The sequence below is a fragment of the Sinohyriopsis cumingii genome, unplaced genomic scaffold (genome assembly GCF_028554795.1).
Source record: "Sinohyriopsis cumingii isolate HCF-2022 unplaced genomic scaffold, ASM2855479v2 utg000160l, whole genome shotgun sequence".
Classification (NCBI taxonomy): domain Eukaryota; kingdom Metazoa; phylum Mollusca; class Bivalvia; order Unionida; family Unionidae; genus Sinohyriopsis; species Sinohyriopsis cumingii.
In genome coordinates this window covers 2,570,172-2,714,350 of record NW_028315873.1, presented here as the reverse complement: position 1 = coordinate 2,714,350, position 144,179 = coordinate 2,570,172, and the positions used below count along the sequence as shown (strand labels likewise).

At 35.8% G+C, this 144,179-nt stretch overlaps 4 protein-coding genes across 6 annotated transcripts; 3 read left to right on the top strand and 1 right to left on the bottom strand.

Moving 5' to 3' along the window:
- The first annotated feature begins 435 nt into the window (after positions 1-435).
- Positions 436-3,114, top strand: LOC149774639 (uncharacterized). The gene has a single exon (XM_089944899.1). The coding sequence runs from the start codon at positions 465-467 to the stop codon at positions 2,499-2,501; it is 2,037 nt and encodes a 678-aa protein (XP_089801025.1). The 5' UTR covers positions 436-464; the 3' UTR covers positions 2,502-3,114.
- Positions 3,115-46,709: 43,595 nt separating this feature from the next.
- Positions 46,710-97,980, top strand: LOC149774637 (uncharacterized). Its single transcript, XM_089944962.1, has 3 exons — positions 46,710-49,076; positions 92,105-92,120; positions 93,023-97,980. Exons 1-3 carry the CDS (start codon positions 47,068-47,070, stop codon positions 95,075-95,077), a joined length of 4,080 nt encoding a protein of 1,359 aa, XP_089801088.1. The 5' UTR covers positions 46,710-47,067; the 3' UTR covers positions 95,078-97,980.
- Positions 60,275-62,030, top strand: LOC149774638 (uncharacterized). Its single transcript, XM_089944863.1, has one exon. The coding sequence runs from the start codon at positions 60,833-60,835 to the stop codon at positions 61,877-61,879; it is 1,047 nt and encodes a 348-aa protein (XP_089800989.1). The 5' UTR covers positions 60,275-60,832; the 3' UTR covers positions 61,880-62,030.
- A 314-nt stretch (positions 97,981-98,294) lies between the features above and the next one.
- Positions 98,295-130,574, bottom strand: LOC149774636 (uncharacterized). 3 transcript variants are annotated; one of them, XM_089944862.1, is made up of 6 exons: positions 130,443-130,574; positions 125,861-126,019; positions 116,704-117,459; positions 110,123-110,208; positions 103,137-103,641; positions 98,295-100,940 (listed from the first exon to the last, which is right to left on the bottom strand). In XM_089944862.1, exons 2-6 carry the CDS (start codon positions 125,928-125,930, stop codon positions 100,936-100,938), a joined length of 1,422 nt encoding a protein of 473 aa, XP_089800988.1. In that variant the 5' UTR covers positions 125,931-126,019; positions 130,443-130,574; the 3' UTR covers positions 98,295-100,935. The 3 variants fall into 3 exon arrangements, with proteins under 3 accessions (XP_089800988.1, XP_089800986.1, XP_089800987.1); XM_089944860.1 differs by having other exon boundaries at positions 98,295-100,935; XM_089944861.1 differs by lacking the exon at positions 130,443-130,574 and adding an exon at positions 128,745-128,863 and having other exon boundaries at positions 98,295-100,935.
- Positions 130,575-144,179: the final 13,605 nt, after the last annotated feature.

Genomic DNA, 144,179 nt, shown 5'->3' with positions numbered 1-144,179 from the left:
CACATAAACCACATATAAGGCTGGTCATTAATAATTATGAATGATAAATGCAATAGTTTCTTTCGTTTAACAGTGTAATGACCCTTAAAAACAACATTTATATACATTAGACATGCCATTATTTTTGGATAGAAGTATATTGTACATGACATTAAAAGAAGAGCGTCATCGTTTTAAGGTAATGGGAATGGAAAGTCACCACATATTACTAAGAAACAAATAAGATCGTGTGGTAATCATTGTCTATATAGATCTGTAGGTAAATAGCTATGTAATAATAGTATGCAATTATATTGAAAGGAATGAATATTTACGGATTGGGTATCAATACCTGTATCTAGGTGAATATCTCTGAATGAGCTATTTATATCGTGCATGACGTCAGGTCGACTGGGTAATTATCTGAAAGGAAGGCATGCATGCTTACGTGGAAGAAGTTTCAGTAGCGACTAAATTGTTAGAAAATGGCGACTGTTTCACCAATGGAGGGACGGCTACCTCAAGCGTTACAGTGTCCCATCTGCCTAGAGACGCTTAGAAAACCAAAGGTTTTGCCATGCGGACATACGTATTGTGCTTTGTGCCTTCAGTCACATATTGACAGTACGGTGATCAACAGGGGGACTTCACAGACATGCTTTCCTTGCCCGGTATGTAGGGTAGATACAACATTACATGATACCACGATAAGCGTCGAACAGTGGACGGAATCATTCCCGGTCAACAGCATTGTATCTTCTGTGTTAGATGTAGCAGGGAAAATGCATGGCGACAAATTATGTGGCATATGTCAAAAATGGAATATTCAAACTGCTGCGGTATCATTTTGTAAATATTGTATAAGGTTCATGTGCAAAATATGCAGAGAACACCACAATGAGACCCATTCACAAATTCGTCACGATGTTATCGATTTAAACTCTGAAAATACATCATGTATTCCGATTCCCAACTTATCAATCATAGAAATATGTCCCAGGCATCACAAGAAAAGCATCGAATTCTTATGTAGGGATCACAGTTCACCATGCTGTAGTACATGTGGATTTCTTGACCATCGGAAATGCGAAAGAGTCATCACAATTGAGGACATGTTTAAAACTTTTGATATGAGAACAAAATCAAAAGATTTGGAAGCGAACCTACGTAACATTGGAACTCACATGAAGCAAATGACAAGCAAGGTAATGGAAATTGCTAATACCATTATAGCTGACAAATCCGCCATTTTACAGCAAATACGGAATCTGAAATCTGAGCTAAATGCACAGATACAAAAACTTGAGGACGATTTAATTGCCTCTCTTGAAAGAAATCATAAATCTGAAGACTTGAATCTGCAAAATCAAGAGGCCAGGTGTTATAGTTTAATTGCTGCGATTGAGAATGACTTGACCCAATATGACCTTGTGATGACCCACGGGACAGAGGCCCAGAAGGTCATTATGCTCCACAACATGGAGAAGAATCAAAACAGGTATTTAAAGGTCATGTCGGAGTACAAGGAAGATATTAGGGATATCAGAATTGGATTAGATGTTAATACAAGGGTAAAATACTTGATAAAAGAGTTAAATGGATTCAGATTAATAAACGTCACTCGAACTAAACACGATTTTCCTTCGTGTCTTATGGTAACGCCCTCGCAAAAAAATGTGGATTTCGTAAGTAGATCTACTGGAACCCTTTTAAAAGACAGAAAAGCTGTGAAGGTATCTGAGTTCAATGTGAAAGTACGGGAAGATACGTATTCATGTAATATAACTGATATCCTAATACTGCCAGGTGCTAAGCATATCATCGTAGATTATGTCAATTCCAAAATCAAAGTGTATGGAGAAAATTATCAGTTGCAAGAGAGTTTGAAACTCCAGGGAAATCCTTGGAATGGTTGTATCCTTCCTGACAACAACCTCGCCGTGACTTTACCTCTTCATAAGACCATTCTTGTCATTGGCATGGATGACAAGATGCATAATGTCAGAGAGATCAAAACAAGGATCCAGTGTTGGGGTATAGTTGTGCTGAAGGACCAGTTGGTGATCACCACATATGCTGATGAACATAGTGTCCTGATACTGGACATGGCTGGAACGGAGGTCAGAACTGTCCGACCGGACAATTATCAAACTGAGAAACTGTTAAATCCACTGTACGTCAAAACAAACAAAAATGAAACAATAATATATATATCATATGGTCCTGGTAGCAAAATGGTTGCCTACAACACGTCTTGGCACATTTTGTTTACCTACACGGATCAGGACATGACATATCCAAACGGCATTGATACTGACAGGGAGGGGAACATTTACCTGTGTGGTTACAATTCGGGCAATATCCAGCAGATATCAGCGGACGGCAAGCTCATCAAGACACTGATTACAAAGAAGGAAGATAAAATAATTCCAAAAACACTTGGATTCTACAAAGACATGGACAGATACATTATATTATATCTGAATAGTGACATTGTTGAAGTATATGATATGTGTGACTAAAATATTACTCGTTAAAAGAAACACAAAAGCTACTAACAAATTGTATTGTGTATATGAAGCGCATGGTTACTTTTGGTAGATTATACATTGGTAAATCCTGTGTACGTGAAGACCATGTGGTGTATTACAGATTGTACTCTGGTATAGCTCTAGTATATGATGGTGTATAAATATAAATTTAGATAAAAGTCTTATTGCTCTACTTATAAAACAGCCAGTCCATTATTTGAAATGCTTGGTGAACTACTTAGTACAATGTCAGAAAGTTGTTTGTTTTACCAATTGTCATTAAAATACGAGGGAAAACATATGCTATACTTTCATTTTATACAGGAGGGAAACTATATGCTATACTTTCTTTTGATACAAGAGGGAAATTATACGCTATATATTCATTGCATTCAAGATGGAAATTATTTGCTATATTTTCATTTTATACAAGAGGGAAATTATTTGCTATATTTTCATTTTATCCAAGAGGGAAATTATTTGCTATACTTTCATTTGATACAAGAGGGAAATTATTTGCTATACTTTCATTGTATTCAAGATGGAAATTATTTGCTATACTTTCATTTTATCAAAGAGTGAAATTATATTGTATACTTCCATTCTTACTTAGTTCTCATATAACTTAATGTTTTACTCAGTGGTAGAAGCTATGACAGTTGATGTACATGTAGTTTGCCCAGACAATCCTGGTAGCTGGAGATAGCGATAAAAGACCCAAGTGTTTCTTTTTTTGTGAGTATGGGCCGAAACACCAAAACGTACACGTGCAGGATCTGGATATTGAACCTGAAATTGTACATATGCTTGGTCAGCTATTCTACATGTTGTTTGTCTTAAGAAATGTTATGCATGCATGTATGGATGGATGGATGGATGGATGGATGGATATATGTATATATGTATGTATGAGTGAGACTGTATGTGTGTGTGCCGATCTTGCTATGTGTAGAGTTTAATCGCATACTGGCTCAGTCCTCGCTAAATAGTGCCCTCTAAATTCGGGCATCCGTAAAATTGCAAGCATACATACATACATACATACATACATACATACATATGTTGTGAAAAACATTACAGACATATTAACTTAGATACCAACGTTACCTATCTACCCACGAAGTCTTCTTCTTACTTACCTTGATGTGTCTTTCCTTGTTGTCGTAGATAATTTCTGTCTGAGTACATAACAGAAAATAGCGGCGATATTTTCCATGGTGTTCCTAACCTGCCAGGCCCGAACTTGAAGTCTTGCCTTTTGATTCAATGCGATCGATTTTAAAAATCGATAGATCGCGTAATTAATACAGACCACGGCAGATAGTTTCAATAGTTTAAGGAGAAGGGAAGTAACTGATATGCACTGTCAGAAAGAAGAGAATGAAAAATAGTTGAAATTCATAATAATTGACTTTTTGAATAACTCGTAAATCAATGTGGCCGTAAAACCAAACCACATTACAAAAAAATGGGTATCTTGAATATTAAATATTAAGCTTGTGATGTTTCCTGGTGGTCCTGGAGTACACTGGACAACAAATTTTTACAAAAGTCATGTTACTGAAATAAAATTAGTCAATTCTTATCAATTTTTATGTGCTGAACACGAATATGACAGTCAAATTGCAAAATTGGCTCTAGTTTTTTTGTAATCTGCAAGAAATTAATGTTTACATAACGAAATGCATTCCAATAGTAAAAGGTCAACTGTAATAGCCTACCTATAAAAAATCAAGTCATTGACTACATCTTAGATTTCTTCGCCTGTCTCTTGTACAGCTGTTCGGGAGCATCTCTGAGGAGTGTCCAGCAGTAGTCAGCCAGCATTGTAGTGGACCATTTTCCCTGGTATCTTTGTTCCATTGTTGCGATATCTTGATGAAAACGTTCGCCGTGTTCATCACTAACAATACCACAGTTGCTAGGAAAGAAATCCAAATGGGAATGAAGGAAGTGAATCTTTAGAGACATATTGCAGCCAAGTTTCTTATACTTCATCAACATGTCTTCTACTAGTTCCTTATAGTTTTCTGCCCTAACATTTCCGAGGAAGTTTGTAGAAACTAGGCGAAAAGCATTCCATGCTTGTTTCGCGTCACCTTCCAGCAAGTTGTTGAACCGGTCATCTTTGAAAAGCTCTCGAATCTGAGGACCCACAAAAACTCCCTCTTTAATCTTTGCTTCGCTGAGTCGAGGGAATTTTTCATGCAGGTATCGGAATGCTGGCAAAGTCCGGTCAATGGCTTTCACGAAGTTCTTCATCAAACCTAGTTTGATGTGAAGGGGTGGTAGCAAGATTTTCTGAGCCTCAACCAGAGCTGGGTGTTGGATATTCTTCTCTCCAATGGCTACATTCTGCATGTGAGTCCATTCCTTCCTCATGTAGTGCATTTCCCTTGCTCGGCTATCCCACTCGCATAAGAAACACATGTATTTTGTATATCCTTGCTGCAGTCCCATTAAAAGGGCAACTACCTTCAAATCACCACAGAGGTGCCAGCTGTACTTGTTATACTCAATGGAATTCAGTAGCTGCCTTACGTTATCGTATGTCTCTTTCATGTGGACAGCATACGCTACTGGAATAGATGGAAGAATGTTTCCATTGTGCAAAAGCACAGCCTTGAGACTCAGTTTCGAAGAGTCCACAAATAGTCTCCATTCTTGTGGGTCATGAGTGATTTTTAAAGCATTCATGAGGCCCTCAATATCGGAACAGAATATCAGATTACTTTCCTTTCTGAAGAAAGGCTCCAATTGCTGGTGGCGCTTTCGATATGCAGTAATTGTGACATCTTCTTCTAGAAGATTCCATTGTTGGAGTCTTGATCCTAGCAATTCTGCCTTGTTCTTTGATAAGTCCAAATCACGAATCAGGTCATTTAGTTCTTCCTGTGTTATTCTGTGTGGGGTTGATGATGCACCACAGTGAAAATCTGGATCACTGCATGCTGATGGACCAGGAGAAGAACAGGTCGACTCACCTTTGTCTTCGTCAGATGAATCAAGAGAATATTCTGCTGGAGGTTCTGGAATAGGAAGTCCCTCACCATGTGGAACTGGTCTCAATGCAGACGGAATGTTTGGGTAGACTATTCTTGACTTCTTTCGCTTCGTTATTCCACCGGAAAGAGGAGGAACCAAGCAGAAGTAACAGTCATTTAGGTGGTTGCTTGGCTCTCTCCACACCATTGGGACTGCAAACGGCATTGATGACCTTTTGCAATTCAACCACTGTGAAAGCTGTGTTGTACATGTAGCACAGCATATTTGCGGAGCCCAAGGCTTGTCTTGGTCACCAACCTTGCATCCGAAGTAAAGATGATATGCCTTCTTCACTTGAGAATTGATACTTTTCTTCTGGTTGGCAAATGTCACTTCCCCACAAATATAGCAAAAATTGTCCGCGGTATTAACACACTTTCGAGGCATTACTGTTCTTTATTGTACGTAAATGGATAAAATAATAAGTTTTATGTAACAGTAGCTTGAACTGTCTCGCACAACGTCTAAAATATTTTAAATGCTGAACCTATCTGATTGGGCTTTATATAGTACACTGCTTACGTCAGCTTCAGCAGCCGCCTGGCATTAGTATAATAGGCCTACACATGTATAGTACACTGCTGACGTCAACTTACTTCAGCAGCCGCATGGCATTAGTATTGCATTGCATCAGAAAATGATGCAATCAACTGTGGATGATGTGAGCATGATGGTATTATGCAATGTTACATCATTATTCCGGATGTTGCTGCAGTCCTACTGGAGAAATTTACACAGTGAAACATAGAAAATGAGGTATATGAATATCTTCAAAACGAGAGCCAATACAAATTTTTCACGGTTATATTCGTGTTCGGCACACCAAAATACTACAGATTAGGGCCTTTTCAAGTCAGTAATGATTTCACTGTTGACCAGTGGTATTACCAAGTCGTCAAAACTTAAACCTTTAACAATCCGTTTTGCATTCAATAGTAAAAGAGATACAAATTATATACAATAATACTAGAATTTGTGGCACAAAAGTTCCGACAACAAAGTCGTAATTTATTGTCCAGCCATTCTTAAAAGATAAGCCAGCTTTATTATTATTATTATTATTATTATTATTATTGTTGTTGTTGGTGTTGTTGTTGTTTTTGTTGTTGTTGTTGTTACTACTACTACTACTACAATTACTACTACTACTGCTACTACTACTACTACTACTACTAAAAGCTGCAGTAGTAGGTGTATACGAATTACAGTTATGGTTGTCTATAGGCAAGTACTAAATATTTAGGGGGAGGGGCTTTATGAGAAAACTGGAGGCAGATAACTGTGTATACATACACGTTTATGGTGACTGTGTAGTGGTACTGTAATTATATAAATGTATTGATTATACATACTAATTTCTACAACAAATGAAATCATTTTTTATATAATAATTTAGCATTCAAACAATCTAATTTAGCATTTAAATAATCTAAACATCATATTAATTAGAGAAACTCAAGTAGTGGATAAAACGATTTTCTGATGGCAGTGCTAAAAATAAGGTTAATTTCTCGGTGTAGAAAGGTCACAAATACTATACTTTTTATATAATGGAAATTGCTTAAATGGATTACGTAGACATCATCATTTCTATCCTTCATCCCATACACACTTATCATTTCTTTATTAAAATAATCTGGTTCCTTGGACTTTACTGAAGAGATCAATAGTGACCGAGTGGTCTAAGACGCTGGCTTAAATTTACAGATCACTGACATATCAGCTATATCCGCGTAAGTTCGAGTCTCGGACTCTGTCACTATGGGAACCAGAAAAAGATTGTCAGTAGCTTCCCTTGCGTTGGTGGTTCTTTCCGGGGTATTCCCTGATTCTTCCTCCACTAAATATACTGACCACAATATTTTGGATATCATGAGCTGGACGATGCCTTTAAACCAGTAACAGCAATTATGTTTATTGCCAATGCTATGTTATGTCTGTGGATACAATGAATATATCTAAATACATTCACTAAAGAAATAATTAAACATTTGTATTAATAAATGAAAAATATTCCTGATGAAATCACGATTCTGAAGTACACGATCAAACTAGATTCTAACAATCATATACAAATACACATACTTGCATTTCTATCGGAGTTAAGATTAACTAAATGCAATTGTGTATTGAAGGCGTGAATGAACTCTTCACATCCCTTCCACAGATTTCCCAGTATTTGTCTCTTGTAGGGTGTGGAGATTGGGTGAGAGAGGAGCGAGAGAGATGAAAGCAGAGAGTATTTAGATGAAATTGTGTACTATGTTGAGTATGATTTAGAAAATGGGGATTATTAATATTTTTCTCGTTATTTTCTTACTTCGCTAATGATTAATCAATGTCAATTCATCCTAATTAGGGAGTATAGAAGCGATAGCCTCCCTTTTGAAACAATGTTTATGTACGTATTTTAACGTGTCATGTGCGTATCACAATTTGATATACCGACAAATCTCTATAAATTCAAAACCATGTTATTTTAACACACACACACACACACACACACACACACACACACACACACACACATATATATAAGAGAACTCTAGCTTTATAATTATTTGAACAAATTTGTCTGCAGGTAAGAATAGACTTTGGCTGAATCACTCTATGGATAAACTCTCCACATGTAAGAATAGACTTTGGCTGAATCACTCTATGGATAAACTCTCCACATGTAAGAATAGACTTTGGCTGAATCACTCTATGGATAAACTCTCCACATGTAAGAATAGACTTTGGCTGAATCACTCTATGGATAAACTCTCCACATGTAATAATAAAACTAGAGCTATATCAGTTGACTAAATTACTGAAATTGCACGTAACTATACATCTAAATTTAAATAAAGCACAATGTCTAAATGTAAGTGCAACTGAATAGATTAATATTAACAATTTCACCAAAATAAGAATATTTTGCACAAAGTATGATGAAATCTAAGAAATAATTGTTTCCTTTTTTAACCTAAATATTTTGCAAAAGATTTACAAGCAATGGTGATAAATCTTGATCTTAAAAGAAAAGACCTGCATTTCTTTCAAAATTCCTTTTAAAAAGATATTTAATTATTATTATTATTATCATTATTATTATTATTATTATTATTATTATTATTATTATCGTAATTAATTGATTTTCAAATACTTTTTTTCCCTTATCTACAGGCTTCTGTCCGAGTCAAATGTCAATATGTATGAATATCGGATGAAATATTGCTGAAAATAATGTGATATTGTTTTTATAGAGATAAAAATATTCTTGGCATACAAAACTATTCGATTCTATTTACTGAACAAGCCTCTCTAATTGTGTTGATAATGACATCTAATGCTGAAATGAAATGTGAACAGTATTGCAAATGTGATGCTCTTTAGCGTTTATAATTATTGTTTTCATTCAGAATATTGAAAATTGGCTTAATAATGTACACAAAAGAAATATTGCAAAGTTTATGTGGAATTTGGAGTGCTATAAGCCGAGTAAGCCTGCAACTAAAGATAATGAAAGGAATTTCACGAAATTGATTATCTGATTCATGAAAGAAGTAACACATCAATGGGTTACAGACGGACTACTGATAACCACGAAAAACAGTAAATTGTATACAATAAAGGGAAGTAAACCTTGCAAGAAAATAACAGTACTGACACAGTTATTTCCCTTTTAATGCCAGTTTGTATTATTTTGCTACCATTTTAATGACAAAATTTCCACAATACTCATTTAGATAATATTTTAACGACCAACCTTTAACAAGGCATTTTCCAGATTGACCCCCACCCACCCACCCACACACCTGTGCACCATAAACCATTTAAAACGGGAGTTAAGATTATGTTGATATAGCGCTATTAATATTATGTTCGTCTACAACTGGTTGTTCTTACATCATGGCCGAATTTGTACATCTCAGAGGGATTTTGAGCTATGTAATTGAAACTTCACTGGAAAGAAAACGGATTTTGACCTAGCCTGGAAAATATAAGGTTTATTATCAATGGGTTTTAGGACAGATACACGATACCAACAGCCAGAATTTGTTTAAACATTTTGCAAGAAAGATTACAGATAAATCAAAGAAATGGAATAGAGATGTGTCTGATAAATACTGAAGCCCTTGTATAAATCATGGAAGGTATATCTGTTATATACATTTATATTTCGTTATTATCATTTTGTTAGATACAAAATAAGGAAAATGCTATTAGCAACAACAAGATTTAAATGACACCATACGATGTATGCATTTATTTATATAGTGCATGTTAAAAAAGAAAAGGAATGTAAGAAAACAAAAAAAGAAAACAGCATTTAGCTTGATCATATATAAATATAATGTGAGATACTATTTTATTAATCCAACATGGATTACGATTTTATGAGATGGAGTTAGTGTTTTTAACCATGCATCCAAGATCAGAATTTCGAGCACCCTCGTCATTTCAACATTCCTGTATCACGTGAGATAACGACCCTGTCAGACGACCTGAAGGAAATAACACATGCCTTAGAGATGAAATGTTATCGTAGGATCCTGATATTTTCATACTTAGACCACGTCTCCAATGAGGAGATGTGCATTAGAATCCACTGTACAATTGTACCATATGAAGATCTGCTCAACACTGTAAGAAACACAAACTAAGATGGTATGGTCACGACTCACAACCATCTACAATTCAAAGACAGTCGTAGAGGGTCCAGAACGAACAGGAAAGCGGAAGGTATCATCAAATAGTGGACAGTGATGGACATAAAAAATTCCTAAGAGCATTGGAGAACAGAGCGAAATAGAGACAAATTGTGTCAAGGTCATCAGTGGTGCCCCTAAGACCAGCCAGGTTACGGGAAAAATGAAAATATGTGGTTCTGACTATCATGGAAAGTTAAATGGAGCAATCACACCCAGAAACAAATTTTAAATCCAATTGCTGTGCAGAAATGAAGACAGGTGGATTTGACAATCAGCAACAATACCGCTACTAAGTAATGAACTTGAATGCTGAGTGCCATTATAATGACTCCCAGCGAAAACTGCGTCAAAACCAACTTGCATATCAAGTTTAATTCAAACGCAGATATATTGTCATCGAGAAAATTTCTGCGGATAAGAATGTAGGATAGACAGACTGAAGGAAGGATGAAGAAGAGGAGAAGCAGTTGGATGGAATGACAAAATAACTTAAAGACTGGTAAACCCAAGGTATTATCCCCACTTTATATGAGAAATTGAGATAGTATGTGCATAGGAAAATTATCTTTTGATTAGATGAACAAAATATTGAAAATAAGTCATTTGCATACAGCATTTAGCATTTCATACTAAAGAGTGTGTCATTTTCCGATTTATACTAAATGGTCATCTACACAAATGGCCTCTTGCAACAATTTCAAGTTTTTACATTATACGTACTTATAAATTACAATTATAACATTTGCAATATAGTACATATATACACACAGCAGACAATTATATTTTTTAAATAACGGATTTGAAAATGCTTCATTTCAAGCATGTTCTGAATCACTTCACAAACCTTTTAGAAATGCTGACTTCATATCAATACATCTGATTGCCAGCTCCAGTGTCCTAAATGCAGTCTACTCAGCTTGCTTTTCTCTCAATTTTCACGATCCTCAGGCATTAATTGAGCATTCCTTTTTGATGTTTTACACGTATTTTCACGACTCGGGATACAGGGTCTCCTATTTCAACACCAAGAATAACATATATTGTCTTACTCTTATTTTGATTTGATTAAGATGTCTGTCTCTTCAGGCTGCTTGTCTATAATTTACTGTTGGAGCCAAGACACTCTAAGAAGATCATTAATATATGAAACTGAATTGATAAACAGATAAAAAGATTCCCTACACATTACAAATTATGCTATACACTCTTTTACTATTTTGCCAGTTTTTCATTGATTTCCGGTACAAGGCTGGCTATAAACCAGTGATTTATTCGCTGTGCTATTATCTGCTGTACAGTAAAAGCATTATATCAACAGGTTTGTGACACCTTTAAAAATTGTTCCACAGAAGTTTCCATCTGTATAGATGTTAGAATAATTTATAAACGTCCATGTCAGGGTCACGCACGAATTCAATTTATGTGCATGAGTAATTTATAAATACCTATGTGATGATTGAATCGTATCAGAATTATGCAGTATTTAAATGTACATGTACGAGTAATTTATCAATGCCTTATTAAGAATTGATTTGTATATGGATCGTGGATTGTATGAAATAATATGCTGCCATGACTGCTTCGCCTTGGATTTCATGATTTTTCATAAGTTAATAATGTCTTACTTGTAAATATTTACATCACAGGTTTATCGTTAGACATAATATATATTAATATTAAAATGTTAGTTATTATATCAGTTGAACAGTGAATACAAATATTAACTGTAATAACTTGAACTGCATCTTCCAGGTCTCTGAAGGTGGCTGTGTCCACAGTTAACTGCTTCCATTCCGCCAAGATCATAAGTACTGTAGTGGCTTGATCTGGAGTGTGATCCTGTACTTCCTGAATACTAGACTCTGAGATGTCTATCTATAAACTGAGATGTTGGAACTCTTTGTAATTTTCATGGTAGTCTGCTCTTAAATAAAAGGCAGGAAAATTAATGATAACTATGATAGCCTATTAGCAAAACATGTAAAACATATTTTGCGCAAAACGTTCAATCTATCTGTAATGACACCCATATTGGATATTGGATTATCACCATTTTTATTTGAAACAATGAAATATTACACAAATCTTTTGGTGAACACTTCTATGATGATATAGCCATATATAAAGGAAGGGTAGACATATCTATATTGGTAATAATAATGTAACAGTACTAATGATGGTCAGATCATAATGTAACAGTACTAATGATGGTCAGATCAGTAACCTTTTGATGTAAGACCATATAGATTCCGTCAGAAGTCTTCTGGCGCAGCATGACTTTTTTATGATAAACGTAGTAATAGCACAATGCTGTCTTTCATGATATCATATTGTAGACAATATTTCCATTTAGAACCTCTTGGACATTATAGGAAGCCTTTTGGTGAAAATGCCCTGACAATATGACCATCCATCTAGGAGGTAAAGCGATAATGTAATTTTCAAAATGGCTGTGGATACCATACCGGATGAGTGATTAGTACAATTGTGATACAATGCCAACTACACTTCATGGGAAGTCTCCGGAAGTAAATCCCATATCGATATTATTTTCCATTCAAGAGGAATTGACTGCAGTTCTAAAAATAGCTTGCATGGTGGCTTTATTTGACGTCATATCAACGTGCATGCTGACGGTATTTGACGTCATATCAGCTTGCATGATAATAATTCTTATTCTGAAACCAAAATATAAATAACAGCAGCCAGCAAGAAATAGAAATGTAGATCTTCAAGATGGCCATTATGGCAACCATATTGAAATTCAGATCTTCACTATTGGAATTCAGATCTTCACTATTGGAATTCAGATCTTCAGTATTGGAATTCAAATCTTCATTATTGGAATTCAGATCTACAGTATTGGAATTTGGAATTGAAATCTTCACTATTAGAATTCAAATCTTAACTACTGGAATTCAGATCTTCAGTATTGGAATTCAAATCGTCACTATTGGAATTCAGACCTTCAGTATTGGAATTCAAATCGTCACTATTGGAATTCAAATCTTCACTATTGGAATTCAAATCTTCACTACTGGAATTCAGACATTCAGTATTGGAATTCAGATCTTCACTATTGGAATTCAAATCTTCACTATTGGAATTCAGATCTTCACTATTTTAGTTTATAACAAATAAAATATGATAATAATTATTTCAGTGGATATGGCATATTCATTCTGAAGAAATAGTGATATCACGATTTTCAGGTTGTCAGCAATACTAGATGTCTTATGGGCATAGTTTGTATTTCGGATCAACTAGACATTATACGTTATGTACAAAAATCCATGCCGATATGTCTGTCCTTCTAGACGAGCCGCATGAGTAAAATTTTCGAGTTCAGTAGACCATAGGATTTAGGACCAACTACAAAGTACAAAAGGTCAGTATTACTTGCTGTTCTGTAGGAATGATATTCATATTTTCAATAAAGCTGTAGGGATGGCCATTTTTAAACACCATTATCACTTAGGACCAACAACACCTTATACAAGGACAATAGTGAAAACCCCATTCTGACAAACCATCCAATATGAAGGAGTAATCATGTAGCAACCATATGGAATATAAAGTCAGCGTCATGTTCATCAAAATAAATCTTCTGGTGTAAATTCCATGTCACTAGGACTTTCCCTTCAGTAGGAGTAGTGATAATACAATTTCCAAAATGACCGGTCTTAGGCTTCATTCTGCATCCTGTATTATCTCTTCATTATTTATTGGCGTTATGTTGGGAAGTTGTACATTTTAAAGAGTTTTTCTTTAGCATAGCAAATATGTAATAACCAGCTATATTCATTTTCGTCAAAGTAATTAAAAACAAAATTCACAATTAGCATGCATTCGAATGGGGAGAAATTTAGTTTGTTCATTGTGCTACTTCTACTACTTTGACTGGGCAACTAAGTAAAACAGCAAGGAATATGCAAGCTGGAAAAGCCATAATTGGCATTTATTATTGTTATGTTTGTTTACATTGTTTGTTAGTTATTATATTTGTTGTTATGTTTCATTACATGCTATTGTAATGTATTATAGTATGTTGGACTTGACATTGACCAAAACTGAATTAATTTCTGTTTGACTTGAATTGACTTTCTTATTTTATTTCTGTGTAAACAAATAATACATACATAAATTATTCTCTATGTGTTTGGGATTAAAATCAGTATTACAACTAATAGAGGTAAACATGTTTATTATTTACAAGGTTAGGCAATGCTAGTTTTTAAGAAAATGCTAATTGTGAAATGAGGTCACGTAGAAAACTATATAATCTTGTAAATGAAATGATGTTTTCAGTTGTGCTTTAAGACCTAACACTTTGAAATTGTATTATATGCTGTGTCCAGTATTTCATTTTTAGCTGGAAACTTTTATTTCTTCAAAATATTGAATCGAAATTATTATTTTCTCTGGAAATACAAAAGTGCTCTGATAAAGATTTTGAATAGAGACATTCACTAGAATTTATATAGAATTCAAACCTGGATTAATATTACTGCGATTAAACAAAAGACTATTGAAATTTCAACACTATAAGCTACCACATACATATAGCCGCCTTCAGATGTTTGTTTGCTTCTGGACTTCTACTGAATTTTATTCAGGACTTATTATTACTAGGACTTGTGTCTGCAATTCTTGGTTCATTTTGGGATATGCAATACCGTAACTTCCTTTGTTCTCATTTTCACTTTGTATTCTAGGGAAATCGTATTTGTTCGGTTGGTTGGTTTAAATCGAATTGGGAATGTAATGTTAAAGCTGATATTTAGCGGTCAGACTATGATGAAGACGTTCTTCAGGTCATCTGCGGACACGTACTGTCGTCACACTTGGTCCTTGGATTCTCCGTGGTCTATTAAGTATGTGACTCTGTAGGTGCTGTCACGGCGTTGTAGCTGATGCCGTCCTGCTCCACCAGCAAATAATGATTTTCGTCCATGTCCACGAGAATCAGTGCTACCCTCTAAATAGATCAATCTAACGGAAGAGATAGATATAGCATATTTGCTTCTACTGTTTGGAGTGTTTCTGATATACCTATACGTGATTATTATGTTAAACAAAACCTTAAAATTCCTTAATAATGAGTTGTATAAAATCGTATTTGTTAAGATGATTACTAAATGTCTGAGTACACAATCACTTTCAACATCTGCATAAAAATATAAATGTGTAATAAATGTACTTTAGGTGTAGAGTCCTGCCAAAGACTATCAAATTTTAAGTATAAAATATGCTTGTTTTAAAGTTATAAACTATTGTTAATTAGAACCACTGAATCAGCTATCTGATCTCTACTATGGTCTACATTTTCAACATCTAACGTTACTGCTAAGTACTGTAATTGTTTATGTTGTATAGGCCACAGCGAGACTCAGTTCCGCATGAGTGTTCTTTAATGCTGAATTTTCTTTGGACTACATAATAATGTAAAAGATTAAAAAAATTGGAAAGAATTAATTCACAATAGTTTCCCTAAAACACCGTCCTCCTACCGATAATAAGATTTTTCCACATACATTGGCCCTACACTACCTATCTCCAACCGCTAATGGGATTCCTTCACATGATTTATCCCTACACCACCCTTTTCTTACCTACCGCCAATAGGATTTATTCGCATCATCATAATCCTATTATTACTATTGCTACAGGGGCACCGAGTGGCCGAGTGGTGTAAAGTGCTCTCCGTTACGGATAACTGCCATTTCACCTCTGTCAGCGTGGTTTTGAGTCTAGGTTTTGGCCAATGTGGGTATGTGAGAAAGCTTGCCAGTAGCTTCTCGAAGGTCGGTGATTCTTTCCGGGGATTTCCCAGATTTTTCCTCCAACATCAATACTGTTCGCCATGTATAGTCTATCGTGTGCTGAAAAATGGCGTCAAACATTACAACACCAACAACCACAGCTACAATCATTGGTAATGATAGGTATGTTACTACCACAGATAATAAATAATGAGACATAAAGGATTATCATTGCTACTACTAATATGGCATATATTAAGCGGGCTTCAACTATAGGAACTATTACTTTGTAAAGCTACACCATGTTTCTTGTACTACTACTGTATGTGCTACTGCTACTTTTAATACTACAGTACTACTACTCATATTTCCGTACTATCAACGCGACTACAATTCCTACCATTTAATTGATTGTGCTATTAATGCAATGGTGCTACTCGTTTTACTACTTACACTCATTTCCTTTATTACTTGATTATTTCTGTTTTAATATTAACACAAGGAAAAGGCTGAGAATCACGATATGTACGTGTATAAATCAAGTAAACCAAGTACGTGTATAAATCAAGTAAACCAAGTACGTGTATAAATCAAGTAAATCATGTGGGTGTATAAATCAAGTAAACCAAGTACGTGCATAAATCAGGTAAATCAAGTACGTGTATAAATTAAGTAAACCAAGTACATATATAAATCAAGACACGCATACAAAGGAATACACATTTTTAAAAAACAAATTGGTGAAATTTTGTGTGGCTTTCCGTCTTTCGTGTTACTCAATGGAGAATGGTTCACATCATTCAGTAGCCGGTGCAGACTGTTCCTTATGGAGAGGGCAATATGTCGTACTAAGTATATCTCAATAAATTGAATAACGGCCATAGTTTAAAGGGCATTAAACACAAATTTTACAACCACGATTTTACATTCTATGTGTCAAGCGCTGATCACTCTAATCTCTGCGGTGTTATCTCTTGATAAAGTCTTAATTTGGACTCGTAGGCCAATTTTCTCTAGTTTGAAAATTATGCCAACCAGGTTTGTTGACTCGGTGTGTTTTTAGAAGAGACATTCGCTCCATTGTCTTGATAAAACAACATAGCTGAATTTTAGCGGCATTTATAGCTAGTAACATAGTATACTAAGTATCTCCATATTATGTATTTGTTTTATTGATTGCATGATGTAAGGGTCATTGTAAACAACATATAAAATAGCAACGTTTAGTTCACGTCGATAGATTATACTTTAAGGTAATACTCATTTGTATGCAAGTTGTTTATTGGATCTCAGTTAAGGACAATAGTTTTTCCCTTCTCTACCTATATTGTATCATCTTGTTTAATAACATTTAAGAAAAGACGCGACCTTGTTTATAACTAGGATGTTATAAAAATGATTGTTTGAACCACATCCCAGTCATCCTATTGTGGTATATAATTTTACATAAGGTTGGTTTTAGCAAAATTATTTATTCCTATCTTTAAGTTGTGTTCTGATTTAATTTGAGATGAATCTGTAACTTAAATTTTTCATTGCAGTGCAAGATTTCGTTAACTTTTAGATAAAATCACACTTTTAAAATTATTGTGCAATTATTGAAAAACCTTCTGAATTATATAATTGTGATACATCAATACTGTTGTCACATCAGTTCATCTTAGACTTTGGCACATTCAGTAGTAGAATTCATTCAGAAGGCGCAATACGTTTGTACTTGTGATAGAAAGTTCAGGATTATTTGGGATTTAACTCATTATAATGTTTATTAAACTTTTTCTCTTTGCGATGTAGGGAAGTACATTATTTATTCAGTTTTGCTGTACCCGTTAGTCCCACGTTTTCTGTTACTTAATTTGAGACCATATAATCATGACAATAGTTTTATATAATACCAACCAGCATGAAAAGCCGCCGTTAATTGTGTAAAGGTGCAAATAATAGGCAATATATTTTCAGTTTTAAATCTATATCTTCGAAACCTTTAAAAGTCAATATAATATTGAAAATCATAAGACGATGATTACTTTGTAAATGATCCGAATGATAAAAGTTACTTATACTCTCAGTATGAAATGCAAGGAAATACAACAATGTAGTGAGCTAGCATTTTGCAGGTAGATAATGCCAAGAGGTTTCAATTCCTGTTAAGAACACCTCGAGAATATTTTAACTTTTTAGTGGCATGTATTACAGAATAATTGCTTGGAGCCGTAACAAGGTACATTTCAATAAATCTGTTAGTATGGAGACTGTACATAATATTTTTTATTATAAATATTATTTTTACTACAGACAATCCTCTGATTTATTATGAAGATGAGGCATTACTTTAGACTCCAATAACATTTCAGACAATGTAACTTGCCATCACATGTTAATATTGTGACGGTTTGTGGTGGGACAGATGGGAGAGATCCTCCCCTCTTTAAACTATTTGGTTATCGTTATAAAGGAGATGACAGACTATAAAATTAAAGGACGAAACAACAGAGAACTGAGCAGAGATATAGAATAGAACAACACAAGTTCATACGTACAGTGCAAAGTTATAATTTAACCGATTACATTAAAGAAAATTGCATGTGAATGAGTATGTTCCTCCCAGAGAGATAATTACACAACTGTGCGTAATTCATTTCGCTACTGATATAACACATTTCACCTCATGATCGAGTGAATGATCTAACTCGGACTGTCAACGCAACATCTTCACTGTCTTTTCTAGATCACTGCTAGTGATTGGTCAACGTATCTTATTTTTTTTTCTCTGCCTTTGTCTCTCTCTTTCAGTCTCTCTTCGTCGGGTCATCATTTCTTAGTTCGTACAGCGATGTCTTACCCATTCTGCAGGCAGCTGTTGAATTCTTCTACCTTATGTCACCCGCACTTTTTTTTAATCCAACCTAAGCAGATAACAGGATTTTCATTTTTCTAGTATAAACAAATATTCCCACTCCTTTCTGCTAGATATCATCTCTCTGAATCCAACAGAACTAGCAATAATTGTTCGTATTTAATACACAATCAAGCTATTATCATAAAGCGTTGTCCTATTAGCGGCTAGCGAATTTCTAACTGAGGAGCACGATATAATTAGCCATCTATGATTCCTGCGACCAAATATTTACCTGCTGACCTTTATCTCGACATACTATATTAATGCTACATCATCCAGAATCCACAACCTATTTGCGCGAATTAGCGAACCTCACGCCCTGCCAAAACTACGTTTCTTTTCTTATTAGCGATATTTTGACATACATGTCCAGACATAAGAAATCAATCCTACACATAAATGATACAAGCAATTAAAGACAGATAATTTACCTCGGAATAAATACATGTGGAAACTGGATACCATGAAAATACCTTTTTAGTTCATTCAGTTCAGCATCGCGAATGACTTCCGAGACGTTTCCAAAGTGAATGTCACGTAACCATATCATAATGTATAAACAATTACCGAATTCGTTACGCGCATAAATAATTTCAACACTATTTGCATCAAATATTGAGATTGACACGACTAGTATGATGTCAAATAGAAAAGAATGACATGTGTACATGTAATCTACCGTATTGCCCCAAGAGTTACGGACGCGTTAAGTTGTCATGCAGTAAAAAGCAGTTGCGGGAGCTGTCGCATGACACAGGTAAACAGACATTGTTTACTTATTATACAAATTGGCAATTCAATCTGATCGATTGTTACATTTTCCAAAACTATTGGTGTTTAAAGTTACAAGAGTCTGTCGATTTTTGAACACAATACAACAATTTGTGACAATAGGAACTAACCATTTTTATCCCATGTTGTATCAACTAATACGATTCTATGGTATTAAAATAAGTAATATAAAAGAGTGAGAAGAACCAAGCTTTGTGAAATTCGACAAATATTTATTTCTTTGACTGCATATTGAAAATTTAAAACAAAACGTACGGTATTGCGAATTAAATCCTAAATAATCATAACATTACAGACACAAGTCCTAATAATTCAACTTCTTCATAAACTTGAGAGGAAATCTAAATAAAATCCAAAAACTGAAGTGTTGAAGTGTCTGTGATGAGCTTTATCGTGGTTGGTAGCTCGTACGGTTTTGATGTCCCAACAATCGATTGTTGAAATAAGGACATTGTTGAAATTGCTATACGGTATAACGGTACCAATTGCGCAAGTCCAGGTGGGCGGCGCTTAAGGTGTATGGAACATTGTATTCAGAATTAAAGAACAACACTAGCTGTGATTGGTGCATTATGTAAGAGTTGTACTTTCTGTTTGGCTTAAAAAAATGTTGAGCCTCTTGGCAACATGTGAATTTGTGTTAATTTCTATCTAGATCATATTTTGTATTTTTTATGATTTTTTTAAAATATGGTACACATGGCTGAAAATGTGCTTGTTGTGACTAGATAACTCTTACCCCTGTCTAGTTCCAGTAGAGTTATCTCTCTTAAATGCAATGGAGTACCTGGTTATGTCATTGTCAAATTGACAATCTAGCATTGTTCTATATGACAGTGTGTGACATGCATGCCCAAGTAGGACAGAAAGTATATTTATTTCACAAAACATTAGCATTGAGGTATATGGAAAAACAATTGGTACCGTGATACCTAAAGGAAAGAATAGCCTCACAGTGTATCCATAGAAACGCATACATGTGGGCGGCATTTATGAACTATACTAGTTTGATGTAGGAAAACAAATGTGTACTGAACAGTTTTGGCCAAATATTGAAAGTTCTTTAAGAATAAAATGTATGAAATCTTCAGAAAATAGCACAAGTTGGCTTTGGATGGGGACTTTTGATAACTATAGCTATGATAGATATAGGCTTGTGTTACCTGATGCCTTTATGTATGTGCTGTTACCTCCTAGATTGGAATGCATGCAACAAAATAAGTTATGTAAACATAATATAATTGATTTTGGCCAAATATTGGCTATTTTACCTGCAAAAGATGAAAAATCATGTGTACAAAAACAGCTATCTTGTTCTTGTAAGGCATGCCATAAACCAGGATAGAGAACACTCTAAGTACACTTGTAGGTAGATCACTTGTACCATGTGGGATGTTCTGGCATGAGTAATTTTTAGGTAATTTATTAAGGATATGGTATTTCTTCCCACTTTGATTTGAATTGTCCTGCTCTAATTGTCCTTTTTTTTTTACACTTTCCTGCTTTGAAATTGTTCATGTAGTTAGTTCAGTTCTCTTGCATTCCCTTTTGTTGAAGTAGCAGTGAATACCAACAAACAAGAACAGTTTCCTTAAGTCAGCATTTGCCATTGGCACTTGTATAAGCCCAATTATAATCTACTATTGACTTTCAATTAATCCTATTTCTTTGTGTCAAGCTGCTCTTGTGGAATTTCCATGTTTGGTCCAACATTACAGAATGATAACCATTTTAGTCACACAGTGCGTATTCATTCCATTCAAATCCACACTGTTCTTGAAACTTTGCATCTCATCACAAGAATCCAAATTGGCATAAGATGATATCTGCATGGTTATGGAAGGCTGCACTCTACATGCTGGCATTGTAGAAAATATGAACTATGTGATATGAAAGAGCTGCGTCATCTTAGAAATTAAAATTACATGACTCTTGAGGTCTCCACTAAATATAGGAGTCTAAATGTTGGGTTCTCACTTTATCAGTAATGTGTTTTGAGATAATTTAATTGCAATGAAGTTAATACAGGTTGTTGATGAACTCATCTATATTACATGGATACTGTATTAGAGGTTACCACACCTTATGTATATCATTCAGTTATCTCCCTTACACCAGTCATAACATTTTAAGGAAATAAAATCTCACATTTTCAGTAACTGGTTATGAAAATAAAGAGAAGATTTGTGAAGTATTATATTAGCCCTCTATCTTGATGCAAATGTAAGTAGAAGCAATTTAATAATTTCTCACAGTAAAGTTTACAAGTTTGAAAACTGATAAGGTATCTTCTGTTTGGATCTGAGATAAGTTTCTCTCTATCTTATGCCAATTATTATTAAATTCTTATGTAGAAGAAATATACTTTATATGTATCTATATTATCTAAATTATTCACCCTTTCATATTAGATGGAAATGAACACAACTTCACTTGAAATTTGGGTACCTGTAAGGGATGTTATAGCACAGTTGCCATTGGGCTGTCCTTGGACCTGTTGGGCCCTGACCCATATATTTGTCCAAGGTAAGGTCATCAAACTTTCACTTCTCATTTTCAGCATTGCTGATTTTGCCTCCTTTAATTCCTTTATCATAAGCTACCTCTCCCTTTTAGATAAACACTTTCCTCCTGTTTTTAACTCCATTTGATGTGCTATACTTAGTGTTTATATTTGGCATTTGTCTGTATTTTATTCCCCTAAGTTCACCCCCCAATCCAACATAACCACTTAGAGGCTGTGATTTACTATATTTGGTGACTGATTGGCTTATTGAAACAATTTTGTTCACATTACAAAGGAGGAAAGCTTACTATTTGTGTTACAAAGAGGATGGGTAGGTGGACCTTTGTGTCAGGACTGGTGGTTAGTGACCTCTTGTATCTGCAGATAGTGTAAAGTGGTCAAAGCTTATACTTTATAATAAGATTCGGTCATGTCCACCTGTCTCTGATGTTAAGTTCTGCACCTACCAAACAAATATAAATTCCTTTCTTTTAGGTGAATTGTACATTTTGAAGTAGGACAGGTACATACTATTTGGTACATTGACCTTTGACCTAGTTATTACGTAATATGACATAATGTGATTTATCCCATATCACCTATGTGAAGTTCAATAAGTGCTGATAGGAATAAGATACAAGTCATAGTTCAAAGAATTCATTTTATTTCAAAAGATGATTTTGATGGTGAAGCAAAAGTATGAAAACAATAGTTCAAACAGCTCAATGACATTTCTATACACATTCATATAAGACATAGGTTAGTACCTCATCAAATTGTTTTTCACAAGTGAGACTAAGTATATTTGTTACTTATACAGTCCCGAACTATTTCACAGATTATTGGAAAAATTAAGGTTTGCTATAGGTATAACGGTACCAGTTGCGCAAGTCCAGGTGGGCGGCGCTTAAGGTGTATGGAACATTGTATTCAGAATTAAAGAACAACACTAGCTGTGATTGGTGCATTATGTAAGAGTTGTACTTTCTGTTTGGCTTAAAAAAATGTTGAGCCTCTTGGCAACATGTGAATTTGTGTTAATTTCTATCTAGATCATATTTTGTATTTTTTACGATTTTTTAAAATATGGTACACATGGCTGAAAATGTGCTTGTTGTGACTAGATAACTCTTACCCCTGTCTAGTTCCAGTAGAGTTATCTCTCTTAAATGCAATGGAGTACCTGGTTATGTCATTGTCAAATTGACAATCTAGCATTGTTCTATATGACAGTGTGTGACATGCATGCCCAAGTAGGACAGAAAGTATATTTATTTCACAAAACATTAGCATTGAGGTATATGGAAAAACAATTGGTACCGTGATACCATACATCTCGCCAAATGGCTCTGTCCGAGAATATTATCTGGCAATGAGCACTCTGTATTCCGGAGGAAAATCACATGAATTTAAATTTTTGTAGAAATAAAGAAATTAATCCCTGCCAAAAATGCAACAAAAAACAATAATACGCACTCATTCTGCTAGATCTTAAAGCATGGGCCCCGAGTGGCCGAGCTGTCTAAAGCACTCACCGTGCTGGATAACTGCCATCCCAAATCTGTCTGCGTGGGTTCGAGTCCAAGGTTTGGCTACCGTTGTTACGTGGGAAAGCCTGTTATTAGCTTCTCGTGGGACGGTGGTTCTTCCCTGGGTTTTCCAGTGTTCTTCCTGCACCAGTTATACTGGCCGGCATGTATAGCCTATCTTGTGCTGAAAAATGGCGTTAAACCCTATAACAACAACAACTAGATCTTAAAGCAAAAAATCAATAATATTTCTAGTAACGAGCTAACATTATCTTCCACCTGTCCGCAGGGCGCAATTAACATTTTCTATATAAAACATTACCTAATGGAAAATAACCTTTGCGAAAGTTCATAATATCTACAAGAAAAATCTTAGTTATAATTAGAAATATATTACTAAACTTAGAATACAGAACCTTGACAACTCCAGGTACGCTAGGCAATTTGTAGTTGAGTTTCCAGACTCAGATGAACATGGTTACTTCTATTAATAATGATTGAAAGCTTAAGCGCATGCACGGAGAAAATATGTTAGCTATGTTTTACTCACTAATTTCGGGTCAAGTCAAACTGATCTTTACTTTGGACAAGGTTAAGTCCTGCATACAACGTTAATTAACAAAAGCATTAAACAAACAAAAAATCTAACAAAGAAATCAAATTAAATATGCACATCACAACACGAAGTTACATAACATATTTAACCTTATCAGCACCAAAAGTGTACAAATGAGATAGGGCTATTTTATGTTTTCACAACGTTTTGTCCCGTTTTATTGTCCCTCTACTACGTGTATGCAAATTAAGAAATGCACTGCAGTTCCTCAGCATTTCTTCTGCTAACGTTTATTTACACACACACACACACACACACACACACACACACACACACACACACACATGCATCCGAAAAGATAGCTTTTTTATGCGTAAAGTCAAAGCCAAAATACATTTAAGAAATTTTAATTTATTTGATCTTTCTTCAAGTTTTAACACCATTAAGGTTTAAAATGAATGGGCCTGCACTGTCCGCTACTTCTATGGAGTAAATTTTGTTTCTTCAAATGTAATATAAAGTATAATTTGTGTCTGCCTCATCTTTAGTACAACGCTACTTCTTAACTTGGCATAACGTACCTGGATCTAGTTGGGAATGCACATCTTCGACTAACGATGAATTAAATCCGCAATTAGCTTTTGGATGCAGGTGCATGAACAAATTATATGGAACTCTGTTTTGGACAAAATATGTATATGTTATAATGTTATTTCATCGTTCCAACAGCCATAGAAAAGATATGATACTTGTTACAGTATGTACTCTTAAGGAATAGTGTGTGCCCATCTGATCATTGAATCGCAGTTTTTGTCTGTCATTGAATGAATCATTCAATGTCTCTCTTTCTCAGTAGTAATACAGCTAAGGTGACACGTACTATGTTATTTAACACCTCATTTTGTAGGGTTTTAAGAAGTTCAAAGGCGTTATCATGCTGTGGAAAATAATGACTGGTAATTATTTCCTCACCAAGTTGTAAAGCTTCGACCACACAAAATTGTTATAATAGCGTTGCCAAGACGATATCGGTAACATTATACATTCTGCACATTATAACGTAGGTTTAGACCTGTTTAGTTATGATCAAATACACCTTCGTTCTGGAAACCAACACTACATGCACGTAAATGATTACAAGTGGGTCCTGAATGTGCAGTAATTATCTCTCAAGTGATATAGTGTATTTCGATTCTCCGCTGCAAGATTTATAGATGTTGATCTGTCAAATTACTTTGTAGCATAACACATGTCAACCTGAGCTAGATACAGATACGTCAGACTAAGAGCCATTATAATGTTAAAAAATAAACCTAATTAAATGTGGTTCAATTATTCTGTTAAGATGTAGACTACAGCGAAGCCAAGCAGGTTAGTCCTTCTGACTTGTTAACACGGAACTTGATAATACATTGAAAACGACACAATCACATGGCTAAAATCATCATTATCGAAATGTAGCAGGCTAAGAGAGGGTTGGAAGCAAAGAAGATCCTGAGCATTAAACTATTGTAACAAAATACCACACAACTGAACTACAGTATATTAATCAATCTCTTATTTATTATTCAGATAAATATCATTAATTACGATTTATACTTTTTCCAAACGTAGCAGCTTGACAGTCGCAAGTAAAAGTACAAACCATTTAATTCATTTCAATTCTATATACGAAACTAAATTACATTTGAATCATTATAACGTGTACTATTTTCCCTTCTAGTTGAAAAGATAAATATGTGGGATGTTAGATGTTCCACTAAATAAAACTTTTGGAGATCGTTTAGTTCTATAGACTAATAACTGAAGCGTTAGACTGTTCTACTAAATAAAGTTTACGAAGATACTGGAGATACAATTTATAGCATTATAACTTATTCTGACGCATTGTATTCAAAGTTAAATATATAATCGGCATCTAATGTAAAACCACTGTTTCTTTTTCTTCTTGTCTTTCTTTGCGAGGACAGTTATAAGAGTACAAACGATTTGCAGTGGGCAAAGATATCATTGTTTAATTTACAAGAAAGGAAAACTTTTTAAATCGATAAATAGGTGCTTTCAGCAAACCCGCTATGAAACTAGAGAGGGATATATAAATTTTGGCAAAGAAAGACAGAATAATTTACAAGCTTCAGCCCAGTTTGAATTGTTCAAATGCTTAGGGTTTGTCAATCGGAATATACTCGTACCTTTTTGATCAAATCGAGACATAAACATCATCGACATGCGTCAATCAGAAGGTATCTTTATCAACTCTCACTCTTAACTCTCGTAACTCTCACTACCACGGGCCGCTCAGTTGGCCTAGTGGTTAGAGCGTCCGCGTCGGATGCATAAGATCGTGGGTTCATCCCCCAAGTGAGTCATAACAAAACCTTACAAAAACAGAACTAACAATTGCCTCGCTTGACGCTCAGCATTAATAGGCTCGTGTTAGGATTGGTCGGCCTGGTGTCAGGATAATGTGACTGGGTGGAACATCATGCAACATGTCTGCGGCATGAGGCCCCTGTGCTAGACATCACTATAAAACTGTCACGCTGCATACATCGTAGCGATATGACTGAAAAAGTGTTAAACTACGTTAACAATCCAAATCACACACACACTCACTACCACAAATTTGTCTCGCATGACCTGATTGGCTGCTATAAATTAGATGACTGGGATTTTCAAAAGTCACCAAAATGTAAACGTGTATCGGTGTTATTCAGATCTCAATGTGTCACGGTGGAGATCTGATCATAATTTGACTTAACGTTGGTACAAAGTCAATTATCGGAACCTATCGAGGGAGACAGATTTCATCCTAATAATTAGAATTTTCCAATAAAAAATTTAGATGAAAAACAACAAGCGTAGATTCAAATAATTTTCTTCGGAGACTTTTCCCGTGTCAAGCCGAGCAACGGGCTTGCCAAAACAGTTAGCAATATATATACCCTGTCAATCCTAATATAGCTCTTAGTGGTCTGTTGTACCGCGTGTCTAAGTTGGTCAGCTTTGGAACTCTCTGGGGTTAACGTGTCTTCATTAAGGGTGCGGCCCTGGTATGTTAGTTTCTTAAAGCCTATATGACCCACTTAGATGGCGGCAAGTCCCGTCTGTCTACGTTGCTCTAAGACTTTTCTCAGCTAAATTATATGTTCGTAAAAAGTATCTGTCACAAATAGTAAGTCTTACATGAAGTTCAAAACTCCAGTCCCCCATAACGGTTCGATTAATGTTCTCATCTGTCGAGTGAAGACACGTGGCCCAATTCAGACCCCAGAGGGCATGACTATCCTTTGGTCTTTCCCATCTGGAGCTGCGAAGTCAAGTCTTTTTCTGCCTTCAATGCGGACTGGAATTTGCCAATACCCAATTGACATATCTTTTTTCGAAATATATTTCGCTTTGTTCACTCTGGCAAATATGGACTCAGGATACGGTAACATTTCATCCTGAAATTAATTTATCTTGTGTAATTTCCTGCAATCGACACAAAATCAGTGAATACCCTCGCTTTTCAGTAAACAAACAACAGAGGCGCTATATACCGACGCAGCTGGTTCTACGATTAGCAAGTCAATCATAGGATGGATGCCATTACGGACATTGTTTAGTCTTGCGTGCGGTAGTTGTTATAGTTTTAATTTCATGTGCTTTTCGCCTTCTTGGCTCAAAATGAACTCTTTCAAAACCGTCATGCCACTTATTTCTCTCAAGACGCTTGAGTAATCTCAGAGTAATAACTAATCGTTCTTATTATGCTCTGACCTTAACGTCCCGTCAAGAACAACGTCAGCGTAGGTGTCCTTCCCAGTCAACAAGCAAATAGGAAGTAGTTCATTCACAATTGTATCAACCACAAATTCTGTGGGGGTCTCTCTTTCATGATAACGTTTCAGGTGATTTAAGTGGTTCAGTTTCTTTGTCTCCTACCCAGATACAATACTTATGTCCACCCTTTTTATCCGTTACAGTGAGCAGTACCCGTCAAGAGAATTATCATTTGTTGTACTCTAACGGCAACAACAGCAACACCTTGTCACCCATCTTGAGCGGTCGTTCTTTCGTCTTTCTATCGTAATACTTAGCTTGACGTACCAGTGCGTCTTGGAGATTCTTCTGAGCAAATGTTGCAAACTTAGCCTTGTACCGGAGATCAACAGCATGCTGGCATGTTGTTCACACTTCTTCGGATGCCTGTTTACTCGTCTATAATTGTTTTCATTACAGCCATTAGTCCCCTTTTTGTCCTCCTGTAGACTAAATTCAAAGGTTAAAAACCTTAATTAACCTGAGTTATTTGCTGCAAGTGAAAACGTTTCGCGTGCATATATATATATATATATATATATATATATATATATATATATATATATATATATATATATATATATATATATACCAATCCTTTGGTTGACCTTTGAAAAGCATCCACAAAGCCCATTTAAAGGTCTCATTAAATCCTTCTATGAGACATTGCACTGCGGGTGATACTCAGTGGTTATAAGGTTGCTAATGGACAGTAATCCATTTACTTCATCCACCACCGGTCTCAATAAATTCATTCCCTGGTTAGTTTGTACTTTCCGAGAAACATTAACTCTTAACCAAAGTCTGAACAAGGCATCAGCAACCGTAACTACCGTAAATGAGTCAATGTCCTTTAAAGCAACGGCATCTGGTAATCAACTATCAATAATATATAACGATTATCATTCTCTTGCCGGATTCATCACATATGCTATTTCCATCGCCAACCTAAAGAATGGCCCATCAATCAGTGACGTAGTTCCTCCTGCCATTTTGAGATGGGAGGTCATATGTGCCACCCACAGACGAATAAAACATGCGAACGTCTCCATTTATAACAGGTCAATACAACTCCCTAACTGGCTTATATATGGCATTTGCCATGCCCATGCGGCGCCCAAGTAGGCCATCATATGCCAGCCTAAGCATTTCTTCTCGCTTCTCAATGAGCAGAATAAATTGTTTAAACGAATCGATCCCTTGCCTGGCGTATTGGTGCTAATTAAATCGCCGTCTGGAATTTCCGTACGGACTCATCCTTTGCATACCGGTGTACTTTGTTCAGAGTCAATTCTTCGTCTGTAATCTTCCCCCACTCGCCAGGTAACAAACTATCCACATAGTCAAGTCGTGGGTCTATGCGGTTTGGGCCCTGACTTTCGTTTCATGGCCCTTGTGTCAGCGGACCCTACATACACTGGTGAACAAGTCATAGGGCTAGACTGTGACAACACATACCATCACCTTAATATTAGACCGTGAGATAGTCCCGAAGAACACCTCTTTGAATTCACCTTTTCAGATACGGTTCTTCCAATATAATTTAGTTAAATTATGATGAAAGTTCCACCCTGGCTTGTTAGGTTAGAAAGTTAAATTAGTGATGATGTAGATTTACAGCTCTGAGCCCCCAGTCAGCAATGCCGACGGTTAAATTATAGAGAACACGAAGATGAAATTCAATCAATAACAATTTAATAAATTTGATAATTTAAAACGATAACTTCCAATCACTCGTCTTTCCCTCGACCAAGTGACAGCCTAATTCATCCCGTGATTTACAGTGTGAGTTCGATTTTCCCCCGTCCTTGCATGTACTCATCTATTTCTTCCCGCTGATTCTTCCTTCTTTCCGCTCCTCTAACTCCTCCTTTGTCTCCGTTTCCCTCTCTACTATCTCCTCCTCCAATTTCGCTCCCAGACTTCAACTTCTCCTTTCTTCTCCTTTCCCTCTCTATTATCTCCTCCTCCAATTTCGCTCCCAGACTTCAACTTCACCTTCTTCTCCTTTCTTCTCCTTTCCTTCGTCTCTCTATCGGAGACCCCTAGACCAAACTGTAACTGGTCTGTCCCTCAAAGCTTCCTGTGAAAAACCACAAGGCGTTAACATATGTTTTATCGAATCTCACCTCACACTATATCGACAAATAATCATCAGATAGCTGTCACTGTTTCGGTCACGCATGCATACACATCGAAATTCCCACACACTTCTTGCAGGGTAAACAATGGCGTAATAACACGGTATCAGCGAATTGTTATACAGACATCAATACATTGCGTCACGTCAGTATACACACATATATTTAATCTCATCGTACTACAATCTGACAACAATCAGACGCATGTCTGTACATTACGAATATTCAACAATGGCAAAATCTATAATCTTATGAACATATGTGTTAGTCTCCTATAAAATACCCACATAGCAAAGTACAATATTAACTCTTACGACGGCTAGCAAGCTATATAATTCTTTACAAATCTCAACTCATTTCTTCAAAATATGCAAACATATTAACAAAACAAAGTAATTCTTCGTAGTACGATTCTAGTAATAATAAAGTATACATACGACCTACAATTAAAATGCAGTCGCATTCCACAAAGACCGAACAAATATCTACTGACCTTATTTGAAGCTTTCTGTACTTAGAATTTCCCGCTCTAAGATTTTCCCGCCAATAACGACTGGCTATTCGGAGTTACGCTAACCTCTTCTCTGGGTAATTTCTCTCAGCGAACTAACTTTTTCCGGAAAACGCGGGGATATTATTCTACCCAAATCAAGGTCTCCCCCCCCAATCTCGATTCTGATTGGGTGGCGCTGTGCCCCTGTCCAGTCGTCTTAGCGGCCAGTTCAACCTGTCTGTCTGTTTGCAGGGGAAAGAAGTTAGGACACTCCTACTTCTTCAGGCACTTTCTTTTGATCTTGGAAACATTTCGACACCTAGGTGATAATTGGCTGTCTGTGACTTCGCAACTCCGATGTCCGGTCCTTCGATTCTAGCCACAACAATCTTACGTAACTGATTAGTGCTAGCCTTCGGCAGTGTTTGACATCAAACAATGGCCTGTCAGAATTATCTTGGTTATACATGTTTCAACTGGGCTACTCTGGGTCGGGGTAAACATGACAGTCCAGTTCAGTTAGCAAACTGAATGTCAATCTTTTCGTCTGTATAATCTCCAAGTTTGACATATTTGCAGTCTACCAAAGCCGGTTGTATTCAGCCGGTACAATAGATACGATTGTGATATCGCCGTTAGCCGTACCTACCGCAGTTTTAGTCAACTCTACTATATTCCGTTTCCGAACATTGTTTGGAGTCACCGTGTTAATCATAATCCGTCGCTCTCTCGCTTTCTCTCTCTACATGACATAGAAATAAAACAGAAAAACGGTTATGTTTATAAAACTTTACATGGTTTTTGTTTTCTGCAGGAATTCAACCTTTTAACCTTATTATGCGTCAACTAGTTTTTTTCAGTTTGTTGCAGATGCTGGTAAATATTTGAATTGACCTAGAAGCTAACGCCAATCACTAAGCAAGATTTTACTAGTCAGTATGGCCACTGCGGCGATAAAAGGTGCAAAACCTGTCAAGATTTTATACCATCTGAATCATTGATCGTTTTATTCTGTAAAGAACTATTCATAACTTAATGTGTTGATCATTGCGATTATTATCTTTGCCTGAGTCAAGTAAATTGTGTTAACTATGTTCAGTATTATAATTTTAGTAATAAACTTTCTTACTATAACTAAGAGTTTATCTTGCAAAAAACTGAGACTCTTCTTGAATTAAATTTTCCATTACGTAATAGCTTTTTTCATTATATAGACATATTAATTATGAACTGATGTGACGTAGAAGACTATATAATCTTGGTTTTCTAGAAATGATTAATTTGTGCTTTTAAATCTGAGCAGAATCAGTCGTAGAATAGTTGTGTCCATTATTTCATTTGGGATAGAATTTATCTATTTAAATTCAAGTGATTCGTCTATGGAAATGCAAGGTGCTCAACAATAACATTCTTGAAATAGACTTTGATTCACAGAGTGAAATTCAAAGAAGGGTATATTCTTGAATTGTATTGCTGTGGTTCAACAATATAACATTGACACATGAACACGACACAGGCCATCGCAGGCACATTCACACCTCCAGCTTTGGATTTTTTTAAAAAGTATTATTAAGACTAAAATTTATTTAAAACATTAAATATTGGGACTTGCATTAGCATTTCTAGAATTATTTGGGATTTAGTTTGCAATGCCGTAAGTTCATTTGTTTTGCATTTAAGCTTTGTATTCTAAGGAAATAAATCGTTGAATTGCATCAAGTTTGCTGCATATCACTCTTTTCTATTACTTAGTTTGAGACAACAAAGTCGTAAATAATTTCAGGAAAGTTCGATTTCAAATTTAAATTCACCTTGTCTTGAAATTTTCTGTCCCAGATATTATTTCACATTTTATAATTTGTTTGAATGGAAACTAACATGCTTTTACAATACCATATAAAGTGAAAAACCGATTTTAAATCATGCCCAGGAAAAATGTATTTTAAATCATGCCAAGGAAAGGTTAGACTCCTTGAATAAAGATAGATTACTGCAGCTGCGAGGAAATTGGATTCTTCTGTGGCAAATACTTCATTAACAAAGTTGTAATTTAAATTATTTGGGTCGAGCATTTAGTAGGAAACAATATTTTGGATCAAATTGCTTCGAGTTTGATTAGTAAATCTCTATATCTCGCTGAAATGAAAGCAACATAATTCATTTTAAAATACAAGATGAAAATAAAATGAAGAAGGCTTCGATATCTGAGGGTAAATCAAATACAGGTGCAGAGAGAAAGACGAAAACATAATACTGAAAGAGAAATAAAAATGGAGAAAGGATGGAAATTTAGCTCATCTTTATTGAAAACTGTAATCATTGCATGCATATTGACGTGAAGATTTGCCTTGATGATTACCATGTCAAAACGTTAGAATAGGCTGCTCATACAAATCACGAGTAATCCTAATCTAGTGTAATAATCCTAATCTAGTGTAATAATCCTAATCTAGTGTTGTCCGTTAGTATTCGTCCCAGCAGTCTTCTAGTTAAAAACGCAAAAATAAAACAACTGTTTCAGCCTAATACGAGCACATCCAAGTCTGTCTGGTAGATTTTTTAGAAAGTCTGATTAAATGTATCAGAAAACCTTATCATTTCCTACGTGCACCTATTGCAAGACGAAATGACACACAATGTATGATTGCTACTCATTACAAAATAATCAGCAAAAACAAGACAGACTTATTCCAATTTCTATTATTTCTAAGATATCAAGGTTACGTTCATGTATTGAAAGCGAAACATTTGTTGAGAGAAACAAACGTCATTCTGGTTTTGTCATGTAGAATGATGAACTATTCATGTCGACCGGGTTCTATAACATTCAGAGGTGATTCTGCCAATTATATCTATATTAATATTTTAAGGGACATAAAAGCTTCTCAGGGTCTTTTTTCATCAGGTACTTTGCATTGTTCTGATAAGTCTTCTTCTAATGAGATTGTTCTTGTTCAGGGGGTGGAGTGCGGCGTTGGTAATGTTCCTCTCCATCTATCAAGTGTATTCATTTATTACTTGGAAATGACCAAGACACAGTTGGTGTTAGTTTATTTGTAAATGATGCATATTGTTTTGATCAGAAAGCCCGTTTTTTTAAAAAAACAATCACTTGATGTGTACCCAGTTTGTGCAGGTACTAGAGCTATGGCAAAGAATGCTCTTGAAAATGATGTTGATGAGGAAATTATTTATGTAGCTCACTCATGTATTGGCCAGGCTTATGATGAGGTCACTTTTGCTAGTCGTTTGGATGAATCGAGAAGCATTGATCATAGTTATTCTGTTTTAACTGGCAATTCTCTGTATTCTAATCAGGCTGACAAACGGCAATCACTTGTTTCTCGTAGATAAACAATATCCTGAAATCTTCTGTGTCTTTAAGTGAGATATTAACGCCACTAAAGGAACATAAGTACATTTTTGTTATGTTTCAAAAATGGGGACTGATGCAAAAAAAAAGTTAGATCACATGAAGTACTTGCTGTTGAGAATTGGTCAGTGATTTATCAGATTGGAGATCCAAACATGTATATACATGATTTAGCCCATGAAATTCCTTTGGATAATCATTTAGGGATCGTGAGACCGAACACAAGATCTTGAATCGTTTGTACTGGCTAAAAATGAAAAGTTAATAAATTAGATTTTGTCAACTTGTCAAAGGGTAGACAAAACCCAATTAGAAGATGCTCAATGCCCACCTACAGCCGATTCCTTCATTTGACGAGCCACATAGCAGACTATGGTAGATTGTGCCCGTCCTTGACCTATACCTGCTGACCATAATGTGTTTGTCTGCAGGATTCCCATGGTCTTGTTTTATTTATAATTTGTGTCATTCATAACATTTCATGTTAAGTAAACGTTTTGGTCAGTTAGTCAGACTTATTCATTTTCTATTTCACTATATGATATGGATAGTTGTATTTTGGACTAGACCTTGTCCACAATAACGTTCATTTTCTGCCTGACCTGAATTATTGCTCTTTGTCTCCTGTAAATGACTACTACATACACATTTGTTCTCTATTTATATGGGTTAACTATTATGATTATTATCTTCACCTGAATTAATGCTGTTGTGTTTGCTATGTTTTCTATTATACATGTAGTAATGTAGTTTCTAATTATAAATACATCTTCTAATCACTGGGAAGCAACTAGAATTAAATTTTCCATTAGATAACAGTTGGTTGTGTTTAGGAAATATTATTTTGACCTGAGGTCAATTAGATAAATATATATTATTTTCTAGAAAATATTGTTGTGTCCAGTATTCCTTCTGGGCTGGAATTTCATTTATTCAAATTATTTAATTCAAACGATTCTTCTCTGGAAATACAAAGTGCTCAACGTAAGATTTTCGGAATACAATTCTGGATAACTGGTGAAATTCAAAAAATAGTATGCACATGGATTGTATTTTTATATCCAAGAAAAGACTACTGGCACATCACTACGACACAGGCCAACACATGCATTTCAACACATCCAGCGTTGAATTTATTTTGGACTACCACTAATGTTATTTTTTCAGAACTTTAAACATCAAGACTGGTATTAGCAATTCCAGCAATTTGGGGTACTTTGCAATATTGTAAGTACCTTTCTACATTTGCACTTTGTATTCCAGTGAAATAAAGTGTTTGTTAAATTTTACAAAGCTTGTTGATCTTTAATATTGCAAATGTTAAAACCAAAGACTCGTAAAAACATGTTTATTTCCTTGAATAATGATATGCATGTATGATCTACTATCTACACATAAATATCAACTATGCGTTATGTAGTTTACAAAATAAATGTCTATGGTTAGGTGCAACATCAATTGATTTCGGGCAAAGTTCATTCTCTTAATGTAATCTAAGGTGGGGTTAAATTATTGTTACGTATGTAAGAGCTGGATGTATTTCTTTCTGTGTGCATGTTTTAGATATAGTATTATTTATATGTGCCTATGGTTTGGATACAGTATTCTTATCATGTGTTTAATATGTATATCTATGTATAACGAACTTTCTCGCATATTCAGGAAACGTGTCAGATCATTGTCAACAATATTAAAATGCTGAGAGAAAGTTGTTCAAAATCACATAAAGTCAGCATCATTTGTATTACCTGGAATGTTTGCATTATTTCTCAAGACCGTATTGGAGTGAAATCCTTCACTCGGGATTTGCGTTTGCCACTTATGGAAGTTGTCTGTATATCTCTGTTCGTATAGAGGAAGCATATAATATGACGGAGAGAGAGAGAGAGAGAGAGAGAGAGAGAGAGAGAGAGACAGAGAGAGAGAGACAGAGAGTCTTGGACATCATGAAACTATAAAGGATGATCGAACCCAATAAGTACCTAGTTACAATGGAGTTGGAATTTTTGATCAATATCACAAGTGGGCTGTTTATTGAAAGAAGGTAAACACGATCGGTATATACTAGTTCATGTAGCACGGAGAACACGCTTTTGTATAAACTGATTCATGCAACAAAAAGGAGAACACTATTGGTATTAATTAGTTCTAGTAGTAAGAATTGTATATTGAAATCTCTTTGGAACTTCGAAATTCATTTCAATGTCCAAATTATTAGCAGATGGAATAAATTACTCTTTAAATGTGCCACTTAATTTAATTCTTAACAATGCAATACATAATTAATTGTTGTAGATGTGTCTGTATACTTGAATGTATGATATATATGTTCTTTTATGTTTACAATGTTTTTACTTTATATATATATATATATATATATATATATATATATATATATATATATATTAATTTAGAGGTATGGACTATGTAATCTGAAATAAAGACGTCTTATCTTATCTTAACAGGTTCGTTTAACAGAAGGCGATCACTGTGGGGTAAGAACTGGTTCATATAAAGGGAAGGTGAATACTGTCAGTATGTACAAGGGCGGGTAACAAAAACATGTGCAAGAATAAATAATGATATGGACATTATAACAGTTTGAAAATGCAACTGATGCAAATGGAAGATGTGACATTGTTTTAAATTAAAATGACATTAATATAAAGGATATGTTTTAGATATGGTGATGGTCGTTATCGTTAGAGTAACTGTTACGAAGAACAATGACAATGACGTAATAGATGACGCAAAGTATACTCAGAACACGATCTGTCAAGCAGATGGTATTAAGGAATAAACAAACAAATAAGCACACAATCCAAACCAACCAAAAGAAATAAACGAAAAAGACAACAAAACAATTTTTGCGAACATTGTTGATGCCGCCGCAGACGCTTGAAATAAATAACTGCTAAGCACTCAATAACTCTTTTCGGTCTGGAGACAGATTGCATCAATAAAGACCTGGCTTGTGATAGGGCTGCTAGTTACGCCCATCTATATGTTTTATTTAAAACCAAGCCAGTATAATCTAACACTGAAAGGGTATATTTTTAAGTTAACAGACAGCAGCATTCAAAGTATTAGAAGGCGGTACCGGTATTATGGCCAAGGCAATACATATTCCCATCCATAAATAAATACATTGGAATTCCATAGCAACAATTAACCTGTGTTTGAAGGTTTAAGGCACATTTGTGAATATTCAATGTTGGATTTAATACGTAGTTTTCCTGCATTGTTTACATTGTAAGTAAAAAAGTATAAATTAAAACAGATCATAATGACAAAGATTTTATCTTAAAAATGATCATATATTGTACTTATATCTAGTTATGATATAAAAGGAGTTGTTTTATTGCATGGTTCCGTTATATATTTCATTAGCAGTGCTTACAAAAATGTGGTTCCCCAGGTGTCTGAATGCTTTAAGGCGCCCACCAATATGTTTATTTTCCGGGATCTTCCTCCACAAATTATATGGTGTGCTGAAATATGGCGTTAAACCCAAAAACAAGAAGTTACAATAAATGCCCTTGGTGATGTCTGCATCAATCAAAGCAAAACATAATACATTATTAAGTAAGTAAAGGTGATATATATAGAATGCTAAATTGGCCAACAATGTCATGTTTTATATCAATGTTCCATAATCTGTTTCGAGTTGTATCCTCATATAGTACTTCTGTACTCTTTAAATATGTATTTCAGGGTGCACCACTGTAACTTGTGTTTTAATTTGCTAACTTTAGTCAGTTGGAAAATGTTGGACACTTATAAATGCAGTACCAGTTGGATAATATTGGACACTTGTATCTGTGCTACTTTTAGATAATTCAACATTTTTTGGACACGTTGATACTACAAATCTATGGTCTTAAGATATATATAGTTCTATATCTAACTTCAGGTCACAATTAGCAATTTCTTTAAAGAAAACATTTACATAATGGCAAATTTCATTCAGGGAGCCTCCGGATGTTAACAAGATAAAATGTTAATTACAATTAGAAGTATATTACAAACATTATATACAAAATGGTAAATACAATGTCCATGACTAAAGCAAAGACAATAATCCTAATAGTTAACCCATACTCGTTGGGAATATATTGTTTATGAAATAGTTGCTTACAGAATAAAAAAGTAAATCATTCATGTCAATTAGAAAATAAAGTTAATTTTCGGACAAGGTCAAATTCAGAGTTTAGATATCCATAGCATATAATCAAATAAAAAATTAAAATACCCTATGAAATAGTTCAAATTAAATAAATAATAACATCTATATATTCTATTTTAGTTAATTCGTTACTATTAGACTGTATCGTGTCTACCTTTTGTCATTGTGGATACTACTGGACACTTGGATCCTTGCTGTCTTAAGTCAATCAGATAATATTGAAAATAGTATATTTGCTACATTCAGTCAATTGGATACTGTTAGAAACTTATATTTGTATTACGTTTAATCAATTGGATATTGTTAGACGCTTTTATCTTTACTACGTTTAGTCAGTTAGATACTTGTTGATACCTTTAAGGCTGCCGTTATTAAATATAGAAAAATTGTTATAATTAAAAGGTTGCTCTCTTTACTGCCTTATGAATAAACAGTGAGACTTTCATCGAACATTTTGTCATAGTTCGAGTCCGGCATTGATATCTGCAGTAGTTCGAACTTATGATAAAAAACACAACCAAGCAAACAACACAATTATGTACCAACGTGTAATTTGATATATCCAGATTCTCGTCCTTTGCATCATTGCAAGTATTCACTTTATCTTCCTGTATATCATTGTGTATATTCTCCTCTTGTCTATCATTTCATGTATTTAGATTCTCTTCCTGTCTATCATTTCATGTATTCAGATTCTCTTCCTGTCTATCATTTCATGTTTTCAGATTCTCTTCCTGACAGTCATTTCATGTATTCAGATTCTCTTCCTATCATATCATGTATTCAGATTATCTTCCTGTCTATCATTTCATGGATTCATATTCTCTCTCTGGCTATCATTGCAGGTATTCATATTCTCTTCCTGTATATCATTGAATGTATTTATATAACTAGTACATATTTAAAGTGTCATGTATAATTAATTTATATTGTGAGCTTACGTTTTTCCCGTGATTATAGGTTGTAAACAAACTTTTTTCAAGGTTGAATTTCATTCTGTACTCTTGCGAAATAAATCGTTTTTAATTTTATTTACATAGGTGGTTTCATTTCTTTATGTTACATATTTTGAGACTCAGAGTCGTAACAATATTAAAAGGTTATAATCACTTCAGACGAAATATAGTATATTCTTTAATATAATAGACATCAATAAATGAATGTTTGAGTAAGAAGTTTTTGATCAGATGAAATTTATGTATAATGTTGTGTTTCCTACATAATGAACTGTATACATTTTTCCATCGCCGATACAAAGTATTGCTTCATATAGATCGGCCAGTAGATCTTGGAATCAACAGTAAGAAAAAAAGGAAAGATCTCGTTGGAGTGGACACTTTATGCAGAAAGGAATAATCAAGTGTATTTTCTGCATAGATACACATGGATATACACAAATGTCCAAGTTATGGCCTTGTTGTTGATAGCGACAGTGCAATGATACAGATATACGCAAATATCCTAGTTATCGCTTTGTTATTGATAGTGACAGTGCATGGATACAAACGGGATACGCACAAATGTCCAAGTTATGGCCTTGTTGTTAATAGTGACACTGCATGGATACAAACGGATATGCACACATGTCAAAGTTATGGCCTTGTTGTTAATAGTGACACTGCATGGATACAAACGGATATGCACACATGTCAAAGTTATGGCCTTGTTGTTAATAGTGACACTGCATGGATACAAACGGATATGCACACATGTCCAAGTTATGGCCTTGTTGTTAATAGTGACACTGCATGGATACAAACGGATATGCACACATGTCAAAGTTATGGCCTTGTTGTTAATAGTGACAGTGCATAGATACAAACGGATACGCACACATGTCCAAGTTATGGCCTTTGTTGTTAATAGTGACACTGCATGGATACAAACGGATATGCACATATGTCCAAGTTATGGCCTTGTTGTTAATAGTGACACTACATGGATACAAACGGATACGCACACATGTCCAAGTTATGGCCTTGTTGTTAATAGTGACAGTGCATGGATACAAACGGATATGCACACATGTCCAAGTTATGGCCTTGTTGTTAATAGTGACACTACATGGATACAAACGGATATGCACACATGTCCAAGTTATGGCCTTGTTGTTAATAGTGACACTGCATGGATACAAACGGATATGCACACATGTCCAAGTTATGGCCTTGTTGTTGATATGACACTGCATGTATACAAACGGATATGCACACATGTCCAAGTTATGGCCTTGTTGTTAATAGTGACAGTGCATGGATACAAACGGATATGCACACATGTCAAAGTTATGGCCTTGTTGTTGATAGTGACACTGCATGGATACAAACGGATATGCACACATGTCCAAGTTATGGCCTTGTTGTTAATAGTGAAAGTGCATGGATACAAACGGATACGCACAAATGTCCAAGTTATGGCCCTGTGTTTGTTGATATGACAGTGCATGGATACAAACGGATACGCACACATGCCCAAGTTATGGCCTTGTTGCTGTTTATAGTGACAGTGCAAAAGTCCTGCTTCAAATTCTTGATCACGAATATGCTGCTAATGAAACCGTGAAAAGGTTTTTTAATAGTTCCAGGTACACATAACATATACATTAGCATTGTCGACTAAAATTATACGGAATGTTCAGCAACTGATGTGTTGATATATGTATGGGAAATGCCATATTGTTACTGGCTAATGGGTGATGAATTGCTTATACGTTTGCCTGTCATATAAGCGGTCAACTGCTGAACAAATGCCTTCAGATCATGCGCACTGAAATGTATGATGAACACAAAGCAAACTTTCCTCAGGAGATGTCATCAAGTAGATCATTATGGTGATAAGAGTGTTGTATGTGGAGAAAGCAGGGAAACACTCATTGAGAAATTGTGTTGAGTATCATCAGTAAGCAGTGCTCACATAAAAGGGAATTCATTCTGAGAAATCCAAAACAGTTCAGTACCCTTGCGGTGATTATCCTGACAAACACTTATTTTAACTTAAGAGTAGTTTGATTACTGAAACCTTACTGAAATGTATGATGAACACAAAGCAAACTTTCCTCAGGAGATGTCATCAAGTAGATCATTATGGTGATAAGAGTGTTGTATGTGGAGAAAGCAGGGAAACACTCATTGAGAAATTGTGTTGAGTATCATCAGTAAGCAGTGCTCACATAAAAGGGAATTCATTCTGAGAAATCCAAAACAGTTCAGTACCCTTGCGGTGATTATCCTGACAAACACTTATTTTAACTTAAGAGTAGTTTGATTACTGAAACCTTACAGTATCCATACCTTAATTAAGAAAAAGGGTATTTTAAAAGACTATATTCCGGACACTTTGCTTCTTGCCAATTTTCCAAAGTCAGCTGTAATTAGTTATCAAATTATTATATGTCTCAAAGTCATCTGCGTCTTTCATCCGTGTCGTCCGTAGCGTCGACACATTGCAAGGAAGCCTTCTTATCCAAGATTGTAAATCTAAAACATTTTCTACTTTTATGAAGTTTACATGTTATTGGAGAGTGCTAATTCATTTCTTCATCAATGTGGACTATTTCTTTTATGCAATGGAATACTTTAAAAACAATCACAAATATATGTAAATTATTCTAACAATAAAAGTAAATTTGTATGAACTATGCATATATATTAGGGTTATTGAATCGGTAAGAAGTTCACATATTGTATATATCAGTTTTGCCCCCACATCCTGTGTCATGCAATAGGGTGTGTCCTTACTCACAAGGACATAGCAAGAAAATCACCATGATAACGAGTATAGAACCAAGCGTGCACTTTCCGAGGACGAGAATATATATTTATGTGTGCATCCTGCAAGCACGCACCACCGGATCTATTTTACGCCCTTGAGATGGGCTCCTTGATTACGCCGTCGAAACCAGTAACTGCAGACTGTCAGCACACACTACCCGGTATACTCCTGCGACGGGTTTCTGGGTCATGACACAAGCTAAATTATACAGAATATTTAAGGAAACAACGGCAAGGTATCCGGCAGAGACAGAAACAGGCGACAGATAGCGCTCATGTGAATGATTGCATTTCTTTAATTTTCATTTTAAAAAGCTCTGTGAAAGAGAGGAAAAAATGAACTTTTTGAAGACAAAAATTATCTAAATAATTCTTTAACTTTATAATATATGAATTAAATTATACACGATTCTAAGCATTTATCAGTACTAAATGCCCTTTCGTAGGCAACATTTACCTGTTAAGTAATTATATTCGTTTAGTTTTAATGTTTCTTATTAATTTTGATATAGCATGTTTGTACTACACTCAAAATTAAAAAGGCCATTTCGGTGGAAATGATTTTGCTAGATGTATATTTGTTTAACAAAATGAACTTTACAGCCTAAACGTGTGCAATATATATTTCATCTGATGTTTTGGAGTATAGGACTACACTGCGAAATAGTTGATGTTCGCATTGACCCGCATATTTAGGACTTTTAGGGATTGAATTCACAACAATGTAGTGTCTCTTGAATTTTCACTTTCTAGTGTATGAAATGAATTGTATGTTGATTTTACTTAAGTTTTCGGTTTCACTCAGAAAAGAGAAAAAGATTATGATGGCTGCCATCGAAACGTAAGATATTTTTAATATAATATATATCAACAAAAGAAAATGTATTTCTTGATTAGATTAAAGTGAGCCATAATATTGTGATTGCGACAGTATAATTTGTATAAAGGTTTCCCTCCCTCTAATATAAATCTACCTCTTCTTCCAGGCAGGCTGTATTAGGTAATAAGAATCCGACTTAACTGGTATTAATCCTTGTCATAAGGCATTCTATTTTTGGTTTGGACGTCTTTCCTCACAAGATCCGATATTTAGACTGTCTGAATGTTGTACTGAAATCTTGAATAGATACTTGGGGTACAATGTGAACAATCCTTTTTATATTTAGTTCTTGAATTCATACATGCGGAAATATTTGATTACTGTCTGAACAGTCCTGTTATAGTAAATTCTTGTTTATATACAGGCGGGACAATGTGACAGCTATTTTTAAAAATTATTCCCAGAATTCATACGGACGGGACTGTATGAACATCAGTTATTTCAAAAGATAGTCCCTTAGTCGAATAATTGCGGAAGAAATATATGTTGCATACATGGACTAACAAATGCAGGTTTTAATGTGAGGTGATTTAGATTTTTAACATAGCTTTTTAAAAAAAATTCAGCCATATCGCTACTATGTCTGTAGGACTCACGGTACTAATTCAGCTCCAATGGTAAACATATGGAAACACTATCATATTCAAAATTCAATAACTTAAAATTTCTGGGTGCTGATAATGACACCTATAATTCTTCATGCACATCTAACCTTGGTGCAAGCTTATGTGTGGAGAACACCATATGACCCGCGGCACTTTGTTTACATACATGTGCATGAAACACGTGTTATTGATTCTGCACCAAATGAATCAGGTGCTACTTTCAGTATTGAGTACTCCTGAGTCAAGCCTGTAAAAATGCTAAAATTGCTTCAGTAGAAATTTGTCAATATTTCTTTTTACATTACATATAGGATAAGCTCTCAAAAGATATTTTTCCTAAATTTTAATTTTCATTATTAACCAATTATGGACCACCAAACCTGTAAATACTCTATTATTTCTTCACCCATTTCTAGACTGGTTCACAGTTCTTCTGTATAATTAGTACCGTGTGTCCTGTAGTGTGGCAGTTTAAAGTGATGTCTAGCACTGGGGCATCATTCCGCAGACATGTATCATCATGTCCCACACAGTCACATTATCCTGACACCAGGCCGACCAGTCCTAACACTAATCTCTTAATTCTGAGCTTTTAGCGAAGCAGATGTTAGCACTATTCATCAGTCTTTGACAATACTTGTCCCGGATGCAGGAGGTCGCAGTTCGAATCTATCCCGAGTCATAACGAATACTTATACAAATAGTATCAGCAGCTGCCTCATTTAGTGCACATGATTAAGAGGTTGCTGTTAGGATTAATAGTCCTGGTGTCAAGACAATATGACTGGCTGGGACCTGATGGTACATGTCTAGGGCATGATGCCCCCGTGCTAGACATCACTATAAACTGACACAATGCAGACATCGTAGTGATATGACACTGTTAAAGCTACGATAAGAATCTAAATCATGGGCACACACACACACACACACACACACAACGAAATATACATTTTAAATCCATAATCAGTTTCTATGACATGGCAAATTTTCTAGCGATTCTTAATAAAAAAAAGATGAATTACTAGGATTCGTCGAAACGTTGTTTCTCATTTTCACCTGTCAGCCTACCGTCTTGCCGTTCCGTCCTGTCTGTAAAATGTAGCGCGTTTATGTCAGTCATTGGTTTAAAAATAACTATCTAGGAGCTCTTTCAGGGGTTTAAAAAACGAAACCACATGTAGTGATAGTATCAAGGTTATGACCTTTGTCCAAAAGGTGAAAAAGAGACCTGTCGGTATTTACTGACTGGATGCAGTCATTGACATCAAAGTCATGAATCAGAATCCCGTCTAAACGGTGTTCAAAGAGACGGCGGTATGTACTGACTTGATGTAGACAAAAATGTGTTTTCTCGTCTTAGGAAAGCATGTATATGTTCTGCATTAGCTATTAGAAGACACCCTGGTGCGTAACACAGAAGCAAGGGTCTTGGACAAATGAGATTTTAAAAAGTGCGAACTCCATGCACATATGAATAAATTAATTCGTACTCTCCCAATAAAAAGTATAAATAATTTCACAGAGGTCAAATCATTAGTTTCCAAATTAAAGGCTTGTGCACGAATCGTTAACATTGAATTGAAAATATGGAAGACGCAGACGACGCTGATAGAAACAAAGAACAATTTGATAAAAAATTGGAGCTGTCCGTAGCAAATCGTCAGTAAGCTAAGTGCTTAATTATATTCATTCAAACACCCGATTCTTAATACAATCACAGATACTGACAGCCTTCTGTATTCAAAACACACAGATGTTAACAAATATGTTAATCAAGATTGTGACCTCTAATATAAAGAACTTTTTCGATTTGTCGGAACGGATTACCCAGAATTGTAGAAGCTAATTCCAAATGATACTTAACAAGAATTTCGCCACTCTCGTTTCCTGCTGCCTCCACCTACAACAGTTTTATCAGCAGCTATGAACTGCTAGCATTAGATTTATTATCCTTCTTAGCAGGCAACTTTTTCAAAACATAGCTGCTTCTATTACATGACAGAAGACAGTCAGTGCTCTTCCTACATCACTGGCCAGTAAGTAAACAACAATACCCGTAAAGCTATTAACGCATCCATTAATGAAATTGCAGATCGTTTTATTTGAAACTTTTGAATATATGTCACTTGTAGATGGTCCCGTTAATAATTTTAAAGGGTCAGGTACAGCAGCTGTACCGCAAATCGACCACTTCAGGATCAAGAATTGTAAACCTAAATTGTACACGTTCACGAGAAAAACAGCCACTTAACTTAGGTATTTTGTGTCCATTCATTTGTATCCATGCGGAAAATAAACATGTCTATGTGTTTTGAATACATATGTCCACCCAAAAGGAATCGGTCGTATATTTCTTCCTTTTGAATCTTTGATGCTTCAATTTTCTATGCAATAGAATAGTAACAAAGTGTTTTTATCTGACGTACATTCCTATATCAGTGAATTAATCCAAACGCCCCCTTCCCGGTGTCAGAAATAATCGCATATTTATTATCATATTACTGTCATAGTATCACATAATAACACAATGTTATCTCATATTAATTTAGTATTGTCTCTTACAAACACAATATCTTGTCGTAATAACTAATTTTGCATTAACGCAATGCTTTTTGGCAATAACACAACGTCCATTGTAAAAGCCGATGCTATTTCTTAATAGCGCAGTACTATTTTATAATAATGTCATTTGATATAATGATAATATAATAGTCTCTCATAACACAATTTGTTAATATTATATAATGCCAAATGATGATTCATGTTTGGTTGTTAGCTTTTATCTACTCTTTTGTGGAACATGGTGTATATATAAATACATGCATGCATACACACAAAAAAATCCTTTGGGGTACCATCTTTTCCTGATGGTAGTGAGATTTTCTTTTCGCGAATGTCATAATCATTTTTAAACGATAATTATTACATATAATTGCGTGTAACTGAGACATGTGTTTAATTACTTAACTTTTCGTACAAGCTATTCCTGAACTTATCAGACGGTTCTTTCTTTGTTGCTTAATAATCCGTAACGAGGCATTTACTAATTGCTTCGATTTAACAGTATGACGACTCTTACATTCAACATATTATTGTTATCGCACGTCTGTATACAGGACATACAAACGACGTCTTCTATTCAGGCGGAATTTAAGGATCGAGGTGGGGACGTGTAAAGCCATGTTTTTACCAATATAGAAAGAAACTAATTTTGGGATATTATTGTCTGTATATAAAAAGAAATTAGAAACATGTTTCTGCCTGTGATATTGCAACAAAGGTGCTATGTGCATGTACGTATTTATGTAGAGAGATAGATAGCTATGTAATTTTATTATACATTTATATTGAACGGAATCAATACGTAAGAAGTGGCTATCAAAACATGTACATAAGTGAATATCATTGTATGAGCTATTTATATCATGTATGATGTCAGGCTGACAGGGTGATACCTGCGAGGAATGCACACCTGCTCTCGTGGAAGAAAGTTAGTGGCGAATAAATTGTAAGAAAATGGCGACCGCTTCACCGACAGAGGAACGGCTACCTCAAGTGTTACAGTGTCCCATCTGTCTAGAGACGCTTAGAAGACCAAAGATTCTTCCATGCGGACACACATATTGTGCTTCGTGTCTTCAATCACATATGAACAGTAAGGTGATCAATAGGGGAACACAGGCATGTTTTTGTTGCCCAGTGTGTAGGGCAGACACAACACTGTCTGATCTTACAGTAAGTGTCGAACAGTGGGCGGAATCATTTCCAGTGAACAGCAGTGTATCTGGGGTATTAAATCAAGCAGGAGAAATGCATGCCGATACATTTTGTGATATATGTCAAAAATGGAACATTCAAACTGCAGCGGTATCATTTTGTAAAGATTGTAAAAGATTCATGTGCAAAATATGCAGAGGACACCACAATGAAAATCATTCACAAATTCGACACGATGTTATCGATTTAAGCTCTCAAACTACATCTTGTTTATCCGACATAGAAATATGTCCCAGGCATCTCAAGAAAAGCATCGAATACTTTTGCAGGGATCACAGTTCACTATGCTGTAGTACATGTGCATTTCTGGAACATCGGAAGTGCGAAAGAGTCATCACAATTGAGGAAATGTTTAAAACTTTTGATATCAGAACAAAGTCAAAAGATTTGGAAGCGAACCTACGTAACATTGGAAGTCACATGAAGCAAATGACAAGCAAGGTAAAGAAAATTGCTGATGGGATTAAAACTGACAAATCCGCCATTTTACAGCAAATACAGAATCTAAAATCTGAGCTAAATGTCCAACTACAAATACTTGAGGACGATTTAATTGCCTCTGTTGAAGGACATCATAAATCTGAAGACTTGAACCTGCAAAATCAGGAGGCCAGGTGTCACAGTTTAATTGCTGCGATTGAGAGTGACTTGACCCAATACGACCGTGTGATGACCCACGGGACTGGGACTCAGAAAGTCATTATGCTCCACAACATGGAGCAAAATCAAAACAGATATCACAAGGTCATGTCGGAGTATAAGGAAGAAATCAGAAATATCAAATTTCACCTGCATATTAATAAAAGGGTGAAGGACCTGATAAAGGAGTTAAATAGATTTGGATTAATAAAGGTAACCCGAACTAAACACTATTTTCCTTCGTGTCGTATAATAACTCCATCGGAATCTAAGGCGGAAGTCGTAAGTGGATCAAGTGGAATCCCGCTAAAGAACAGAAAAGCAGTGAAGATATCTGAGTTCAGTGTTAAAGTACTGGGGGATAATGCTATTTGTCACATATCGGATGTTCTAACACTGCCAGGTGCAAAGCATATCCTTGTAGACAGAGCAAATTCCAAGATTAAAGTCTATGGAGAAAATTATCAGTTTCTAGAGAGTATGACTCTCCAGGGAAATCCATGGAATGCTTGTATCCTACCTGACAATAACATAGCCGTGACAGTACCGACTAATAAGACTATTTCGATAATTGGGATTGCGGACAAAATGCAAAAGATTAGAGATCTCAAAACAAGGCTCAGTTGTTGGGGTGTATCAGTATTTATAAAGCGGTTAATAATCACCACGTGCAGTGATGAGGATAGCATCTTGATATTGGACATGACTGGTACAGAGGTGAGAATTCTTCGACCTGATAATTATATTAGTGACAAACTAATATGTCCATGGTACATCAAAGTTAACAAAAGTGAAACGGTTATATACGTATCATATAGTTTTGGGCACAAAATGGTTGCCTACAATAGATTGTGGAATACATTGTTTACCTATACTGATCAGAATATGAGGCTCCCAGACGGCATAGATACTGACAGGGAGGGGAACATTTACCTGTGTGGTTACGATTCATACAATGTACAGCAGATATCAGCGGACGGCGAGCTCATCAAGACACTGATAACTAAGAAGGAAGGTAACCTAAAGCCTCGAACACTTAGATTTTCCAGAGACCTGGACCGATTTATTGTAACATACTGTAATTGTGACATTGTTGAAGTGTATGATTTGTGTGACTAAGAGTTTTATAGTAGGAAAGAAACAATTTTGAACAGCTTCTACAATGATATATTCAATACAGGTGGAGTGTATGGAAAACAACATTTCTTATTGTTATTCTTCAAAAACACTGAATCCGTGACTTGAAATGTTTGCGTTTCAGCTACTTTGAAAAATGTCAATTTTTTTATTTATCCACTATCCATTTAGAAAAACATTTTAATCTATTCATTAAAATACGTCTTGATCTTGTTCTACAAGATCGGAGATATTTAATTTACTTTTATACTTACTAGGTCCTCTTTTTGAAATTGAACATCACGTTTTATATAAATAATATACGTTTTGACAGTTGGTCTTCATGGAGGGTGGTCCAAACGGTATGAGAAGGAGTTCACGAGTAAAACCCACTACATTATTTGTAAGACCAACGAACGTTATACCTGGAGAAGCTGGAGATTGAACCTGAAATTACACATACTATTAAATTTTGAAATGAAATTTAAGTTAATAAATAATCTGCATTTTCGTTCATGAAATGAAAGTGTCTGAAAACATATAAAATATTTTTACCGTTTTATGCTGATCGCTCATTGGTATAATCATCACTATATACTGCCAAGTAAGTTCAGTTATTTGCAAAAAGACAAAAAAAGAAGAGATTATGACATACATGCATACATACATACATACAGACAGACAAATACTGACACACCAATTTAGATATCAACCTGTTGCCATCTACCCAACATATCATTTACCTTGTTAATTTTTACCTGTCTGCGTACATAACAAAGCAATTATGTTTTACAAAGGGTTCCAAACATACCAGGACGAAACTGCAGTATTTGAATTTCTTTAAATTCAATCGATTGTTTAACTGATAAATCGCTCAATTAAAACCGACCTAGCTTGACACTTCATCAGTTAAATCACAAGGGAAATAACTGACAAGCATGTTCCTCATACTAAGGACAGTTGTTCTTGTTTAGAGTTTAGAAGGCGTTATGGCTAAAATGCTGCTACACTTATTAAGAGCTTTTCAATACACAAAATACTAGTAAATATAATTTTTATACCAAATGCAAGATGAAAAGAAGAAAATAGACCTACGCAAATAACAATAAATATAAAAAAATCGCAAGATAAATGGCTAACTTAAAATATTAACTATTTCTTTTGAAATTAGGATCTCCAGGTGGTCGATCCTTAAACTTTTAACAAGTCTTTTTGCATTTCATAGTAAAATAAAAATAAACAAAATGCAAAAATAAATATTGTTGTCGTTTAAAGTCATACATTACTTTGCAACCATTCTTGAAATGTATATGAGGTTTAAATAAATAAATAAATAAATAAATAAATAAATAAATAAATAAATAATAATAATAATAATAATAATAATAATATAAAAATAATGCTTAGTAGTAGTAGAAGTAGTAGTTTTGGTGTTGGTTTTGGTGTTGTTGATGCTGCTGTTTTTGCTTTTGTTGGTGCAAAAGTAGAAGCATATAATTTTGGAATTATGGTTAGGGAGAAGTTTATTATTCCTTTGGTAAAGTAGGAAACTGTTGCGTGTAGGTGATGTTACAGTCATAAATTTGTCACGAAGCACTTTATTTACCGATGCCCAACATGTTCTAGTTGAAACCCGTCAAAAATCAATTACCGTTAAACATTAAAACTGTATGAAAATTGTTTCCTTGGTTCTTATGGGACTGATTCAGAGTATGTAACTTTGCATACATAACCAATACGTATAAAGTATTACTGAGCCTATGTAGATTTACTGATGAGGCAGTTTGATTTCTGCAACAATGTAATTGTAATTAAGAGAATTTAGCATTCCAAAATTCAAACTTTCATGCTAATTACATAAAATTGGAGCTTACGGAATACCAACATGTTCCTGATGGAAATGATATGAATAAGTTGAATTGCATAGTCAAAAGAGGTTTTATATGTTATACTTCTTAATTAACGGTAATTTATGAAATCGATTATGTAGCCAACACAAGTTATATACTTCATTGAATTCACACCTACTATATCTGTATTCAAGTCCTGTTAATTTACCATTATGGAAGGGGCTTCGGTGTCGAGTGATCTAAGGCGCTTCAGTGATTGCTGACAACTCGCATCTGTCTGCATGGGTATGCGAAAAAGAGTGCCTGTAGCTTTCCGGGTTTTTCATGGGTCTTCCTCTACCAAATATAGTGACGCCATGTATAGCCTATGAAATGGTGAGAAATAGGGTTAAACCCATACGAACAACAAGAGTTATCGGATTGAAAATGGTAGAAATGTTTGAATTGCATTCGAATCTTCACGAATGCATCAATTATATTGTTTCGTTTTTGAAATAAAAGGATGATTTCACCAGTCCATATATTGCAATACGATCTGTAAAGTACCTACCATAGAGAATACCGCGTCAAAGAGTGGTGTTTTGGTTATATAAGGTTTCTCAGCCATTCTGAGAAAAACACATGCAAGAAAGATATCTTTATTGATCGAATAAACACACTGACATACCGGTACATAACTGATTGTCACGTGTCGGTGTAGGCCGTGCATTGTGGTTCTCTTGTGTTAGTCTTCTGCTTAAAATGAGAGTTGTGGTAAGTAGTCATATACATTAGTCAGATAGCTATACAGTGCAGACATCTGAATACGTTTGCTGCACCTGTAAACACTGAGATCACACGCATTAACAATTAAAACGTATTTTAATAAATCTAGGGTATGCGCCATTTGTACTGGCGTGCCCATTGTATAGAGTTATTAGATTTGAATGATTAGTTGCTTGATTATGGAATGTTGGTCTTGGGGAAACATTTACCAGCCCGAGTCAGTAGCTAATCTCTAGGGGCAAAAGTCAGAGAGTGCAGTGATGGTGAGATTTCATGATGGCATGGTTTATTGTTGTAGACGGGTCCAGGTCAGAGCAGCAAAAGTGGACATGGAGCCAAATAGTTCATATATAAATCAACTGTTGAAATATTTGTGATATGAACTGATATTTTGTACAATGGGATCTGTGATTCTTGCGCGTTCATCTAAATTACGATTGCATGGATACAAAATGAATAGCTGATGAACAATATATGTGGTCTGAGATAAACTAGTTGTAGAAAGAAACACTAGAATGCGAAATTGATAATATGTTAAAGTTCATAACGTTGACAAATTTACCACATCATCCATTAATATGGACGGTTCTGTGGAAGACGTAATTGTGGCATGGAAAGCTGACTGGGATTTATTCTCCTATGTGGTACAACATTTGTGGGATGCAAGCTTGATATCCACAACGAAACCAGAACACTCCAGAAAGTGATACAGCTGATGTAGGCGTTGAAACGTTCTCCGCCAAGCTTAAGTTCTTGTCCCTGATTTCCCAAAATGTTTTTGATAAAACTAGTTAGTTTATGTATTTTGTGGTGTATTGTTTCCCGGAACTGCGAATCTTACTCTTACTATATGCATCTCTACTAAGATGTTGTCTTGAAATGACAGAGCAATATATCATCAACATCCTTGTAATTTTGGTTGTTACATAAATAATATCTTGATACAAAGTAGGAACGTGATATGTTTTTAATAATAAAACGTTTGTTTGATGAAACAAGATTTTTTATTGTCCCATTTAAGAGGGCATGATCTTGATTAAACTGATAAAAAATGTGAATAACCGAAGTAGACATGATCAAAACATTTTACATATTTGTTTTATTGATCAATTATTTATTGGACACAAATATGTGTCAGTATAAATTACCACTCCAGTATATATATATATATATATATATATATATATATATATATATATATATATATATATATATATATATATATATATATATATATATATATGTGTGTTCCATGCTGTTTAAAAAGAGTATGATGCAAACAGAAATCATGCGGATCGATAATCACATACGTAATTTATAAAGCTGTATTTTCTATTATGACCAAATATTGTTATCTATATTGTGATGCAGGAAGCAAATGTTTTCTCAGGCTTAAGAGTTCAAGCACAGAAGGAACAATTTGCTTATATATATATATATATATATATATATATATATATATATATATATATATATATATGTATGTGTATATATATATATGAAAATAAGATTCAAACCTCATGTTCACAGCACCAATCGCCTTGACTACAGCCACACAGTCCGTCAATGTATTTGTATCTGACTGTTGGACGTTCTCTCTCTTGCTCTGTCCCTCTCTCTCTCTCTAGACTGGTCGGCCTGGTGTCAGGATAATGTGACTTGGTCGGACATCATGCTACTTGTCTGCGGCATAATGCCCCAGTGCTAGACATCACTATAAACTACCACATTGCAGACATCGTAGCGATATGACTGAATAATTGTTTAAGCTCCGTTAAAAATCCTAATCGCACACACATATGTCTTCTTTAGCTGGTAATAGGAATGGCAATAAAAGTACTGATATTTCTGCATCTTGCGTTTCCTCAAAATGTAGTTTCTTAGTTCTATAAATTCGAATGACATGACCTATATCATTCTGTCCAAAACGTGATAACCGTGCGAAATTGTAATGTAATTTTGGCTTCATTTCCAACCGAAATCACATTCTCCTTACTTCACTTAAAACCAAATAAAAGCGATATTCCATAGCGTATTTGTGATAATGTAAATTATGAGAATTACTTTTTCGCACATTATAATTCCAAACACTCAATGACAGAACTGAACCAATGCTAGTCCACTGCTCAAATCACGTGTGCATTGTACGGATTGACTCACCTATTAAAACACAATAATGTCCATCACAAGCAGAAAAGCAAACTTGTGTTGGAGGAAAAGAAAAACAGAATCTACCCATTCCAGACCAACTGAACAATATTTATCATTGTTTTAATTCACAATATTACTCTAAATTTCAATTTTAAGTAGGCCAAAACAATATTTCTTATTAAACCAATCTCGATCGTTCGACAAAATTCCAAAGTCACTCTTCGGTGCTATGTACGCATTAATATTATTATTATGTATTGTTGAATCTACGTTTGTGATTTTAGTTTAGAATACAGCATAAATTCAATCACTTCGTTTCTTGTAGTATAGTTTTTTTTATTATTAAACCTTACGAATAAAAAAAAAACGAGTATATAATAAAAATGTTATTGCATTTGTATCGGAAAATATGAATTCGTGTTTCGGAGTAATACCGCACTCCCCTCCCAAGTTCGTGCTTTGATACTCAGAGAAAAAATTTTCGTTCATATTTGCATATATAAATGCAGCAATCTATACGTATAGTTGGACTGGTTGGTTCTGTAAATCCGCTCCACAAGGCATTGCCTCACACTGTCTCCTTTCTGTGTTGAAGTCGTGAATCCATATAGCCAAGAGAATGTAAACAGTCCTGCTATATTCAGTTGTTGCATCCGTACAAGGTATACAATGTGACATCCCTCTTATATAAAATTCTTGAATCCATACAGGGGTACAATGTGGACAGTCTTGTTATATTAAATTGTTCAATCGATACAGGCGGGAGAACTTGAACAGCCATGCTATATTATTTCCTTGAATCCATATAGATAGGGCAATTTGAACAATCCTGCTATATTAGGTTCTTGACTTCCTACATGCGGGACAATGTTACAGTATTACTACACTAAATTCTTCAATTCATACAGGTTGGAGAATTATTTTTTTTCAATATTAAGGTATTGAATGTATACAAACAGAACAGGTGAACAAACGTGTTATATTATATTAAACCCTCGAATTGATACAGGCAGGACTTTGTGAACATCAGTTAGTTTCCATGGGAGATACATTTGCTGCTCACTTGCCCTATCAAGTTCAGTTTGATTAACAAACCATACATTTAAAAAAATCATCTTCCCCTTTATCATTTGGAAATGCTGTACTTAAAAAAGTATTAAAACTTATCTAATATAATTATTCCGATGACACACATTGCCTTAAAGTGCATGCATCTGTCTTATTTGCAGTCGACAATAAGTCATTTGACTGATATTTACTTTAATTCATGAAATTAAAATGGTTCATGATTACTGAGTCACATGTTTATCTTTTTAAAACAATATCGTTCTTCCTCCCTTACATTCTGTTATAAGGAAACTTAATACATACCAATATTGGACTTTGCCTTGAAGTACCAACTACTCCATCATACACAAGAAGAATCCACATTCGTAAAGGAATGAATTTGCACTTTCTCAGAAAGAAGCAGTGGTGCTTTCATAACGGTTCAAAAAGTACTTTCAGAATTAAAAAGCTACTGACGAAACATTAACATTATGTTTACACTACGCAAGTGGCAGTCGACTCCGAGACAAACTTAGATAAATTTGACAAATGATCACAGCTGTCTATGGGAAATCGACAAGAACAAAGTGTCAAGATTTTATGTATTTAAAACACCCAATTCTTAATGAAATCATGGACTTCTGTATTCAAAATACTCACATGTTAACAAATGTGTTTATCAAGTTGTTTACCGCTAAAGTAACGAACTATTTGGATCCGTCTGGATAGATGAACCCAAACGTGTAGACACGTCTTCCTGATGATACTTAACAATAATTTCTCCGGGCTTGTTTCCACTCTGTCTCCACAAACAAGAGTTTTATCAGCAACAGAGTCAGTTTGATGACGTGTCCTGGGAAAAGCATGCATTGTGTGTATAATTCATGTCAGTAAGCACTGTATAAGCATATTAAACTCGTACATTCGTCATTTTATTGGATTTTCTCCTGCATGTGCCAGTTGAACACTTCATTATTCACGTGATCATTGATCTGATATAATCATTATGACTTATTGTAAATTGTATAGCAAGATAAAATGATTGAAATTGTTATGCATAATTAAGTGAATTTACGACATTTTTAGAATAAAACAAAATAACTAATGTATTTTATAAAATGTTTTGGTAACGTTGAATGGTAAAGTATGTGTCGTATTGTACAACACGGAAGTTCAAACAACTATTTTGACGCTTTTATTCAGACACACTTCATTGCCTACAAGAAGTTTTATTCTTATAAGATTCCGTCTTCTTGGGGTCAGTCATAAATTGTCAACATCTGCAACGGCTTGCTTACTTGGTGCTAATTCCATAGGTGCTGTCAACAGTCTAAGAGTTTTACTTAGTTGCTCAATTTTCTTATTTTTTGTCTTCATCTCACGTCTCAGGTTTGAAATATCCGATTTCAGAATACCTATATTTTTCTTGTTTTTCTCCTCCCTTTTCTTCTTACGTACTTGTGACGACGGCACATAATATTGCCTTTGCTTAGCTCTCTCTTTTGGGAGGAACACTGGGCCTTTAGCCGTCTGGCGTTCCTTGTAGGCCTTTTGTATTTCCTTTCTTGTTTGGGTCATTCTAAAATAAATAAGTGTTATGTCTATTTGATTTAATTTATATTTGCTCTAATTGAACTGTCTATAGGTTTTTAGAAAAATGTATTACATGTTAAAGTAATATAATTTATTTACTGAATTTGGCATTTTCCAGAAATTAGTTTAATCTGAAAGCTTTGTCGTAAATAGCTAAAGCTGACCTAGTTCCCGACCTCAATTCAGAAACCAGTGAGTCAAGTAAACAACTTTCTATTTTAATCTTATTCGTGAAGTAAAATGATTGGTTTTGTCAAGGTCGTATGTGACATTAGATGTAAACAGCCTCCATTTTGAAATTCTGGTTTTACCGGAATTGCGCAGTAGTCATGTTTAATACCGATGTTTATAGAGAATTTAGTAAGTTTGAGCTTGAAAACACTTGATGTCAAGGTGTTCGTTTTTGTTGTGACCAGTTTGGAGTTACATTTTAATTTTTATTCAAACTATTTGGATTCAGAAAGATTAATTCGTTTTCCTGAAAGTATTTTAGTGCTAATACATAATTCTTAGACAAAGACATTACTTTGAATTTTATTCGGAATTCACACAACGGAATAATAGTGTCTGAGGAATAACAAAGAACTGTAGACATAACTGCACACTATACTAGCTGCAGTATACGTCATCGCCTTCCATTTTGGATTTTCGTTGGGACTTGAGCTCAAATTTCTTTAGACCATTATATTAGTAGGACTTCTCATTTTTAATTCTTGGATTATTCTTGGATTATTTTTGGATTTGATTCTTAAAACACTAAGTTCCATTTTTTCCGTTTTACCTTGTGTTTATTCCCAAGGAAATAATTTATTTGTTAAATTTTCCAAAGCTTGTTGATTTCACTTATTTTTAGTTACTGTTTGTTAGATCCTAAACACGTAACATAAGACAAGAACGAGTCAGTGCAAACATAGAGTCCGCCCGGTTTCACCGGTAGGGGACTAAAAACGTAAGTATCGATAATGCGTTACGAAGTCATGTGAGGTATTTAGTATAGCTGAAATGACTTTTTTATATAAATATTTAAACTCATGGTTTGTTTCGAATTTACCTTTACACTGACTTTCTTTCCTAGTTTGTTTATAATTTAAGTTCGCACTAGAGATTTGTTATTTTTATGTTAGTCCTTCAACCATTAGTTACCGAATATACTCGTGTCGTTCATAGTCACTTTTAAAATATATCCAATATTAATTGTGTTTTAAAGAATAACTTTATAATAGAGCTAAAGTGAAGATCTAAATTGTACTCATATTTTACACTGATAAGCATTGTTGTTCTGGAAAAGGTCTTAGTACGCTCTGTAACGTATGTATCAGTACTTTGTACACAGTGACTACATTTCTTGTAAACAAAGAAAGAGGTCACTATATTTTAATGTATGATTTCTTATCTTTCTGTTTTATTGATTCCTGTCCAATAAAAACGTAAGTGTCAATCAAAAGTTTTTATTGGAATCGCTTACCTATAGGTGGGGATTAGTACATAGAGTATAACAGTTTTACTGGCTTGTCCTCGTTGTACTTGGTGTTTTTTATACGGAAAATTGAAAGATAGCGGCATGACACCTTTCAGCATGAAAAGTTGGCCGGCTATCATCACGTGTTCCCTTGTTTAGTATATCTTTGTCACGTATTTATCGGCAACGTACGTATTATTAAGCATTATTTATGTTACAATTTGTCAAAATATCACTTGATAGATTGATCAAGATTTTATTTTCAGACATATATGAATCATGATTACATTGTGGAAGGGTCTATTCAATCCTTTAATTTTGATTTCATACTATTTGGACCATATAATGTAACTATCCCATAGTTTATAACCAATGAACATCACAACATATGGCACGTACAATTTTGTATGCATCAACAATAATCATTTATCTGGTTGTTTTTTTGTGTATACTAAAACAAAGAAGTGAACTTTGACCGCCTTTTATACTCCCTAAAACCCTCGTTTTACACAAAACAGTGTCGTGCATAAATAAGGGTTACGTATGTATCATGACCTTAGCGATCTACATTCTAATCTGTCGTGAATGAAAGTTCAGGATATATTTATTCAAAATTTGCTTTTATATTTCCCAGAGATTATACACAATTGATTCAGAGACATTTTAAGTCAATCTTCAGTTTTATTTTTCATCTTTATCTGATAGAATATACTCCTAATTACACTAGCTACAGTGACGTAGGTATTGATATACACCATTTAGGTTGCGATATTTTCAGATCCAAGATTATTTATTGTTTACGTTGATTTTTTTCGAATGATAGACGTATAATGAATGGCATAAATATATGCGTTAAGGAAAGAAACGTATATAATGAGCTAACGTGTAAGAGACGTTGATATGTGCCTCATTAGTGAATATGGGTCACAAACATCATTATACCTCGTAAACACAATATTATTTTGTAATGGCTAATGCTATTTTGCATTAACGCAATGCTATCTGGCAAGGACACGACAATATTCATAGTAACGCAGTGCTACCTGGTAAGAACACGACAATATTTCGTAGCAACGCAATGTTGGTTCTTAAGACCACAACGCCTCTAATAATAACCCGATATTATTTCTGAATAACGCAATACTATATTATTATAACGTAATCGGACAGTATAATAATACAATAGTATCTCATACCCCAGTGTAGTCATATTCGATCATGTTAAATGTGGTTTCATTTTTACGTGCTTGCTTTGATTTACACTTTTGTAGAACATGGACAATATACAAACAAATGAATGCATAGAACAGGCCATATCGTGTATTAGGCTGCAGGTATTGCCAATTTCAATTCGCGAAAGGCATCAATATAATATGTACTATTAATTTGTTTGTTGTAAATGATAATAATTAAATATTTTTGAGAATAACATATACATAATTTTATGATATACCTTTCGTATGTGCAGCTCCCAAACTTACCAGATACTTTTTTTCTATTCCAGTGTTTTCAGTAATTAATAGTGTGTGTGTGATTTGGACTTTTAACGTACCTTCAATAAATTCAGTGATATCGCTACGATGTCTGCAGTGTGGTAGTTTATAGTGGTGTCTAGCACTGGGGCATCACGCCACAAATATGTAACATCATGTCCCACCCAGTCACACTATCCTTACACCAGGCCGACCAGTCCTAACGCTAGCCTCTTATTCCTGGGTGCCAAGCGAGGCAGCGGCTAATGCCGTTTGTATACGCGTTTGGTATGATTCGCCGGGGTTCGAACCTGTGACACCACCATACGATGCGGACGCTGTAGCTACTTCAACCAGATATACGTCTGCACATTGATAATTATGAATGATATATGTAATAGTTTCTTTCGTTTAACAGTGCAATGACTCTTAAAAGCAACGTATATATACATTAGACATGCCAATATTTGCAGATGGAAGTATATTGTACCTGACAATAAAAGAAGAGCGTCATCGTTTTAAGGTAATGGGAATGGGAATGGGAATGGAAAGTCACTTCATATAAGCGTTCATAATTGGAAACATGCTACTGGCATGTATATATATATATATATATATATATATATATATATATATATATATATATATATATATATTATAACAAAAGTGCTAAGTATAGGCATGTACGTACCTATATAGACCTGTAAATATCTATGCAATAATAGTATGCAGTTATTTTGAAAGGAATGAATATTTACGGACTGGCTATTAATACCGGTACCTAGGTGAATCTCTTTGTATGAGCTATTTATATCGTGTATGACGTCAGGTCGACTGGCTGATATATGAAAGGAATGCATACATGCTTACGTGGAAGACGTTTATGTAGCGAATAAATTGTTAAAAAAGGCGACTGTTTCACCAATGGAGGGATGGCTACCTCAAGCGTTACAGTGTCCCATCTGCCTAGAGACGCTTAGAAAACCAAAGGTTTTGCCATGCGGACATACGTATTGTGCTTTGTGTCTTCAGTCACATATTGCCAGTAAGGTGATCAACAGGGGGACTTCACAGGCATTCTTTCCTTGCCCGGTATGTAGGGTAGATACAACATTACCTGATGCCACAATAAGTGTCGAACAGTGGGCGGAGTCATTCCCTGTCAACAGCATTGTATCTTCTGTGTTAGTTGTAGCAGAGAAAATGCATGCCGACCAATCATGTGACATATGTCAAAAATGGAATATACAAACAACATCAGTATCATTTTTTAAAGATTGTAAAAGATTCATGTGCAAAATATGCAGAGAACACCACAATGAAACCCATTCACAAATTCTACATGATGTTATCGATTTAAACTCTGAAAATAGATCTTGTATCACGATTCCCAACTTATCAATCATAGAAATATGTCCCAGGCATCACAAAAAAGCATTGAATTCTTCTGTAGGGATCATAGTTCACTATGCTGTAGTACATGTGGATTTCTTGAACATCGGAAATGCGAAAGAGTCATCACAATTGAGGACATGTTTAAAACTTTTGATATGAGAAAAAAATCAAAAGATTTGGAAGCGAACCTACGTAACATTGGAAGTAACTTGAAGCAAATGACAAGCAAGGTAAAGGAAAATGTTGATAGCGTTAAAACTGACAGATCCGCCATTTTACAGCAAATACGGAATTTGAAATCTGAGCTAAATGTCCAACTACAAAAATTTGAGGACGATTTAATTACCTCTCTTGAAGGCCATCATAAGTTTGAATTCTTGAACCTGCAAAATCAAGAGGCTAGGTGTCATAGTTTTATTGCTGCGATACAGAATGACTTGACCCAATATGACCTTGTGATGACCCACGGGACAGAGGCCCCGAAGATCATTATGCTCCACAACATGGAGAAGAATCAAAACAGGTATTTAAAGGTCATATCGGAGTACAAGGATGACATTGGAAATATCAAAATTGGATTAGATATTAATGCAAGGGTAAAGGACTTGATTAAGGAGTTAAATGAATTTGGGTTAATTAAGGTGACTCGAACTAAACACGATTTTCCTTCGTGTCTTATAGCAACGCCATCGCAACAAAATGTGGAGGTCGTTAGTGGACCTACTGGAACCCCTTTAAAAGACAGAAAAGCAGTGAAGGTATCTGAGTTCAATGTGAAAGTACGGGATGATATGTATTCATGTGATATAACTGATATCCTAATACTGCCAGGCGCGAAACATATCATCGTAAATTATAACAATTCCAAGATTAAACTGTCTGGAGAAAATTATCAGATGCAAGATATTATGACAGTTCAGCAAAGTCCTTGGAATGCTTGCGTCCTACAGGACAATGACATCGCTGTGACTGTACCTAGAATGAAGACCATTTTGGTAATTGGAATCGAGACAAGATGCACAAGTTCAGAGAGATCAGAACAAGACTCCAGTGTTGGGGTATAGCAGTAGTCAAGGACCAGTTAGTGATCACCACACATTCTGATGGCAGTAGTGTCTTGATATTGGATATGACTGGTACAGAGATCAGAACTGTCCGACCGGATAATTATCAAAGTACGAAACTACTAAATCCATGGTACGCCAAATTAAATAAAAGTGAAACAATAATATATGTATCATATTGTTATGGTAACACAATGGTTGCCTACAACACGTCTTGGAATATTGTGTTTACCTACACGGATCAGGACATGAGATATCCAAACGTAATTTACACTGACAGAGAGGGGAACATTTACCTGTGTGGTTTCAGTTCGTTCAACATCCAGCAGATATCAGCGGACGGCAAGCTCGTCAAGACACTGATTTCAAAGAACGAAGACAGCATATATCCAAGAACACTTAAGTTCTACAAAGACCTGGACAGATACATTGTAGGATACAGGAATAGTGACATTGTTGAAGTATAAGATATGTGTGACTAAAATATTACTCGTTAAAAGAACCACAAAAGCGATTAACAAATTTTACTGTGGACCTTTCAGTGTATCTTAAGCGCATGGATACTTATGGCAGATTATGCATTGGTAAAAGATGGAGTGCATCATGATGGATAAACATAAATTGAGATAAAAGACTTATTGCTATTCCTATCAAACAACCATTGCATTGTTTGAAATGTTTGTTGAACTTATATGCTATATTTTCATTTTATACAAAAGGGAAATTATATGCTACACATTCATTTTATACAAGAGGAAAATTATTTGCTATACTTACATTCTTACTTAGTTCTCATACAACTTAATGTTTAACATCATTGGTAGAAGCTGTGACAGTTGACGTACATGTAGGTTGCCCGGACAATGTTGGTAGCTGGAGATCCAGCTAAAAGACCCACGTGTTTCTTTGTTTATGAATGTGGGCCGAAACACCGAAACTTACACGTGTAGGATCTGGATATTAAACCTGAAATTGTACATATGCTTGGACAGCTAATCTACATGTTATTTGTCCTAAGAAATGTTATAAAGAAATTTAAATTTGCATTCAATCTCCATTTCCTCTTTGAAAAAGAAAGCCTTTTAAAACAAGCAAAATAAATAGTCCTTTTATGCTTATATTAATACTGATGTATGTATGTATGTATGTATGTATGTATGTATGTATGTATGTATGTATGTATGTATGTATGTGTGTGTGTTTGTGTGTGTGTGTGTGTGTGTGTGTGTGTGTGTGTGTGTGTGTGTTTGTGTCTGTGTGTGTGTGTGTGTCGATCTTTCTATGTGTAGAGTTTACAGGCGCAGTCCTCGCTAAATAGTGCCATCTAATTTCGGGTATCCGTAAAATGGCAAGAATAAATAATAATAATAATAATAATAATAATAATAATAATAATAATAATAAGAATAATAATAATATGGTGGTCTAAGGTTGACATTGCCCGGGTGGGAGTGGGAGACGAGCGCCCCAATCCTCCAAAATGCTCCATAAATCTTGCGTCTCTAACTGCCTCTGTCAACTAAAATCCAGCTCCTGGCCTTCGTGAGTGGCTTAGATTTGAAGCCCGGCAGACCATGTTTTCTACTAAGAGGAGAAGGGGTGAAGGCGGCCCACTGGCGCCTTAAAATCAGTTGCTTTGGGTAGATGGGACTCGTAAACCTTGGATGGTAGCTCTTCTAGGAGAAGGAAAACTCCGATTCCAAACCGCTGCTGCCTAGTGGCTATACCCACTCATGGGAAAGGCTAAGGGAGTAAACCCCGACAGAAAATCCGAAGATGGAATCCCTAAGGCGGTCTGACATTGACTTCAACGTCATTCCGGCAACTCCTGCGACGCCATTGGTGCCAAGCAGTATCGGCATTCGTCGTTCCCTTGGGCACACCAGCTGCATGGAGAGGAGAGATCTGCTGCATGGGCAACAGCTGATTCTCCATAACACCCTGCCCAGGCTTCATAGCTCCACTGGAGAGGACACTCCAGCGTCGTCGTACGGCGTCGGCACAACACGAGAAGTAGCAGTTTACCGGTTCTAAGTCAAAGCTTGATTCTCTTTGAGCTTGGCGCCAGGAGTTACTTCTGACGGTGGGAGAGATCACCAGGTCTCACTGGACAGCTACCGCCCGCCTCAAGCTGGGCAGCCCCCCAGTCAGTAAGGTGCTGCCCGCCATGGCCTGCCTGCTTCACTGGGTGCGTGGAGCTTAGAGAACCATCTCGACAAGGGGGCCACAAAATTCCGCACCAGGAAAGACTAAACGAAGAAATAAGAAGACTCCAACTCTTCGTTTTGCAACCTGGAACATCAGGATTATGTGTCCTGGATTGACCGCTGACCTACAGCAGATCGACGATTCACGGAAGACTGCCGTCATTGACAGAGAACTGTTCCGACTGAACATCGACATTGCCTGCCTCCAGGAGACCCGACTGGCTGACAGCGTCACCATCAGGGAAGCTAATTACACGTTCTTTTGGCAGGGGAAGCCCTTGGATTAACCTAGGCAGCATGGTGTAGGACAAGTTTTATGAAGCTCTGCATTAGGCAATATCCAATATCCCCAACAATGAAAGCCTTTACTTGCTAGGAGACTTCAATGCTAGAGTGGGAGCTGACCATGGGGCCTGGTCCACCTGTCTCGGCTTTTACGGAAGGGGCAAGATCAACGAGAATGGTCAGCGACTGCTGCAGATGTGCTGCTCCCACAGCCTATGTGTGACCAATACTTTCTTCAAATGCAAGGAGATCCACCAGATGTCGTAGAGACACCCACGTTCACGCCACTGGCACCATCTAGACCTCGTCATCTTCACGCGTGCAGAACTGGCCAGTGTCCTCCTTACCCGCAGCTACCACAGTGCCGATTGTGACATTGACCATTCCCTCGTGGCCATCAAGGTGCGAATATTACCCAAGAAGCTGCACCACGCAAAGAACAAGGGTCACCCTTGCATCAACACCTGCTGTGCAAGCAACCCAGAGAAAACACAGCCATTCATCAGCAAACTGAAGGAAGCCCTCACCAAAAGTGACACCTGATGACACCATTGACTCCAAGTGGTCCCATATCCGTGACACTGTGTACAATTAAGCCATCACAACTTACGGGAAGAGGGAGCGAAAGAATGTCGACTGGTATGAGGCAGACTGGGAGGAGATGGAGCACGTGACTGAGGCAAAGAGGAAAGTCCTCCTGGCATACAAGGCAGCACCTACCCCAGAACACTACAAACCCTCAGGATTGCAAGGAACAACGCCCAGAAGACCACCCGCCGCTGTGGCAACACCTACTGGCTGAACCTTTGCAACAGTATGCAGACAGCTGCTGACACCGGGAATACAAGAGGAATGTATGAAGGTATCAAAAAGGCGACAGGCCCCCAAGCTACAAGACTTGCCCCCCTCAAGTCCAAGACGGGCGAAGTCATCACAGACCAGCGGAAACAACTGCAGCGATGGGTTGAGCACTATCTCGAGCTATATGCAACCCAAAACAATGTCACTGGAACTGCCCTGGACGCCATTGCAGACCTGCCTGTCATGGAGGAGCTGGACACACAGCCCACCCTGGAAGAGCTTGGAAAAGCCATCGATTGCCTTGCCTGTGGGATGGCTCCTGGAAGCGACGGCATTCCGCCTGAAGTCCTCAAGAGCGGAAAACCAGCACTGCTCCAGCCCCTACACACACTCCTTTGTCTTTGATGGGAACAGGGATACATCCCACAGGAAATGCGTGATGCCAACATCGTCACTTTGTACAAAAACAAAGGAGATCGTAGCGACTGCAACAACTATTGGGGCATCTCCCTCCTCAGCATCGTCGGAAAGTCTTTCGCCCGTGTTGCCCTGGCGCGCTTGCAGATCCTAGCCTCCCCCGTCTACCCAGAGTCCCAGTGTGGATTTCGAGCCGGCAGGTCAACTGTAGACATGACCTTCTCACTACGTCAGCTGCAGGAGAAGTGTCGCGAGCAGCAGATGCCCCTCTACATTGCCTTCATAGAACTGACGAAGGCGTTTGACCTGGTTAGTCGGAGTGGACACTTCAGACTCCTGCAGAAGTTCGGCTGCCCCCCCCCCCCACGTCTGCTTGCTGTCATTATTTCGTTCCACGAGAACATGCACAGCACAGTGTGCTTCAATGGCGCGACATCTGAAGCATTCCCAGTCATCAGTGGAGTCAAACAAGGCTGTGTCCTTGTGCCAACGCTCTTTGCCATCTTCTTCTCCATGCTTGTCCAGTACGCATTCAAGGACTGCAGCGAGGGAGTGTACATCCATACCAGGGCTGACGGCAAGCTGTTCAACATCGCCCGTCTCCGTGTTAAGACAAAGGTCACAGAGGTACTCATCCGTGAATTGCTCTTTGCTGACGATGCAGCCTTGACATCACACACGGAAGATGGACTACAGCAGCTGGTATGCCACCTCTCCCATGCATGTAAGGAATTTGGACTGACCATCAGTTTGAAGAAAACGAATGTCATGGCACAGGACACAGACTCCCCTCCCTCTGTCACCATCGATGGGTACAATTTGGAAGTTGTCGAGAACTTCACATACCTCGGGTCTAACATCTCCAGCTCACTTTCCATTGATTCTGAGGTGAGCGGCAGGATTGTCAAGTTAGCAGCAGTGACCGCCAGACTTACCCAGAGGGTCTGGAACAACCCCAACCTCACAGAGAAGACCAAACTGCGTGTATACCAAGCCTGCGTGCTCAGCTCACTTCTCTACAGCAGCAAAACATGGACCACCTATGCAAGACACGAGAGGAAACTCAACAGCTTCCACCTGAGATGTCTGCGGCGCATTCTGCACATCCAGTGGCAGGACAAAGTACCCAATACAGAGGTTCTAGAACATGCCAACATGAGGAGCATGTTCTCCATTCTCAGCGAGAGGCGCCTTCGCTGGCTTGGCCATGTCAAGAGAATGGACCCAGGTCGCATTCCCAAGGACCTGTTATATGGGGAGTTAGCAGAAGGTGCACGACCAACTGGACGACCACATCTGCGCTACAAAGATGTTTGCAAGAAGGATATGAAGACAGCAAACATCAATTTCAACGACTGGGAGAGCTGTGCAAACAACCGTTCCAGCTGGCGTCTAGCTGTCAGGCAGGGAGTTCAAAATGCAGAGGAAGAGAGAAGAATAAAACAAGCTGAAAAGAGAGCTAGAAAAAAGGATAAGCAAAAGCGTACTTTGGAGCTACGAAATCGTCTCCCGTAGACGGACAGATGCCAAGAAATGATAATAATGAGGACTTTGTATAGCGCCTAATCTTTAGAGGCTCTAAGCGCTTTACAACAATAGACAACACCTATATTTTTAAAAAAACATATAATGATCTGATTACAAAAAAACACCATGAAATTAGAAAACATAAAAACATGCTGAGAATGTTTAATGTACGAAACATTATCACGTCTTTAAGTTTATTCTTAGAATCGAAAAAAGTGAGTTTTGAGAACACTCCTGAATGGGATCACTGTGTCTGTGTGTCCAGGTTCAATGGGCAATACATACATACATACATGCATACATATTTACATACAACATACATACATACATACATGCATACATACATGCATACATACATGCATACATACATGCATGCATACATACATACATACATACATACATACATACATACGTTGTGAAAAACATTACAGACATAATAACTTAGATACCAACCTGTTACTACTTATCTACCCACTAAGTCTTCTTCTTACTTACTTAGCTCGTGTCTTACCTTCCTGTCGTAGATAATTCTGTCTGAGTACATAACACATAATAGTGGAGATATTTTCCATGGTGTTCCTCACCTGCAAGTCCCAAACTGGAAGACTTGCCTTTTGATCCAATGCAATCGATTTTAAAAATTGATAGATTGCGTAATTAATACAGACAACGCCAGACAGTTTCAATAGTTTCAGTAGAAGGGAAGTAACTGACATGCAATGTCTTCATACCTAACACAGTTGTCTATCATGCTACTCGTCTGGTATGGATTATGGCTGAAGTGCTTGAAAAAGTATTTGGTTACGATCAATACACCAAAAAGTAGTAATTTACAAATGTAAAAATGCAGAAAGAAGAGAATGAAAAATTGTTGAAATTCATAATAATTGACTTGTTCAATAGCTCGTGAATCAATGTGGCCGTAAAACCCAACCACATTACAAAATAAATCTAATTAGCTATCTTAAATATCAGATGTTAACCTTGTGATATTTCCTGGTGGTCCTATAGGATTAACAAGTCAAAACTTAAACCTTTAACAATCCGTTTTACATTCTATAGTACAATAGATACAAATTAATAACAATAATCCTAGAATTTGCGGCACAAAACATTCCAACATTAACGTCGTAATTTATTTTCCAGCCATTCTTAAAATATGTTCTAGCTTTATTATTATTATTATTGTTGTTATTATTATTATTATTATTATTTGCTGTTGTTCTTGTTGTTACTACAACTACTACTACAGTTACGAGTAATAATAAAAGCTGCAGTAGTGGGTGTATAAAAATTACAGTTATGGTTTTCTATAGGCAAGAACAAAATATTTAGGGGGAGTAGCTATATGAGAAAACTGGAGGCAGGTAACTGTATATACAGACACGTGTATGGTTACTGTGTAGTGGTACTGTAGCTATATATTTATTGATTCTACATATCGATTTCTACAAAAAATGAAACCATTTTCATAAAATAATTTAGCATTCAAAGAATCTAATTTAGCATTCAAACATTCTAAACATCATATTAATTAAAGAAACTCAAATAGTGGGTAAAACGAATTTCTGATGGCAATGTTATAAATATCTCGTTGTATAAAGGTCACATATACTATACTTTTTATGTAACGAAAATTGCTTAAAACGATTACGTACCCATCAGCATTTCTATCCCGCATACTTACACACTTATTATTTCCTTATTTAAAAAATCTGGTTCCTTTGACTTTACTGAAGAGATCCATTTTGACCGAGTGGTCTAAGAAGCTGCACTTAATTTACAGATCGCTCACATATCAGCTATATCCACGTAAGTTCGAGTCTCGGGCTTGGCCACCGATGGTACCAGACAGAGATTGCCAGTAGCTTCCCTTGCGTTGGTGGTTCTTTCCGGTGTATTTCCGGATACTTCCTCTACTAAATATACTGGCCACTATATGTCGGATATCATGAGCTGAAAAATGCCTTTAAACCCATATCAGTAAGAGCATTTATGTTTATTGACAATATTTTGTTATGGCTTTGGGTATAATGAATAAATCAAATACGTTCACTAAAAAAATAATTAAACATTTGTATTAATAATTGAAAAATATTCCCTATGAAATCACGATTCTAAAATACACGATCAATCTAGATTCTAACAATCAGTGCACCAACTGATCATTCTAAAAAAGAAAGCGAGATATGATTTGAGATGAGATATGAGATATGAGATATGACTGACATGAGATGACATTCGATTCTCCAATCATTTGGTGTGAGCAGCAGTTTCAGACCAGTCATGACGTTTGATGGGTCAATCAAAGGCTCTTCAAAGCAATTATTTGTTTGGTCAATTATTAACCGTGAACAACATATAAATCTACGTTGGTATTCGATTAGTCAATCATTAACTGTGTGCAGCAGTTAAGTGGGGAGGGCACTATAGAGAGGTTACGAACTTCTGCGAGAATGACAGGAGTAAGGTGAAGTTGTTTGCAATGCAGCATGCACAAGGGAGAGGATGTTGGCATAGTTCTATATGTTACTTTATGTATTGTTGGTGAAATTTCTTTTGATATTGAATTTGTAGAAATTATACATGATGTAAGCACACAGGTAACCAAACTGAACCCATGTACTTGAAACATCAGTAAGGTCAAGAGGTTAAAAAGGGAATAAAAAGTGCAATGAATGAATTATAAAATATAGTAAATATAAAGATGATATCGGTTCTTTATTAGAGTTTTACATCTGAAGTCAGGGAAGTGAACATCCATCCACCCATCCATCCACATAAACATACATACGTACACACTTAAACACATACATACATACAGAAATACATACATACATACATACATACATACATAGGGATGATTTTAATTTTCCATTATAATCATCTATTACCTGAAGATAAGTACATAATGCAAATACCGAATTAACGATGAAATCTTATCTAAAATACCAATTTTCCCCCTCGATTTAATGTTGTTATATGAGCGTGACCAATATTGCTATTCTTGGGTAAAAAGAGAAAAAAGTAATGTAACATTTAAAACTACAATATTAGAAGCTATCAAAGGCCTGTTATTTTTTTCCCATCAGCCCCAGTCCTTGTATGGTCAGTTCCGACCATCTAATATTTCTCTATTATTGTCAATCTTCTTCTCAGATCAGTTTGCGGCATGAAATGACTAAAGAAAACAATAGAATGCACGCTCAATAATTGATATACCACGAGATGTATACAATTTTCATACAAAGGAAACGATACGTGATGAGTACAATTTTAATAGAAATATTATACGAGTGGGTAATCATAGATACAGCCAGACGTATATATTAAGTATATCATATACAAATACACATACCTGCATTTCTATCGGAGTTAAGATTAACTAAATGAAATTGTGTATTGAAGGCGTGAATGAACTCTTCACATCCCTTCTACAGATTTCCCAGTATTTGTCTCTTGTGGGGTGTGGAGGTTGGGTGCGAGAGGAGCGAGAGAGATGAAAGCAGAGAGTATTTAGATGAAATTGTGTACCATGTTGAGTATGATTTAGAAAATGGGGATTATTAATATTTTTTCTTGTTAATTTCTTACGTCACCAATGATCAATCAATGTCAATACATCATTAATTAGGGAGTATAGAAGCGATAGCCTCCCTGTTGAAACAATGTTTATATACGTATTTTAACGTGTCATGTGCGTATCACAATTTGATATAGCAACAAATAGTGTTACACCAAATTGCTCTTTAATTTTAAAACCATGTTATTTTAACACAAACACACACACACACACACACACACACACACACACTCTCTCTCTCACACACACTCATATGAGAACTCTAGCTTTATAATCATTTGAACAAATTTGTCTGCAGGTAAGAATAGACTTTGGCTGAATAACTCTATGGACAAACTCTCCACATGTAAGAATAGAACCAGAGCAATGTAAGTTGACGAAATCACCGAATTGCAAGTGACAATATATCTAACATTAAATGAAGCACAATGTCTAAGTGTAGGTTGAACTGAATATATTTGTATTAATATTTTCACCAAAATAAGAATATTTTGCACAAAGTATGATGAAATGTAAGAAATAATTGTTTCCTTTTTTATCCAAAATATTTTGCAAAAGATTTACAAGCAATGGTGATAAATCTTGATCATAAATGAAAAGACCTGCATTTCTTTAAAAATTTCCTTTTAAAACGATATGTTATTATTATTATTATTATTATTATCGTCATTAATTGATTTTCTAATACTTTGTCTATTTATATACAGGCTTCTGTCCTAGTCAAATATCAATATGTATGAATATCGGATGAAACAGTGCTGAAAATAATGTGATATTGTTTTTATAGTGATAACAATATTCTTGGCATACAAAACTATGGAAGTTGGAGCGTTGCAACTAAAGATAATGAAAAGAATATCATCAATGGGTTACAGACGGACTACTGCTAACCACAAAAACAGTAAATTGTAAAAATTAAAGGGAAGTAATCCGTGCAACAAATAACAGTATTGACAGTTGGTTCCCTTTTAAATGCCGGTTGGTATTATTTTGCTTAAATTTGTTCATGTTGCAATATTTCAGATATTCTACGAAAGCACTACAACGTGGATTAATGGTTAAGACCTCAATTTAAACAATATTTTCATAACTCACTTCAACAATACTCTTTTAAAATATTTAATGACCCAATTTCTAAAATACACACTTAATACCATTTTATTGACCCAATTTCTAAAATACACACTTAATACCATTTTATTGACCCAATTTCTAAAATACACACTTAATACTATTTTAATGACCCAATTTCTAAAATACACACTTAATACCATTTTATTGACCCAGTTTTTAAAATACACACTTGATACCATTTTAACGACCAACTTTTAACAAGACATTTTCCAGATTGACCCTCCCCCACTCACCTAACCTAACATTATTATATTAATGGATAAATGATTTATTATTTTTCTGGTGGTGGGGGTAGGGGTGGATGGAAGTGATCTGCTTACTCTTAAACGATAAAGCTTGTTTATGGCATAAAATAGAATATGACCATGCAGTAATGATAATATTTTTAATGTCGATAATTCTTAATTTCAACAGGACTTGTACTGATAAGTAACAAAAGTTATATACAAATATCATTCATATTTATTCATCAAAGAAATGGAATAGAGATGTGTCTGATTAATACTGAAGCCGCCTGTATAAATCATGGAAGGTATATCTGTTAGATACATTTATATTTCGTTATTATAATTTTGTTAGGTACAAAATAAGGACAATAGTATTAGCAAAAACAAGATTTAAATGACACCATACGATGTATGCATTTATTTATATAGTGCATGTTAAAAAAGAAAACGAATGTAAGAAAACAAAAAAGAAAAACAGCATTTAGCTTTATCATATATGAATATAATGTGAGATACTATTTTATTAATCCAACATGGATTACGATATTATGAGATGAGATTGAATTTGTAACCATGCATCCAAGATCAGGCTTTGGAGCAGCCTCATCATTTCCACATTCCTGTATCACGTTAGATAACGACCCTATCAGACGACCTGAAGGAAATAACACATGCCTTAGAGATGAAATGTTATCGTAGGATCCTGATATTTTCATACTTAGACCATGTATCCAATGAGGAGGTGTGCATTAGAATGCAAGATGAAGACATGCTCAACATTGTAAGGAAACACAAACTAAGATGGTATGGTCACGACTGACACTCATCTGACAAGTCAAAGACAGTCGTAGAGGATTCAGAACGAACAGAAGATGGGAGGGTAACATCAAATAATGAAACAGGCATGGACATCCAAAATCCCTAAGAGCACTGGAGAACAGAGCGAAATAGAGGCAAATTGTTGCAAGGTCATCAGTGGTACCCTTAAGACCAGCCAGGTTACGGGAAAAATGAAAATATGTGGTTCTGACTATCATGGATTGTTAAGTAGAGCAATCACACTCAGAAACAAATTTTAAATCCAATTGGTGTGCAGAAATGAAGAAAGGTGGATTTGACAATCAGCAACAATACCGCTACTAAGTAATGACCTTGAATGATGAGTGCCATTATAATGACTCCCAGCGAAAACTGCGTCAAAACCAACTTGCATATCAAGTTTAATTCAAAAGCAGATATATTGTTCATTGAGGAAATATCTGCGAAAATGAATGTAGGATAGGCAGGCTGAAGGAAGGATGAAGAAGAGAACATATAGTAGGATGGAATGACAAAAGAACTTAAAGACTGATAAACACAAGGTAATATCCCCACTTTATATGACAAATTGAAACATTATGTGCAGAAGCAAATAGTCTATGATTCAATGAACAAAATACTCAAAATAAGTAATTTGCACACAGCATTTTATACTAAAGAGGGTGTCATTTTGCGATTCATACTAATTGGTCATTTACAAGAACGGCCCCTTGCAACACTACAATTTCAAGTTTTTACATTTACTTACTTATAAATTACAATTATAACATTTTTATAATAGTACATATACACGCAACCGACAATTATGTTTTAAATACTGCAGTTCAAACTGCTTCATTTAAAGCATGTGCAGCAACCAAATACTTATGAAAATAATCGCTTCGCAAACAGTTTAAAAATGCCGATATCATGTCATTACATCGGAATGCCCGCTCCAGTGTCCTGAATGCAGTCTGCTCAGCTTGCTTTTCTCTCAACTTTCGCAATCACCATGCATTAATTGGGCTTTTCTTTTGGTGCTTTAAACGAATTTTCACGGGTCGGGACATAGGGTCTCCTATTTCAACACCAAGACGAACATATATTGCCTAAATCTATTATTGATTTGATTAAGATGTCTGTCTCTTCTGGCTGCTTGTCTACATTGACTGTGGGAGCCAAAGCACTCTAAGAAGATCATTATTATATGAAACTGAGTTCATAAACATATTAAAAGATTCCCCAGACATTACAAGTTATGCTATGCACTATCTTAATATTTTGACCGTTTTTCATTGATTTCGCTGTAGACGCGTCGCTGTAAACCAGTGATATTATCTGCTGTACAGTAAAAGCATTGTTTTAACATATTTCTTAAACCTTTAAAGATTGTTCTATGTTTTACAGAATTTTCTAATCTGTATAAATGGTAGAATAATTTATAAACGTACATGTCTGGGACACGCACAAATTCAATTTATGTGCATGAGTAATTTATAAATACCTATGTGATGGTTGAATCGTATCAGAATTATACAATATTTATATATATGTATATACTTGGTGATGAATATATTCAGCCTGCTTCTGCTGTGGCATGATCTAGTATGTCTTGTGTGATTTCTATTCAAATTTACTGTTCAATACTGTGCGTTATTTCTTGCTCCCCGCTGCTCATACTTTTAATCTAAGAAATATTAGATGAAAATCCTCTGCGTCTAAACATAATAAGGTTGAAGGAAACAAACTATCAAATGTACGGGTGGACACAAGTGTTATGTCTCAATGCTCTTAAAAACGTAAAAGAATAGAGTGAAAGACAACAAGCTTTGCAAAATTTAAAAATAATTTATTTCCCTAGAATACAAAGTGAAAATGAGAAAACAACTAATTTTTATGCGAATTAAATCCCAAATAAATCAAGATTACAGATACAAGTCCTAATAATATAAAGTCCTGATTCAAATTCGGTAAAATTCCAGAACATATCCCAAACTGAAGTCGGTGACGTGTCTTTGGTAGCTACTGAAGTGTGAATCCCAAGGTCGTGCAGTATTAATCAAAAAAATACTCGTTCATATTTTCGCATACAAATACAGCCACCTATAGATATAGTTATATGGCTGGTTCCATCCATGCTCCTCTATCAGACTCTGACTTAAGTTCTGTAAATCCTCTCTACAATGCAATGTTTAATTGACTTTGCCATTTTGCCTTAACACTGTCTCCTTGTTGCGTTGAAGTCGTGAATCCATATATATGCAAGACAACGTAAACAGACCAGCCATATTAATTTTTGAATCCATACAATGTCACATTACTTTTATATTAATTTTTGAGTCCATACAGGGGTACAATGTGTACAGTCTTTTTATATCAAATTGTTGCATCGATAGTGACGGGACAACGTGAACAGCCTTGTTATATCAAAATTGTTGCATCGATAGTGACGGGACAACGTGAACAACCTTGTTATATCAAAATTGTTGCATCGATAGTGACGGGACAACGTGAACAGCCTTGTTATATTATATCCTGGAATCCGTATAGATAGGTCAATACGTACAATCCAGTTATATTAAATTCTTGATCCTTAGAGGAGAGACAATGTGACAGCATTGTTGTACTAAATTCTTCGATTAATACAGGTGGGAAAATTTTAAAAAATTCTGCTATATTAGGGTATTAACTCTATACAAGCAGAACAGTGTGAACGGACTTGTTATATTAAATCCCCAAGCAGCAGAGAGGGCGGACAACCTCTAATTGGTTCACTCTCCATTTCACAAAATACGATTTCCTGGAAAATTACAAAAGATCGCGATTTTTCTCAGTATCCTGCGTGAGACAACCCTGTTCACCGAACTTAATATACTCAGATTTTACTTACTGTCTATCGCCGATCGCGAACAAATCTGAAGAAAATACGCAATCGTGTCGGTGCCCAGTTGGAAGCAGCGCCCTCTCTGCTGTTATTATCCAAAAATTGTATCAAGACCGACACGGTATCGTGCTCGAGGCTCATGTAAGTTTATAGTTATAAATCCGTGTGGAGTAGCTTCCGATCGTGAAAAGAAATTTCTAAACTAGTTTATGTCCATATCACCGCTACACCAGGTCTGATGAATATTTCTCAGTGTATGTGTATCAACTCCGTTAAATACAGAAGGAATATTACAATTATCTCTGATCACTTTTGATATCTGTGTATACCGCTGGGTTACATAAATCACATCTGTGTTTTTATGTCTGCCTCTGGAAAATATCCTATCAGGGTTTGATTGTTTATCAAGCATTACATCACCGTACACTACTAAATTGTTAACGAATCCAACAATATCATCAACACTAGGTGCATCATTTATATCAGTTATACATTAAATAACATCATCACCGCGCTCATTTAACGATCTTGTGTTTTTTTAAAATCTTTAAATACACCATAACAACGCTGCTAATCAACCGATGGTGCTACCAACTACAACTTATTCCACTTCATCCACTTCATTATCAAATTGAGAAGCAGTTGTGTCTTACCACTTCCAGATGAACCTATCATAATCATACGAACAGAATTTGGTAGCGCAGCATGATGCTTGACTGGTTCTCGTTTTCTTGTTGCAGAAAATTCATTGATTTCCATGTTATAGAAATATATAAAAAGAATATGGATTTATATTGTGTGAAATGCAGGACACGTACCCCAACAGGTGATCTAACAACTATCACAATGAAAAATGACAGATCGGCTGTTACAGGTAAGTGAGAACGATGCAATACAAAAATATTAAATTTATTTCCGTACAGTCGGGTTTTAAAAAAAAAACAAGGAGGTGATATTGCAGCAAAATTAACAAAATTACCAGGGGCTCCGTGGGCTAAATACCCAGGAGAAAAACGTCTTCCAGGATAAAATTACTGTGGTCCTGGAACCCGACTTGATCTCAGACTTGACAACCAAGACCAACCAAAACCAGGTGAATGTCTGATAAACGATATTGATAAAGCGGGTCATGCTCGATGTCGCTTATAAAAGTAAAGATCTGCAGCAGAGACACATATGTGGTGCAAAATTAATTCATGCGCTATAATCCATTACGAATAAATCTTTCAAGAAATCATGGGCTAATTGGTTAGTAAGATCCGCGATGAAAGGTAAATTAGCGCTAGGTGCTGATAATTAATTAAACATGGAATCGATTTCTTATTCTTCAAGAGGATACTGGAAGGGTAACGCAGCGATTAGTAAACTCGCCGAAGCAGCAAAGGTTACACGTGTTACTGCTAAATAAATTGTTATCCCGACAGGCAATATGGCAAATTTAACTACAACCACCTAAGCAAATTCACTTTGCACATTTTGATGTTAGTATTCCTAATGAAGTTCATCAGGCTGATATTTTATTTTTACCACATGACACTATTAAAATTGGTAGACGTCAAATAACATATAAATACGCGTTAACCATCGTTGACGTTGCAAATAGATATAAAGAAGCAGAGCCGTTGTCAACAAAGACAGCTGCTGAAGTTGCTTCTGCGTTTAAACGAATTTATCAACATGGACCCTTGCAATTGTCACAGCTGCTACAGGTTGATCCTGGCAAAGAATTTCAGGGTGCAGTATCATCGCTGATGAAACAACATATCGTCACCATCAGACGAGGCCAAACTGCAATTCATCGCAGTCAGACAATTGTTGAACGATTTAATCGAACACTTGCTGAGCGGTTATTTGGATATCAATATGCGAAGGAATTCATTCAAGACAAGAGATCTCGCGAATGAGTTGCAAGATTACCAAAATGTGATAACCGCGTTAAATAATAAGATTACTCGAACAACCAATATGAAACCCATTAGCGCGATAACAAAAACCCATATGCCCGTACAACGACGTGATTTTGCAAAACAACCAGTGCTGGGTAATGACACTGTGAGATATTTATGTGAGCCCGCTGAACATGAAGTTAGTAAAAAAGAGCAACTGATCATATCTGGAATATTACCACACATGACATATCTAACATAACAAGATCCACGGATAGACCCGCAATCTACAAACTGGATTCAACTGCTCCTGAGCGCGGATTTACATGTGCACAATTACAAGTAATTCCCGAAGACACACAATTACCACCGCGATCACTTAACTAGCACCAAGGGTGCCAGCACCCCTACGTCGATTACATTCAAGACAGGTCAACATCGTATTTTCTCGTGTATGACCGCGGCTGTTATCTTGTCTGTCCACGGTAAATTGTCTTGGATTATTACTCGAGTACTGTCATAACATTATACAATTACAACTTGCACAGTGATTATTCTGTAGCTTTAGCGCTATGATAAATTCAGCTTCGAGATTAATGTTGCTTTTTTTGTCACTTTGTTTATAACCAGCTATTTTGTTTCTTATTATATCCTTGTCAATATCATCATTAATGGTTTCTGACTCGTCCAAGACAATTCTTTACAGCTGAGATATTTTTCTAACTCGAGACACTGCAAAATAAGCTAAGTTTGCCCATTCATACGATCATCTACGATCCAAACAACTGTATGAGTGATAGTTAATCCTTGAGATGAGTGAATCGTCATTGCGTATCCTAGCGTCCACGGTGATTTATCAGCGTGTAGCACATCCTCAACAACACTAACATCAACTGCGACTGAATCATTTGATAGGAGATTCTGTTTCTCGGTCTGTCCTGGTATATCAACGTCAATATTCTGCCATCGCGTATCAGCTAGTCTTTAACACAACGGTACAAGTAACGATGGACATTTGTCCTTGTGTAACTGAAATAACCGCTGTTGAAGTGTGTCTCTGACAATTTTTCTACTTGCCACTATCAAATCGTTTGGTTTCCACGTTTCCCAAAAGTCGTTCAAGGAAGTTTCTGAAATCACCTCGCACATTATTTCACACTGAATTTTATTCGGTTATAGTCTGATTAATTTTTTTAATTCCTTTAATTCTGCATCAAGAGATCTGTGATCATCAGTTATCTCTGAGTAATAATCAACAAAAGTCTTCAACCAATCGTGTGGAGATGGTCCAACAAACGGTGGTGGTTGACCGTGATCGCCGCACATTATGACAGCTGTATTTTTCAATAAAATACAATCGAGAAATGGCTCCGACGATAATTCTGATATCTGATCGCTGCGATAACTATCTTTAACCGCAATAACCGCGGATTTACAATAGCAATGTAACATTTTCTTTTTTAGTCTCCACGAACCCCATGATTCATTAGTGTTTGTAAAATGAGTCAATAATTCTGAATATTTTTTATTCGAATAAAATGAATTCGTTGCAACTCTAACTGCAGTGTCAGGAAATCTATTTATCATCTATATCAAATTTATAGAAACATAGGCTAGCATTGAAGATCTTAGATGTGTATACTGAGGAGATTATCCATCAGTGTAACTAACAATTGTGCCCAACTTTTTCCCGTCAGACAAGTAAACGTTTCTCAGGTCACAAAATATATTTATCGCAGCGGCATCAGCAATTACAAAATCAAATTCTGCATCATCCGTAATCAATCTTGCACAGTGCCGTTTATGATCATATGCTCCACCTTGAGTAAATTTACCGGTTATTCTTCTACTCAGATCTTTTGCTGTTTTTTTTTTCTTCTGAATTACATTCTGAGAATATTCGGAGCATCATCGACGATGCCATCAACAGGAGTATTTGAACATTACCGCTTATATTCTTCGATGACCTCATCTACACTGATACGCTTCGATGTTGGTAACCAAACCGAAGTCAGCTTCCGATATGATATAATGCTTCACTGACCGTCAACGATGTTAATACGTTACTGTAAAGCTTATATCGTAATAACGCTATTGGTACCCAACATTTTTCCGAGAAGTGTCTACCAAACCAAACATAACAACACGGATGAGAATTTTAGCGAATTTAAACGACACTACACGAGCAAATCCTGTCAGACCAAAATCGGGTAATATACCATTAATCGCCACTTGTGTCTTTTAAAATATCAAGCACACTCGCCCATCCCGAGACAACTTCCCAGATAACACGCGACCATATCCACCGAAATGACATCCTTGTGGTTATACTCCGTATTCCACAAACCGCCATGTCCATATTCGAGACAACTTAACTGAACATCTTCGAGGAATTGAGTGCGTGTTGGTCTCCATGAATATTGCTCTCTCGCGGCGTGTGCAGCAACAATTGCTCAGTATTTTCTGAATATCTATGTGCGAGTTTTATCATTGCGTGTTGGAGAGATTATTTTCGATATAAATCGCCGTTAGGTCTTACAAATTTATTATATTCTCCATCTTCGGAACTCTTAAACAACCATACTGATACGGGATCTGTTTTTCCTTCTCTGGTTAATTAAAAACAAACACCCCCCCCCCCCCGAGTAATCTGGGGAGTAAAATCTCACGATACGATCTCGTGGAAATATTGTTATCGCGGAGGTCCAAGCGTGTGTGTTATGATCAATAATCAGTTGGTGTTCGCTTTCCTTTATTCGCTCATTCATATAAAACCTCTCCGTTTAAGGTTTTACAGTTACTTGAATTTTTAATTTACTCGATAACTCAGCGACATGGTTTATTGACGCTCCTGTATGTTTGACATATTCAGCCCGCTTCGCTAATTTTTCACGTCGCTGATCAGTTAAACCGTTTCCACGCTTCATATTTTAAAACTGTTCTGTTACTCGCTCGGCTACACAATTCAACGATGAAAATCGCATCGGGGAAGATCATTATGTTAGGTCTATCACTTAGCTGATAAATTCCAAAAATAACCACGGTCACAAGATACGATCGAGCATAATATGGTCTGTTAATCCCAATCAACATTCCTGGTTTGGAATCTTTACTTAATACAGCAGTTTTTTCCATTAGCATGGACAGCGTCACGTTTGTCATGGATAATCCACGTAGCGTAATCTTCTGCCAGCACAATAAATTTTATTCTGAAAAGATATTTCTGATTAAGGTAATCGATAATCGTTTTCGGCCGCGTATCGTTCATTGTAGCATAAGACAAAGTCCTTGACAGAGTCGATGACTTTGTCCTTGACAGAGTCAATGCATATAATTTTAAATGTCAACATCACGTGAGATGCTCCATCATCACGAAATTCATTTTTTTCATCTCTGATAAAATCAATCAGATCAGTCAGAGCTCGTCTCCACGAGTCAAGGGTTAGTCTTTCAAGATCGAATCTAGAAGCTTTCGAAGGTTGATTGCTGATAATCTCTCAACTCATCCATATATAATTTAGACAAACATTTAAATAAAAAATATTTATATATAATAAATCAAGTACGAGATCAATGTAAGTGGCTTATGGTGGGTTCATTGACTCCTTAAAAATATATATAAGTCCACATTCTCTTAAAAATACAAACAAAATTTTATTTTTGAATATTATTAAGAGAGATAACGGTGTGTTATTTACTAACTATTTATTTTTTTATTTTTTGTCAAAAATTCCCATTTATATACTACTTCTATTTCGACATGAGGGAAGTGTGATAATTCTGTAGCATAGCTTTCTCCGCAGTTGTAGTCGTAATTAACTATCTACGTCGTATTTAATTAATTAACTCTCTACGTCGTAATTAATAACATTAAAGGACATTCATGGTTTCCAACTTATAAAATTGAAAAAATAACTGAAGGTTACACATTGCACAACAGTGAGTTATTTTTAGATCCGTTTATACTGTATTTTATCAATCTGTATTGTTTGCCTGAAGGTGTGGGACAACTATCAAAAACAATAACATAATAGTGATTATGATAGTTGTCCCATCTCGGATAACGGTCTCAAATTACTGATATGAATTATATTATCGATCTATCAATAATAAAGACCTTAGACTTATTGCATACATTCTACGTACAAAATTGTATCAATCTAAATCATTTGACGAAACAGCCGGGATATATGGACTTCGACAGTCACTAATATATAGTGATGTATTTTATCAGTGCAGAAATTATTGATTTTACTCACTACTGTCTGTATTACACTTCTCGTGGGGTAAATACATACTAATTTTTAAATCATATACCAGTAGATTTGAACCAAGGCGTAGTACTAGTGCGGCTGATTCTCGTTGTGGGGGTCAGCGGTTCGAATCTCATAACAGGCATATTGTCGAAAGTACCGATTAATAATATTTTCTATATAGCGGGCGCGCCAGCAAGCCCCTGGACATCTCTCATTACGTCAAATACGCGGTGAGTGTCTTTTCCACGACCCCAGGGTTTGTTCTTGGGGGTGTTTGTGTACACGAATGCATTTCTCTCCGAAAATAAACAGTAACTTGGATGTATAAGCTCTAAGTTACGTGGATTCCCACAAAAAACGTTCAGAAAGAATGCTGGCTGAAAGAAACGGTTATGGGATGCATGAAAGGTCTCAAACAAAGACAAAAGTCTCAAGCAAAGACAAATATCTCCCATGAAAGACACACAGGCAAGTGAAGGATAACCCATGAATGATAACCGTTCATCACAGCTACTGTTTATTTTTTTTATTTAAATATATAATATTTAAATATAATGAATTGCGAAAATATCAATGATATTATTTCTGTTATTAAAAATTAGAACACCACGGTATAAATATATCTGATGAATTAAATCATGAGAAAAGATATTTCTGATTTTGAAACGCTGCAAGAAGCTAAAGACGAGGGATGATATATTTTACCATCTCAATATAGATTTATAAAGAAAATTCAGACGGCTTTGTGTCAATTACTAGCCACAGTAGAATAAACGCGGATAAAAAAAAATGCCTCAGTCTCTCTCGTGCAATCGAAAAAATTAGGTCAGAATTATTTCGTGAATATGAAGCAAAGAAGATGATTATTTCTCACTTGAGGCAACTAAGAAAAATTATGTTAGATCTTGAAACGATCGAAAACGAAAGTTAGAATCGTTGATTTCAAGGATTTTATCAAGTGCGTGGAAATGAAAGTGAAAGTAGTATGTCAGTCCACACGGAGAATTATTTTCTTTTGTGCTATTATATGTTTTGTGTGATATACGACGATTTGCACTATTCTGAATATATTATTACTTTCAGAATTAACAGCCTTGACAGATTTTCAGCAAAAATTAAATTTCTCTGAGCGACAGCTTGGGTCTAGTCAGTCATTAAAATAAATATCCACCTTGACGATCAGGAGAATTAATTTTTTTGGTACTGTTTTCTTGAATCCCTGAAAATCGTAGATGAAAACTTGAAAATTTTCACGATGAAAATCGCAGATTTTTACGATGAGATCTTAAGATCTTACATATAAATTAATATTTGCCGTCTCATATTTCAGATCCAACAAGTGGCAGGATTGGTCAGTCAGTTTGAAATTTATTCTAGATAACAGTGGACTATGACATCATAGATAGACCGAATGGATCAGTTCTTGTACAATCAGAAATTCAGGTGGTTCTTTCGGGGTGAATGAATAAAGAATAAATCCTTGCTTTGCTTGATTTGACATTGTTGTGTCCGTACTGTAGCTGTTATCAATTACATCACACACTAGACTGACCACGACCACCTAGGTTATATTTACGATTTCCGGAGATACGTGTCGAACTTGCCCTTGTGGATGATTGCTGTGCCGGAGAATAGTTGCCAGTGGTAGTGTTTCTTTGTACCGTGTAAGTATATCAGGAAAGAACTCATCGATTACATCACTGACTGATTTTTTAAAACTTGGTTGCGTTATACACGGGAAATGTATAATTCGGTATCGTAACTTCTGTTATCGAGTATGCAGTTAAAAATCGGTGTTTGTTGCCATCTAAATCATCAGCGAAATCAATGTTTGCCTGAATTACTCGCTGGTTAATATATTCCATGTCGGATACAAGCTGATTTAATATTTATATGAGTTTAATGATTTCGCCGCGTAAAGTTCTATAGAAAAGGTGTTCTTGGAAATATTATCGTAGTCGCTCTAGCTGTTTTTTTAATGTTCTTGTTTAATTTCATCGAATAATCTAATAATTTGGCTTAGGTCAAATCTAATAACTTGGCTTAGGTCAAATCTAATAACTTGGCTTAGGTCAAATCTAATAACTTGGCTTATGTCAAATCTAATAACTTGGCTTAGGTCAAATCTAATAACTTGGCTTAGGTCAAATCTAATAACTTGGCTTAGGTCAAATCTAATAACTTGGCTTATGTCAAATCTAATAACTTGGCTTAGGTCAAATCTAATAACTTGGCTTAGGTCAAATCTAATAACTTGGCTTAGGTCAAATCTAATAACTTGGCTTAGGTCAAATCTAATAACTTGGCTTATGTCAAATCTAATAACTTGGCTTAGGTCAAATCTAATAACTTGGCTTATGTCAAATCTAATAACTTGGCTTAGGTCAAATCTAATAACTTGGCTTATGTCAAATCTAATAACTTGGCTTATGTCAAATCTAATAATTTGGCTTATGTCAATAGTCCTGGATTTAGATCTTCCTAGTGTTATTCGTTCATGATCGAATTCCCAAGTTGCATAGTTGATGCCATCCCTACTCCAAAAACTAGGTTCAATATCCAACGTTGCACGTGCTATATGAAGTAAATGTTGTTTGTAACTTGGGATAACATCGTGGCATAAATTATTGTCCGTGGTATAATCAGACTTCGCTAGTTCAGGTGACGGCCGAGGCGTCAGTGGTGGAATTTCAGGCCATCCTAGCACTGTTCCAGTCGATGAGTGATATATATCCACGGCGTAGTGGGGGAAGTTTATCTCAATTGCGGAATACATCATCGGTTCATGAGCGGTTATTGCTATTTTGGATTCTTTTCCGGTGATATTTGTTATTCCACGTTGTAATTCCTCATTGATTTCTTCGATTTGATATCATCCGGTTGGTATTCCAACAACATTCCGGTCGGGCGTACCATCGGGTCGTTTTTTTATTTGCAAACACAAACGAATTATTTGCTGTTAATCCAACAAATGATTTTGATCCGATATTGGCCCAAGTTTGATATGCTTGCAACTGTCCTAACGCGATCTCGCTTACCGGAATCGCAGTTGGAAAATTAATACTGAATTCATGCTTGGTTGAGCTCACTGTTCTCACCGGGTTTGTGTTTGCGGCTATCTGCTGAAGTAGCTCTGCCATTATTTATTATCTTCGTTTTCAAATGGTGTTTAAAGAACTCATCAATGGTATCGTAGACGGATTTTCTTAGTTTGTCTGCGTTATACCCGGGAAGTTTAAAATTTGGTAGGTCTGCTTCTGTTATCAAATACGCGTCCGAAAATCGTTGTTTGTGGTCTGAACAGGAACAGTATAAGTCACACTACCCGAGTTATGCCAAAAAATAAGATCCCTTGTGTCGAATTCAAAATCACCCGACGTTGCGTTTTTTACATCGAGTAATTTTCGTTTGAAATACTGGTTAACCCCATGGCATGATTAATTGTCCGTCGCAAAATCAGATCTTTTAGGTTCATCCATGTGGTCGGAGGAGTTGAATTCAGGCTTGCTGTTCTTGACAGTTCTTGACAGTTCTGTCATTATATATTTCTTCTTTTTTCAAATTGTGAACTTCATTGTATTTCTTTGTCATTAACGTAAATTCGGAATCTGATATTGTTGTATCGTCGATGCTTGATGATGTCAGCGACGATAATTTCGAGTACGCGTCCGTAGCTGTTTTTAATTTTACAACTGCATCGATGAGTTTTGTGTTCGTGCATCTTTTTCTCGATAATTTTAAAAACCGCGGAAATTACAGTCGATGATGAAATGCATATTGTTACCGCGATTACAGTTGTTACTGGCGTTAACTCTGATAATACTACTCCGGTGGACGCAACTAGCGCGGATACTGAATAAACTATAGCATCAAGCATGATTACACTTCGCCGGTATTTTTTTCCTTTTACGTTGTATTTGTCAATGATGGTTTTTAAATTTGATTGCCATTCACGTGCTTGATCTTATATATATTGTTGCGCACCCAATGTTGTTCTTGACTCCGTTTTTGACAACGCCATTAATTATTTTACGCAGTAACCAATTGAAGTGTTTTCGCTACAAATTGCAGACACCACCGGTATGATTTTGCGGTTAATTTCTTATCAGCTGCTTCCAGTATAAATGTTTTTTTCGGTTCCGTTATTTAATATGATAGTCACAACCCCGGAAAACTTGTCGGTGGAATGTCGCCAGGGATATGTTGTAAATAGATCAAATTTTGCAGCACTGAACACAGACAGCATATACACACCAGTAATTATTGCGGTATGTTTGATAGTATTGTTCTGCGCTGACCGTATTGCAAATCCAGATGATACAAGTGTATACTATGTTGTTAATATGCCCGGGAGTAACTCCGGGTGGGAGTTTAATCAGACTAATTTTATAAAGAATCTCAGGAATTCCAATTACAACATCTTCGCGTATTTTCTTGATCATGCAAATGTTAGTTTTGATATCGAAAAGTTTTGCATCAACGGTCAATGGGGTACCAAAGTATTCTGCGGTTTCATTAACTTTTCTAAAGTTTCTACCGAGATTTGTAAACGCGTTTACGTGAACATCATACTCGGCTCGGAACGTGGATAATTTACGGTCAACAGTGCAGTAGTTAACGTCATAATCGGCCCACAACGTGGATAATTTACCGTCTATGGTGCTGTAGCCCACGTCTACCAAATTTTTCGTCGCGGCATCTTCGTCGGATGTTGGATCTCTTAACACTGTTATATTGTTTCCGTTCATGCTGAGTTCACCTGTCATTATGTCACAGGTATTTTTTAAGCGATCCGCTACAACTTTTTTCATCTCGTCTCTGAGACTTACAACTGATATACTGCAACTGATATACTTGAGTCTTTGATTTTATCGCTATCAGTAAACATAGGGATGTAATCCGTGACCTCACCGAGTACGCGTTGTACTATTGCTGGTTTTTAGCTTGCCATGCCGGTCTTGAAAAATAACAACCTCATATTGGTCTATCTCGGACAACGTTACAAAATTATCAATCTCATCTTTGGTCGCATATTTTGATAAATCTACGTCGTCGCATTTTTTACTCCTTACTTCACTGAGAGATCTTCCGTAAATATCAACCATTATTCTTTAGTGATTGTTTAAAATGTTAAATCGTTCCGCGGTATACTCGTGCACTACATTGTGTGGTGGTTTGGTTGATTTTGAGAACGCATCAAGTACATTAATTACTTCAAGGCCACATATCGGAGGTTTAGTTAGTGTTTGTGTTAGTAGCATTGAGTACCGAACTGGAATTTTCTTGGGGGTACTTTGTACGTATTTTAGAAATTCAACTGGTGGTGCCAACCTATACGAATCGAAATAAACAGCTCCATGTGGACGTATCGCGTAAGCAACCCAATGAGTTCCTGTACCATCGCTGTTATCGAGATTAATAATTTCTGATTCGCTGATATTCGGTTGGCTCGGTAACTGATTTCGCATAAAAACATCTCTGAATCTTTTTATATTTAATTGTTTAGCATAGAGTAAATCAAAATAGGACATGCGTGTAAAACCGCTGATTTCATCAGCTGTGTTTGGGATATCATGAGGGTGGATTTCCTGGTAGTCTTAGACCCTTCCCGTACCATGAGTGCGGAGTTCCTGGAAGTCTTAGACCAGCTGACATTTTACCCTTTTCCAGTTGCTTTCTTTCATGCCATTTCATCAGCGGTTCCATCAGCACCTAACGCGGCTGCTTTTGCAACAGCTGGAGCATGAGCGGAAATTAATGCTGGTATTGTTGCGAGAAGTGGAAATATACCACCAGTTTTAATCATGTCGCTGATAGCTTTTGGAGCGAAAACAAGTTGAACTCCAGTTTTTGCTTGCTTCGCTTTATTGAAATGCTTTAGTTGAGTTTTAGTCAACGATAACTTGTTTGGACCACCGCTAGCAATTTGATCCTATTCTAGTTTTATTATTGCCCCCGAGCTCGCGTTCTTTTATGGTGATTTTTCACCTGACCTGGAGTCAGAGTGACATTAACGTGACTGTATGACATTCTTATAATTAACGCGATTAGTCTAATTGTCTATATGTTTTCCACTGGGGCATCAATGACTCTCATTCGTCCACCAACACCCTCAAGTAACACTGATTTATCGCTGAGTATAACAGCAATTGCTTTGTAATTATCTATAGCTCCTGTTAGCACACGAGCTGGAAAGTGTATACCAAAGATAGATTGTCTAGCTAAATCAAGATACTCTAGTGAAACGTAACAGATTGGATCACATGTCATAAAATCTAATTGTGATAGTTGTAAGCCAGTATGTATATTTATATCACGCCCTAGATATTTCGTCAAACGTTGATATACACGTGCAATATGATTATTATCAAAATCTAGCAGTATTCTCAGATAGATCTTGATGTCGGTTTATTTTTAAGGAAACTTCAGAACGCAGAGTTGATCAAATATCATATGACTCCGTGTTTGTGAGTTTGTTCGTGTAACATCTTGAAGAGCAATGAAAATATGTCGTGGTGCAGAAAACTCCTGATGCGATGCTATATGCCATGTAAATAAACCATTAATATAACTTTGAGCACTATATGTGGTTACTGTAAGCCATGATAACAACGATTTACCACCTTGATTCATAAAAGATAGTAATCGCTGTTCTTTAGCAATTGCAGGAGTCATTACCGGCATCCACAACGTAAGTTTTATCAGCGCTACTTTACAAGCGTCACCTATGGGTCGCCATTAAGCATCATTATCATCAGCTTTTCTAAAAAGCACAACTGTGTATTTCGCTCCAAAAATTACTTTTCTAGCATCTCCACAAAATCCAAATATATGCGACAACGGAATTGCGCATAAAAATCTACTACGATCAACACTAAACATTAATGTAAGCGCTACAAATCCTAAATTAAATTCTGGATTGGCACCATGAACCATCGGCCATACATCAGCATTGTTGGTATTGTTTCCAGGCCGTCTAATATTGTACTGATCGTTGTCAGGAAAATCAGAAGTGTCCTTAGCAAACATCATTGAAGGACCAGCTGATCTTGTATAATCATCGGAATATCTTGTCAAACCTATTATTGGTGTAGCTACATCAACATTATTTTCAATTGATTCAAATTTGTTTCCATCAATCATATACGTAGCTCTTTCAAACAAGACCATAATTCCATTATTAACAAAACCAACTTTAACACCATCTCTATATACTGTATTATCTGATTTTATAATTTCACCTTCTACTTCAATAAATGCATGAACGAGTAAGAAATACCTGATTGTATCTTGAATTTGTAATTCAATTCGTCCTCGCTGATTTGGATCTCGTGTGTCATAAGAATAATACTGAAAATCATGGCACTGATTCGTTTTTAAGAACCGGTTCGTCTATGTCAAACGCTGTGTCGGATTAACGTTTAAATATTCTATTATAATTTGTTATCGCCTAAAATGAAAACCACTTCCTGATATCAGACTTGTATTTATTTGTTCAGTCCCCTGATTCATCAACGCTGCTAGTTTTTGATTTGCGGCTTGATTTATTATTTTACTAACACCCGCGGACATAACTTCAGTGCCTGGTAATTTTACTGGTGGTGGTGCTTTGCGTATTAATCGTGGTAGTCGGTTCTTGATTGCCAAGAACGCTTTACTAACAACGTTACCAACGGCACCGAGAGCTTTATCGCGAATAATATCCATGGCTTACATCGATAATTGTTTTACAATTGGCATTGCTTTATGAGCCATCCTCGTAAAGAAATCCCGAACAACATCGCCGAGTCATTCTGTATAATGGCAATCGTTAATTTACCACCCTGACCATGATTAGTCTACGATGAGAATTGTGTACAATCATTTTATTTAATTATTTATTTATCCATTCACTGTGACAATTAGTCGCTAAGATAATCATCAACGAGCTCATCAGTAAGTTCTCGGTAAATACCAGTATCCATGATACCGCCTTGAAATAATCATCGACAAATATCAAATGCTTCATTAATTATTTTTGGTGAGTTATTTATAGTTCGTTTTCTCCGATGATAACTTCTAACCGTTGCACGTCATTGTTTATATTGTTAGAACAAACAAGATCACTTCCCAATCCACTACCAGTAGCACCGGTGTCAGGTATATCGTAAAAATCTTCTTCTTCTTCATCTGGATAATACAGCTCTTTTTCCGTTTGTGGCAATGGAGGACGAGGTTGATATGAAGGTTCCTGCCGGGAAGTTTTTTGTTGTTTTTTTCGCTCTTCCTTTTCATTTTATTGTTTTCGCTCTTCCTTTTCTTTTTGTTGTTTTTCTTTTTGTTGTTTACACTCTTCTCTTTCTTTCTGCTGTTTGTCTTTTTGTTGTTGTTGTATTTTTTGTTGATGACCATAATATTTTTCTATTCCATATAAAAATGTGTTATACAAAAAACCCTGCTTATATATCTGATTGATGTTTTGGTATATTTTAAACACCCAGTCAATCCATGCGGCATATTCGGATTTTAAAAATGTATCTCTTAAAGAATAACTTAAAGCAGCAAACGCACCAAACTTGATTATATCATCGGGTTTCAACAGTTGAAATTGTTTTATTGTTTTTATACCGTTTTCAATAAATTTCTCCATACAACTAATTTCCTTTTCCTCCTTTGGGGTTTCACCAGCAGCACCTTCAGGTTGAGGCGGTTGAGGTTGTGCGTCAGTTATCGTATTTGGAAGCTCATGTAAAACAAATCTGTTCGTTTAAGTACTGGAAGAATATCCTTTTTCTCTCACCCTTATCCTTAATATCTCCCCAAACAGCTTTTTCAGAAACAGGTCTAAATATTTGTTCAGTACCAGTTGCGAATTCAACATGTGCTTCTTGACGTTCTTGAAGTTTTTGTCTTACAGACTCACGAACAGGGAGAAATATCTTGATTGTTTCTAGTCGCTCTCGAGCTAATCTAGTGGTATATGCTTCTGCGATATTGGCCATTATTGATATAATAATGATTTAATTTATAGCAGCAGAGAGGGTGCGGCCTCCAGCTTGGCACCGACACGATCTCGTATTTTCCTGAGATTTTTTTGTGATCGGCGATAGACAGTAAGACAAATTTGGGTCTATTAAGTTCGGTGAAAAGTGTTGTCTCACAACGAATGCTGGGAAAAAACGCTTTTTTTGCGATTTTCCAGGAAGGCGTATTTTGCAAAATGGAGAGTGAACCAAATAGAGGTTGTCATCCCTTTCTGCTGCTCCTCGAATTCCTACAGGCGGCACTTTGTGAACATCATTTATTTTCCATGGTAGTCATATTTGTTTACATACTTGCGCTTTAAAAGTTCAGCTTGATTAACAAACAATACATTTAGAAAAATCATCTTCCCCACACCGCCTTTTTCATTTGGAGTTTAGTAAGGAAATGCTGTATTTAAGAAATAAAAAAGTAATAAAACTTAGATAATATAATTATTCTGATGACGCCATATTGCCTTAAGTACAGGCAACTGTCTTAGTTGCAGTCGACGATAAATCATTTGGCTGATATCTACTTTAATTCATGAAATTATATTGGTTCAGGATTACTGAGTCAAATGTTTATCTTTTAAAACAATATGTCATACCCCTTTACTTCTGTTAAAAGGAAACTTCATACATACCAATATTGGAAATAAACCTCAATATAATCTAAGAACAACATCATTCTATCTCGTAATAACAAAATATTATGTTGTACTGACTAATGCTGTTTGCATTATCGCAATGCTATCTGGCAAGGACACGACACTATTTCGTAGCAAAGCAATGTTTTCAGGCAAGGACACGACAATATTTCGTTGCAACGCAATGTTGGTTCTTATGACCACAACGGCTCTAATAATAACCCGATATTATTTCTGAATAACGCAATACTATCTTATAATAACGTAATCAGATATTATAATAATACAATAGTATCTCATAACCCAGTGTAGTCATATTCGATAGTGTTAAATGTGGTTTCATTGTTACGTGTTTGCTTTGATTTACACTTTTGTAGAACATGGACTATATACAAACAAATGAATGCATAGAACAGGCCGTAACGTGTATTTGGCTGTAGGTATTGACAATTATTTCGCGAAAGGCATCACTATAATTTGTAATATTATTTGTTTGTTGTAAGCGATAATAATTAAATATTATTGCGTATAACAGATACATAATTTCATGATATACCTTTCGTATGTGCAGCTCCCGAACTTATCAGGTATTTATCTATCCCAGTGCTGTCATTAAATAATACTGTGTTTGTGATTAGGACTTTTTAACGTAGCTATATAAAAAAATTAAGCGATATCGCTACGATGTCTGCAGTGTGGTAGTTTATAGTAGTGTCTAGCACTAGGGTATCATGCCACAGATATGTACCACCATGTCCCACCCAGTTACATTATCCTGAAACCAGGCTGACTAGTCCTAACACTAACCTTTTAATGCTGGGTGCCAAGCGAGGCAGCGGCTAACACTGTTTGTATAAGCGTTTGGTATGATTCGGCCGGGGTTCGAACCCGTGACACCCCATACGATGCGGACACTCTAGCCACTTAAACAACATATAAGGCTGGTCATTGATAATTAAGAATGAGATATGTAATAGTTTATTTCGTTTAACAGTGCAATGACTCTTAAAAGCAACATTTATATACATTAGACATGCTATTATTTTTGGATGGATGTATATTGTACATGACATTAAAAGAAGAGCGTCATCGTTTTAAGGTAACAGGAATGGAAAGTCACCTCATATTACTAAGGAACAAATAAGATCCTTTGTGATAATCATTATATAAGCGTTCATAATTGGACAAATGCTTCTGGCATATGTGTGTGTATATATATATATATATATATATATATATATATATATATATATATAATAAAAGTGCTAAGAATAAGCATGTACGTACCTATTTAGACCTGTAGGTAAATAGCTATGTACTAATAGTATGCAATTCTATTGAAAGGAGTGAATATTTACGGACTGGCTATCAATACCTGTACCTAGGTGAATATCTTCGTATGAGCTATTTATATCGTGTATGACGTCAGGTCGACTGGGTGATATCTGAAAGGAATGCATACATGCTTACGTGGAAGACGTTTATGTAGCGAATAAATTGTTACAAAATGGCGACTGTTTCACCAACGGAGGGATGGCTACCTCAAGCGTTACAGTGTCCCATCTGCCTAGAGACGCTTAGAAAACCAAAGGTTTTGCCATGCGGACATACGTATTGTGCTTTGTGTCTTCAGTCACATATTGACAGTAAGGTGATCAACAGGGGGACTTCACAGGCATGCTTTCCTTGCCCGGTATGTAGAGTAGATACAACATTACCTGATACCACAATAAGTGTCGAACAGTGGGCGGAATCATTCCCTGTCAACAGCATTGTATCTGCTGTGTTAGATGTAGCAGGGAAAATGCATGGCGACCAATTATGTGACATATGTCAAAAATGGAATATACAAACAACATCAGTATCATTTTGTAAAGATTGTAAAGGATTCATGTGCAAAATATGCAGAGAACACCACAATGAAACCCATTCACAAATTCGACACGATGTTATCGATTTAAACTCTGAAAATACATCTTGTATTACGATTCCCAACTTAACAATCATAGAAATATGTCCCAGGCATCACAGAAAAAGCATCGAATTCTTCTGTAGGGATCACAGTTCACTATGCTGTAGTACATGTGGATTTCTTGAACATCGGAAATGCGAAAGAGTCATCACAATTGAGGACCTGTTTAAAGCTTTTGATATGAGAACAAAATCAAAAGATTTGGAAGCGAACCTACGTAACATTGGAAGTCACCTGAAGCAAATGACAAGCAAGGTAAAGGAAAGTGCTGATAGCATTAAAACTGATAAATCCGCCATTTTACAGCAAATAGGGAATCTGAAATCTGAGCTAAATGTCCAACTACAAAAACTGGAGGACGATTTAATTGCCTCTCTTGAAGGAAATCATAAATCTGAAGATTTAAATTTGCAAAATCAAGAGGCCAGGTGTCATAGTTTAATTGCTGCGATTCAGAATGACTTGACCCAATATGACCTTGTGATGACCCACGGGACTGAGACCCAGAAAGTCATCATGCTCCACAACATGGAGAAGAATCAAAACAGATATTTAAAGGTCATGTCGGAGTACAAGGAAGATATTAGGGATATCAGAATTGGATTAGATATCAATACAAAGCTAAAGGACTTGATAAAGGAATTAAATGGATTTGGATTAATAAAGGTGACTCGAACTAAACACGATTTTCCTGCGTGTCTTATAGCAACGCCATCGCAACAAAATGTGGAGGTCGTAAGTGACTCTACTGGAACCCCTTTAAAAGACAGAAAAGCAGTGAAGGTATCTGAGTTCAATGTGAAGGTACGGGATGATATCAATTCATTTAATATAACTGATATCCTAATACTGCCAGGCTCAAAACATATCATCGTAGATTATAACAATTCCAAGATTAAAGTGTATGGAGAAAATTATCAGATGCAAGACAGTATGACAGTTCAAGAAAATCCTTGGAATGCTTGCATGGTACTGGACAATGACATCGCTGTGACTGTACCTATCAAAAAGACCATTTTGGTAATTGGAATCAGGGACAAGATGCACAAGGTCAAAGAGATCAAAACAAGACTCCAGTGTTGGGGTATAGCAGAGATCAATTATCAGTTGGTGGTCACCACATGTGCTAATGAACATAGTGTCCTGATACTGGACATGGCTGGAACAGAGATCAGAGTTGTCCGACCGGACAGTTATCAAACTGAGAAACTGTTAAATCCACTGTATGTCAAAATAAACAGAGCTGAAACAGTTATCTACATATCATATAATGGTGGACACAAAATGGTTTCCTACAACACGTCTTGGAATATTTTGTTTACCTACATGGATCAGGACATGACAAATCCAAACGGAATTGACACTGACAGGGAGGGGAACATTTACCTGTGTGGTTTCAGTTCGTTCAATATCCAGCAGATATCAGCGGACGGCAAGCTCGTCAAGACACTGATTTCAAAGAAGAAAGATAGAATAAATCCAAGAACACTTAAGTTCTACAAAGACCGGGACAGATACATTGTATGTTACTATAATAGTGATACTGTTGAAGTATATGATATGTGTGACTAAAATATTACTTGTTAAAAGAAAAAGAAAAGCGATTAACAAATTGTATTGTGTATGTGAAGCGCATGGTTACTTTTGGTAGATTATAATGTAGTATATCCTGTGTTGGTGAAGACCACGTGGCGTATTACAGATTGTACTCTGGTATAGCTCTAGTGTATGATGGTGTATAAATATAAATTGAGAGAAAAGTCTTATTGCTCTACTTATAAAACAGCCAGTCCATTATTTGAAATGCTTGGTGAACTACTTAGTACAATGTCAGAAAGTTGTTTGTTTTACAAAATGTCATTAAAATACGAGGGAAATCATATGCTATACTTTCATTTTATACAGGAGGGAAAATATATGCTATACTTTCTTTTGATACAAGAGGGAAATTATACGCTATACATTCATTGTATTCAAGAAGGAAATTATTTGCTATATTTCATTTTATCCAAGAGGGAAATTATTTGGTATACTTTCATTTGATACAAGAGTGAAATTATATGCTATACTTCAGTCTTACGAGATCATTCAAAGGAAACGAGATATTTTGAGTACACTTGTAATTGAAAATGTATACAACGAGTGGGTTATTGTTGATACAGAGGACGTATATTTTAATTATATCATATACAAATACACATACTTGCATTTCTATCGGAGCTAAGATTAACTAAATGCAATTGTGTTTTGAAGGCGTGAATGAACTCCTAACATCCCTTACACAGATTTCCCAGTATTTGTCTCTTGTAGGGTGTGGAGATTGGGTGAGAGAGGAGCGAGAGAGATGAAAGCAGAGAGTATTTAGATGAAATTGTGTACAATGTTGAGTATGATTTAGAAAATGGGGATTATTAATATTTTTCTCGTTATTTTCTTACGTCGCTAATGATTAATCAATGTCAATTCATCCTAATTAGGGAGTATAGAAGCGATAGCCTCCCTTTTGAAACAATGTTTATGTACGTATTTTAACGTATCATGTGCGTATCACAATTTGATATACCGACAAATCTCTATAAATTCAAAACCATTTTATTTTAACACACACACACACACACACGCATAAGAGAACTCTAGCTTTATAATTATTTGAACAAATTTGTCTGCAGGTAAGAATAGACTTTGGCTCAATAACTCTATGGATAAACTCTCCACATGTAAGAATAGACTTTGGCTGAATAACTCTGTGGATAAACTGTTCGCAGGTAAGAATAGACTTTGGCTGAATAACTCTATGGATAAACTCTCCACATGTAAGAATACACTTTGGCTGAATCACTCTATGGATAAACTCTCCACATGTAAGAATATACTTTGGCTGAATCACTCTATGGATAAACTCTCCACATGTAAGAATAGACTTTGGCTGAATCACTCTATGGATAAACTCTCCACATGTAAGAATAAAACTAGAGCTATATCAGTTGACTAAATTACCAAAATTGCACGTGACTATACATCTAAATTTAAATGAAGCACAATGTCTAAGTGTAGGTGCAACTGAATAGATTAATATTAACAATTCCACCAAAATAAGAATATTTTGCACAAAGTATGATGAAATCTAAGAAAGAATTGTTTCCTTTATTAACCTAAATATTTTGCAAAAGATTTACAAGCAATGGTGAATCTTGGGCTTAAAAGAAAAGACCTGCATTTCTTTCAAAAATTCCTTTTAAAAAGATATTTAATATTATTATTATTATTATTTTCATTATTATTATTATTATTATTATTATTATTATTATCGTAATTAATTGATTTTCAAATACTTTTTCCCCTTATCTACAGGCTTCTGTCCTAGGCAAATGTCAATATGTATGAATATCGGATGAAATATTGCTGAAAATAATGTGATATGGTTTTCATAGAGATAAAAATATTCTTGGCATACAAAACTATTCGATTCTATTTACTGAACAAGCCTCTCTAATTGTGTTGATAATAACATCTAATGCTGAAATGAAATGTGAACAGTATTGCAAATGTGACGCTCTTTAGCGTTTATAAGTATTGTTTTCATTCAGAATATTGAAAATTAGCTTAATAATGTACACAAAAGATATATTGCAATGTTTATGTGGAATTTGGAGTGCTATAAGCCGAGTAAGCCTGCAACTAAAGATAATAAAAGGAATTTCACGAAATTGGTTATCTGAGTCATCAAAGAAGTAACACATCAATGGGTTACAGACGGACTACTGATAACCACGAAAACAGTAAATTGTATACAATAAAGGGAAGTAAACCTTGCAAAAAGATAGCAGTACTGACATAGTTATTTCCCTTTTAAATGCCAGGTTGTATTATTTTGCTTATATTTGTTCATGTTGCAATATTTCAGAGTTTATATAAAAGCACTAGAGCGTGGATTAATTGTTAAGACCTCAATTTAAACAACATTTTCATAACTCACTAGAACAATACTCATTTAAAATATTTAATGACCCAATGTTTAAAATACACACTTAAATACCATTTAATGACCCAATTTCTAAAATACACACTTAAATACCATTTTAATGACCCAATTTCCACAATACTCATTTAGATAATATTTTAACGACCAACCTTTAACAAGATATTTTCCAGATTGACCCCCACCCACCCACCCACACACCTGTACACCATAAACCATTTAAAACGGGAGTTAAGGTTATGTTGATATAGCGCTATTAATATTATGTTCGTCTACAACTGGCTGTTCTTACATCATGGCCGAATTTGTACATCTCAGAGGGATTTTGAACTATGTAATTGAAACTTCACTGGAAAGAAAACGGATTTTGACCTAGCCTGGAAAATATAAGGTTTATTATCAATGGGTTTTAGGACAGATACACGATAACGACAGCCAGAATTTGTTTAAACATTTTGCAAGAAAGATTATAGATTAATTAAATGGCTTGTCTGCATTTTGAGAGTTTTGCATATTTAATATGCATTGTTTGTTGCTATTTCTCTATGGTTGTACGCTGTGTATATTTACACTTTGTAACTGACCTTAGTCCAAAAGAGAAGTTCGCGGTTTACATGATTAGGGACATTGATTTTGGAAACAACATAATACATAGGTAATGTCCAATTTGTCAAACCTAACATTATTAAATTAATGGATACATGATTTATTATTTTTTCGGTTGGTGGGGGTGGGGGTGGATGGAAGTGGCTTGCTCACTCTTAAACGATAAAGCTTGTTTATGGTATAAAATAGAATATGACCATGCAGTAATGATAATATTTTTAATGTCGATACTTCTTAATTTCAACAGGACTTGTACTGTTAAGTAACAAAAGTTATATACAAATATCATTCATATTTATTCATCAAAGAAATGGAATAGAGATGTGTCTGATAAATACTGAAGCCCTTGTATAAATCATGGAAGGTATATCTGTTATATACATTTATATTTCGTTATTATCATTTTGTTAGATACAAAATAAGGACAATACTATTAGCAAAAAAAAATTATTTAAATGACACCATGCGATGTATGCATTTATTTATATAGTGCATGTTAAAAAAAGAAAAGGAATGTAAGAAAACAAAAAAGAAAACAGCATTTAGCTTTATCATATATGAATATAATGTGAGATACTATTTTATTATTCCAACATGGATTACGATTTTATGAGATGGAGTTAGTGTTTTTAACCATGCATCCAAGATCAGAATTTTGAGCACCATCGTCATTTCAACATTCCTGTATCACGTGAGATAACTACCCTGTCAGACGACCTTAAGGAAATAACACATGCCTTAGAGATGAAATGTTATCGTAGGATCCTGATATTTTTTTACTTAGACCACGTCTCCAATGAGGAGATGTGCATTAGAATCCAATGTACAATTGTACCATATGAAGATCTGCTCAACACTGTAAGAAACACAAACTAAGATGGTATGGTCACGACTCACAACCATCTACAATTCAAAGACAATCGTAGAGGGTCCAGAACGAACAGGAAAGCGGAAGGTATCATCAAATAGTGGACAGGCATGGACATACAAAATCCCTAAGAGCATTGGAGAACAGAGCGAAATAGAGACAAATTGTGTCAAGGTCATCATTTGTGCCCCTAAGACCAGTCAGGTTACAGGAAAAAATGAAAATATGTGGTTCTGACTATCATGGAATGTTAAATGGAGCAATCACACTCAGAAACAAATTTTAATTCCAATTGCTGTGCAGAAATGAAGACAGGTGGATTTGACAATCATGAACAATACCGCTACTAAGTAATGACCTTGAATGATGAGTGCCATTATAATGACTCCCAGCGAAAACTGCGTCAAAACCAACTTGCATATCAAGTTTAATTCAAAAGCAGATATATTGTCATGGAGGAAACATCTGCGGATATGAATGTAGGATAGACAGACTGAAGGAAAGATGAAGAAGAGGACAAATATTTGGATGGAATGACAAAATAAATTAGACTCGTAAACCCAAGGTATTATCCCCACTTTATATGACAAACTGAGATATTATGTGCATAGGAAAATTGTCTTTGATTAGATGAACAAAATATTGAAAATAAGTCATTTGCATACAGCATTTAGCATTTCATACTAAAGAGTGTGTCATTTTCCGATTTATACTAATTGGTCATCTACACGAATGGCCTCTTGCAACAATATCAAGTTTTTAGATTTACGTACTTATAAATTACAATTATAACATTTTCAAAATAGTACATATATACACACAACAGACAATTATATGTGTTAAATAACGGATTTGAAACTGCTTCATTTCAAGCCATTTCTGAATCACTTCACAAACCTTTTAAGAATGCTGATTTTATATCAATACATCTGAATGCCAGCTCCAGTGTCCTAAATGCAGTCTACTTAGCTTGCTTTTCTCTCAATTTTCACGATCTTCAGGCATTAATTGAGCATTCCTTTTTGATGTTTTACACGTATTTTCACGACTCGGGATATAGGGTCTCCTATTTCAACACCAAGAATAACATATATTGTCTTACTCTTATTTTGATTTGATTAAGATGTCTGTCTCTTCAGGCTGCTTGTCTATAATTTACTGTTGGAGCCAAGACTCTCTAAGAAGATCATTAATATATGAAACTGAATCGATAAACAGATGAAAGATTCCCTAGACATTACAAATTATGCTATACACTCTTTTACTATTTTGCCAGTTTTTCATTGATTTTCGGTACAAGTCTGGCTATAAACCAGTGATTTATTTGCTGTACTATTATCCGCTCTACAGTAAAAGCATTATATCAACAGGTTTGTGACACCTTTAAAAATTGTTCCACAGAATTTTCCAACTGTATAGATGTTAGAATAATTTATAAACGTGCGTGTCAGGGTCACGCACGAATTCAATTTATGTGCATGAGTAATTTAGAAATACCTATGTGATGATTGAATCGTATCAGAATTATGCAGTATTTAAATGTACATGTACGAGTAATCTATCAATGCCTTATTAAGAATTGATTTGTATATGGATCGTGGATTGTATGAAATGATATGCTGCTATGACTGCTTCGCAAATGCCTTGGATTGCATGCTCTTTCATAAGTTAATAATGTCTTACTTGTAAATATTTACATCACAGGTGTATCGTTAGACATAATATATATTAATATTAAAATTTTAGTTATTATATCAGTTAAAGAGTGAATACAAACATTAACTGTAATAACTTGAACTGCATCTTCCAGGTCTCTGAAAGTGGCTGTGTCCACACTTAACTGCTTACATTCCACCAACATCATAATTAATGTAGTGGCTTAATCTGGATTGCCATCCTGTACTTCCTGAATACTAGACTCTGAGATGTCTATCTATAAGCTGAGATGTCGGAACTCTTTGTAATTTTCATGGTAGTCTACCCTTGAATAAATGGTAGGAAAATTAACGATAACTATGACAGCTTATTAGTAAAACATGTAAAAGTTTGTGTTTTTTTTAACAAAAGTGTTTTGCGCAAATATTTTGCGTAACAGAAAAGGCAGACATTGCACATACATTATTTGTTTTTAGAAAATACTGGTTTGTTATTAGACACTCATATTCGTTAATAATGCTATGTGCTTTCATATCCAGTACTCTGTATATTTACCTTTCGTATTGGATCACCTGTTTGTAATAACTAGTCAAGACAATTAAACACATCTAAAAGTCAGTTTGCTCCTTTGGTTTTGAAATATATTAAACTACCATTATAGTGTTTTCTTCATCAACATACAAATTTAGATCTGTCTTGGCGATCGTAATTTCTATTGTATTTAAACCTTCTAAACATGATATATAAACTCTGGCTTGTGGAATCATGAGACATCAAACAGAAGCACATTTTGATTTATGTTATGGAGACGTTATATTGTACTTAAAAGTATATCCTTCATATGTTCTTTCCTGAAATATAAGAAGAATATTATAACAACATCAATATATTTATTATCTTTGAAATCTGTCCTTGGTGGTGCGTTAGTAAATTAAAATGTACATCTAATTCATATTTATAAGAAAACATTACTGAAAGCAAGATAAATACATGGCGTCATCAATTTCATAGGAGAGGCGACAAAAAGATATTCAATCTAGCTGAAGTGACACCCATATTGGATATTAGATATTAGAATGTCGCCATTTGTATTTGAAACCAATCAGACAGCACAAAAATCTTTTGGTGAAAACTTCCATGATGATATAGCCATATATAAAGAAAGGGTAGATGAATCGATATTTGTAAGATGGCCATTATAACAGCAATACTGATGGTCAGATCAGTAACCTTTCAATTGAAGACCAGATAGATTCCGTCAGAAGTCTTCTGGTGCAAACCTCATGCTAGCATGACTTTCCTTATGTTAAACGTATTAGTAGCAAGAAGCTGGCTTTCATGATAAGCATATTGTAGACAATATTTCCATTTAGAACCTCTTGGACATTATAGGAAGCCTTTTGGTGAAAATGCCCTGACAATATGACCATCCATCTAGGTGGTAAAGCGATAATGTTATTTTCAAGATGGCTGTGGATACCATACTGGATGAGTGACTAGTACAATTGTGATACAATGCCAACTACACTTAATGGGAAGTCTTCGGAAGTAAATCCAATATCAATATTATTTTCCATTCAAGAGGAATAGACTGGATTTCTAAGAATTTCTTGCATGGTGGCCATATTTGACGTCATATCAGCACCATTGTAGGACAAGCCGACATTAGAATAAGTCTTTCAGTGAGATCCCATGATTGATATGACTATCTGATCAGTGTTGATAAAATACTGTTAAGATGGCCATGATCACAATAGGACTTTGATGCTTTCATTGTAGTATTTTTCTTCATGGAACATATTATTGGAAAATAATAGTGTAGCTTTTTATTTTCATTATAGTTGCAGAGAAAACACTGCAGCGTTATCTACACAATAACAACAATTCTTCAGCCATGTAAGTAAGAAAACATTATATTTGAGATGACAAGTGTTGCTCTACCAATGCCTATGAAAAATGTTATAAGTAATACATTATTTAATATACTAACAATTTTGCCAGAGTGAATAATACGAGCTAAATGCCACGATCGGATAATGTACATCAAGAAGTATTAGGAATGCATTAAATTGATGATTCATTTTACGGTCTCATTATGTCATGGAGGTGAATGAAGTAGGTAGCCACGAAGAAAACCGATGACCTTAGACGACCAAGCAACTCAAAACAAATCAGAACAAATCACTGAACAAAGGAGTACAGAATGGCTAGGCAAGTGCATTATCACTGTGCTATCCAGGCACAAACTGAGTTATACTGTATGACATAACTTATTACAGAAGAACTTTAGAAGAAGAACAAAAATGTTTCAATATGTTTGGACTGTATTATATATTGTAACATGTTGTTTTTGAGCATATGTCTGCCTATCAGCCAAATCACCTTTAACCTAAATCGCAATGAAACCTGTATGTTTAGACATGCAAGTGAAGCTGAAAAGATAAAAAAAATGTATATTAAAAGCTAAATTATTCATGTCAAAAAAAATAAAAATGTGCATAAATAGGTAAACACTTGCTCACCTTGAGTCTCCAGCTCAGTTAGAAATTTGTTCCACCAGATGTGTCTCGTGTTTGGATCGCGGGCATCAATATAATTTAGAACATTTAGATGAGCAGGAACTTCACAGTCCTCCAATAATATTGGGATAACACATTTTCTCTTTTCATTAAAACCTTGAATAATGGCCATTTCAAATTCATGTAAAACAAAACCACTCTGAAATGCTTCCCTGGTCATAACTACAACAGTCTTGTATGCATCTCTGACGCTATCACTGGCAAATTTTAATAATGATGTCCCTGGCGTATTATCTCGATCGTACTCACAACAAACAAATCCATGGCCCTTTTCTAGTCTCTCTACAGTTTCCTTTACCCATGCTATGTCTGAGCTAGAATAACTGAAAAACACATGGTATTTCTTTCCTGGCGGCAAAGATCTTCTCCTTAAAGGCAACATACATTCTTCATCAGCAGCTAAATCTGTTTCCCGTGAAGGCATTTGTTCAACCAGATCCATCGTTCGCTACAGTTAAATAAAACTCATATAAACATCTGCTCTTTTTCTCAAAATAAAGTATCAATTAATACGGCTTGCAAAACAGGAAATATCGCTGAAAGCAGGACATGTTAATCAATCATATGTTTGTAGTCTTTTTTCTCTACTGCGTGTTTTACCATGGATAAGGAATGCATTTGACTTTTTAGAGTAAAGGTTTGCATAACAAGTTGTTTTAACATATTTGGGATCACACAAATGACAAGGAAATGTTTATATATATATATTAGTAGCAAGAGGAATACCCGAATGGAGATGTAAATTATTATTATGTTTACCACCCAGTTGCTAAACACGATTGCTGGAAGCACCACCACAGAAAGGCAATGATACAACATGTCCTAAGATAAAGTCATATCTTGTTTGATCACAATGTTCTTGGCTGTTTTAAAGAAGTTTAAAAACGACTTCTTAATATTTGCTACGGGACCAACTAGATTGTAAAGGGAGCCAAATTTGATATAATTTTGATTGAGCATGTTCTAATAAAAATTCAACCAATCGTGATGAAACTAAGCTCACGAATCTAGGAACGAAGCTACAGCTAGGTTGTACACCTTTCGCTTGGGAAGCCACAAACTTTATAGTTTAGCAATACTGGACAAACCTTTGATGGAGCATGCCCTGTGAAATATACCTTCCAAGTTTAAGCAAAGTCGACACACCATTCTAGGAAACGTGGTGCAAATATGAAATATGGTTTATATATAAAAAAAAACATTTCTAAAGAAGCCTTTTTGGCATCTGTTTAATAGCTCATGTCCCAAAAACATTCTTATAATGTCTGATTGAAATCGGCTCAGCAGTTCTACACATGAACTAGAACATACGTTTTCTACCTAACAATTAATGGAGCATGTGATAAGAAATATTCCTTGATTATTTAATTTGAACTGAAACATCTGTTGAAGATGACTTAAACATGGTTTCGTATTGTTGCAAAAAATAATCCAATCAAATCTGATCAATTCAAAACAAATTCCATCAAAATTCACTCAAACATTCCGAAGAAATTTATTATATGGCGGCAAAGGAAACCATACATCTGCTACATGCGACTAAAAAAGGAAAAGAAACTAATACATTTTCACCCCAGCTAATAAGGACTAATACATTTTCACCCAAACTAATAAGGAACCCATATCATAGCCAGATGAACCACCTGAATAACAATTATGATAAAGCATCTACTGCCAAACCTGTGACCAAAAGGGTTTTCTACCATCAAATCAGCCTGGGCCAGCTACTCTGGTGTTCACAGGCAAAGCACCTTACTTCAATAACACAGGGACTAAATAACGGAAATGTATTGATGTACCCTAAGATGCGAAAACCAGTCATTATATCGAACGTTCCAAATATATTTCATCAGTTTTGGCTCATCCTGTCTGGATAATTTGTAATAGGTTTTTCTTATCTTTGTTACAAATGTGCTAACGGAGTACTTTGTAAAATGATCATGATTTATTTACACGAATGTGAACATGACGTTTTAAGAGACTGTACTTGAGAAAGCGATCACATGACTAAATATAAGCAAAATAGAATATTCCTATAAAAAGACTGACACTCTAATGACCAAAACGAATTTCCAATAATTCAAGATGAGACCATTTAATCTTCCTAACTGTTGATAACTAAACCATCTCTGACATTTTTCTGCACTAACAAGGTATCCAAATTTGCTACTGAGCTGACGATACTTGATAAAGATTTAGCATCATTTGTTTCTTTTCGACTAACTAGACTTCATTAGAAGTCTTTTGATTTGATTTCATTTGAATATAACCATATCATCAGGAGGAATATAAATAACAAGACGTCCACTAAAGTGTCACTGTGGTTTTCAGATCCGCATAATTTTTGTTTTGAACCAACTAAAACTTGGGTTTCTTGTTCATGATGCTGCTGGTTTAACGTCCAAACCTGTGCAAAACATACTTGCGATGTGAGTGATCTGTGAAAGCAAGCACCTTAGACCACTTGGTAACCCATGACCCCTTTGATCCATGTAATTATGTGCGAGTGTTTATTGTTTCCTTTCAATCATCCACATAGTTTAGAAGAAGTAGCATTATGAAACAGGTGCTAATGGCTGCTATTTGATCATATTGGATGTCAAAAGAGCACCATTCTGATTTAAAAATCTATTAAGACATCACAGGAAGTTTTCTCAAAAGAACCAAATGCCCATATTAAGAAGATGTAGTGATAACACGATCATCAAGATGGCCACCCTGGCAGTTATATTGGGGATCAGATCAGCACCATTTAAGAATGGAATCAACTAGACATATAACAATTATCCCAGAGACTCTAACTTGAATATCAGTTCAAGAGAAGAATTATGCAACAACATTGCATACTGGATGCCATCAGTACCGTTTTAATTAAGAGCCAGATGGACACCATTAGTTTGTTGGCAACCTCAGGTTGCTACTACTTACCATTCAAAATAGTAGCAATAACAAGATGTTCCTCACGGCTACTGTGGCGGTCATATTGGATGTCTGAATGGGTGACTTTCATCTTAAACTAATCAGACATCATAAGAAGTTGTCTTGTAAGACTCAGCGGTAATGCTATGTTCCATTGATTATAAATAACAAGATGCATGATTTATGCACCGTGGCAGTCATAATGGGTATCATTTGGGTCAACAAGGTATGATACAAATACGTATAGTTTATATTACCGTCCATGTATTAGTAGAAAGAGCACGATTTTAAAATTGAACATTGTGGTGGCCATACTGGATGTCATAGTTACACTAAGTTTGCTTTGAACCTTCTAGAAATAATATGAGGACTTCATGCGAAAACCTCATCCTAATATGCTTTTCCATTTAGGAGGAGTAGCCGCCATAACAATATATTAAAGATGGCTGCCACAATTTCCATTTAGGATGTCAGATCAACAACTTATTTTAGGAACAACTGGGGAAATCTTTTTTGTACAATTATGCAGCGCAGTGGTGATGGAAGATTTATTAAAATCTACATGAGACAAATGCTTTAGCTTTATATGTTTTTCCTGTATGAATGCCATATTCCGTTAATAGGGATCATAATATATTATTTATTATGTGAGAAGATAAAGAATCTTAAATTAATACTCATAGAACTGTTAATCGTCTAAAGCCCTAATAAGTGTTGAATTGACTAACAAGGTTTGGGTCTATGGTAATACTAATTATATGCGATTGGCTTTCAAAATTGAAGATGAATTATTTGCTTCTTAGTACATGACCTTGATTTGGTGTATCATAAGAAACATGGAATTTTAGTTTATATGAATGACATTAGACTTTTCCAAATTATTTCAAAGTGTCCTTCCTTGATGATGATGATAAATGTTATTTCAACCTGTACATTATTCTAGCAGCACATTAGTTTAGTCTTAGCAATGTATTTATGTGGGTTTAAGTATCTTACCATTGGCAAATGTCATTTCTACTAAATACCACAAGGATGAAGTCAACATGAACACACATGATCGTTGAATATATACATCACACATTTATTGCTAATAAAAAGAAAGAATGCAAGGTTGATGTTGCTGTTAGGTCCCACCCAGTATACAGGGATGCTAGTAGCTAGGCCATATCTGAGGACGCATACGTTTACACAAGGATGTTAGTAGTTAGGTCCCATCCTAGGACACAGTATGCACAGGGATGCTAGCAGTTAGGTCCCATCCTAGGACACATTAGTATACACACGGATGCTAGCAGTTAGGTCCCATCCTAGGACACATTAGTATACACAGGGATTCTAGTCCTTAGGTCCCATCCTAGGACACACTAGTATACACAAGGATACTAGTAGCTATGTCTCATCTTAGGACACATTAGTATACATAAGGATGCTAGTAGTTAGGTTCCATCCTAGGAAACTGACTTATACACAAGGATGCTAGAAGTTCGGTTCCATCATAGGATACATAAGTATACACGCGGACGCTATTAGCTAGGTACAATCCTTGGACACTTATGTATACTGATAGATGTTAGTAGCTGTCCCATCTCAGGAAGCACAAATATAAAACATGGATGCTAGGACACATAAATATACACATGGATGATAGTAGGCAGCTCCCATCATAGCACACATAAGTATACACAGGGATGTTAGTAGGCAGCTCCCATCATAGCACACATAAGTATACACAGGGATGTTAGTAGGCAGCTCCCATCATAGCACACATAAGTATACACAGGGATGTTAGTAGGCAGCTCCCATCATAGCACACATACCTATACACAGGGATGTTAGTAGGCAGCTCCAATCATACCACACATAAGTATACAAAGGGATGCTAGCAGCTAGGTCCCATCCTAGGACACATAAATATACAGAGAGATGATAGTAGGCAGCTCCCATCATAGTACACATACCTGTACACAGGGATGTTAGTAGGCAGCTCCAATCATACCACACATAAGTATACACAGGGATGCTAGTAGATAGGTCCCATTCTAGGACACTTCAGTATACACAGGCATACTAGTAGGCAGCTCTAATCATAGCACACATACCTATACACAGGGATGTTAGTAGGCAGCTCCAATCATACCACACATAAGTATACACAGGGATGCTAGTAGATAGGTCCCATTCTAGGACACTTCAGTATACACAGGCATGCTAGTAGGCAGCTCTAATCATAGCACACATACCTATACACAGGGATGCTAGTAGGCAGCTCCCATCATACCACACATAAGTATACACAAGGATGTTAGTAGGCAGCTCCCGTCATAGCACACATCAGTATCCACAGAGATGCTAGTAGGCAGCTACCATCATAGCACACATAAGTATACACAAGGATGCTAGTAGATCACTCCCATTATAGAACACATCAGTATACACAGAGATGCTAGTAGGCAGCTTCCATCATAGCACACATAAGTATACACAGGGATGCTAGCAGATAAGTCCCATTATAGGTCACAAGTATACCCAGGAATGCTAGTAGGCAGCTCCCTTCCTAGTACACATAAGTATACACTGGGCAACTGGTAGGTAGGTTCCATTCTCGAACACGTATATATACACAAGTGTGCTAGTAGCTAGGCTATTGAAATACAAAGTTAAAACATCTTTTATCTAATTGGATAAAGTACACACCAACAACTTGGACACTATGAAGGGATCATGTAAAAAAAAACGTACAAAAATATTTCATTATAATGATCGAAAAGCGATCAGTAAGCGAACAAAGCACAATTGATCTAATTTTGGCAATATATATTTTCCCTGAAGGTTCATCATCAATGACATCAAGATTTTAAAGCATTTGATTGTTACAGATGAAATGATGATATAATATCAAAACACTAGCATAAAAACCAAATAATTGTTATTTCCATATCTGTCTTTTATACATTAGTTATGTAAAATCTATTGTGTGCATGCAATGTGGCAAAACGCAATGAACAATGCAGGAATTTGTTAGCACATTCAAGAAGACATATATTGCATTATCAGCAGATTATATATATATATATATATATATATATATATATATATATATATATATATATATATATATATATATATATATATATATATACCACATATTTGACAGTGTTGCTAAAAGAGCAATGAAATCATATGACACATACGCTATAAAAGCTATTCCCACTCGACACCATCATTTAAACCCTTTTTTTCCCCGCTAATAAGAAATAAACCTTTTTAAAAGTTATCATTGCCAGGGTTTTTACATGCTCAGCTTCTGGCGTATTCCAATAATGCTCTCTGTTGTAAATGGTGCTAAAATGGCTACCGTTGTAAATTCAACATTCTTTAGAAGAAACAAGCTACGTCAAAATTGGAACACATGTCCAACATCCTAAGTGAAAGCACACTTTGATTGACCTGGCTTTATAAAATAAATTCCTCGCAGGACCCTTATGATTAAAAACAACCCATTGTAACAGCTCAAACCTAGATATTCTCAAGTTTGCATCCACATAAACTTTACAACACTATATTGTTGACAAAGTATTACAAGATTTCTAAAGTATGAAGTAATGGTTCCTTTAGGTACATAATAAGGACTACCCCCTCCCCCACTAAAACACACATAACATCAAATGATCCAGTCGCATGTGCAAAGTAGTACTGCACTTTTTTTCTCCCACTCCTTCCGAGAATTTGCGGAGAAGATCGATTTACTTTTGCAGAACGTTAATGATTTTGGACTTTTGTACCAGTTCAATCTCATCTATTGGACGCAATGTTTCCTTCAGAGTGCTTGCATATGATTAAATACACGTCATTAGTAGTATCACACGTACTTGAATAACATTAAACATGCAACACCAATGCATATCACATACTAGAAGTTCATTACCATGATATATATTGTATTATAAGTTGGTGTCTGATTCACAGGTGGTAAACTTATTTGACAAATGAATCAGATACGAGGTACTTACCCTTTCTTGTCTTATCTCTGTCGGTGTCTCAAATGCGGGTTCTTTCATTTCATCTCTCTCTTTCACTTCTAGGACATTATGATCTCCTATATAGAAAACAAAATCACCCCAGCCTTAGCAATTGAAGACAATGAATTTGCAATATTTAGATAAGTTTTTAATGTTTGCACATATTAACATCTTTAAAAAATATATATCGGACACACGGTTTCAAACATACATTGTTTCACATATTTAATTACATGGATGGCTCTCCAGAAATCTCACTGCATTTATATTAATATATGATCATATTATTCCCATGTTGCTTTTCCTTTACATTTCGGAAATCTCGTGGAAACTCACTGTATTTAAATATGCACATGATACTCAGAGTATTAAATTAGTTTTCCTTTCCTTTATATAAAATAATCTCTTAGAGGATTATATAACCATAATATTCTAAATTTCATTTTCTTGCAATAAAAGCAAATATTTAGTAAAAAAAGAACTTTTTTTGGTAAATATTAAATGGATCAAATCTAACTATAAAAATACATTAGAAGGTCGCAACAACTTAAAGTAAATTTATGGGTCCATGGTTTGAGTCCATATGTGCATTAAATTTCCTTAACTTCCAAGAAAATGTTGATTGGTAGGTTTGTTTAAATTGCATATACCCGTTTTGGCGAAAATATGACATTTGTTAAGGTTTCCATATCAGGTATGTTTCAAGTGTCAGGGTCAATTTATTTAATATAAATTGACAGAGTCTCCTATAGTTACCTTGTAAGATAAGACATAATGAAACACCAGGGATTCTGCAAAACATAAGACATCAATTGGGTTATTTGTCTGGCATTTGTTAATGACACCATTTACGAATTCCAAGTGACGTTGTTATTGTGTACCGAGAGAGCCGCCAAATAACCATTATAATGTATTTCATTAAACATTACAATCAGTATTTTGAAAATTGCATAGTTTGCAATTTAATTTAGAAGCACTCAGTGTCTAACAATACTGTCTATCGGAAACACTCAATGCAATCTAGGTTATTATAAAATTTATTCGTATATAAAAGTCATTACAATTCACGTGCCTTTTTAAAAGATATGCGATTTCAAACCATCTTAACTTTATCACCGTTATATTATATAAAATGATCTTGATGTGGGAGTGTAATGTGTATACTCTTACATTTTACGTGCATTGTGTAACCTAACCAGCTAAAGATAATTTATGGAAGATATCCGATATGGCAATATAAATACGAGGCAATAAGAGCTAGTTTGCAAACTATTACTTAAATAATATAAATATTGGGCTGAGTGGTCAGGATACCTTAATATACAGTAGCTAATGCATAGTAGAGAGACTAAACATTAGTTACTAAATGTTGACCAGATCCTAACCCACATGTCCATGATTGGTTTAACTTTCTATAATTTACAATATATGTGGTAACATTTAACTAGAACAAATTAGTCTGATGTTTATGTCAGTTTTAATATAACAATTTGCTAACATATAACAAGAAATTAAGAACCCTGAAAACCTAGAGAGAATGAAAAAAAAAAAAACAATTCCGGAAAATCACATTTATAGTAATTGATTTCCTGGCATAATACAATGGTAAACAAGTATACATAATAAAGTGCGTATACAGTGTTAGGCACAACGTAACCGTAAAATTGCGAAAGCATGCAGAACGGCATTAAACTGAGTTTAGATATGCCATAAATGTGTGCTGATACGGTATCTTAAGAACCTTGCTTGCTGCCACTTTTTGGCTTCATTGTTTCGATAATATAGAAAAGATATTTTGTAAACAATGTGATATCGCTATATATCTATCCATATAGTTTGAGAGCTCTCACATCAGCTGACAAGAACAATTTTGAGCGGAGATTTCGTTTTTTTGTTTACCCCGTGTCACGTATTCTCTCAGTCTGCGTATAAAGCATTTCACTGTAACAATTCACATCATCCAAATTACACACTCATTCTGAATATCAAATATGCCACTAAATTAATTTGCATCATCCGAAATCACTCATTCTGGTCGTCAAGTATTCGACTACAATAAATGGGATCATCCACACGTCACACTTAGTATGGATGTCAAATAGTCTACATCAACAATTAGCATCATCAGAATGGCGCACTTGGCATCAATGTCAGGTATTCTGCTACAAAAACGGATATCATCTATATGGCATATTCGGTCTGGAGGTAAAATTTTTCACTAATGACGCACTCAATCTGGATGTCAAGTATTCTGCTACAGCTTTTGGTATTATCTAGACGGCACTCAGTCTGGATGTCAAGTATTCTGCTACAGCTATTGGCATTATCTAGTCGGCACTCAGTCTGGATGTCAAGAATTCTGCTACAGCTATTGGCATTATCTAGGCCCACTCAATCTGGATGTCAAGTATTCTGCGACAGCTATTGGCATTATCTAGACAGCACTCAGTCTAGATGTCAAGTATTCTGCTACAGCTATTGGCATTATCTAGACGGCACTCAATCTGGATGTCAAGTATTCTGCTACAGCTATTGGCATTATCTAGACGGCACTCAATCTGGATGTCAAGTATTCCACTACATCGTTTGGCATTGAACAAATGACTCACTCATCCTGGATATCAATTATTCTCTTACCTGGAACTATGGAAAACTTAAAACTGCTAAAACTGGAAAATATTAATTCTCACTCCTTCGAGATTTCTTAAGTTCTACTATGGTTGGGTATTTGCTTTCATTGTCAATTATTGTTTCACACCTTGGATGTAAATCGCTTTCTCATTGGTTACCATGTAAGTAACGAGCAAATAAAAAGAAAGATTGTGTAGCTATCATACGTGTAAACAAGTACTTGGGGTAGGGAGGCATTGACAACTGAGGTCAACCCAATTGATTATATCTAAAGTGACTGTCGATAGTTGCCACGTGTGCCACCTCAAACCACTTAGACTTTTTATGAAACAAGGATTAACCAAGAAATTATTAATGATCTATGTTTTAAATTCGAAATGTCTCGGTCAATCTTTGAATCAATTCAATTATATAAATAGCCAACGTGGTCAAAATCGAGTAGACCTTTTATTTTGTAGAAACGTTTTTGATGACCAATTTTTTATACATTACTGCACCGACATAGTTTCATGACATATTTTTGTCTTTCATAAATAGCAGATGAACATTAGAATGCTGTGGTGACATTGCTGTCTGATTACATCATTAATATATTGGATACTCCATAGGAGAAGAAGTTAAATTGAACACATTAAATCCCTGACTGCATGAAGACCACTGCATGAAAGATCAAAGACAACCGCAACGTTCTCTAATGTGTAAGTGCATGATATAAAGAGAAAAATACTCTCCATAAAATGTTAGCAATCCAAACAATTTCGGTCCATTTCGAACTTCGAGGTCATTCCCACAGATCATATCTTGAATATATATGCCAAGTATTGACACGTGAACCACCTTAGGCATTTGCAAATCAAGGTTTGCCCAGGACGCTGCGAAATCAAGGAACTGCCTGTGTTCATTCATATTCTCTTGGTCTACATTGCACAGTAATAGTCTAGGTGATCCGACTAGTTTTTCATTTTACTGGCAAGAACAATGTAAGATATTGAGGCAAACCAAATATTAGATTTCTCTGCAAATTATTATGCCAACGTACATCCGAGTCACACTAGTGTCTCGCAGAAGTAGTAAAGTCTGTTCCAAATGACATATGGGCATCTCCACTATGACAGCAATCACAATATTTTTCAGGCAATGAAGCCATGTCGAGAAATAACCTCTGACGTAACTGTCTTAATCTTAATATATTTGATCGGTTTGGCAATTAGCTTTCTCCAGATTGCACCACAAGCTAATGGCAGGAAAGGCCAACGATGTTCCTGTTGTGACTTTGCTTTTAGATATGCTGCCAGGAATTGTTTTAAAATGGGTATGTCCACCACACCTACCACGGCGTGTGGTTGGGCATTAGTGGGGACAACTCTGAATGGAAGCTTAAGCATGTCAGCATTATTATAATAGTAGTTTCATACTAACGGCTTGGGATTTTTACTCTTTTCTAGGTTACAGCCTCTATTCTCCTTAAGTTTTGTCCATTTTAGGAAGCAAACCACACATACATTTTAACCAGTGGGACGGATGCAGCGGCGAATACCATTTCGCCATTATAGAAACAATCCCTGACTGTTTTGGGGCCTAATGGTGTAGCCAAATTTCGGACATTTGCATTTGTGATGATTCCAATCTGATCTCCTCTAGTTGGCATTGACACTTCAGTGTTGTCCCGAAGGTGTATTCCTATTTGGTACTTAACGTGATTATAATTCATAGTATACACGGGTCTGGTAATACCACTCTGATGCAGATATGTTTGACATGTGGGAGAAAATTATCATCAACGTTAGCAACTGTTGTTAGCTGGTCTAGCACCACGTCGATAAACTCCGTAACCTCATCACCGCAATCACAATACATCATGAATATAATATTTCATAATAGTTAATCTAATCGTAAATACAAACACCAAAGATGATTAAGTACCTGGTCGGATAGATTTGAAATTCCTTCAACTGAATGTCATTTTAGCTGTCAGTGATTTTGATGTTGTATATACAAAAGATTTTGGAATACGGATGTCGAATTATTTACGTGTTATTACTCGTTGATTAAGCTAAATATTTATCAATGATGTTACTTGGATCCGTCCACTATAATTGCTATATATAATAAATAAATTTGATCTAGACTTGTACGCTGTTAAGATGATTGATTTAGGCTTATCAGAACCAATTATATCATGAAACACAATTTGACCACTTGCTATTTTTTAAATTCAGTTACTTCTTCTCCTTAGCCGGATATCATTAAGTATGAACTTAAGACACGATTTGGTGCGGATTGCTTCATCCATATATTGTTTTGTTGTAGCATTAGCATCATCAATACACGTCTTGATAAAACGAAAGACATGACGCTGTCTTTGATTAAACCAGTTTAAGTTTTCAGCCAAGGTCGTTTCATCTTGTCATGAATATATTGAATATTAACATTAGACAATTGTAATGTACCAGTTTGATCTTGAAATATTACAAGCTCGTTTGAGTTGACATAAACAACAATATGACTAGCAAACTGTCAAGTTGGCTTCGGTGGCAAATTTCCTATACTTCAGCACCACTACAGGTTGAATAACTTAAAATGTTAATGCAACATTTATATAATATGTAATGTATTTTTATGTGAAATAAAAAAGTGCTTCAGGGGTTGGTGGTGAGGAAACATTAATAATGCTTCACCAACAAGATGACCATATACGTGGAAATCAAACCAAGTCCGCAACTTCATAATTGAATAAGAACATGGTTGTCATCCAAGTCCACCATGATGCTACTGCCATTCATGGAATAATTAACCGCATTAGCTGGTGGTGCAAGTCCAAACGAGTCCAAATGCAAGCGATGTCGAGATGTCACCACGCATGCAATCCAATTAATACCACTGATGTAAGTTCATTTCGCATAGACACCACGATGCATGACTGATTTTGTGATCGCAAGTAGGTCAAGCAAATTACATAGCAATTAAAAAACACATAGAAAATTCATCAAATTAAGGTACTTAACATAAAATTCTGATCTGGATGGGGGCAGAAGTTTATTTTGAGTTGCGATATTTAATTTTATAATATCCAGATATACCACTGAATACTGTGTATAAACGTTTTCGCGTTACCCAGTTATGCTTGTCTCTTCTTCACATAAAAGATTATATTGAAAGCAAACACATGCTCAAATTCTTGACAGTCGTAGTTTTACATGTGACGTATCATGGCCAGGTCTTTTGCTAGTGACTACAAATTGCGTGCTAGATCATTATTGAAGCAAAACAAGTGAGACACTCTACAGGACTCACGGCACTAACTGAATGGGAAACTGGAACCAGTCTCGAAATGGGTGAAGATAAAACAGAGTATTTATTGGTTTGGATTGGTTGATTATGAAAGATATCTTCTTCTTAACAGAATCCTTTGAGATCTTATCGTCGTTTTACTAGTTTTATGTCGCGTGCTAAAATGTCTAAATGGAAATGCTACCTGGTGGCAAATATTTTTACTACCCTAAACTTGTATGATTTTTTCCCTAACATAAACGATTGTGCATACAAATTGATTTTTTTGATGACAACCATGGTGCAGAATTATTTACAATAAGGAATGAATATATATATATATATATATATATATATATATATATATATATATATATATATATATATATATATATATATATATAACATTCTATTAGGATTAAATCTTATAAGACAAAAGAAAATGTTTCTCATAAAATTTATTTAATATTACTAAAGACGCGTTCATTCTTGACCATGTTTGCATACATCATATTTCAGAAAGATTAGCAATCCAATATATTTCAAATATAATTGTAATTTACACACACAGACGCAAACACACACACAGATATATATATATATATAAATGCTCTTGATTATAAATGTACATATGTTTCGTTTATGAAGTAAAAATAAAATATGACACTTACCTTTCTGATGTGTTTGGTACATAGTGATCGAATTACTCATGAAGGCTGCCACGTACAAAATTCCACGGTCCCATAAAATGGCGAAGGGACACTCTGGTATCGTCTCCCTGAAAATGGTCACTAGCTCACATTTATCTGTGAGAAGATGAATAGAATGAGATCCCCAGTCAGACATATATAAATATCCGTGGTCGTCCATGGTTATTCCGCATGACGATGACCATAGTTCCTCAGGTTTGTATCTAAATGACGGTTGACTGGGATTCAGCATGTTAAATCCGTACACACCATTCTCATTGTAGACACCATTACATGAGACATAAATCATGTCTTCTTTTTTCATCAAGTAACTCCATCTTCCTTCACAGACGTTTTGTACTTTGTCAAGTCGTCCATCTTGTAACGACACCTTGCACCAACTAATTGTTTTGTCTTTGACACCACTAACAATAATTTTGTCACTGAATTGAACAACATCATGACAGCATTCAAATGATGGTTGTAAATTAATTTTTTTGCCCATTGAAATCACACCATTATCTTGTACCGACATGAGTTCTATGGTACCGTTGTTCAGAACGACACAGATTTCCGTGTCATTGACAAAACACACACCCCAGGGCCATGACTCCAGTTTGTCTGTTGAAGATATCAACCTACCGTCATGGCGTCTGAGCAGATGAACTTTACTCATTCTGGTATCTGTGACTATCAGATTGTCTCCGTGCATAACAATACCCTTGGGGTCAAGGTCGGCTGTAGGTAAAATGTTATAAACATCAATAATGATATGTATACTACGATTAAAATACAACAAAACTTATTAATATTAACTTATATTGAATTTAATTATGTTTGTGACTTTAAAAACTAGTATACTTTCATAACTTTGTACCAACAACACACCCAACGGTAAACATGGACGTTCCACACATCTTCGTCTGTCATCATTATCATGATTCCAAAAACAACGCACACTGCAATATTTATGTTGTAACAGAGGATTGGGGCTGGGATGATTACATATATTTCAGATTGATTAATTTGGACATACTCATTTAAATATAGGCAAATATGATATTGTATTTCTGTTGATATACTACTACTACTACTACTAATAATAATAATAATATCATCATCGTCATCATCATTATTAAAGGAGAGGTTTTTACAGCAGACATCGCATAGAACCAATAATCGCACTATTATAAATATGTTCACTATTTTTGTAAGTCAAGTATATTTTGTTTTGTTATTATTACAAGAGGGGTTTAAATCATACGTCACATGGAACCAGGAAGAACAATATTCAAGTTCTGTACAGTATGTTAGTACTTTACGTTTTAACTTTAACATTCGTATTAATTAAAACAATACTGCATAGAGTCATCAATGTAGTATGATAGCTAGTTCCATGTAAAAACTGTTATTTTTCCGTATGTTATTTTCAAAAGGAAAAAAGCATGGGTCCCGATCTTCCTGTATATAATTTAAACTAATTGCAACATTGTGATTGTCATTAGAAAAAAAGATTTACAGCAGACGTAACTTGGACATTAAGCTCGCTATTCGAATTCTGTACAGTATTTTAGTAAGTATTCCTTGAACAATAATGCACAGAGTCGTGGATCAGAATCTTCGTCTGATAACTGGTTCTATGCGAAAGCTGCTGTTTTCCTCTCTATAATTTCCAAAACGTTATACAAGTAAATGCTACCAAAAGACCTATAGGTAGGTATAGATTTGTCTAATTGTGTCATTAGTTAGAGTCGATAGAGCATCCTCCTCGGATGCTGGATGTCGCAGGTTCAAACCCAGACCTAGTCATATCAAATACTTTTAAAGGTGGTACAAACATCAGCCTCGCTAGACACTCAGCATTGAGAAGCTAGTGTTGGGATTGGTCTGTCTCGTGCCAGAATAATGTGACAGGGTGAGAAATCATGTTGCATGTCTGCGGCACGATGCTTCTGAGCTAGACATCACTATAAACTGCCACACTGCAAACCTCGTAGCGATATGACTGAAATTCTGATAAAGCTAGGTTCAAAATCCGTCCTTGGAGCAGCATTGTTACGTGTCAGATTCATTTAATCCAGCGTATCTTGATGTCCATGGCAATGTTGTTACATCTCGTCATTTCATATAGGTTCTCATTGGAGATCTTGTTTGGCCAATAGATGTTGCAGATATTGCTGAGGCAGCTATTGTAAAACGAATTTACACTGCACATGTCTGTCTTCACTCACAACTCTCCGACACCTTTCTACTTTCATATAGTCTTTATTAAGTATAATGTTAACCATCTCTATTGATAAGCAATGCTTTTCCTTGCTGCTGCAGAGTAAGTATTTTATGTTAGTCCATGTACTTTCAACTGTGTTATGTTCTTCCCCATCTTCACTGGCTAATGTATTATAAAGATTTATAAGTTAAAAACAACGTCTTTATATCTGATGAGCAAAGCTTGTTGAAATCAAATTATGTTCCTTGTTGCTGTGTGATATGTGTTGCACATAGTAGCTTTATCTTGGTTTATACAGGTTAATAATCACCAAAGGCATCCGCCCCTGGATGGACTTTGAAATTTTGGAGTGTGTGTGTATGTTTTTGTGTGTGTGATTAGGAATTATAACGTAGCTTTAACAATTTTTCCGTCGTATCGCTAGTATGTCTGCAGTGTGGCAGCTTATAGTGATGTCTAGCACTGGGGCATCTAGCCGCAGACATGTAGCATGATGTCCCACCCATTCACATTATCCTGACACCAGGCCAACCAGTCTTAACACAAACCTCTTAATGCTGAGCGCCTAGCGAGGGAGCTGTTAGTACCATTTGGAAGGATCTGTGCCACATTGTATTGATGACAGTATGGCCAGTCTCGTTGATAGGACGAGTTCCAAGTTAATTTATGGATGTCGTTGTGCGCGAAGACAGTGTATCTAGTACGCAGTTGTTGTTTGACTGAAATCTACAATTCAATCACCACTTTCGTTGACGACTCTACAGCCATGTTGCCCCATCACCTACTCATTGATTGTATTATCTTCTATATTAGCATTCATATCGCCATTATCAAAAGCATGCCATGTTGTGGGACTTTGGAAACTGCTAGTTGTAGCTGTTCTTGCCTTTCCTCCTTTTGTTTCTCCTCATCCTCATTTGTTGGGGCATAAGACTGCAATATATTGAGTTTGCAGTATCGAGAGTCGAACCTTGCTTTGATAAGCCTGTTGCTGATTGGTTTCCATTCCAGAAGTTTGTTCATATTAGTTTTATTGCTGATAAGGGCTACTCCAATGGAATGGACATCATCCTTCACCGAGTAAAGGTGATTGAGCTATCACTTTTCATCTTGGGTCTTAAACCTGTCCATCTGGTCTCCTTGACACCAAGAATGACTAAAATTACTTATTCATCCCATTGGTGACTTGTATCGTTCTCGATCTTTCAAACAAGGCCCAGACATTCCATACACCAAGACGAACCGTACAGCAAAAACACAAATAAAACTTGTTCCATTCATAACCCTATAGATAATTGATGATTGTACTGACAATATTATAGCTTTTGCTACGTTTTTGGGTTGGGGTTAAAGGGCCTGTGGGATTTTCATAACTATATATAGATTTACTAGGCAGGAAAGACCGTTATATCATTGTATTCATAAGTACAATAGTTATAATATGTTTCCGGAAGTCAGAGCAAGATTTCAAAAACTATATGCGAGTCATATGACTCCTACCCCTGGTCGGCCTCTTACGGACAGAAAGGTCCTTCCATCAAATCAGGCACAAAGTAACTGCCAATTTAATTTAGACTTTCTACGAAGGTATTGAAACCATTACAATTTGACGCTATACTACAAAATAACAAGGTTGCCACCAAACTGTAGATTTAAAATCAGTATAAAATGATTGAATTTTAAAAAATGTCCATTTCTTTCGTTATTGAACAAAAGTTGTTTAAAACATTTACGCTGGCCCAGTAACTATGGTGAGGGTGTATAACAACTAAAACTAATATTAGAATTACACATGGAAAAAGAAATTAAACTTATTGTAAAGAGAAAAGTTACATTTATCATTCCGCTAATATGTTCCTGTCATACTTAACATTTTAACGCACCCTAAATGTAATATTAGCCTGAGTGTTTTTGTGAACATTCCAGTTACTGGACTATGTAAACTTCTGCCCTGTCTCTGCTGTTTTCTTCATGGGTTACGTCTCTTACGTTATGGTGTTCTCCTGTTAGAACGCTTTTGATCAATTTCCAACAAGAAAAAATGGTACAGTCTAATAAAGACATCGCAATCAATTTAGATTGTATTTGTTTTGATCTTTGCTCGACAATTATTTTTCTGTAGAGACATATTATGAAATGAATTTCAAGCTTGTGTGTCTTTGATTAGGATTTTTAACGTAGCTTTAACAATATCGCTATATATCGACATATCGCTACGATGTCTGCATTGTAGCAGTTTATAATGATGTCTAGCACTGGGACATCAAACTGCAAACACGTAGCATCATGTCGCACCCAGTCACATTATATGGACACCAGGCCGACCAATCCTAACACTGACCTCTTAATGCTGAGCGCCTAGCGAGGCAGCTGTTAGTACCATTTTTGCAAGTCTTTGGTATGACTTGGCGCGGGTTCGAACCCACGACCTCCCTTTTCCGAGGCGGACGCTCTAACCACTAGGCCACAGGAGCAGTAATTTAACGCTTAAAGTAATTGCAGGATTTATTGTATATTATAAACTCCGCATACTACAACAGTATCAAGAAAAGTATAAAAGCGGCGACATGAAAAAAGTTACATAAAATTGATTATGCACCTAGCTAGGTTCTAAAGTTCGCATTTAATGCAAATGAGGTTACAATTGTCCGTGAAAGTGATGATATTGCAGAATATGAGTTCAAATTCTCATTTGTTTGAAATATCAAACAAATGCGGAAAACAATGTTCTACTTGTTTTCCTTGAAATATCAAACACGTGTGGCAAAGAATGCGCTACTTCTTTTCTTGGAAATGGCAGACGCATACAGAAAACAATGCTACTTCTTTTCCCTCATCATGCTATGGATTATAATTGTTAATCGCTCAAAACATGTTACTTTGTCATAAATTAAAAGCCAAAATAAAAAAATAAAAATTTCAATCCACATTTTTTCCCCGAATATAATGTACTTAATCATTTTCGTCTGTTCGTCGGTCGTCTTTGTTTTTATAACTGGACTTCTTACACAAAATATCAGGATTAAGGAGAATTACAAAAAACTTTTCTTATCTTCATGACGGGGAAGAGGGTACTCTGAGCGCCAAATCACAGTTTGATGGAGTCTAGTTATAATTTTGTATGATGTTTTACAAGGATATGCACATGACAGTAAACATTTATAAATGTAGATTCGTAAATGTGGTGGGGATTGAGGGTGCCAGTGAGAAAATTAACTTCAGGTATTTGCAATGGCTGCACTCTCTAGTTCGAGTTATTAAATCGTGTATTTATGCACAAGCCCATGTTCAGGTGCATCAACTACCAGATATTGTCTCTATTTCTGAAAGTGCTATTTTGGGGCAAGAAAACTGTTGATGGCATTATTATACAGAACTCAAATGAAGTCATTGTTTAATAATTTGTACTATTTGCTAGTGAGTCCACACAATTCTTCACGGCTTTTCTCGCTCTCTCTCTCTCTCTCTCTCTCTCTCACTCTCACACACACACACGCACACACACATTTGTGCTACAGATACTTCCAGGATATCTCTTTTAAATTTTTAATTACGAAAGTGTGAAAATAATGACCTACACATATACATGATTTCGTGTAACTCGACTTTATTTTATTATATCTCGCTTTATGTATCTATAACTAATCCTATTCATCCTGACATTGCCTGGAACAGTGACCATACCATACCGGAATATTCACACATTTTAAACGATTTTTGTTTCCTTAACATTTTTAATTACTGACAGTAATTTGAAAATAATATTTTTATTTTTTTATTTTAACATTTTTGGGCAGATTGAAAACATTTTCGGGATGAAAGTAAAATCCAAGGGTAAAGCATATTTGTTTATTAAAGACATGTGTTTTAACAAGAGACTGAAACATTGAAAGGTATAGGATTATAATTCTATACATGAATATAACCATTCGTAAAGTCTCTACAAACCAGTTTTGAAAAAGGTTTAAAATATGTTCCATAAATTACCATAAGAGATCTGGAAATATAACCATGTCATACGTGAAATACAACAAAAAAGTGTGCAATGTTTCTAACGATATTTTGGTGAGGGGCGGAACGTACGGGCGGTCAGTCAGAGTCAAATGAAAATGTTCCATCTGCAAACATTGGGTGCATACAATCATATGGACGTAGGCAAGTGAAATTCAGTAGTTTCTAAATAATTTATGTAATTATACACGTGTATCTGACAGACAGACAGAGAGAAAGAAAACGTTTAAGATGATCCATAAACTACAGAATTCACGTTGACTTTATGCAATGTAACATTATAGCATGGTATGGCAAGGTGCTCGTGAATGAATGAGACATTTTAAAATTGTTTTTCCGGCCTTACAATGCAAAAGGTCGAAAACAACATCAAACTGAAACCCACAGAAAATATTTACTCCTTTAACGTTTACAATGAAGTTGGAATGAGTTATAAAAAGGCTGCTGTAAATGACATAGAAAGATCGTACATATCAGTTATATTCCGTTATATAGTGGACCTGGACAACATGACACAAGTTTACTAAAACAATATATATATATATATATATATATATATATATATATATATATATATATATATATATATATATATATATATATATATATACCTGATTGAAATTCGATAAGATGTGAAGTGACAGCTATTGCAAATACAAAAATATAAAAATCTAGCTTAACTGTTTCCTTCCTTATGTAAATTCAATGCTGTACATTCGTCGAAGGTAACTAGGGCTATGACTGGGTGGTGGGTGGGTGGGGTTGGATCCGAATTAACTTATGTCCAATGGACGTATGGCTTGATCAACCAGCATGTTGTAAGCGACAAAGGTAGGCTGACCATATATAATGAAAACAAAGTGGCTTCGAAAAGTGTTGGTACAATTATGAACTGCACATGGCGTCGATGCCTCTTTTGGCATGTTATATCTGACTCCATTTTATCGTGATACCTAAGCAAATAATAGTAATGGCATGAAGAGAAAACATACTTTTTTAAAACTCTGTTGTAGTCTTCGTATATTTCAAACATAATTTTCTTACAAAATACTGTTTATAAAAGGATACATTCTGTGTTAAATGTAAATTTCGCATATCAGAAATTTTGTAAAAATAATTTATATACATGGAGTCTAAAATAATGTGATTTAGTCGAAACAAGATCGTACGGGGTAGAGGTGGATGTATTTATGAAACTTGGATTGCGCAACTAAAAATGATGTTTGATCTCTCTATAGTGGCAGATGCAAAACATGGCTGACGTTGTGGTGTGGTAGGACAATTAATATTTTTTTGCTATGTCAAAATGTGCCTGTATATAAGTAAAAAGACAAAATATTTTGGTGAACGAGACATATCAGCATGGTTAAAACTATTAGATTAATCAATGTATATACTACTCCCATGTAAGCAGGAGTTATCTAAGTTGTAGCTGTAAATATCAGAATATATACTTCATTACCATAATGCTAATGAGCTTATAAGATCCCACATATTCACTATGACATCATATATCCTTTTTGTGGCAATTAATTTTAAGATAATATATATTCGATTCTGTGATATCATAAAAGATATTTTTAATTTGTGATATCAAAAATTAGAAAATAAATTCAAATATATTTTGGCATCGTAAAACAGTGGATTTTAAATTCGACTAATTTAGATAATAAAATAATTGGGTATTATGTGATAAGTATGATGCCAATTAAGAGGGAGATGGGTAAAATAGCGCCTGATATAAATGGGATTGAGTTTTATCGACAAATGGCACAATCACCTATTCGATTAGATTCATGCAATGACCACAAACACCATTTCTTTTAATAGTTTTTACGTTAATTAGAAATTTTCATTTTGGCGTCGCTAATTTGGATGCGTTTCCCACCGGTTTTCTAATGCTATAACACACGGTCTTTCCAGTCTCTTTTTCTAAACGAAGGTATTAAAAGTATCTGCATACAAAACATGAAAGTATTGAGTGACTGGTTGCATTTAACACTTGTGTGTTTATTAGTACTTTCAAGACTGGACTATTGTAACTCAATTTTGTCTGGCTCATCTCAGTATATACTATAAAAACTTAAAAAAGTTCAAAACACAGTTGCTCGGGTAATACTTAGAGTACCACGATCAGAACACACCTACCCGCTGCTCTGTACACTACACTGGGTATCCATTCGATCCAGAATCAAACATAACATTTGTTCTCTTTGATACGTTTCACTAACGGACTCTAGTCCAACATACCTATCTGACCTCACCCATGTGTACACACCAGCAATATACTTACGCTCCTCTTCTGACAATCGTATGCTCATTATTCCCACTATAAAAACGAAGTCATATGGACAGCGTTGTTTTGCATACCAGAGCCCAGCAACGTGGAATGAATTGCCCACTGAACTTAGACACAAAGACACAGTGATCACATTCAAGTGTGTTCTCAAAACACACTTACTTTGATTGCAAGAACAAACTTAAAGACCTAATAATGTTTCCTACCTTAAATATTCTCAGCATGTTTGTTCTATGTTTTCTAATTTCATGGTGTTTATGTTTGTAATCATATCATTATATGTTTTTTATCTTATAGGTGTTGTTAATGTTGTAAAGCGCTTAAAGCTTCTAAAGATTATGCGCTATACAAAGTCCTCATTATTATTATTAGTAGTAGTAGTAGTAGTATTATTAAGTTTGTGAGAAGTGAGATAAAGCTATTTAATCCAGATTCAAATCTTGTTGAAATTTTCATGATGGTATATTTTCTCTCGCTACGGACTTAACTACGCTAAAAGGGACGAAGGAAATAAAGAGCAAATCGTGAATTTATTGAAAGGTTATTTAAAAGCAAATAGATTTTTGTATATAAATTGTATATATAACTAATCTATCACTTACCGGGTTCTAGTGTCAGAGTCCGCACGTTAACCAGTTTGATGCCTGTTTCTTTCTGTCCTGCCTTAGCCATGTGTTCACTGTTAGGGGCTGTACTTAAGCGTTATTGACTTAACGAAAAAGGAGTTGCCTATCTAACACAATGCTGACGTGTGGACGTGGCTGCAAAAGATAGGAGGCTGAGTTCCAGCTTTATCCGTGGCATATACGTAACTACTATTTAGTTTATGTATTACATAGAGATATCGACATACTTCTAAATAAAATTTCTTAAAGTTCTCAAGTAAATGTTTTTTTCTATGAAACTAATTTGATGTAGAATATTAAAAGATGGGAAAGAGTTTGCATCTAACTTTATTAATGTAATAATAGTACTAATCTCCAAAAAAAATAATCGATTGCAGCAACAACTACTGAGAACGCAGAAATTTACATGTGCACAGGCGCGTTAAATGTTGACATCACTCATTTGCTTTTGTAATTTCTTTGTGTGTGTGTGTGTGTGTGTGTGTGTGAGAGAGAGAGAGAGAGAGAGGAACGCATATATCTTAATGTCATGTACAATTCAGTCAGATAACAATAACTACTGAGAAGCGAAAGGAAGACAGAGAAATTCATTGACAAATGCACAGAACTGATATGTGTGTATACGATGCATTTGCTGATGTAAATTCGTACAGAGAGAGAGAGAGGTATTCAGGCATGTTGAAGGTAGGCATCACTTACATGGTTTTCAAATTTCTGAGATGGAGAAAGGTGTTTTATATACATGATTTTTACATGATCGCAGATTTGCAACTTAAAGTATATACCATTCTAGTATTAACTGCGTAAAATTCATTCATACGTTTCAGGTTGAGTTGTACTTTTAATCCAAGCAAACATAAGGTTTCTTTTTCATGATATGATTTCCTGACAGGCCAAGATGACCTAATTCTTGATTTATTAGCATAAAGTACCCGACCAAATGTATGTTCCTTTTTCATTTGCATTGCGTATTAGTTACCTATATAAGAGATGTTAACTGTATTATTATCAGTCTCGGAAGACATTTTACCGTGTTTGCTTGAGGGAATTTATTTATTTAATTCAATCATTTTTATTCGAATCGCAATGTGCTCGGACTACATGGAATTATAGCTGTTTAGAACTTACTGTGAATTCATTTATAGAAATTTTGGATGATATGGTTGAGACTCAACAATAATATTGGTAAATCAGTCAATTAGAGGCAATCATTCGGAATGCCACTGAAACTCATTAGCAATACTCGATACTTCTTGGTTCGATAGAACATTTAGGACTATTAGGATTCAATCAGCATAATCTTTTAGTTTTTTTTCTTCTTCTAATTGTTTACTTTGTATCTTATATAGATAAATTTGTATTTTCAATTTTTCAAAACTTGTCGGCATTCGCCTTCTTTTGTTACTTATTTTAAAGCATTATAGTCCTAACAGAAGAACACAGGGATGTCAAGCAGACCAGCTATAACTACTGACAAGCAAACTAAAGACTCGGAAATTGACAAGTACACAGAAGTGTTATGTGTAGGAATTACGCACCTGCTTTTGTAATTTCTGAGAAGGGGAGAGACACGGACATGTTAATCTCCGATATAATTTATGCAGCAGAACGACAACAAATTAGAACCATTTGCCTTTTTCATTTTCGTAGAGAGTTGTTGTTGTTGTTGTGTGGTTTAACGCGATTTTTCAGCACACGATAGGCTATGCATGGCGGCCAGTATTAATGGTGGAGGAAGAACCCGAAAAAATCCGGGAAGAACCATCGACCCACGAGAAGCTACTGGCAAGCTTTCTCACATATCCACATTGGCTGAATCCTAGGCTCAAAACCCACGCAGACAGAGGTGAGATGGCAGTGGTTCATAACGGAGAGCGCTTTAGACCACTCGGGGCCCAATTTTTTCAGATAGAGAGAGATAGAAATAGAGAGAGTAATGTACGGTCTATAATGATGAAACCCTTACCATCCACAATTGTATAAACATAATACTAGACATCTTTAAAATATAACTTCATGGTGGTTGTTTTGGTGACATTTTCTCCTCGGCCAATTCACTATCTCCTGTTACTCGGTTTTGCATTAAATAATTACATTTTAACTATTAATGTGTATGTAAAAATAATCATTTTTTCCATATGTCTTCGGTTCCATAACGTATTAGCTAGGACGTATATGGATACAATTTAATTCTCTTGGTATCATAGACAAGCTCTCTTCTTTTCTTAGAGAAGTTCATGATTGCAAAGATTTGACATGGGGCATTTACATACGAGTGTGTGTAAGTAAATAATTTGACCAGGGACTTGTACAGACACGTATGCGTAAGTTCCTTGTTGAACGAAGTATTAACAAGTATGTGTGCATATATTTGGTGGGACAGTGACGGGTGTAAATATTGCAGATGGTGACTTATTGGTGGATGTAAATGATGTGGATTAGATAATAGTACTGAATGTAAATACTGTCGACGTGGAGATATTGGCTGCGGCGAATGCCGTAGATAAGGAGTTAGTGTTGGGTATAAACACTGTATATTGGGAGTTAGTGGTGGGTGTAAATACAGTATATTGTGAGTTCCTGGTGGGTATAAATACTATAGATCGGGAGTTAGTGTGATTATAAGTACTGTGCATGGAGAAGTTGTTCGTGTAAATACTGTGAATGGAATGTTATTGGTGGGTGGAAATACTGCAGATGGGGAGGTTATAGACCAACAAGTTGTTCTCCACCTTTTTTTGTTTGTTTGACTGGCGGCGGAGACCAACGGTGTTATGCACTAATTGTGATGAAGCGTTCGTAGTGTATCGGCGGATGATCAGACCGTACGCTATTAATTAATAAATTTATATAGACTAACCTTTGTATCCAGACGTAAGTATAATCCTTCTTCTAATGATCCACAGCGTTAAATCCTTTAGAAGGCTCACTTTTCTAGTCTAAATCCCTGTCAGAATAGAACACCTGTGTATTCATCGGCTGTTGACCTCAGATTTAAATTACCCACGCATGCGTGTAAAGCAGCATCACCACATGGCAAGAGTAACGAGTGGAAACCGTATAGCGAGGCATGTATCTCTGGGAACTGACTAATGCTTGGGTGAGAGCTGTGCCGTTACGGCAGAAATTTAGGAGAGAGAGAGAGAGAGAGAGAGAGAGAGAATCACATCTTGTCAAAAATGTGAGATAGAGTGAATAATAAATAAATTGTAAAAAGACCACAAACTGGATTCAGATGTGAAAATATGCTACACAATAATAATAATAATATTAATATTAATATTAATTTATTATTATTACTAGTGGCAGCATTTTCAATCATATTTAGTAACATTTACAATGGTATTTTTGTGTAGCATATTTTCACATCTGAATACAGCTTGTGGTCTTTTTACAATGTATTTATCATTTACTCTATCTCACATTTCTGATATGACGTCTCTCTCCTAAATTTCTGCGGTAATGGCACAGCTCCCACCCAAGCGTTAGTCAGTTCCCAGTGATACATGCCTCGCTAGACGGTTTCTACGCGTTACTCTTGCCATATGGTGATGCTGCTGCTGTACACGCATGCGTGGGTAATTCAAATATGAAGTCAACAGCCGATGAATACACATATGTTCTGTTCTGACAGGGATTTATACTAAATAAAAGTGAGTGTTCTAAAGGATTTAACGCTGTGGATCATTAGGAGAGGGATTATACTTACCGTTTGGATACAAAGGTTAGCCCAAATAAATTTATTAATTAATAGCGCGCGGTCCGATGATCTGCCTATACACCTGCGGACGCTTCAGCACAATTAGTACATAACACCGTTGGTCTCCACCGCCAGTCAAAAACAAAGAAAAAAAAAAACAAAAGGTGAGAACAAGAGAACAACTTGTTGGTCTAGTGAGGTTAGTGATGTGTGTAAATACTGAAGATTGGGAGATTAAATACAGCTGTGAATACTGTAGATTGGTAGGTTAGTGGGGGTTTGAATACTGTTGATATGGCGATTAGTGGTGGGTGTAAATGCTGTATATGGGGAGGTTAGTGGCGTATACATAATGTAGATCAACCACACATCAACCTCAGTAACAATAAACGACATGCACACTATACATGTACAAGTGAACTGTCATATGATTTACAGGAAATGTAACATTATTTGCACATATAATGACCAAGGTAAGAATGAATGTGATTATTGCTTACAATCACAGTCATAATAAACTTTCAGCGCTGCAGAAAAATAATAAAGGTTTTAGTTGTTGTGCACGTCTTTGCATTCAATAACATACGTGCCAGTAATTGCACAGCTCTATGCACTCAGTAACCTAATTGTGACAAAAGTGTAAAACTGAATTCAACTACATAAGTATTATTAACTGCACAATTCCCTGCGCCTTCACGAATCCATACGAGTAAACCTACGTATTACCAATAACATTCCATTTACTCACTAAATCGGGGTTCACACATTTGTGAACAAGGATAATATGAATATCAATTTGTATATTTATGTGCCAAGGACAGGTAGTTTTACAATCGCATATAGTAAACTTGTACTTACATAATATGTCTAAATCAAATGAAATGACTATATCTCCCAGGAATAATAAATCTCCCAAGGTAAGTCGTCTATCCTGTCCTAATACCAGATATGTGTGTCTCAACTGCTCAAAATGTTGCTGCAATTTAGAAACAGCCAATCATTATAAATAATTTCTGACGTAGTTAGCTACAAGGTAATGTATTAATAGTAGACCCGACCAGGTGTGTTATAGGCGTATTTTGAATACAACTGCAGTGATGACGTTAGGAAGAAGTCAAATAAATTTGTTTCGATCTGAATAACTCGTATACCGGGTTTACTTGTGTGTGCACAAGACTGCTGATAGAACAAATGTGAAGATAAATAATCTTACATAATATCGATAAACTCCAGTGCTGATATTGAGGTAGCTTTGTCCGAATGCAGTAATCTATGTCTATTCTCTCTCTCTCTCTATCTCGCTCTCTCCCTCTCTTTCTAGCTGTCATTATGTCCGTCTTTTCCGTCTATCCAGTTGTATTTGCTGTTGTGGTAGTGTTGTATCTAAATAGGGAATTAGCATGGGAGATGCGAGCATACACTTTAGCTGTTTACAATATTTGTCGAATAAGAAGTGCCCATTCGATCCTTTAATGCACATCATTCTAGTATAAGCTAGGCTAAACTCTCCAAAGCGAGCAGAGAAATCCAGTTTTAACTTTTCTAATGACATGTTGAACAGCTCACTTTTGACTACATCTGGAAATTCTTGTGCTGTCTTGGAAAATGCGGAGAGTGTGTAAAATTTGATTGATTCAGTTAACTGATGAATAGGCCCAATATGAGGAACAAAAGCACCATAATTACTTTCAGACTCTTCTAACAATGTTTGAAATTGACGGTGATTTAAAGGATTTGCTGGTATAAAGTTTACAATTGTAACAACAATATCTATTACATTTTTGAGTGCATCATCTTTCAGTTTTGAACAAAGGGAACCAGTGCGTGCAACTAACATACTCCAAAACGACTTGTATTACTAATCTAACACACGACAGGTTTATATACAGACCTATGTGTTATGTCGACCGTTACTATGACGTTTCTTTTGTAAAGCTTGTGAAGTTTTGGAAAATAATAGCGTGTCATATTAATTACATATCGACGGATCGAATAACGTAAACAAATTACGGGGCCATTAAGCTCAAATTTTAAGATCCATGTTGTTCATTCCGCGTGCTAAAGGCTGACACGTGTTGTACCATCCTAATCGATAACGTATTAATTTGGGTCCCTAATCGTGAGAAGGGAACGTAACTTCCATCTCCGCAGCATTTATGGCCAATAATGTGTCAGCAGTGTCATGCTAACAAAAGCTAAAGTTAGTAGCAATAATGAACCGATACTTTTATTTTTTTTTCAAATTTGTCAATCATAATTTTAAATAAAATCGAAAATTACAAGGTGAGAACTACTTTCGGATATGCTGACAATGATCAAAATTATTAGTTCACTCAAACTGAAGTAGATGTGAATACAGCAATGCATTTTGCTTTGACCTTACAGATCGATACATACTGTTGAGGTGGCAGGTCCTAGCCAGAATACATTCCAAGGACTTTCGTTGATAAGCAGCATTTATGACAGAAAAATTGCATCGAACCACGACAAGATGATAATTCAGTAATCACGTTAAGATGGGCTCTGGTCACAACAAAAATTAAAAATTTTGGAAAGTTATTCTTTTCATTCTAATACAGTTACAGTATAAAATATTTACTTTGGTGAAATAAATGTTGTAATATAGACAATTTCCATCACCTTTTTCATTGGCAAGACGCAAAATTACGTTCGACTCTAATACATTTGCAACGAATATACCGCTCCATTATTTGTTTATTTTCAAGTCTGACTAAAGCTAAAATTACACTTTGTGATATGGAAAATGAAACTTGATTATTTTAAGAGAATGTGTACAAGAGATTACTATTATGGCATTGACCAATTGTTGCCCCTTTAGACAAGCTAATATACTGCTAGCATACATACACTTTTACGGTGTTAATAACTAAGGTCTATGCTTTAATAGTCTGACTATACATCCCGGTTTGTGTGTACCCCCCTATCGATTTCAATAATGGAAACCTTTAATGTGACAAATAATTCATAGCTGATTTATAATTTCTAACCTGACTGCGAGTAGTATGGCCCTAATACCGCCATCATCTGCGCGTTTCATGCTTAGCGGAAGTTTTCAATATAATAGACGGACAGGTTTGAGACCCATTTCCAGTTCCTGGACAAGTCCATTTTCAGCAAAGGGATGTGTGCACGACGACAAATATACATACGTATGTTGTCTATATCCGATATTTACAATGTCGAATCAAGCAAAGGAAAAGCATGACAACAACAAATATGCCTTTCACGTGGATTCAACAAATAGTTAATTTCTATGTTCATGTGTGAAAAGGGATATAATTCCAAACTCTCAACGTTCAGGTAATTTACAGAATTATCTGATAGTTACCAAATATGATGAACTGCGTCGGTATGTTGTCTGATGGAAATAAACTAGACCATAGTGTAGGCAATATGGCGCCGTATTAATATAGACAGTCCGTTAAGCATGACAGGTTCAGGGAATGCCATTATTAGTGCCATTCTCGTCACAATCAGGTTAGTAACTATAAATCAACGATTCAATTGACTTAGTTTTGTGCACTTTTTTATCACATTAAACGTTTTTGTTATTGAAATCGGTAGGGGGTACAAACCAAAGTGGATCTGGGACAAAATATTCTATTCACCAAAGGGAAAGTCACGGTGAAACTCCAGTTTTGAAAACTGTTTTCTAACGATTCATAAGTCATGTATCCAGTGTAGCGAGGTGTTGCTCGACAGCGAGGATACGGTTTAGGAGATATGCTAAAATCAGCTTTTCGTTCGGTGGCTCCGCTGTTGAAACCGATGGTGACATGAGGATTGCACGCATTGAAAGATTCCACATTGACACCCGGTAAAGAATTTCTCCAAAATGTCATCATTGACAAACAAAACACTAAAGAAGCATTCTTGAGAGCAGGCAAAAATGTCTTGCTGCAAGCGGGAAAAGACATTTTGGGTCGACGAGAAACGCCTATAAATGCCCTGCATGCTGCTCAGTCAGGCATTCCCGCTTCCCTGAAGCCACAGCAAGGACAAGGCAGAATGAGACGACGAAGAAAACGCCCCTTTACAAGACTTCACACTTCTAAAGCTAGAAAGACTAAGAAAAGAAGAACCGCCCGAGACTTAGACATTTTTGATTATTAAATCACAGAGACAGAAAAATGATGCACCGAGAGTCTTGTGCCTGTTCTAAGTCTGAACTGGATATGATTGCCATGCCACCCACTATGATGACCATGCAAGAATCCCAGTGGCTCGAATTTCATCCCGTCTCCTCTTTGACGGATTCAGCACCCATTGAGTCTGAATTGAAAGGACAACCCGAAGATTAGATCGATCTGAATAACAGTTACTTGTACCTGAACGTGAAAGTGATCGCACCGACCAACACTGACATAGACAATGATGATGTAGTAGCTCCCGTCAATACCTTCATGCATTCCATGTTTAGCGAAGTGGATTTGTATTTGAAAAATAAACTGGTCAGTAGCAGCATGGATACTTACCATTACCGAGCGTACCTGGAAAATATTTTGACGTACGGAAAAGAGGCCAAGAACACTCATCTGGATGCTTGCGTGTTGCGGAAACCTGACAAAGCGAATAAGTTCAACGGCATTACGATTGCTGGGGATGATCAAAATACAACGGGATTTTTAGAAGGAGGAAACAAATTGCTAGACGCCGTAGTTTAGAACTGATGGATCGCTTGCATTTGGACATGTGGTTACAAGTTAAGTATTTGCTGAACGGTGTGGATATCCGCCTGAGACTGAATCGTACCAGTACCGCTTTCCATTTGATGGCTGCTGCTGATGTCACTTACAAAACCATAATCGAAGAAGCCAGGCTCTACGTGCGTCGTGTGGAAATTTTGCCTAAAGTGGGAAACAACATCAGTCACACTTTGAGCAGAACGACCGCCAAGTTTCCGATACGTCGTGTGGAAGTAAATTCCTTCACCATTGCCACTAGACTCCGATCCATGATTGAAGATCATCTGTTCCAAGGACAGCTACCTAAGCGTTTCATCCCTGGCATCGTCAAGAATTCAGCCTTCAGTGGAACCTACAATGAAAGTCCTTTTCAATTTTAACATTACATTGTGTCCAAGATTGAAGTCAGTCGCGATGGCAAGACCTTGTGTACCAGAACTTTCGAACCTAAGTTTGGTAACGAGAAGAATTACATTACTAATCCTCTACGCTTTGTGGGCTTTTGATTTCACTCCAGACGAAGGCAGCGACAAGGAAAATTTCCACCCTATAAAATCCGGCCAGATTCGAGTGGAACTTCAGTTTACTAATCTTCTACCTGAGACAGTGAACGTCATCCTGTATTCTGAATTCGACAATACCCTAAAATCAACAGTTTGAAAGAAGTTATTCTAGACTATTGGAAGCCATGGAAGTCTGGTATCCCTCTTTACCTAGTGGAAAAACCGTGCACATGGAAGGTGAGGAGACCATGAAAGGAGAACCCGAAGACAAAGACGAAGAAGTCACAATGATGAAGTCCAGATGGCCAGAGCAAGAAGAAATTTAGTCTCCAGTTTTGCTACATACCTGGGAGATAAAAGTACGGAATTGATCAAAGAAGATTGCTATGGATGTCAAACGATCATCTCAGCCAAATTCAACACGATAAATGTCTGATACTGAGTCAAGAATAAAAATTGGACGAGTATCTGGACGGATCTTGGGGTCTCATCTCGAAAAAAGTGCTGCATCAGTGGTATAAAGGCTTGCGTAAATAGTATTGTCCTCCATTAACGCCTCTGTAGATCCGTCGCATCGAAAGTCACTTGGACAAGGTTAAGAAGTCGGAGCTAAACGCCTTTTACTTGTCAGATATTTTCCAAGTGAAAGTCATGATCGAATTTTTCACTCATTATAACCTGTGGAAGAAAAATAAAGCAAGAAAAAGAAAAACAACACAAACATGGTTACCTGGGAACTTTATTACATTTTGAACCACAGTTCGTACACTACTTCTTGGAATCCTGTCGTATGTGCTAAAGATTAACTCCCTCATCGCAAACCTCAAGACCATCAAGCTTATATGATGAACATGGACGAAAGTAATCTCCCAAGAAGGATGTGTGGAGTATTTTGATTCGTATGGATTGCCCCCTTTGGAAGACGATATTATTGACTTTATGAGAAGAAATGCTCAGACACACGAATTCAATTGTGTGAAATTACAAGGCACAGATTCATTGATGTGTGGACAATATTGTGTTCATTTTCTGCATTATCGCAGTATGGGATATTCTTTAGAACATTTAGTGAATTATTTTGATCGTCATTTATTTAGAAACGATGAGAAAGTAGATCGATGGTTCTGTGACCATTATGCTTATATTTTGTCTTTAGCTAGGAAACGTAGTGTACATCAATGGCCCAATGACTTCCAAAATGGAAATCACAATTTCATTCACAACTTTGTCAACATTGTCCAAAATAGATAGTTAATTGAAGAAAAATATTTGTTAGTTGAATTGAATGATTAATGTTGAAGAATGTTTTACTTGTTAGTCAAGTGTTACTTGAATAAAAAAATGTTGTGTTTTGAAAAAAAAAATGCCTTTGTCGTTTGTTTTGCTATGGGTATCATGATTCATGCTCTTTCACTTCTCTCTATCCCTCACAAGACACTAATTTAGTGTTCGACTCGAAAACCGTGTAGAGATGTTTTCCTTCACGTCCGCGCTTTGACCATTAAAACGGTATAGTCTCCAGCCTGACCATTGCGAGTTGTACTGAGTAGTCATTTCCATTGATAACCACCCTGCAAATGACTACTCAGTACAACTCACACCACAACTATCCTAAATGGAAATATGAAAATGCAGATTGGGAAATGTACAAAACTTTACTCAGCACAATCGATAATAAGGACATAGAAAATGAAGATCTGAACACATACTATAACAGTCTAATTAATATTATCAACCTAGCTGCAACAACCAGCATACCCAAATCTAGCTGTCACCCAAACAAACAACCTGTCCTGTGGTGGAACAAACTTTGCCAACAAACACATAAAGATAAGAAAAAAGCTCTCAACAAATTTCGACGAACAGGAAACTCTATGGATTTTACCAACTACAAAACTATAAATCAAGAACTTTAAAAAAAAACAAAAAAACTATGAAACAAGCCAAAGAAACAACTTGGCAAAATTACTGCAAAAGTATTAACATCAAAACCAGCACTAAGCAGGTCTGGGATAAAATAATTATTGAAAAAAGATTGTTTATAGTTGATTGAATGGTTAATGTTAAAAAAACATTAATTATTAGTGGTAAGTTATTGGAATAAACAATGCGTTTTTTAAAAAAAATGCGTTAAAAAATGCCTTTGTCGTTTGTTTTGCTATGGGTATCATGATTCATGCTCTTTGACTTCTCTCTATCCCTCACATCACATTATTTTAGCATTCTGACTCGAAACCGTGGACGGATGTTTTCTTTCGCTTCCGTGCTTTTACAATAAAAATTGGGCAGTCTCCATTCTGAACATCCATTGTTAATTCATCCTCCTACGAAGATGTGCTCAAGACTAGCCAAGCTGAACGAAGCCTACGTGAATTTGCATCGGGTCATGACAAGTCTGATACCGAGACATGAACAGATAGACAATGTTAAAATGTTGAAAGTCACTGAAGACCTGATAGAAGAGTTCTTCAGAGAGGAAATAAAGAAGGAGAAAGAAGAATGGACGGAGATGTACGGACTTCAGAATGAGCAAAGAAACAAGCAGCAACAAGAGCAACAGGAAGCAGATAGAGGTTTTGTCGACTGCCGTGTGAACACCAAAGAGTTCACCTTCTCTTTCCGATGAAGCAGGCCCTATCCTGAGGGAAAGCCTGTCACGAGACGAGGTCGCAATCTTAGATCATTAAAGATTGCGATAGCTCCTCGTTCACACAAAAAAACAGCCTTTTTCAGGGCTACCCCATACTCTAGAAAAGAAATAACATTCAATTGCCAATGTCATTTTAGTCAGTTAGAACAAAACATAAGTGCGTTTATAAGCACACGAATTCTTTATCTTGGTTAGAAAGTGCGTGTATAAGCATTTTTCTTTAAATGGCTTGTCAAAACGTTTAAAATAGTGATGAGTTAAAAAAGTTAGTGAGTGTTTGTTTTAGCTCCGAGCGTTTTTCGGTGATGATATGGATAATGTAAGATTTGGGTCTTAGGGGATGTTTTCCTTCACGTCCGTGCTTAAAGTATATATACGAATTCACTCGCCAGTCTGTCTACCGGAAGACAGAACGCCATGGAGAATTATACCGGACAGCAAGATACTAGGGAATAGAGTTAATGGAGGGAGCGAGGAGTGGACATAGCTGCGGAACGTGGGCCGTGACTAACCAGCAACAAAAAGGCAACAAAGGGGGCGCGACCTTTAACAAGGAGCATTCAGCCCACGGAAACCTAGCTACCCAGCCTTCTCAACCGTTGAAAACAGCGGAATACTTGTGTCTTGCGGGATATTAGCATAGAATTAATTCCCTATGCCAAAAAGTCGTCATGACTGATAATATCTGTGGAGACCAATCCGGACCTGTCGGTGACGTTCCCGAACTCGATTTGAAAAGGTCGAGCAACGTAGCAAATTGCCTGGTTGAATGTTGGGTTCTCATTTTGGCTTGAGAACCAATTTGATAATATCTATTTCATAACTAACCTAATTTGACTTGTTTTGGTACCGCCATCTAAATTCTTATACTCAATTTTAACCATGCGTGACTCAAACTGATACAAATCGTTTAGAGTTTACTGATTGGTTTTTATTTCATATTCTATGTCCACTACGTACACGAAATTCAAACTTGTTAGTAAATATTTTTTCAAAATTGATAACTCTAACAATTTGACTAATTACAGAGGTGGCTTACACATTATTGTTATTTTTTGTCCATTAATAAAACTGGACTTAATTTGAAATAAATAAGGGCTAGTGTTTCGGGAAGTAACAACGTCCATGGCTGGCTAGCCGAGTGCCTTTTCCTCCTTCACCATGCTCCGACAGCGTACACGTGGCAGTATGTGGAACGATTTCCACCTGCCACACGACCAGGTGTTCTAATGTGACGTCATCACTGCCGACCCATCGCAGCGGGCGTCACATACTGCTTGGTAGACACCTGGGGCTTTCCAATGCAATTTTACTTTTCAGTAACATGAGTTGTGTGGTACCATTCCCTCTCATGTAAAAGCCATTCAGTCAGATTTTTAGGGACTCAATAGTCCCACAATCTGAAGGCTAAATTAATAAGTACCCTGTGAGTACATCAAAGCCTGGGGGATGAGGCTCTCTTTCCTTCCCCCGGGAGTAATTAAAAATCACGCAGTGCGTGAACAAACCAGTGATACATGTTCTAGATGAACGAAAGTCACTATAATTCAACTGAAGAAGAAGACGTCTGGCTACCCATTGTTGACCTGTCAACAGCGAAGAATGTGCACCAGAATAGCCAAACTCTTGGAACTTCATATGAAGCTGAAGTGTGCAAGGAGGGTCTTGGAGAAGGTGGCTATGGATGCCATAGCCGAGGAAGCAAGGATAGAGGAAGAGGAGGAGAAAAGGAAAAAGAAAGAAGAGGAGGAAAAGAAGAGAACTATTTGCCTCCCGCAATAATGAGACCTATATATGAGGTGAAGCCATTGCCACCTCCAGAGCCAGTGCTACCAGCACCACAACCACAACAACCACAACGTATAGCAGTACCACAGCCTGTAGCAGTTCCACAAATGCGCAATCCACGGGTGTGGCACAGAAGGCAAATAAGGGAGACGGAATAACAAGTGTTCAGAGTCCCACCAACGGAAAATTGGATTCTGAAGCCAGTCATCCTTCCTCTGCGATCCCACTCACACGGATCAATTGGGAAGGAGATTGGAGTCGTCGATGTGTCTGCATTGCCAGACCTGGGAGATACCAGCAGTAGTCAGGTGTCTCTGAAGTTCCAGAAAACAGCTCTTTTCAGGGCTAACCAAAGCTCTAGAAAAGAGATACTATTCAATTTGCCAATGTGTGAATGTGTAGTAGTGTGAATATAAACACTCACTCCTTTCCTGGTGTGACTGTATTTGTGCTTGTAAGCGCTCACGAAAGTTTGTGTGGATAGTAGATTATTGGGGTTTGTAAGCTATCACGTACGTATGTTTGAATAGTAGAGTGTGTGGTTATTAAATATTCCCTTCTGTGTGGATGGTATGTTTGGGTTTTGTTTTTTGCTGCTTCGCGTGTGTGGATAGTACAATTTGAGTTTGATTTTGCTGCTTCGCGTGTGTGGATAGTAGATTATGGCAATGTTTTTGCTGCTTCGCGTGTGTGGATTTTGTTTTTTGCTTCTTCGCGTGTGTGGATAGTAGATTATGGTTATGTTTTTGCTGCTTCCCGTATGTAGATAGTATAATTTGGGTTTGATTTTGCTTCTTCCCTTGTGTGAATATTATAGTTTGGGTTTGATTTTGCTTCTTCCGTGTGTGGATAGTAGATTTTGGTTATGTTTTACTGTCTCATTACGTTTGTGTGGATAGTAGATAATATGAGAAGAGAAAAGTAGGGGATGTTTTCCTTCCTTCACGTCCGTGCTTTAGATATTATACTCACAGCGTTTGTCATTCGCCCCATTCTACGGAATAAAGAAAAAGAAGATGGTGGCCGTGACAGAGTTATTCAATAATTTGTTAAATATATATTATTGGATATTGTACGCTACCTATGTAGTGGAAAGGATAGAGAATGAATGGAAGTTACAAGAGTGTCTGGATTATGCTAATAGTCTAAAATCAGCCAAAGACATGATGCAATGGATAGAAGAGGAGGAAAAGAGGTTGAGAGGCTTGATTATTCCCCCCTCCATGTCAGAGTGGGAAGCTTAAATCAAGAACTTGAAAATGTAAGTCAAGTCAGGTGCTTTATGGAATATATGTTGTATGGGACAGAGTTGTCTTATGTGAAGAGGGGTCTGGACAGGCTGAAGAAAGCCGAAGAACTCATGAGAACTGTGCTGACCCAAGAAATGAGAAAGATTAAAGAAAGGTGGTCAAAGGAGAGAAAAGAAATAGAAAACAACAAGGAAAAGGAAGAGTTTGAGAGGCTCAACAACAACTGGATCAAAGTCCAGGAAAAGTTCCGAGCAATGGGCCATCCTGACTGGATGCCAGAAAATGAAGAAAAGAAAAAGAAGAAAGGAATATTAGGAGAACTTAGAAGATGGTGGAACAACTTGAGAAAGTAGATGAAGAAGCAGAAGAAGACAAAGATTCTTTCGAGGGCCCCTCATTGGCCTTGACAAGAAATTGACTTTCTTGCCTAACCCCTTCAAAAAAAAATATAAATTTTGTATCAGTGTTTTGTCTGTTTTATATGTGTTATGTGTATATGTGTGACGTCAGACGCTCTCTTTCCCTTGTCGCTATACAGACCCAGGGTGTATGTTTTAATTTACTTGACGCAATTTTGACCCAAGAGGTCTTGTAATGCTAATTCCTATTGACGCTATCAGTTTTGACGCCATAGCGCCGCGACACCTTTTACACTGGATTTTCCATTGACGTTACGCGTCCCCATATCACTACTGTCGATCTTTGTATGTTGGTTCAAAGCAATGTTTTGTTAAAACATCTTTAACGGAACAATATGGTTCATCCTACCTCATTAGATATAAATTATATTTTCCTTTCCTACGTTAATACTGGATATATGTCATCACGTGACATCAATAAGGTGATATTTTAACGAGTGGCGATTTTGTAAACTGCTTGACCCTATCTGAAAACAATGGAATTCCGATTCATCGATCACATCATTACAGCGGGTTTTTCGCTGTTGTCAAGGAAGTAATGGGACATAACCTGCGAACGGTATCTGGTTAAATTTCTTTACCAAAGATTACTTTCCATGTCTCTAATGTAAGACAGTCCATATACATTTCTTCTAGCTCACAATGTACTCTTTCTTGTTTCTCCAGGTTCAACTTTTGTGTACACACACAATTAAGCATCACATGGCGTGATGGGAAATCTTATACATTGTATTTATGATATATTTTTCACACGTGAAAATATAGCAATGAAAACAATTATGAAACTTATGTTGTCAATAAGTCTCAATATGTCACACAATCCTGTGAAAATGTAAGATTTCCCATCATACCATGTGACGATTTTTGTGTGTGTTACAAAATATTAACATGCAACAATAAAAACGAGTACTTTGTGAGTTCGAACACATACATAGAAACTGCGTTAGATTTCAGGCATGAAAATTGATCTTTCATAAAGAAATCTGACAAAACACCGCTCACATCTCTCTGAAGTTATTTCCCCTTACTTCCTTGACAACAACGAAAAACCCGCTGTGAAGCCATGTTGAATCTGACTTGCATTGTTGTTCGATTGAGTCAAGTATTTCATAAAATGGCAAAACATTTAAATTTCAACAACATATTAGGTCAACTAAATGCTCAGCTTTCTTAAGTCATGAATATTTATATGACGAAGCTATGAAAGAGGTGAGCTTACGAAAAAGGGGTGGGGAGAGTTATATTGCTGAAGAGTGAGTTTAGCAGCAGAGAGGCTGGACAGACCATTTTTAAGAGGGTCCATTCGCTAAAATAAACCTTCCTACTAAAACAAAAATGCAAGTTCAATAACGCTAAACCGAGACTTCTGACCGATCGAGGTTTCTAATTGCGTTGGCTCATTTTGTTACTTTATCTTTGACGTTTTTATTTTTAAATATTTATGCGTGTTCGTTTACCTACCCCGACACTCACTTTTGGTCGTCAGTCTCTCTTCTGCTGCATGTGTGTGGTATAATTAAATCATTATGATACCAATCATGGAACCTCGCGCAGCTAAATTAGCTCGACAGCGTCTTGAAACAATTATTAAATATCTTCCCAACCCATATTTTGTCAGTAGGAAACAAAATACAGAATATGAAAGTGAAAGTAGATAATTTAACGTTAACTATGGTAGACAGATTGAAGTTAATGGAATTCATAATTAATATACATTAAATTCATTTACTTGTCATTGTGTACATATCTTAATATTTAGTACGCTGTCTTTTTATTTCCCACCAGTAGACTAGTCCTTTGTCTCTAAAATAATTAGTGGTTCGTATATGTGTAAAGTTTTTAAAGGAACTGTTATGTCCTCATCTATCGATATTTCACAGTTAAAATACGACTCCTAGCTGCTACATAATACATGCACTACTAAAGTGACATGTGTATAAATTCACAGTTATGAAGGCAATATGAAGTTATTGACTGCGTGCCAGTTTGGGAAAATGTATGCCTGAAAAGTATATTGCGTAAATAGATCATGCTAAATTGACTATTCATATCTCTCAACGAGGCCAAATGTCAAAATAATGAAGGCTATTGCGCGTTGCTGTATGATGCATGATCTTCAATCTTTGACTTGAGTCCTGAGGCAAGGGTGAAGGTTACTCGGCTGAAGTTATGTTCAAGGTTTTGGGGATTGTTTTCTACACTTTAGGTAAAATGTCCACATGCTGGAAATATAATCTTCGTCTTCTACGTCAATTTTATACATCATTAGCATTAGCTATCGAAAGGAACCCTGTGTTGCTTCGAATCAGTCTCCGCCGTACATCCACTCCATTCTACAAGTACTTGTTGTCTTGCAACCATATGACCAAGTGCAACCGATATATCATTCTTAAACTATATTCCTTTTTGAGTTTATTTTGGAGGGTCGCACAATTCGATATTGTTTTATTCTGAGGTAAAATATATATCTTTGTCATTAACCCATCAAAACGTGTCAGGTTTCCACAACACGGAGACAAAGATGCGAGTTCTCGGTTCCGTTTCAGTACGTCAAAATGATTTTCCAAGTATACATTGTAAAAGTAGGTGTTAATTCTGCTGGTAATCAGTTTGCCATTATGTACAAATCCAATTCAACGAACAACGAATGCACGAATTGCTGACAGGAACAACTTTGACATCTTCCCCTGGATTGCTGCCATCTACTTGGAGAACTGATACTATCTGGTACAAGTCATTTGGATGAATATAATCTTACGTATGTCCCTTTATTTCAAATTTGATAGTTGCTGAGATGATCGAAGACGGCACAGGATATAACTCTATACAAAATGATTCTTGCATTGTCATCACTGTCGGTGCCATAGCAAAAAAAAAAAAAAAAGAAACATGTTTTGAATTGGAACATTTCGCCCGAATCGCAGTGCTTTAATTTTATTTTATTTTCTACTTTTTAGTGTTCATGAAATTCCAGTTCTTTGATTGCTGTTCTTCTTTTCTTAATCTTCGTTTCCACGGTTGAGAATCTGTAGCGTCCGAAAGATTTTATTCGTCTCTTTCTCGATTGTTCTGACCGTTGCGTAGATGAGACATTAATATATTTGCTAGCATTATACAGAGAATTTATAGAGGTGTCTCGGTGCTGGCTGCAGAAAACATCAGTTACGTTTGTCAGGAGCTGCGATTTCATATTACAGTACAAATGAACTGCAATAATAGTTTGCTAGCTCATGCACATTTGTCTATTGGTGCATTCCGGCTGATCGAAGCTGACAATGA

What these genes read in the sequence shown, in the direction of transcription:
- LOC149774639 (XM_089944899.1), top strand. Translation starts at nt 465, where the DNA reads ATGGCGACTGTTTCACCAATGGAGGGACGGCTACCTCAAGCGTTACAG.
- LOC149774637 (XM_089944962.1), top strand. Translation starts at nt 47,068, where the DNA reads ATGGCGACCGCTTCACCGACAGAGGAACGGCTACCTCAAGTGTTACAG.
- LOC149774638 (XM_089944863.1), top strand. Translation starts at nt 60,833, where the DNA reads ATGTCCCAGGCATCACAAAAAAGCATTGAATTCTTCTGTAGGGATCAT.
- LOC149774636 (XM_089944860.1), bottom strand. Translation starts at nt 125,930, where the DNA reads ATGGCTAAGGCAGGACAGAAAGAAACAGGCATCAAACTGGTTAACGTG. An exon ending in GTACCAAACACATCAGAAAG is followed by an intron (nt 110,209 to 116,703) that starts GTAAGTGTCATA and finishes TTTTCTATATAG; the next exon opens with GAGATCATAATGTCCTAGAA. An exon ending in AACTGAGCTGGAGACTCAAG is followed by an intron (nt 100,936 to 103,136) that starts GTGAGCAAGTGT and finishes ATTCAAGGGTAG; the next exon opens with ACTACCATGAAAATTACAAA.